The sequence below is a fragment of the Bactrocera tryoni genome, unplaced genomic scaffold, assembly GCF_016617805.1.
Source record: "Bactrocera tryoni isolate S06 unplaced genomic scaffold, CSIRO_BtryS06_freeze2 scaffold_25, whole genome shotgun sequence".
Taxonomy (NCBI): Eukaryota; Metazoa; Arthropoda; class Insecta; order Diptera; family Tephritidae; genus Bactrocera; species Bactrocera tryoni.
The window spans coordinates 5,066,173-5,210,351 of record NW_024395977.1 but is presented as its reverse complement, the minus strand read 5'-3'; the positions used below and the strand labels follow the sequence as shown (position 1 = coordinate 5,210,351).

Genomic DNA, 144,179 nt, shown 5'->3' with positions numbered 1-144,179 from the left:
ATGGTACCTTCTCTATTTAGTTCTGCGGCTCGAACTATTTTCTCCAAAAAGCAGGTTGAAAAAGTCGCACGATAGGGAATCGCCTTGTCTGAAACCTCGTTTGGTATCGAACGGCTCGGAGAGGTCCTTCCCGATCCTGACGGAGCTTTTGGTGTTACTCAACGTCAGTTTACACAGCCGTGTATTAGTTTTGCGGGGATGCAAATTCAGACATCGCGGCATAAAGGCAGCTCCTTTTCGTGCTGTCGAAAGCAGCTTTGAAATCGACGAAGAGGTGGTGTGTGTCGATTCTCCTTTCACGGGTCTTTTCCAAGATTTGGCGCATGGTGAATATCTGGTCGGTTGTTGATTTGCCAGGTCTGAAGCCACACCTGATAAGGTCCAATCAGTTTGTTGACGGTGGGCTTTAATCTTTCTCACACAATACGCTCCGATAGAACCTTATATGCGATGTTGAGGAGGCTAATCCCTCACGGTAGTTGGCGCAGATTGTGGGGTCTCCTTTTTTATGGATTGGGCATAGCACACTTAAATTCCAATCGTTGGGCATGCTTTCGTCCGGACCATATTTTACAAAAAGAAGCTGATGCATGCGCACCTTATCAGTTCTTTTCGCCGCCGTGTTTGAATAGCTCTTTCGGCCGGCAATCCGTCGGCCCCTGCCGCTTTGTTGTTCTTCAGGCGGGCAATTGCTATTCCGAACTTCTTCATGGTCGGGTAATGGAACGGCGTCTGCTCCATCGTCATCGATTGGGGAATCGGGTTCTCCTTCTCCTGGTGTTGTGCGTTCACTGCCATTCAGCAGGCTGGAGAAGTGTTCCCTCCATAATTTAAGTATGCTCTGGGCATCAGTGACTAGATCACCTTTTGGGGTTCTACAAGAGTACGCTCCGGTCTTGAAACCTTCCGTAAGCCGCCGCATTTTTTCGTAGAATTTTCGAGCATTACCCCTGTCGGCCAGCTTATCAAGCTCTTCGTACTCACGCATTTCAGCCTCTTTCTTCTTCTGTCTACAAATGCGTCTCGCTTCCCTCTTCAACTCTCGGTATCTATCCCATCCCGCACGTGTAGTGGTCGATCGTAACGTTGCGAGGTAGGCAGCCTGTTTTCTCTCCGCTGCGACACGGCACTCCTCGTCGTACCAGCTGTTCTTTTGCACTTTCCGAAAACCAATGGTTTCGGTTGCAGCTGTACGTAAGGAGTTTGAAATGCCGTCCCACAGTTCCCTTATACCGAGTTGTTGACGAGTGCTCTCAGAGAGCAGGAGTGCAAGCCGAGTAGAAAATCGTTCGGCTGTCTGTTGTGATTGCAGCTTCTCGACGTCGAACCTTCCTTGTGTTTGGTGGCGCGCGTTTTTTGCTGCACAGAGGCGGGTGCGAATCTTAGCTGCAACAAGATAGTGGTCCGAGTCGATGTTAGGACCTCGGAGCGCACGCACATCTAAAACACTGGAGACGTGTCTTCCGTCTATCACAACATGATCGATCTGGTTGGTAGTTTTTCGATCCGGAGACAGCCAGGTAGCTTGATGAATCTTCTTATGCTGGAATCTAGTACTACAGATAACCATATTTCGGGCCCCGGCGAAGTCAATCAGCCTCAACCCATTAGGGGATGTTTCGTCGTGGAGGCTGAATTTACCGACCGTAGTGCCAAAGACACCTTCTTTGCCCACCCTGGCGTTAAAGTCGCCAAGCACGATTTTGACATCGTGGCGGGGGCAGCCTTCATAAGTGCGCTCCAAGCACTCATAGAAGGCATCTCTGGTCACCTCGTCCTTCTCTTCCGTCGGGGCGTCGGCGTAGATCAGCGATATGTTGAAGAACCTCGCTTTGATGCAGATTGTGGCTAGACGTTCATTCACCGGAGTGAATGATAGTACTCGGCGACGGAGTCTCTCTCCCACCACGAATCCTACACCAAACTTGCGCTCCTTTATATGGCCACTGTAGTAAATGTCACAAGGACCTACTCGTATCTGTCCTTGTCCCGTCCATCGCATTTCTTGGACGGCGGTGATGTCAGCCTTTGTTTTTACGAGGACATCAACCAGCCGGGCAGCGGCACCTTCCCAATTAAGGGACCGGACATTCCAGGTGCATGCCCTGATATCGTAGTCCTTATTTCGTTTGCCATGGTCGTCATCAAAAGGGGGGTCTCTCATCCGAGGCTGGTTGTAGCTCTTCACTGGGGGTGTTTTTTACGTGGCGGGTCCCAAACCCAGCGCACAACCCTTGTAGGGAATGTTTCGCCTTCTCACTTTAGCTCGCCTTCGAACGGATGTTCTTAGGCTACCCAGAGGATACTTGGTCAAAGACCGGAAGTCGTGAGCTGCTTGAGTCATATGTAAAAGAATCGTTTCTGGCCACTCCCAAGTGAATGGCGATCAGAGAACTTTCCTCACTTGCATGAACTTCTACACATGACCCCATCCTCCCCCCATGCCTATGCCTTAACATAATGAGGTCTTATGTTGCGCTAAAGAATGTTGGTGTAAGAGTATGTGTGTCTTAACATTTGTTAATATGTCGTGCTAACATATACACATACACCGCCTCATGCAACAAATAGTCCGCCAAGAGTTTTATATCCCAAGACTCAAGCCACAGATAAAGAAATGCATTTTTTCGTGCAAGATCTGCACTATGCATAAACAAAAGATGCGAACACAGATTATGGCAACACTTCCACCGGAACGCAGCAACTTTGCTCTGCCCTTCACAATCACAGGTGTCGATTTTGCTAGGCCTTTTCAAATTAAGGCGTCCATGCTAAGGTCTCCCACACTGATGAAAGGCTACGTGGCTGTCTTTGTCTGTTTTACGACAAAAGCAGTACACCTCGAGCTATGTACTAATCTGACAAAAGAGGCTTTCCTGGCGGCATTTGCTCGCTTCGTCGAACGACGTGGTTTTCCGTCAAAGCTCATGAGCGACAACGGAAAGACATTTATAAGAGCTCAAAGAGCCACTGAAAAACAGTTTGTGGACTTTATCAAACAAGTGTCACCTGAGATTGTACAAAAGTACGCTCCCCAAGGCATTAACTGGCAGTTTATCCCTCCAAGCGCTCCTCATATGGGTGGTTTATGGGAATCAGCGGTAAAAAGCTTTAAATCCCACTTTAAAAAAGTAGCTGGAAACTACAAATTTAACTTTGAAGAATGTACAACATTATTAATTCGTATTGAAGCCGTTCTCAATTCACGGCCATTGACGGCACTCTCGCAAGATCCCTCAGATCTAACAGCTCTTACACCAGGGCACTTTCTCAAAGGAGCACCCATTCTGGCCATACCTGAGCCAGGCGTGGAGTCGCTTTCCTTACTAAATAGATGGGAAAGAATTAAAATTCTCCATCATGATTTCAGCCGCCGATGAAAGGAGGAGTATATAAAGGACCTTCACAAAAGGTACCGCTGGAAAACTCCCGAAAAGGCGCCAAAGCTTGGAGACTTTGTCCTAATACACGATGATTGTCTCCCCTCTACAGAATGGCGGCTTGGTCGCACAGAGAAGCTTCATCACGGCTCCGACGGTCATATCCGAGTAGTTGATCTCCGTACTCAAAACGGAACTCTAACGAGACCGCTCGTTAAACTATGCTTCTTACCAACCGCAGATAATAACGAAAACGCACATAATAAACAATCCGTACAATAATACCGATTCGCAGAAATTGAAAAATCCGTTATTAACTAAAACTGAAATCAATTACACATATGATAAAACATAAAGATACTAAAAAAATAATGGGTAGATTAGTAAACTCTGACAAACCAAATAAAGTTGGTTACAAATCGCATAATTGCATAATATATAGAAATGAATTGCAACTAAACACGACTTTCTCTCCATACAGGCAAACATGATTGCAGAAAACCTGTCAACTCCAACACCAACACTGCGATCGGCCATCAGTGTTCCCCGTCCTGGGGTTGTCCCAACAGCGGCGCCCCGTACAATCACCGCATCAGCACCGTCAACTGCAGCTCGTAATGGCACACGAGCAGTGGTAACCACACCGTCACCACCAGCGGAGCCGCATCGCATACGATGCCTCCTTTGTCGCCGCCCCCATCGACTGCAACACTGCGGGCTCTTCAAGGGCATGTCACCCATCCAGCGGCAGCAGGTTGCACAGGCGCATGGATGGGTGACATGCCCTTGAAGAGCCCGCAGTGTTGCAGTCGATGGGGGCAGCAACGTTGTTGCAACAACTCCAACGATTGCTAGGCTGAACATTCGCCTAGGGGGGCCGGGATGGCTAAATGAGTTAAGCCTTCCGCCCTCATACACCACTACACCACCCAACACACTCAAAAAGCAACTCTGTCACACTCAAAAAGCAACACTGGCACACTCTCCACACTTGGAGACCACACTCTCCACAGCCCAACGAGCAAAAAAGGGCTCGTCCTGAAAGAAGCTTTTTTTCTTTTCCGATCACTTGTCTCGAGACGTACACATCGGCGGACGTAAAAACACTTTTTTTCATCAGTTTTCTATTTCATCCGGCGTTATTCGACCCATCAAAAACATCAGTTTTCTATTCATCCGGCGATATTCGACGCATCAAAAACATCAGTTTTCTATTCATCCGGCGATATTCCGCACGCATTTTACATCAGTTTTCTATTTCATCCGGCGTTATTCGACGCATCACAAACACATCAGTTTTCTATTTCATCCGGCGTTATTCGACGCATCAAAAACATCAGTTTTCTATTCATCCGGCGATATTCCGCACGCATTTTAAATCAGTTTTCTATTTCATCCGGCGTTATTCGACGCATTTAAAACATCACCACTTCGTTTATAAGAACATATACACCTCCACTGGTATCCGACCAGGAGGCTTTTATTATAATCTTTCTGTTTCTTCAATAAAATTGTTAACGTGAAGTGAACAACCACATACTTATATATATATTGCGTCCCAAAAGCAGTGGGTATTAAAACCAAGTGGTAAGTTTATATAACCACCAACAATGTCAGCCTAGAAATCCAACGCAGGATAACTCTTGCCAACAGGTGCTACTTCGGACTGAGTAGGCAATTAAGAAGTAAATTCCTCTCTCGACGAACAAAAACCAAACTCTACGAGTATAAGCCACTCATAATTCCCGTTCTGCTATATGGTGAAGAGGCCTGGACGATGACAATAACTGATGAGTCGACGTTGCGAGTTTTCGAGAGAAAAGTTCTGCGAAAAAAAGAAAAGTCCTTTGCGTATTGGCCACGGCGAATATCGCATTCGATGGAAGGATGAGCTGTACGAGATATACGACGACATTGACATAGTTCAGCGAATTAAAAGACAGCGCCCATGCCGGCTAGGTCATGTTGCCCGAATGGACGAAAACACTCCAGCTCTGAAAGTATTCGACGCAGTACCCGCCAGGGGAAGTAGAGAAAGAGGAAGACCTCCACTCCGTTGGAAGGACCAAGTAGAGAAGGACCTGGTTTCGCTTGGAATATCCAATTGGCGCCACGTAGCGAAAAGAAGAAACGACTGGCAATGCAAAGGTTGAGTTATTGAAACTAATAACAATTTGTGAAGATAATCAAGGTTGTATATGTATTGCTAATAACCCTTCATGTCGCAAAAGAACAAAGCATATTGATATGAAGTATCATTTTTCTAGAGAAAAAAGCTAAGCTAATTAGACTTGAGTATACCCCGTTATACATACACCGTTACCTGCAGACTGATTCCTAAAATTGAGATGTCAAATGGGACTGGTAGAAGAGAAAAATTTAATACAACATAAAACTAATTACTCAAATGTACACCTTAATTTTAAGTAATTGTAGTCTGATTGGGTTTTTCTGGGTTTTTCCCAATCCTTACAACAAATGTTGAACTATGTAATTGTAATTTCCCAGAGTGCACAACTCGTCATATAAAAGTGTGAAATAATTTTTATTTTATTTTAGAATTTTCTTTTCAGTGTAATTTTTGAGGAGGCGTATTAGATTTGCAGTTCCTTTTAGTTACATCACTGCTTTCTACCATTGTGAATATTCACAGTGAACAAATCAAAAATTACACATCTATTACTTTATTTTATAAAAGAAAATTCAACAGCTATGATCTCCGATCAATTGAAATTAATTAATGCAATTGCACCTACTCCACATCCGACAGTGGAGCTGTTACAAATTCAAAGCCGACACTTTAATTTTTCATGGTATTTATGAACAATGGGCGCCTTTCCGGGACATGCTTACCTCCGATTCGAAACAAAAGGTCAAGCAAGCGTAATAGTCAAACAATTCTCATTAAATGATGACAACTTCAATTGGCTTGAGAATCCCTTAAAGCAAGATACGAAAACAAAATTATATTGGGCGATAAACAAGTAACGACACTAATAAACATTTCTAAAATACAGAAAGAAACAAGTGAAGAATATATAAGACTTCGATCCACTATTTCCAATTGTTTGTGGGTTTAATTGACACAAAACTTTCCTACAGACAGCTGAGACCCAATACTGGTAAATATATTATTATGTCTCCATTTATTCACCGCACTTTATACACCATATTTCATACGCCTTCCAACATTCAACATTCATAATCTCAATTTCTCATTATCTTCCTTATCCTTTTATCCTAAACTTTATTTTTTCCCAAATATAATAAAAACGCGTGAGGGAATTTTAGTTAGGAGAGGAAATTTCTTTAACAGAGAAATAAGTTAAAAGAGTTAAATTGAAACAGTGGAACAAATTAAAATAAATTCAAATTGTTTAGAATTTTTACAACTTACCGTTACCGAATCTGTACAGTTCAAACAAATATTGATAGTTCAAGGAACACGAAAATACAAGTGATACAGAGAACCGTTAACACGCGCATCGCATTTCTATGATAAAAACAAATATTGAAAGTAAACAGAACAAGAAAAAAATAGGTGATACAAAAATTTATTGCTGACAGAACAAAAAAAGAGAAAATTAAAAAATATACAGAAAAATAGTGTTAATTTGAATGACTGTACAAAACACACACAAGTGGAAGTTAAAAGCACCTACGACAAACTGTGTTCATTGATTTGACTGTAGAAACTAATAATACAAAAAGTGAAAATAAAAAATAAGAAAAAAAATGAAAATTAATAAAACATACATATGTATACTAAAAGTAGTGTTAATTTGAAATCAAAATTAAAATAAAACCGTTGTGGCTGTACACAAAAGAAAGATAACAAGTGAAGAGAACATTTACAACAAGTAAGGAAGGGCTAAGTTCGGGTGTCACCGAACATTTTATACTCTCGCATGATAAAGTGATAATCGAGATTTCATTATACGTCATTTACATATTTTTCAAATACCTTATTTGTGTAAAGTTTTATCCCGCTATCATCATTGGTTCCCAATGTATATATTATACAGAGAAGGCATCAGATGGAATTGAAAATTGGATTTGGAAATTATATTGGAAGAAGGCGTGGTTGTGAACCGATTTCACCCATATTTCGTCATGTCATCAGGGTGTTAAGAAAATATTATATACCGAATTTCATTGAAATCGGCCAAGTAGTTCCTGAGATATAGGTTTTGGTCTATGAGTGGGCGACGCCACACCCATTTTCAATTTTTAAAAAAAGCCTGGGTACAACTTCCTTCTGCCATTTCTTCCGTAAAATTTAGTGTTTCTAATGTTTTTTGTTAGTCGGTCAACGCACTTTTAGTGATTTTCAACATAACCTTTGTATGGGAGGTGTGCGTGGTTATTATCCGATTTTTTCCATTTTTGAACTGTATATGGAAATACCTGAAGGAAACGATTTTATAGAGTTTGGTTGACATAGCTATAGTAGTTTCCGAGATATGTACTAAAAATGTAATAGGGGGCGGGGCCACTCCCACCAAAAAAATTACGTCCAAATATGCCCTTCCCTAATGCGATCCTTTATGCCAAATTTCACTTTAATATCTTTATTTATGGCTTAGTTATGACACTTTATAGGTTTCCGGTTTTCGCCATTTTATGGGCGTGGTAGTGGGCCGATTTTGCCCATCTTCAAACTTAACTTTCTTATGGAGCCAAGAAATGCGTGTACCAAGTTTCATCATGATATCTCAATTTTTACTCAAGTTACAGCTTGCACGGACGGACGGACAGGCAAACATCAGGATTTCAACTCTACTCGTCACCCTGATCACTTTGGTATATGTAACCGTATATCTGACTCTTTTAGTTTTAGGACTTATAAACAACCGTTATGTGAACAAAACTATAATACTCTCCTTAGCAACTTTGTTGCGAGAGTATAAAAACATAGTATAAACTAAAAACTTCTTTGCCCACCCTGGCGTTAAAGTCGCCAAGCACGATTTTGACATCGTGGCGGAGGCAGCTCTGAGAGGCGCGCTCCAAGCGCTCATAGAAGGCATCTTTGGCCACATCGTCCTTTTCTTCCGCCGGGGCGTGTTCGCAAATCAGCGATATGTTGAAGAACCTCGCTGTGATGCGGGTTGTGGTTAGACGTTCATTCACCGGATTGAATGATAATACTTGGCGACGGAGTCTCTCTCCCACCACGAATCCCACACTAAACTTGCGCTCCGCGGCGTTAATAAAATTTGAGTCATATACTTGGACTATATTAATTATTTCTACCAGCTTTATAGAATATATCGACTCCATAACGAAAATTTTTAAGAAAATAAGAGAATCAAATTTGAAAATTCAAGGCGAAAAGTGGCATTTTGCAGCATTTAGAACGAAATTTTTAGGTCATGTGGTTTCAGTTTGTATTAGACCAGATCCATCGAAAATTAAAGCAATGGCAGCAGTGTCACCCCCATCCAACACAGAAGAAACGGGCATTGCGGGATATTATCCTAAATTTATACGTGGTTATGCAAAGAATGTCTATCTAAACTGCAAGGGTGGAAATTTTTTCTTAAAGGGAAAGAGAGTATAGCGGCCGATAGTTTAGCAGATACATAAAGAACGAGGACTGCAAAACGGCTTTCATATTTAATAATGAAAATACTTTAAACGATAACGCTGAAGAACAGATAGAGACTTGGTCAACGGACGGGACAGTACACAGTGAACAAGAAGATAACTTAACATACATTTTTACTACAGAAAAAGCGGTTAACTATTACAAAAATCTAATATATCTTAGCTATCGTGAATAAGAAAAGTTTTTTTTTATAAACATTGTACACAAAAAGTGTCAATCACATATTGTTGTAGCAGAAAAATCATATTGATAAGAAATATTCTTAATATATAATATAAATTTCAATTCAAAGATTTAATTTTATATATAGTATGTAAGTCAAAGATAAAACTAATAGAAATTTTGGACAAAAATTAAGTACTATCTAGGAAATATTTCATGAACTAAAAAATATTTTTTGACCCTAGATTATTTGAAATAATAACCAAGTCCATTAATAATTTTTCAATTTATAAAAAAAGCGAAAACAGGACAGAAATCCAATCGAACAAATAACAGAAACCCAAAAGTATTTAAACGACATACTTAGTTCACATAGATATTTCGTTTCCGTACAGAAACATAGACAACATAGACAAATTACGAAGTACAAAGAACGTTCCACAAACTTTATGAAATTGGGTTGCAATCTTGGCAGCTTTGAAACAACGTATACAATTTTCAGGAAAAATACGAAAATTAGTGATAATGAATATTGCATACTGCACAGCACAGTAAGGTTATTTTCAGAAAAAGAAAACAACGAGACATACATATGTATATAAACACCTCATGGCATAAAATAGGTAACGGGTCTCGAACGTTTACACAGTACATTAAATGAACATTTGAGAATAATAGAAGCAGATAAAAGCAATAAGACAGAAGATCTAAATGACAAAAATTTCTAAATATTTAACTCCTATAATAACACAATACATTCAACAACAAAAATGAGGCCCATTGATTTTATAATTAAAATATACATATAATAAAGAATCAATTCAGAATTTATCTAGAAAATACGAAGCAGAAAAAATTAAAAAGAATGGAATGAATTGTATAATGTAGTAATTAATAGAGAAATATAAATAAATATGAGCGGTAACTATGTGACCGACACATCAAACAAAGGAAGAATTAAATATTATAAAACGCAATTAAAGCGCAGGTACAAATTCTAAACCGAATAAAAAAAATCAATTTAAAAAAACGAATAAAAAATTATTTACAAATGATAAATACGATCATCTTCCTTATCCCTTTATCTTAAGCATTATGTTAGCTCCCACTCCACCCGCCATTGGAATGTATTTCATTATAAACTTTTCATTGTAACGACAAAACGTCAGTTTAAATTCGGCATAACTCCAATAAGTATCTATTACAACTTAACTATTTATATGCAACGCAGCATTGCAATCGTTATTTTTATGGGAGCAATCACTCTCATCACGAAAAATTGCCCAACGTGGCAATAAATGAATGATTTTCTAATTACCCAGTTCGATATCGCTGAAAGGGTAAGAAAAAACTAATTAAATCAAAATATGTTCAAAACGACTAAAAAAAGCTTCAATAAACCCCAAGCTAAAAGCAACAACAGTACAAACCGAAGCTTTTACAAAACGCAAATGTTCACATCGAAAAAAGAGTAATCCAAAACTCAAATAAAATCTACCCCATTACCATAATTTCCCTCCAAGCGGATAAGCGAAGTAAAACAGAAGCTATAGTCCAACCGCAAATTACTAAGATGCTTTTAAACTATCGCATAAATAGCAAGCATTGGCAAAAGGTTTCACATCTAAAGCTAGCAGATCCCAACTGCAACTTAGATATTAGTCTAGGCAGCGACCTTATACCGCAAATAATACTTAAAGGTGTTGGAAAAATATCAACCACCATTCTAGCTTAATACACCATACTCGGTTGAGTTCTAAGTGACCTAGTTACAGAACCAGTTACCACCACATCAACTCAAATCAAGGATAATGCAAACAAATACTTTAATTCACAATTAAAGACATTTCAAAAGTTAGAAAAACTTCCCCCCATAACAAACAAAACTCTAAAAGATCAGTATTGTGAAGACTAAAGGTACAACTATGTGACCAAATAAAGGCCGGTACGTCGTACAACTACCTCCAGAGCCGTAATTGTCCAATACCCCACACATTGGCAGAAAAAAACAAAAGTCAAAATTGAGTCTGGCAATCCCAATATTGAAAACTCAAATATATGTTACTTTTCGACTCCCAGGATGGCCTTCACCAAGGCTGATTCCTGATGCAAGATTTATAGTACGAACAAGTAAAGCCGAACTGCAATTTTGCAGATACAAATACCACGATGGGTAAACAATTCCCCACATATCAAGCTAAACCATTCTACTTCTGCATATTCATATTGCACAACATCTATGTGCGCACACAAAGCAAATGCTGTTATGCTGCTTTTTTTCGCCCGGGGACACATTATCTGCATCTGAGCGATCAGTACAGCAAGCTAAGTATTTATAAAAACTCTCATTAATTAAAGTCAATTTAAAATATGGCAAATTAACCTGAGCTTTATAAACTTGTAGATGCTGCTGAGGAACGTTTTCTGGTCGAATCTGCCATTTTCAAATCGGTTGCTTAGATTCTCTCTATAAAACCAAGCATAAAAATATTAACCAGTAAAGTGTTGGAAAGGTGAGATTTTAAACTTTATTGAACCAAATTCGGGGAAGTTGAAAAAAGTTTCAGGAGTTCAAAAATGAGTTCGCAATATTTTGAAATTTTCGAATAATTTTTGAATAAAAAAGGGAAGAATGTCTCGAAAGCTACCAATATTTTTTCAATATTTTTTTATTTACAGTTGAATGCCATACATCCAAATCGTTTTTATGATTGCATTGTATAACAAGACTTTGTTGTCTAGGCTAAGTTTAGAATTTTTGTTTAAAAGCCAATTTAAATTTGCTGCTCTTAACTTCATGCAAGTTATTTTACTCGCGATATGTTTTCGTCAAATGAGCCGAGCCTTCGATCCAGGTGAATCCCAAGATAAGGTACCTCATCCGCTTGGGGTACTAGGACACGATCTTAGTGAGATTGTAACATGTTTGCATTTTTGCTTATTAATATTTATACGCCAGTTGACTAGCCATTCTTCGACAGAAGTTAAGTGCTGCTCTACTTGTAACACTCTTGATGCTCTGATGGGGCATTTGTTACGGCTTAACTACTAGAGCTGTGTCATTTGCGAAAGTGGATGTCAATACGTTAATAGCTGTAGGAATGTATGCTGTATATATTTTGTACAGAGTTGGGTCTAACATGCTACCCTGAGGTACACCAGCATTATTGCTCGTTCTTCTGATATGAAGTCTTCTACTTTAACTGTAAATTTTCTGTTTCTCAAATATGACTCCAAAATTTTATGCAATTCTTAAGGAAAAACATTTTTGATTTTCCATAAAAGGCCTTCATGCCAGACCTTATTGAACGCCTGAGCTACATTTAGAAAAATGTCTAAACAGTACTCTCTGTGCTCGAATGCTTTCCGGATTTCATTGGTAATTCTATTTACTTGCGCTACGGTCCCATGTTTAGCACGAAAACCGAATTGGTGCATTGGTATTATATTATATACAGGGTAAGAGACTTATTGATTATCTATCATGAGCATCTGCGACTTTTTCACGAGATTGGATAGTATCCGAAACCAAGAATTGCATTAAAGATAAAGGAGAGCTCCGTTATAACAATATTTGGTAACTCAATTATCATTTTTGGAGTAATATTATCGTGTCCTCATGCCTTTTTCGGATTTAGCTCTCTTATGATTCTAGTAACTCTAGAAGTAGAAGTCCTAATAGACACAAGCGAGTCGTTAGCGGTATTGGGCAAAGTTGGCAACTTAAAGTTGTTCTTTGGGCAATTGGGTTGAAATATATTTCTGCAAGGTTTGCATAGCAATTTGCCTTTTCTTAATCACTACGTGCCCAATTACCATTCAACTGTCTTAGAGGCATGTTAGAATATACTGGTGGCTTAAAAGACTTTCCAAAGGGAGTTTTAATTGCTAGAATTTGGACACAGTTTCTTTATATAAATTTCAGTGTTGTGTTTTCCTCACATTTAAGCGTTTTTTTTTTTAATTTACGTACAGCAGATTTCAGTTGAAGCAGAGTTGAAGTGGAGCGACTTAACTACCATTCCCGTCTAACTCGCGTTTTCTCATTTACAAGTTTCTCTATTTCGTTATAAGTGATCTTTCTGAAAACAACTGGTTTATTGTTTCTTTTCTTTTTGGTTTTGCCAATACTGCTGCGTTAGTTATTACATCCTTAAATTCTCTTATACTTTCATCAATGCACTGTGGTGGTTTATTTTGCAATGCTGATATGAGAGAAAATTTTGGCTCAAATATTAAGGTCTGTTCCTATAACTTTATTAGGACAGGAGAATGTACAGATGATAAACTGTACTTGTATCAGCTCTCATAAGCGATCTATCTATATTTATGACTATAGAAGAATCTACTAAGTCTGGTATCTTTTTTCTATCGCTGAGCCAATATGTCGACTTACCAGAAGATATTGTATCCAGTAGTAGTAGTACAGCTGTCGTCCTTTTGAATTAATAAGACGTGAGTCCCAGAAGTGTGTTTTGTGTTGTAATCTCCACCTGCTCGAAATCGTTGACGCAACCTTCCAAAAAAGTCTTTAAATTCGATTTTTTGTCGTGCCACCATGCGCTTTTCCATCCGGTTGATTTGTAACATAAAGACTAAATCCGGGTATATTGAAATTATTTTTATTTGGTAGATGAGTTTCTGATATATGTAGATAAGCATTTCATGTATATTTTTTCAGACCTCAATCTAATGATCTCTAATTTATGTTGTTTAACACCGTTAGTATTCCAAATACAGATGTTTATTAAGTTTAGTGTTTGAATCTTGGAATCTGTTTCATCTATGTACAAATGTACCTTTTTTCAAAGACACAATACGAAAACTATTTGTGCCTATTAAATTGCTTGTTTTGGAGACAAGCGCATTTGAGCTACGCTCACGCACATAAGTATATTGGAGGAGTTTGGCATTCACGACTGTGGTGGTACCCTTTGCATCATCGTTAGGCTCCTTGCTCAGCAAGGCAAATCCGTTGTCATTAAGAGTTTCTGGTTTTTTACCATTTGGCGTGCCTGGTTGAAATTCGTTGGTATTAAATTTCCGTAGCGATCAATACCAGTCTGAACAGATGTTGCTTTTGCACGGAGTGAATTAAAAAACCCGTCCGCACACCTTTAACGCCAAAACGCCAATGGATGAACCACCAATGAAACTTATGAAGTTTACGGAGATTTTTATGCATCTATCATATAGCCCTAAACTTGCACCATCGGACTAACATTTGTTTCGGTCAATGCGGAACTCCTTTAATGGAGAAAAGTTGGATTCAAATGAAGCCTGTGCAAAGTCGCAGTTTTTCGCTGAGAAACCAGAAAAGTTCCATCAGTGTAAAATAATGTTTCTTGCATAAAAAGGGCAAAATATGGTCGACCAAAGTGGTGCATATTTGGTTCATTAAAGCACATTATAAATATAAAAAAATACGTTGAAGTATCATTAGAAACATACGAAAAGACTTTTTCGACTACTTAATACTATGATGTTTCATTGTGGCATTTGTACATATAAACACAGCTAAAAAACAGGTAACAACCTTTGCTAAAAGCTTTTACACAAAGGCTCTTCGAAATATTGTCAAAATGACTTAAAAAATTAATTAATGAAATGGAAAACAAAACATTTTTCACAATTTTTCTTCCGGAAAAGTAGCAAATACCTCATTTTATTTGAGGATTTTAGAGAAACTTTAACCAAATCGCTTTTTTGCGATGAAAATAGATTAACTAATTGAACTTATTTTCTCCATAACACATAACAACATATTTATTCTTTACAATTTTTTTGAAATATTTAATGCCTATGAAACAAAGCTAGTATTTGAGTTTACTACATTGCCATGTGTGTCACCACCGTAGTAAACAGAATTCCATGATACATTTACTCTGGTATTGTTACTACATGTCTGTCTCGGGTATTATAAAATATTGTACCTACTCGATTAAGTTTTGCAGCTCCAATTATTTTCTCCAGCAGCAAATTTGAAGAAGTCGCACGATAGGTAGTCACCTTGTCGAAAACCTCGTTTGGTATCGAACGGAGAGGTCCTTCCTGATCCCGACAGAGCTTTTGGTGTTGCTCAACGTCAGTTTACACAGCCGTATTAGTTTTGCGGGGATAACAAATTCAGACATCGCGGCATAAAGGCAGCTTTGAAATCGACGAAGAAGTAATGTCGATTATCCCACGGTAGTTTGCGCAGATTGTGTGGTCTTTTTGTGGATTGGGCAGAGCACAATTAAATTCCAATCGTTGGGCATGCTTTCATCCGATCATATTTTACAAAGAAGCTGATGCATGCTCCTTATCAGTTCTTCGCCGCCGTGTTTGAATAGCCCGGCCGGCAATCCATCGAGCATTACCCTTGTCGGCCAGCTTCTCAAGCTCTTCATACTCATGCATTTCGGCCTCTTACTTTTTCTGTCTGCAAATGCATCTCGCTTCCTTCTTCAACTCTCGGTATCTATCCTATCGCGCACGACTTGTGGTCGATCGTAACCTTGCGAGGTAGGCATGTTGTTTTCTCTCCGCTGTGACACGGTACTCCTCATCGTACAAGTTGTTCTTTTGCATTTTCCGAAAAACAATAGAATCGTTAGCAGCTGTAACTAAGGAGTTTGAAATGCCGTCCCACAGTTCCCTTATACCGAGTTGTTGACGAGTGCTCTCAGAGAGCAGGAGTGCAAGCCGAGTAGCAAATCGTTCGGCTGTCTGTTGTGATAGCAGCTTCTCGACGTCGAACCTTCCTTGTGTTTGGTGACGTGCGTTTTATGTTGCACAGAGGCGGGTGCGAATCTTGGATGCAACAATATAGGGGTCCGATTAGATGTTAGGATCTCGGAGTGTACGCAAGTCTAGAACACTGGAGACGTGTATTCCGACTATCACCACATGATCGATCTGGTTGATGGCTTTTCGATCCGAAAAAGAAGATATCTTTCCTTAATCGTCCTCTTCCGTTAGCGCGTGGGCGCAAACATTTTGACGAACGTCGCTTTGATGCAGATTGTGGCTAGACGTTCAACCACCGGAGTGAAGGATAGTACTCTGCGACGGAGTTTCTCCCCCACCACGAACCTCACACCGAATTTGTGTTCCTTTATATGACCACTGTAGTAAATGCCACAGGGATCTACTCGTCTAAGTCGTTGCCTCTTCCATCGTATTTGGATTCTAAGCTTAAGGTATGTCTCTGGCTTTGATTCTTGCACGTTGAAAGAGAATAAAATGTTCGGTTGCACCCGAACATAGCCCTTCCTTACTTGTTCTATCAAGTTTTATGACGAATATATAGTTAATAAGTGATATATTTATAAAATTGCTTGAAAATTTCTTCTCAAGGATACCTGAACTTTGTCAAAATTAATGCAATCACCCCGTCCTTTTCTCTGCCCCCAATACAAGTATAACCGATATTATTCTCGTTATTTAAAATTAATTAATATGTTGTAGCTGATTTTAATTGGACAGTGATCAGTTCATCAGAGCTAACAGCTCTTTGGGGTGAATAAAAGGCATAAATGTGTAAATTATTATTGTTTATTTTTATTTTAATTCCTGGCTTGCATTAATGGCTATTGGAATGGTTCATGGGCATAATCATATTTGATACAACATTTTCTTAAGACAGCACAACCAGCATGAACCCTGTTACTTATATGATTAGAGTCGACTATATCATACTTTTTTTATCGTAAATATATTCTATTTGTGAAGTCTTTTTCTGGCGCTAAAATTACTTCAATATAATTTTGATTTCATAATAATTCAATTTTTTGGATGTGGTGGAATAAGCCTTTGACTCCTTATTGCTAATCTTAAATCCATTTGCAGAGCTTTTTAATAATGCAAGGTAGTGTACGTTTTAATTCCATTTGTTTTGCTGGTAGCTGTTAAATTTTTTGCATCGTATTTTGTCCATTCATCTCAATTTATTCATTTTTGACATTACCTTTATTTTTAATATAATTTAGTTTATAGTAGGTGTGATGGGTTACCTAAGTTTTTGAACTTTTGTCTGTTCTCTGCTTTGTAATTTGGATGCACTAAATTACATCTTAAGCTTTTAAATGGTGGTTTGCAATAAGCTTGACTTGTCCAAATTCCTAACATCGATAGTATTGAACAATCTCATTAGTTTGGTGAATATCATTATTTAAGTGCTCAGGCTCATAAATTGAGTGAGGAAAGTTCTTTGAGCGAAATACACTTGTGAGTGGCAAAAAACGATTCTTTACATATGGCTCAAGTAGCTCACAACTTCCAGTCTTATAATCTATTTATCTAAAGTGAGAAAGCGAACCTCTCTCCCCAGGATTGTGCGCTTGGTTTGGGACCCGCCATGTAAAATTCCCACATGCACTTAGAATGTCCGATCTCTAAATTGGGAAGTTGCTGATGCCCAGCTGTTTGATGTCCTCGTAAGAGTAAAAGCTGACATCCCCGCCGTCCAAGAAATACGATGGAAGGGACAAAGACTGAGACGAGTATTTTCTTGTAGCACTCACTGCAGTGGCCATATAAAAGAGCGCAAATTCGGTATGGAATTCGTTGTGGGAGAGAGACTCCGTCGACAAGTCTTGGCATTCACCCCAGTGGGTGAACGTCTAACCACAATCCGCATCAAAGCGAAGTTCGTCAACATATCGCTGATTTGCGCCCACGCCCTGACGGAAGAGAAAGACGATGTGACCAAAGATACGTTCAATGAGCACTAAGAGCGCACCTGTAACACCTGTTCCGCCACGATGTCAAAATCCTGCTTGGCGACTTTAACGCCTGGGTGGCCAACGAAGGTATCCTTGGCACAGTGGCCGATTTTCCAAAAAAGCTGGCCAAAACTCGAAAAGTCCTCCGATCTCACCGAAACTTCGTGTATAGTAGTATTTTGGTTACTAATTTCAAATACGATATTATTTTTTCGAAATTTAAAATGGTGGATACAAACTGGCGGACGTGTACTATTACAATTTTACGTGTTCCAATGGAGCCAAACATCATGTACGTGTAATATCTACTCAAAATACAAAAAGGAGCATATCTAATTTCTTTATATCTTGCCTCGATGTATTTAATTAAAGCTTAATTTATTTGCATGAGCAAGTGGTAAAAGGAAGTGGAGAAAGAAAATCATGTGGTTCATGTAAATACTTTTATTTTACAAAATAATATGTAAGTTGTAGCTGACCGTTATTACAATGTATCTGGCAATATTTAACAAATAATAACTTATAGATTATTAAAATAGCTTAATCATAATCACTACCAGATGCAGAATCGTCATTTGCATTTGAGCTGAAGTATGAGGTAAGTGATATCGACTCTGCACTCAAACCCGTCGAATAATTTAATAGTTTAATTTCCTCTGATAACAATGTGCTACTTTTTTGAGCGGATCTCATCTCAAACTAGAAATAATATAAAAATAATAATAAGAAATAATAAAAAATATGTAGCCATTTAATATACTTTGCAAAGTAAATTTCTTCAGAAACTTCCTATGTATTTGCTAGAAAGTCTTCAAGAGACTAAAAACTCGATAATCAGGAGTTTAAAAATAATTATAATTTTGTGTAAAATGCCAATTGGAAAATTAATTATTTTTGACAAATATTTGTATCATCATTTTCTAAATTAAACCCCAAGGGCAATTCCTTGAATTCTTATACCGGCAATAACATTTTAGTCTTTTCACTAAAATTGTTTTCATTGCATTGAATAGTTTATTATGATAGTATTTAAAAGATACCATATCCACAGCAACGCGTGGCCAAATCTACTAGAATATAGCACCGATATATGTCTTTTGAAATAATTAAATTACTATTATACACATTCATCTTTTCAATATATTCTCATGGTTGAGATACATATCTTATGTATTGACCGAAGTAAATGGAATAGAGTCAACGTGATGTTCGAGAATTATCTTATGAAAAGGAAGTTGGAGGATTTTATCCATTTTCAAAACCAGACAAGATTATTATCACAAAAACACTTCATTTTATTAATATAATAGGTTGTAAAAAAAGTCTTGCGGTATTTTCGCTAGTTGGCGTGTAGTTCTAGTTTTATTCGTCGCATCGGATCATGCTATACCTTTTTGGAAAGCTAATTTCATGCGCTAACACGTGTTTGATTGATTGTCGTTTCTTTTAAGAAACATGGCAAACATGGAGTAAAATAAAGAGAAAATACGGCATATTTTACAGTACTACTACGATAAAGGCAAAAATGCATCTCAAGCCGCCAATAAAATTTGTGCAGTTTATGGACCCGATACAGTTTCCATTTCCATCGCATTCGTTCTGGTGTAGAGGTGGTCGAAGATGCGCCACGCTCCGGAAGGCCTGTCGTCGAAAACGAATCGAGACCGGCATAGTAGCAGCCGTAGCATCGGTCAAGAGCTGGGCATGAGTCATCAAAAATTCATTTCAATTTCAATAAAAAAAATAAAAAAATTCAAAAAAAAATACCGCAAGACTTTTTTGTCAACCCATTATCTCAGAAAAAAACCAATATTTTCTGTAGCAAGACAACAATAGTTTCCGAGGTTCATATTCGGTATGTCGGCTGGAAAATGTGTAGTTCGATTATGACAATTTTTGGATTAACAGTACCAAACACTAAAGGCACTATTTGGACTAAGTTATATTTCGATATACTATATGTTAAATTTTGAAAGTGTGCGTGGTTGCCCAATTTGTATAACGATTTCCCTGCAAAACTGCCTTAGACTTACAGTTAAATAATTTTTTTTATGTTTTTCGGTAGATATTTATCACAATTATAGTTATATTATATTATTCTTGTATAGAGAGTAGACTTGTCATTATTAAATTTCACCCTATTCCTTCGTTCCAATATTAAATGTCCTGAATTATCTTTCCGTTTACAAAACGTATTTTTACCTAATTTATAAATAGATATTCACCATGAATTTAATTAAGTTTTTGAATCTTTATATGGTCTTGCAAGTTTTCAACGCGCGCTTTTAATCGGCTGATGCTTCTTAGAATCTTTTTAAAAAAGAAATACACTTTATCAGTAAATATCGAGTTCACTATTAGAAACCATTGCGTGATGTTGGTCGGAATTGGGTTCAGACATAGTTAAGTAGATATACATATATGAAATTATTATGGAAATTTTATTTTGTAAACAGTGTAACAAAATTGTTACTCAGTCAAAACTCTAGTACTCTACAAGTATAATAAATATATGTTGTTGCGTCAAGCGACAAGAAATGTATATTTTGATCCTAAAACTAAAATTAAGAAAATTGAATTATAAAAATTATAAAATATTGAATTATATTTTTTTTTTGCATACTTACCCTAATAACACATTTGTAATACTAAAATATTTCTCACCTTACTTACCTGAACGTAATCTTTTAAATAGTTAACGAAAGTTCAAAACTATTATACTTACCCATTTCTAAATACATATTAACATTACCACTAGTTTAAGCCGTTAGTTTTAAGATTTAGGCTAAGCAACTAGATGAAATAAAGAAGGAATTGTTATTAGACCGCAATAGAATTCGCACGCGTTTCTCTGTTTTTCGCTATTTCGCCGTCGCAATTTTCGTAAAGTCCAGATTCTAGGTACAGGCAATTGGTAAATTTTTGTAAAGTGAACTATTTGCAATATTATATAAATACGCATCCCAAAAAAGAACTTTAATTCTCAAAAACGCTTGAGAAATTTTCATGGCGCCCGAGCAGGGACTAATGCGTGATTAAAAAATTTAATACTTAACGTGCACATACCAAAAAGTGTATAAACAAGTATACAAAATTAATGTCGCAACCAATTGCCAAGGTTATCATTTTCGGTTTTCGGATTTTCGGTTTGCACGGTTAAGTGAAAGTGATCGAAAAAAAACTAAGTTAAAAAAAGAGATTAAAAATCCATATATATATATATATGTGGCAACGCCGCACAGTGGTGCCGCTTCATACAATCCGCGGCAAAAAATAGAAGGAATCGAGGTAGGGCTTTGAAATTTGGCACACATCTCTCATATTGCCAAATTAGATGAAAAAAAAAAATTGTTAAAATCCGCCCACAACCACGCCCACCTCCCATATAACACAAAAATCAAAAATCATCCTACAGTAAGAAAATTTTCTACAGTGTAATATTTTGTAAATATAAGCTTGTCCAGAAAAAATGAAGCAAATCCGCCCACAATTACGCCCATCTCCCATATAATATAACCACAAAAGTTGCAATATTTTCGCTGTTATCACAGCTAGTTGTAGTAGATTAAAATGCTAATTACTCATGAATTGGCAGCTAATGGCAGCTGATTTTTCTTTCTATCGATTAAGGAGATTCTAAAGTTTATTTTGTGTAAGTGGCTAACCTGCGCGCTCCTGCGCACAATAGTTATATTCTGTTGAAGTTGTGAAATATATGATTTTTTTGGACCATGAAAAACATCATATTAAAAAAAATCTTAAAAAGAAAGTATACATTTGATAATGTAAATGCATTATAACATTGGTTTTAATAAATAGAAACTTTACAATTGGTATTTTATAGTTAACTTTTGAGTTTTAACCTTTGCAATATTCATCACATTTTTCTGAGTAACTTTGCGTTGATACTTTGTTGGACTTTGAAGCTCTCCCAACAAAAAACCATTGAATATATCAAGCCCAAGTATTCGGACAATGTTATTTGATTAGTTCTTAGCTTAAATTGAAAAGACGGTACAAATTTGGAATGATAAAAAAAATCCTTTTTTTCCGCTCTGGCACCACTGTGCGCCGTATTCACCGCTTATAAGCAACTCTTTTTTACGTTTACAACGTTTCCCAGAATCCTATCATTCTTCCTTTTTTCTACAAGCTGTCATACCGAACGGACGTGTTCACGGACAACCTTTCACTTTGTTAAATAATATTTAAGTATTTCTAAATAAACTGGAATTAAACAAATAAACTTCCAAAACTGGTGACCCCGAACAAGTGAAACGAATCTACAGATGGAACAGCAAGGAGAAAGCACCGCACAGGTTTCTCCGCCCGCCAGCGAACGACCGGCAGCGCAGGCGAATCAACCTCAAGGCATTCTGGCCAGATCAGCAATCGAAGTTCATCAGCCCGATCTCCACGTGGATGCAGCAATGGTTCACCGCATCATCCCGCCTAATATGACCGACACCAGCATCGAGTCTTATTTTTTGTCACTGGAATTCTGGTTTGCGGCTACAGATGTGACCCACGATGCACGAAAATACCATCTGGTCATGGCACAAGTTCCACCAAGCAAGCTAATTGAGCTGAAGGCCATAATCGACTCTACTCCCTCAATAAATCGTTACGACTACATCAAGTCCAAACTTATAGCTCAATTCGCGGATAGCCAACAACGACGCGTACCACGTGTTCTTTCCGATATGCCATTAGGCGACTTAAAACCAAGTCAACTGTTCAACAAAATGCGTCGGGTGGCCGGCACAGCACTTTGCGAGACAGTTATAATCGACCTCTGGGCCTCGCGTCTACCTCCTCACGCTCAAGCTGCTGTTATCGCATCAAAGGGTGACGTAGCAGATAAAGTTGCTATTGCAGACGCCATCGCGGACTCCATGAATTTTCGACAAATTAGTATGGTAGGTAACCAAGCACCGGCAACAGCACCGATCGCGAAGCCGTAGCCGAAGCCGACCGAGACAAGAACGAAATACACGTAAGGGTTGCGCACAGCCAAACGAATTATGCTGGTATCACCATAAATTTGGGGCCAACGCCCGAACTTGTAGGAAACCCTGCTCTTATAATAACAGGCAAAAGAGCGAATGACTATCCGAAACGAAAACTGCAGCACCTAGCGGTAACGAAACTCCTGCAGTCACACACCGATTGAAACTCTTCGACGGGCTTTCTCAATACAACTTTTTAATAGACACCGGAGCAGACGCATCGGTAATTCCCAAAACCACTCGAAACAACAACATGAAGCCATCAACTGTTAAACTGTTTGCGGCAAACGGCACCCCAATTACCGTATACGGCGAAGTGTTTCTTAAAATCAATTTAGGTTTAAGACGAGAATTCCTTTGGAACTTCCTCATCGCCGACGTTACGAGCGGAATTATTGGAGTCGATTTTATAAGTCACTATGGACTGTTGGTTGACTTAAAAAAGAAACGATTAGTCCACAACCTAACTTCAGTGACATCGCCTGGAAAGCTCGTAAGTAACAATAAATTAACAATAAAAACATTTGACACGTCATGCGATATGCAAGCCTACTCAAAGAGTTTAGTAATTTAACACGCGTGGCACAACCCGGAAACCCAGCCATATCCTCAGTCGTCCATCACATCGAAACTCGCGGCCCACCTCTATCTGCACGACCAAAGCAGAATTCGAAAGTCTAATCAAATTGGGCATGTGTCGCCCATCGAACAGCAGTTGGGCCAGCCCTCTTCACATGGTAATGAAAGCAGACGGTGCCCGGCGACCATGTGGAGATTTTAGGGCACTCAACAGTGTAACAGTTCCGGACCGATATCCAATTCCTTACCTACAGGACTTCACCTGTAATTTAAATGGTAAGACGATCTTTTCAAAGATCGATCTGCAAAAAGCCTTCCACCAAGTTCCCGTAAATCCAGAGGATGTTCCGAAAACAGCTATTACTACGCCTTTCGGCCTTTCGGCCTTTTCGAATTTATCTTTATGCCTTTCGGTCTTCGCAACGCAGCGCAGACACTACAAAGACTCATACACGATGTCCTACGAGGACTAGATTTTGTATTTCCATACATGGATGACATCTGTGTAGCATCATCATCCTTAGACGAACATCTATCTCACCTCCGTCAACTCTTCGAGCGCCTGCAAAAATATAACCTAAGGCTAAACGCTACAAAGTCAATCTTTGGAAAGTCCGAAATCACATTCTTAGGACACACCGTCTCAGCAGAAGGAATACGACCTCTAAAACAACGCGTACAAGCTATCAAAGATCTTGACAAACCAACTACAATCAATGGTCTCAAACGATTTTTGGCCACAATAAATTTTTACAGACGCTTTATCCCACAGGCAATCGAAGCGCAAATACCTTTTTGGCCATGTGTCCCGGAAACAAAAAGAACGATCGCTCTAAGCTCCACTGGACGGAATTTACGACAGCAGCTTTCGAATAATTTAAAACCCAGCTTTCGAATGCATCTCTTTTAGCACACACCTCGAAGAACGCCGAGTTGTCATTATGGGTGGACGCTTCGGATAAAGCTGCAGGAGCTGTCTTACACCAGGTAACGGACAGAAGCTTCGAACCCTTAGCATACTTTTCAAAAAAATTCGACAAAACGCAGGTACGTTACAGCACTTATGACAGCGAACTTACAGCAACATTCATGGCCGTTCGTCATTTTAAATACATTCTAGAAGGACGCATCTGTCACATCTACAGCGATCACAAACCACTAATTTACGCATTTCAGAAGAATCCTGAAAAGTGCTCCAACCGATAAGCTTGCCAGCTTGATTACATTTCCCAGATAACTACAGACATTCGCCACGTAGAAGAAAAAGAGAATGTAACAGCTGACATGCTCTCCAGAATTGCGCAAATCCAAGCAACCAGTATAGACTACAACAAACTCGCTGAAGACCAAGAAGTCGATCAAGAACTCAAGCTTCTACTCCAGAACAACGTTAGCGCATCGCCTCAGTTAAAATTATTCACAATACCCGGATGCGTTAAACAAATAGTCTGCGACGCATCGACCGGAAACATAAGACCATTCATCACAAAGAAGTTCCGCTCTGAAGTTTTACGAGCTACCCATGGGTTATGCCACCCAGGTACTCGCGCTACAGCCAGACTACTGACAAGCAGATTTGTTTGGCCTGGAATTCAAAAAGACAGTATTGCATTCGCAAGAGCATGCGAACAATGCCAAATGGCAAAAATCACTCGACATACATTTACGTCTCTCAAACGCTACGAGTCCGGAGACTCGCGATTCGACCACATTAATATCGACGTTGTAGGACCATTTCCCCTACATGCAGGTAATCGTTATTGTCTAACAATCATCGAACGCTTCTCGAGATGGCCAGAAGCTATTCCTATCCCCGATATGACAGCACCAACTATCGCAAAAGCTCTCATCGCCAATTGGATCGCAAGATTTTGAGTTCCAGCCGTCATTACATCAAATCGTGGGCGTCAATTTACATCTACCTTATTTGCAGAGCTAACAACATGGAATAACACATCTGAAGACAACACCATATCACCCACAAGCAAACGGTATAGTGGAGAGATGGCACCGAATGTTGAAGGTTGCAATTTTATGCATTAACTCCGAACGTTGGACCGACTTTCTACCAACAATACTCTTGGGCCTACGAACCGTCTACAAACAAGACTTAGGAGCGTCACCGGCAGAATTAATCCACGGTACAACGCTGCGAATTCCTTCAGAATTTTTCGTACACGATAGCCGAATTAAAACACAGTCAGAATTCTTGATCTTGCGACGTGCGAAAACGTTTTCGTCAGAAATGAAGGACCTCATAAAGTATTATCACGAGAGGAAAAGTATTACAGAATCGAAATAAAAGGAAAACCAGAAAATATTTCTATAGACCGCCTAAAGCCAGCATATCTACCGAATGAAGATTTATCGCCACAAACTCACGGAACCTTATCAACTGGAGCAGAACGCCGACGAGTTTCTTTCGGTTCACTTTAGCTACGATCTTAGCCGTTCACCCAATCTGGAGGGGGATACTGTGGCAACGTCGTATTCACCGCTTATAAGCAACCCTTTGTTACGTTTACAACACTATCCTTTAGCAACGCTGTACTACCTTTTATCATTCTAGCTGTAAGGAACCCGTTTCCCAGAATCCTATCATTCTTCCTTTTTTCTACAAGCTGTCATACCGAACGGACGTGTTCGCGGACAACCTTTCACCTTGTTAAATAATATTTAAGTATTTCTTAATAAACTGGAATTAAAAAATAAACTTCCAAATATATATACGTATACTTATGTGAAGTGCGTGCAGTGAACTCACACAGTGAAAAGTTGATGAAATGTCAATCTAAAATTGAAGAGATTGATGAAGACGACATGGCCCGAGGGAAGTTAGAGGACATAATTGTAGAAACGAAATCAATAATTAAAAACATTTTAGCCAAAAATAAAACGTCAATTGCCGCAACATCTTTCGTTGCTTCTCACAGCTCAAGGCTCCCTAAAATGAATTTGCCGAAATTCAAGGGAAAATATTCAGAATTTAAAAACTTTCTGAGTTTGTTTGAGAGCTTGGTTCATAATGATCCAAATATCCCAGATATAGAAAAATTTAACCATTTGGTACATTGTCTATCTGGAGAAGCTCTGGGAACAGATGTCGGATTAAAATTACCCTAAAGCGTTGGGAAGTCTCAAAAAGGTCTATGATAACAAATGCTTAATATTTTTCAACACGGTGATCGATGAAGTGTCTGCTGTTTATGACTCTTTGCTATCTCTGGGCGATGAGAAGCAAATAACAAAGGGAAGAGCAACTTGACTACGATCACTTACCGTTATGGAAAGATTGCGAAGCAACTTTAAATAGAAGGTTTCAGCAGTTAGCAGCGGAAAGAGCATCTTGTTCGAGAACGAATTCCGGAGCCACAACCAGCATGAGCCACATGAAGCAGCCACACATAGACAAGACAAAATCAGTTTTAGTTGCTGCAGATGCAAAGCAGCCAACTTGTCAAAAAAGCAAATCCAAGGACCGCTATTTGACTGTCTGCCCCACTTTCAAGACGCTTCCGGTGCAGCAGACGTTCAAGTTCGTTAAATCGGTGCCCTTATGCATAAATTGCTTGCGTAAGGGACACACTGATTCTAAGTGCAGAGCGGATCGATATCGTGTGTCCATATTATTGCGCCAGTATGCGGTTTCCTTCCCCGCTGCACCTCATACGCAACCATCAACCATTTATGCCATGCATACAGCCAGTATGCCGGATCGGGTCATGTTGGCAACAGCAGTGATTCAAGTGAGGACCAGTTATGGTGAATACCTGCCTGCAAGAGCGTTACTGGACTCAGGCTCCCAAGTCAACTTTATGACGGAGGACTTGGCACAAAAGTTGCGGATTCGTCGCCAACACAAAACGTTAAACATAATAGGAATTGGAAGTTCCAATACGAAAGTGGGGACAAAATTAAGCGCGTTTGTTAAGTCGCGGGTAAATAATTACGAATTTTCGGCGGAATTCTGGATAATGCGTTGCATTTCGGTTTATCATCCAGACCATAACATAAATGTTAATGGCTGGAAAATTCCGCACAATATTAAATTGGCGGATCCAGAATTCCATAAATCAAAAAAGATTGATATCTTATTGGGTGCAGAAACCTTATTCGATCTGTTAGCGGTTGGCCAAATTAAAAGTGGTCCTAATCAACCCACGCTACAGAGAACCCTTTTAGGTTGGGTTGTGTCTGGCAAATATGCCAGCAATCTAAGTCCTCCTCCTTTTGCAACTAGCACATTATGCCAATCTGAAGATGACTTAACGTCAATTAATTCGTTAGTCCAAAAATGTTGGGCCTTAAAAGAATTACCTTCAGAAACAAATGGCATCAAACTCAAACAAGAGCAAAAAGAGTGTGAAAATTTTTTCGTGAAAACAACTCAATTATTGCCTTCAGGACGGCTTCAAGTTAGAATGCCATTTAAAGCTGACAGTAAGTTACTCGGTCACTCTTATGAAACCGCAGTTCGGCGGTTTCAGGCCCTGGAGAGAAGAACTTTGAAAGATCCAGAACTTCGTAAAATGTATCTGGACTTAATGAATGAATACAGAGCACTAGGTCACATGAGCCCAACAAACAATAAGATCCCGAGTGAGCCACACTATTTCATTCCGCATCAATGCATTTTAAGACCCGAAAGCACAACAACCATATTACGTATTGTTTTTGACGCTTCGAGTCGTACTTAAATGAAATTCATTAAATGAACTTTTGGTGGTAGGCCCAACCATCCAAGAAGAATTGTACTCAACTCTTCTTCGTTTTCGTTTACACAAGTACGCTTTAACGGCAGACATTACTAAAATGTACCGCCAAATAATGGTGCACGAAGAAGACAGAAATTGTCAACTTATTGTGTGGAGAGAGCATCCCTCAGAGCATATTCAAATTTTTCGACTTAACACCATCACTTACCGTACTGCGCCTGCACCTGCTCAGCCATGCTAATACAACTAAATACACACTCGGTTCATTGGTCATTAGAATAGACTTTTATGTCGATGACTTATTGACAGGATCTGAAATTTTGAGTCTCTAGACCTTATAAGAAGTGAAGTAATTAAAATATTAAACTCGGCAGGATTCACCTTAATGAAGTGATTTTCGAACCACCCTAAATTTTTCGACAGTGATTGCACTGAAAAGTCATTTAGTTTCAATAACAAAAATTCAACTAAAACACTAGGAATCCATTGGTTGCCGAAAGAGGATTTGTTTCGATTTGTTTTGGATGCCAACTGTATTGATCTGCGAGCCACTAAACGGAACATATTGTCAGTCTCTGCTCGCCTTTTCGATCCTCTTGGATTATTAGCCCCACTAGTTACCAAAGCAAAAATCTTATTGCAAGAGCTTTGGATTCAAAAACTAGATTGGGATAAGTCGATTCCATTGCGCCTTGATACTAGCTGGCAGAATTTCAAAGCCAACCTACTGCAGCTGTCATCAATTAGCATTCCTCGGTACGTAAATCTAGAGTCGAGTGCTATATGCCAAATACATGGCTTCTCCGACGCTTCAATAAGAGTGTACGGATGCTGCATATACATACGAAGCCAATCAGCTAGTGGTGTCAAATGTATGCTGCTTACTGCAAAGTCTAGAGTGGCTCCGCTGAAGACCAAGTCTCTTCCGCGTCTCGAGCTCTCGGCAGCACATCTTCTTGCTAAATTATGGTCACGAGTTGCAGCAATGTTGAGTCGACGATTCGAGAAAATTACATTTTGGACAGACTCTGAAATTGTATTGCATTGGGTAAAAACGTATCCATTTTCATTGCAAACCTTTGTCGCAAACAGAGTGTCCGAAATCCAAGAATGGACTGACAATGTACAATGGTGACATGTGCCAACAAAACAAAATCCTGCAGATCAAGTGTCTCGGGGTTGTAACGTGGACGAACTGAATAATTCTATATGGTTTGGCGGTTCACAGTTCCTCCTAGAAGACCCCGCTTTATGGCAAATTAACGCTCACTTCCAGCTCTTCCCAGAAAACGAAGCCTTAGAGAAGAAAAAAACGCTGTCACATTTTCTGAAAATGTGAAAGATAACACTATAATGGAGCTAATTGAAAAATTCTCTTCTCATCAAAAGTTGCTTCGTGTGGTCGCATATTTATTACGATGGATCAGACGACCAAAAATGCCTACTGTGGGAAGAGCTCTGAGTGCAGACGAATTAAACTTGAGTTTTTTGAAAATTGTCCAGGTGATTCAACATTCTGAGTTTGCGAGTGAAATCCAAAAACTGACTAAAGGCACGACGCTACCAGCTAACTTGCAAAAACTCAACCCATTCTTGCATGAGTACTCGGATTTGTCACTTTCCTTTAAATTAATCCGAGTAGTAGGTCGCCTATTAAATGCTCCTCTCCCATACGATGTCAAATTCCCATTATTACTGAATAAAAATTCGCATTTCGTTACCACTTACTTACGGTTCCTTCACTTTCGAAATCAACACGCTGGGGCAAAAGCGTTGGTTGCGCTTCTTCGGGAACGCATATGGCTAATTAATGCCAGAGAAGGTTGCAGTAGAACCGTAAGAAATTGTACACACTGCTTTCCTTACAAGCCGAAATTGCAAACCCAAATAATGGGAAATTTTCCATTTGAAAGACTTCGAGCGTTACGACCCTTTCTGATATGTGGCGTAGATTTTTGTGGTCCCATATATACAACTTTAAAAATACGTGATCGACCACCCTTAAAGACTTATATAACAATTTTCGTTTGCTTCATTTCAAAAGCAGTACATTTAGAACTCGTCTCGGACCTATCTACTAATTCTTTTATTTTCGCCCTCAAAAGGTTCATTGGTCGCCGAGGGATGCCACAGAAAATATTTAGCGACAACGCAACCAACTTTGTCGGCGCCGACCGCAAGCTGCGCGAGCTGAAGAAGGCCTTTCTAGCGCAAGCCCCAGGGCTAATGGGATTCGCTGCCGAAGAAGGATTCAGCTTCGGCTTTATACCACCCAGGGCGCCTCGGCGGATTATGGGAGGCGGCCGTGAAGTCCGCCAAGCATCTAATCGTTCGCGCACTCGGCAACGCTCTACTAACGACGGAAGAGCTCTCAACGCTACTGGCCGAAGTGGAGGCCATTTTGAACTCGCGTCCCCTAACACCGTTGAGCCAGGACCCCAACGACGGAGAAGCACTAACTTCAGCACACCTCTTAATCGGTTGTCCTCTGCGAGCACTGTCACCAGCACAAGTGTTAACGGACCCAATTCGTTGTTGCGAGAGATGGCAACTTGTTGACGGGCCTTAAGGAACGCAACAAGTGGCTGCACCCCATACGCAATCTGCAGCTCAACGACCTTGTCCTCGTCCACGAGGACAACGTGCCGCCACAGCAGTGGGTACTTGGACGCGTCGTCGCAACCGTCGAAGGGCAAGACGGCAAGGTGCGAGTCGCAGACGTGACGACTAAAGCGGGAACAATTAAGCGTCCCATCCACAAACTGGCCTTGTTTCCTATGGAGTTTGAAGGAACCTGATGCTGTCAAGGTGGCCGGTGCTGCGTCAAGCAACAAGAAATCTATATTTTGAACCTAAAACTAAAATTAAGAAATATTGAATTATATAAGTATTGCATACTTACCCTAATAATACATTTGTAATACTAAAATATTACTCACCTTACTTACATACCTCAACGTAATCTTTTACAATAGTTAACGAAAGTTCAAAACTATTATACTTACCCCTTTTTTAAATATCGGGTGATTTTTTAAGAGCTTGATAACTTTTTTTTAAAAAAAAACGCATAAAATTTGCAAAATCTCATCGGTTCTTTATTTGAAACGTTAGATTGGTTCATGACATTTACTTTTTGAAGATAATTTCATTTAAATGTTGACCGCGGCTGCGTCTTAGGTGGTCCATTCGGAAAGTCCAATTTTGGGCAACTTTTTCGAGCATTTCGGCCGGAATATTTTATCGACAAATTTTGTTCAGCGATGAGGCTCATTTCTGGTTGAATGGCTACGTAAATAAGCAAAAATTGCCGCATTTGGGGTGAAGAGCAACCAGAAGCCGTTCAAGAACTGCCCATGCATCCCGAAAAATGCACTGTTTGGTGTGGTTTGTACGCTGGTGGAATCATTGGACCGTATTTTTTCAAAGATGCTGTTGGACGCAACGTTACGGTGAATGGCGATCGCTATCGTTCGATGCTAACAAACTTTTTGTTGCCAAAAATGGAAGAACTGAACTTGGTTGACATGTGGTTTCAACAAGATGGCGCTACATGCCACACAGCTCGCAATTCTATGGCCATTTTGAGGGAAAACTTCGGAGAACAATTCATCTCAAGAAATGGACCCGTAAGTTGGCCACCAAGATCATGCGATTTAACGCCTTTAGACTATTTTTTGTGGGGCTACGTCAAGTCTAAAGTCTACAGAAATAAGCCAGCAACTATTCCAGCTTTGGAAGACAACATTTCCGAAGAAATTCGGGCTATTCCGGCCGAATTGCTCGAAAAAGTTGCCCAAAATTGGACTTTCCGAATGGACCACCTAAGACGCAGCCGCGGTCAACATTTAAATGAAATTATCTTCAAAAGGTAAATGTCATGAACCAATCTAACGTTTCAAATAAAGAACCGATGAGATTTTGCAAATTTTATGCGTTTTTTTTTTAAAAAAAGTTATCAAGCTCTTAAAAAATCACCCGATACATATTAACATTACCACTAGTTTAGTTTAAGCCGTTAGTTTTAAGATTTAGGTTAAGCAACTAGATGAAATAAAGAAGCAATTGTTATTAGACCGCAATAGAATTCGCACGCGTTTCTCTGTTTTCGCTATTTCGCCGTGGCAATTTTCGTAAAGTTCAGATTCTAGGTACAGGCAAATGGTTAATTTTTGTAAAGTGAACTATTTGCAATATTAAATAAAACGCATCCCAAAAAAGAACTTTAATTCTCAAAAACGCTTGAGAAATTTTCATATGTATTATTACAGCTAGTAAAAGTCTTTACTGCTATTAAGCTAATTTATATACTTGTAAAAAGTAAGTTTTAAAGTATATTAACTTAACTTTTACATTTCTTCATTGAAGGTCAAAGGCTCGGGACTCATGGCAAGATTACTTCAAAGAACTCTAAAAAATTTTAATATTCACGAACAAATTTCCACCTATCTTACTAATGAGTATTGCTTACCAAATGCCCACATAATGCCGAAAAGGTCAATAAAGTTAAAATAACTGTGAAACGATATTTTAAATTACTCCTATTTCGCAGATTTTATTTGAAGTTAGCTGCGACAAATGTCATAATTATTGTACTTATATATAAATGCTACTACTTTATGCGCATGAGACGAATTATTTGCAGATACTTCTATCATAAACGTGAGAAGCAACGTATATTATATTTATACAATAGCTTGCTCCGAAAGAGAAAGACGGTTCGCGAAGTAATGCGAAGGACTGCGGAATCTAATGTGCATAAGCAGCGAATACGTCGACGGATGAACCTTTTATTGGTAAAGAATTGGTTATATTTATTTCTATTACTTAATTTTCATTTCATTTTAGTTTCTTCGATTACAATGGCCAAATTATTGCAGTTGGTATAAATTCTGTGCTGCCGCTCGCCTTAAGTGTTTGATTTGTGATGGATTGGAAGGTAATATAATATAATAATAATTTTTTCTTCTTTACTGGTGTAGAAACCGCTTACGCGGTTATAGCCGAGTCAACAACAGCGCGCCAGTCGTTTCTTCTTTTCGCAAGGTGGCACCAATTGGAGGTTCCAAGCGAAGCCAGGTCCTTCTTCACCTGGTCTTTCCAACGGAGTGGAGGTCTTCCTATTCCTCTGCTCCCACGGCGGGTACTGCGTCGAATACTTTCTGAACTGAAGTTTTTCGTCCATTCGGACGACATGACGTAGCCAGCATAGTAATAACACTGTGGAACATTTTTGGGATTATTGTGGGGGGGGTGAGAAATTCCAAGTCAGGATGATGGTACTAGGTCAGTACAGTAAAACCCACGCGTTCGTATGTGTCAGTTTTTTTATGACCTTTTAAATTTTTTCTTTATCTTGATGTTTTTTCGCTTAGTTGTAACATTTTGGCAAAAACGTAGTTTAACCAGAGAACTTAAAACATAGAGAAGGTGCAGGTTCGACTGCGAACATTTGATAGATTCGTGAAAGGGAATTCGCCGCATTTGTTAACATTGTAGGTCGGAATTCGCTTCACAATTTTAACATTGTTTACAATTCTCTCACATATTCTAACCGAGAAAATGAAGAGACAGAAATATAAGTATGTATTTACGGCATATGATGACAACGCATATATGCCGAAGCATAGAATATGAAGAGACAGAAATACACTCCCAACGAAGAATTTCGTTTTGCTTTTCGTTTATATTTTGATCCATTTTGACAGCGAAAAATGTGTACAAAATACATCTCTCACACAGAAAACATAAACAAACTTTTTATGTTCTTGTCTCACATGCCCAAGAATATGAAGAGACATAAATACATATATGTATGCATGCTCCTTATGCTGATCCCAACAACGGCATTGTGATATTTTAATGCTTCAATTTTTCTTTCAACTTGGGAATCGCAATGATGCAAATATGTATGCTTTTGCGTTTCGCCGTCGGCATTTACATATGTAAGAATGTATTGGCATGTAATAATTATTATATGAGTATAATTTTGTATGAATGCATACATAGTAATATTTATAGTCAATTTGGACTTGCATATTTAAAAATTTTCTTTGATTTTTACATAATATACTATTCTAATAAATATTTTTATATTATATTTCCTACTAATAGAAATTAAATTTATCACAACAATATATACATATGTATGTATGTATGTACATCTTCTATCATATTAATCTTATGTCTCTGCACATGCTCATATCATAATCTTATTATGTATGTATACACATGTGCGCATTCAGAAATTCAAATCATGATTTTATCACTTATCAATATAATGTATTACATGCGCGCGCATGTATTCATATATTCATATATATTTATATGTACATATGTATATTTGCATACACTTCCGAACAAATAATGCACAAGCACACAAACATACATATGCGTTCACATGTGAATATGTCACCAACAAAAAATTGAAGCATTGCTCTACAAGAACAACAATTGTCTAAATAGCAAAAGCATCACAAGTCAATATGGCAGCCGAATTGGCGAAGCCCAAATCATACAATTTCAAACATATTTTTTCATTCTTTTCCTCATTTCTGACCAGTAATATAATTTTTCTATTTGTTTAACATTTTCATTATAGCTTCTATGAGCTCTATTATGGGTTTGTTCGATTAATCCGGACTGATCTTCTTTATTAATAATATCCATTGGAAAAAGTTTTGTATATACAAATTTGTTCTGAAAAGTTTGTTTGTTGTGCAGTGAATCCCCGTTACTAACTTTGGCTGAATATATTCTTTTAAAATTGTTAATAAGTTTTCTACTGTATCAAATTCTATTAAATGCCTTTTATTTCCAAAGGTTTCAATTAACTCATGGATCGTAAATCTGTTCTTACACAATATTATTTGTTGTTTAAATTGATAATGGGTTTTTGTGTTTCCTGTATTTGAATGTTTTCACTACTCTGTCCTGAATGTTGAGATTCCTGACTTTGGGAATCATCGGAAATGTTATATAATTCAAGACGCGACAATGCGTCAGCTACAATATTGGATTTACCGGTTTGGTATATAAATTTTGGAGAAAATTCTTCTATAATTGCGTGCCATCTTTTCATTTTTGGATTAGGATTGCGAGGCGATAAAGCAAATGTTAATGGTTGGTGATCATTATGTATTTCCAAATTGGTTACTCCATAGAGGTAATTTCGTAGATTTTTTAATGGCCAAACAATGGCATAAAGCTCTTTTTCATTAGTTGCATAATTTTTTTCTGTTTTATTAAAAGTTTTTGAAATGAAGGTAATTGGTTTACCCCCTTGTGATAGTACCGCACCCATTGCAACGTTAGATGCATCGGTAGTTAATACAAATGTTTTTGAGTAGTCAGGCTGTATCAATTCCATTTCTGAAGCCAATAGTGTTTTTAATGTATTCATTGCAGATATTCCTTCCTTATCTAAAGTTATTTCCAATTTTTTTAAATTTATTTTTAGAAATCCTACCGTTCTCTCCTGATAGGTATTTTGTTAAAGGTTTGGCTATTGCAGCATAGTCTTTAACAAACTTACGATAATATCCTGCAAGTCCCAAGAATCCTCTTAATGCTGGTAAACTTTTTGGTACTGGGTAGTTTAAAATTAATTTTATTTTGTTTGGGTCTGTTTTGATGACATTTTGAGCTATTATATAACCCAAAAACTCTATTTCTTCCGAGAAAAATTTTGATTTTTCTAATGAAATTTTCATATAAGCATTTTTTAATATTTTTGTAATTGTTTCTAAATATTTTAAGTGTTGAGTTACGTTTTTCTAAAAAATAATTATATCATCCATATAAACGTGACAGATTTTTCCTATATGTTCTCTCAATATATCGTCCAAATTCTAGGGGCATTTTTCAACCCAAAAGGCATCCTCAAAAATTCATATTTACCATTATTAACGGAAAAAGCTGTTTTCTCAATATCATTTTTTGTCATTAAAATTTGATGAAAACCTGATTCTAGATCAATTGTAGAAAAATATTTTGCTTTGCCTAGATTAGACAGTATTACGTTTGTATCCGGAATAGGATAACGATCAGAAACTGTATGCTCATTTATTTTTTTGTAGTCTATTACCATTCTAAGTTTTGGTGTCCCATTATCATTTGTACCCTTTTATGGTACCACCCAAATTGGTGAGTTATATGGACTTTTACTTGGTCTTATTATATTATCGCTAATCATTTTATTTATTTCTTCATTAACAAACGAGTTTACAGATAAGGGATATGGATATTGTCTGCTCCCTATCGGGTCCTCATTTTTCATTCTTATTTCCGCTTTTACATTTGTCATGAAGGGAAAACTTGTATTGATGTTTGAATGCATTTAAGCAATTTTTTCTTTTATTTTTGTTTTAAATTCACTTAATTTTTATCCTGATTTTTAGTATTTAACATTTCGGAATTCTTTTCCGAATAATAATCATTATCGTTATTAATTTCTGAGCCTCTTTCACCCAGTATCGAATAGTTATCATTTATGGTGCCGGCAAATTCATCGGCTGGCGTTGTAGAACATTTTCGTTCCACAATATTTTCTTTATAATTACTATTTTCATTTTGCTGGTATAAATCTTCAGCTGGCGTTTTAAGATCTTTTTGTCCCAAAAGAAATTTTTTTAATATAATATTGCCGGTATTATCATCGGCTGGCGTTGTAGAACTTTTTTGTTCCACAATATATTTTTTATTTAATTTGCCGGTATTATCATCGGCTGGCGTTGTAGAGCTTTCCTGCTCCACAGTATTTATTTTTTTATATTTACCGGTATTTCCGTCGGCTGGTTTTTTGGAAACTTCTTGTTCCTTAGTTTTATTTTCAAAATAAATATTCATACTTTTATTTTCATTTTCCAAATTATTTTTTACCCTGTAATTAATTTTCCCATTGAACATATCGATTAGTGCCTCAATATTTTTAAGGAAATTGTATCACAAAAGGAGATCCCATTCTAATCCCTCTATTTCATAGAAGATTTCTTCGACTCCAAATAAAGTAATTAAGTGGTAAAATTTGATTATGGAATAACCATTTACGGTTTCTATGCGCTTATAAATGGCTAATTCGTTTTTATTATTATAAACCCTTGCTTAATGTAGCATGAGGTTGCTTCCGTATCAACTAGAGCTTTTAAGTTTTTATTTAATTTTGAGTCGTGTAATTTGAAATAGGGGAGTTCGTCCCCTCCTCGCCTAAAAAATGGCTCTCGTTCATATTATTAATTCTCTGGCTCTTTTCTTGCGGGCGAAAGCTCTCTACTTTCTCTATGCCGCTTTACCCCATGTGCTTCCTGATTTTGCCCCCTATTGGCCTGGAAGTTTGCATTTGTTTACATAGGTTTTACAGTTTGATTAAAATTGTTATTTCTTTGTTGTTGGTAAAAATTGTTAGTGCTTTGTTGCCCCCTCATATTAAAATCTCTATTGTAAATTCTGGATACAGATGGATCTATATCCATAGGAGTTGGTTTCGGAAAATTATAATTTATATTATTATTGGGAGCGTTGTTCCTTTGAGGAAACCTTAAGTTATTGTTTGTGTATGTTGGCTTCACCCTGTTTCTATCATACGTGAAGTTTTGAGCAAACCGGGCTCTTTGGTTGTTAGATTCTAGTTCCTGAGCTTTTGCTAAAGCATCAGGTAAATCTTGTGGATTTAAAGAGAATATTATGTCTCTTAGTGGGGTATTTAATCCTGTTATAAAAATTATGGTTGCTGCTGCTGCTGTTGACACGTCCGCTGATGTTTTTACTGCTGCTGTTAACAATTTTTTTGTCACTGTTAATTTTCTAATAAGTTGCTGATGATGCAAAATATTTGTATTTTTCTGATTTGAGTCACTCTTTCTGTTTGTGTTTTATTGGTTAGTTGTGTTTTTAATTAATTATTTTAATTATCAATTAAAAAAATTTCCAAACTTCGTTGCTTGTTCTTGTTCACACAGTTATTTTTTTGGTGAAAGTTTTTCACTTATACTTTTTTGGTCACTGTTATTCTTCTAAATCTTTGGTAGGTACAAATAGCTTTTCAAAAATTTGTGTAATTATGTTTTTTTTTCACTTTAGTAGGCACTTTTGACTTCGTGTTAAACTATTTCTTTACAAGACAATTTTTTATATAATTTTTACTTCACTTTTTACTTTTCTTCACTTTTTGTAGGCTCTTTTGACTTCGTGCTAAACTATTTCTTTACAAGACAATTTTTTATATAATTTTTACTTCACTTTTTACTTTTCTTCACTTTTTGTAGGCACTTTTGACTTCGTGCCCCACGTTGGGCGCCAATTAATTCCCGCAACGAGGGAATTTTAAAAAAATATATACTTTATATCCGCGAAAGCGCGGATGAAATGAGAACACGTGTGGTTCTGGTGGATTGCTAGATAAAAAACAAATCTTTATTTCAGAAATACCAATATATATACATTTTGGTTTTATTTACTTAAAGTTAAAGCTGAAGTGTAAGCATCAGCTTGATTGAATCCAGAACAAGGAGTTAATTACAATTTTAGCTGTGACAGCAAATTCCAGCAGAACGTTAAGCGTTCTGTTTTCTTTACGATTGTTTTTGTTATGCCTTCTGTGAGGGCGAGCGATATTGTTTTGATAATAATGGATTTTTGGAGTCAGAACGGAAAAAGCATATCGAATTCTTAAATAATCAAAAACGTTAATTATATTTCTAATTTATGAGACAATGTAATTGCAAAGTGCAAAGATTCAATTTTATTTACAGTTAGGGTAAGGTTTCTATGCGGAGGCTATCGTTAACTTGCATATATTTTTAGCGAGTCACCACACTTTTTTCCTTGTTTGTTTTGCCACTGCACTTTTTTGTTTCTTGTCTTTTTTTGTATATGTTACATTTATTACTAATTAGTTTTGTCACTTCACCGTGCTATTCTTTTCACAATTTATTGCTGTTAATCTATAGTGCCTTTCTTTAAGGCTCGAAGGACCATGAAAATTTGGGTGCCTAACTAATTGGGAAGCACACACACCTCTGTATTTAAGTTTTATGAGTCACTTAAGCTCGCGATTGATGTTATTAAATAAAACGCATTCTTTTAACTAATTGGAAAAACGTTATAATTTATTTTTAACACAAATCCGGGTTACAATAAATGTCAAACTTAATTAAATGAAAGAAGTGCGGGATCGATACGAAATGAAGGGATGTTGAAATAGGAAGGATCGCGACTGATCCAAAATTATGTAGCAGCGTTTTGAACGTTGCGTCATTTAACGGTACAGACGGGCAGGAAGTAAATCAAGGGGCAGAATCTTTTGAAGAAAACGCACATATAGTAGACTGGTCGGAAATCCATAAATTTATTTATGCAAAACGGTATCCGTGATTGGATATCTTTAAATCAAGCCTTAATTGATGAATTCGAAAAATCATTTTCATCAGCTGAGGCACATAGGCTTTTAAGGAATCGTCAAAAGAGACAAAACGAAATATTCATTTAATTGTTATATGCCTTAATGGGAATAGGGAATCGGGTAAAACTGGAGGAATCCAGCGTAATAGAATATTTCATACTAGGGATTCCCGATTCAAAATTGGACAAAACGGTTTTGTACCAAGCCAGGAGTATAAGGAAATTAAAAGAGCAAATAAAAATTTATGAGAAAATTAAATATAAACTAAAGGTCGAAGTTGGAAGGAAAACACTCAACGTTCAATTATAAACCGCGCATGTTTCAAATGTGGCGAAACTTCGCATATAGCAAAGAATTGCACAAACCAACAATTTAGATGTTACAAGTGCAACAAAGTCGGCCATAAACGCAACGAATGTCCGACAGTTCAAACGAAAAGTGAAAGAGATAATTTGAATACAGTTACCGAAGTAACGTTCAAACCTTCAGAGGCGGATTTTGGACTAAAGTTTAAAATGGTAGAGGTAGGGAATGTAATTTTTCCTTCATTGGTTGATACAGGTAGTCGATTGTGTTTGATATACTAAGTAGATACAGTCGAAAAACTTAATCTTAAAGTTAAGTCAAACAAAGATAAACGAGTACTGGGCTGAATCGGTAATTCAGAAGTGGTCACGTTAGGTAGTTTCGAAACCAGAGCTAAAGAAGATGATATTGATATAAAAATCATGTTTCATACTGTCAACAATAAGGATCTTCAATATCCGGCATTAATAGGAGTTCAATTTTGGGTCAAGTCGATTTAATTGTTAGCGAGGAGAGCGATAGGTTTCTAAGGAAGGATAAACCAGATATTTGTCAGGCGAACAACAAGAAGTATAATGGTAAAATTGCAGAAGAGGCAGAAATAGCAGCTTTTAGTATGATTTTAATAGATGAACAGGAGCCAGAATCAACATATGACTTGTCACATCTCGATAAGGGAAAAATGTTAGAAGTGGAAAAGTTGGTTGCTCAATATGAGCCAAAAGAATCAAGTTTTCCCCGGTGGAAAGAAAATTGTTTTAAAGGACGATGTACCGGTATATCAGCCACCTAGGCGTGTATCATTTCAAGATCAAATAATCGTAGACGCTCAAGTAAAGCAAGTGTATCCGATTACGCGTCGCCGATTGTACTTGTGTCTAAAAAAGATAAAGTAAAACGGTTAGGTTGCGATTATAGCAAATTAAATGAGAAAATTTTGCGCTATAACTTTCCAATGACATTAATTGACGAGGTAGTTGAGAAGCTCCAGGGAAATAAAGTTTTTACCATGTTAGATTTGATAACGGATTTTCGCATGTTCCTGTCGAAGAAAGTTCTAGAAAATATACATCGTTTGTAACAATGAAAGGTCAATTTGAATTCAAATTTGTGCCGTGATGTACATTTATCCATTCGATTTTTAAAGACCTAAAAGATGAGGGAAGTGTAGTTTCTTACATGGATGATTTAATTATTCCATCTATAGACGAGGAAGAGGGGTTAATTCTAAAATGAAGCATGTCGATGCTTTAAGTACGTTGTAAAGTTAGTTAAGTATGTTAGTAGACGAATCGTTACAGCACAGATTAAAAGAGGCACAGGAAAAGGATTAATGGGCGCGGGCAATTCGCAAAATACTGGAAAACAATTCTTACGAAGACTTTTTTATCTCTCACGATATATTATACAAGGATTCGGCAAAGGAACTAATTGTTGTTTGTGTAGGGAAATACTACTACATTCCAGGGCTCGAGGGAAAAGTCAGAAATATAGTAAGCAGTTGTGTCGAATGTTTAATAATGAACACAAAGTGTGGTAAATTTGAAGGACTATTGTCGCCAATTGACAAAGAAGATTATCCCTTAGGGACATTTCATATAGATCATGTAGGTCCGATGACAACGACCGGAAAACAGTACAAATATATTTTAGTTGTTATCGACGCTTTTACAAAATTTGTGTCTACCCAACAAAAGATACAAGCGCGGGGGTGGTTATAGACAGGCTTTCGAAACAAGACATTTTCGGCATCCCGCGTAGAATTATATCTGATAGGGGATCAGCGTTCACTTCACAAGCTTTTCAAAGTTATTGCGATAATAACAGTATTCGGCATCTACTCATTACGACGGGGGTGCCAAGAGGAAACGGTCAAGTGGAACGAATACATAGGGTAGTAATACCAATGTTAGCTAAGTTATCTCATCCGAATACCTCACAGTGGTACAAGTATATCGGAAAGGTTCAGTAATTTATAAATAATTCTCCAAATCGAAGTACAAAACAGGCCACATTTAAGATTTTAACAGGTTGCGACATGCGGATAAAAGAAGACTTTGCCTTAAACGAAATTTTAGAAAATGAAGTAGTTATGGAGTTAAACGATGAACGTGATAGGTTACGTGAAATAGCTAAAGAAAACATACAGAAAATTCAAGAAGAAAATATGAAGTCATTTAATAGAAAACGTAAAAAAGCAATCGACTATAACATTAATGATTTGGTTGCAATCAGGCGGACACAATTTGGTAACGGAACGAAGTTACGACCTAAATTCTTAGGACCATCTTTTTAGGACACGGTCGATATGAAGTAGAAAGGGTGGGAAATAATGAGGGACCTAAAACAACATCGACCACTGTGGACTATATGAAAAAGTGGTGACAAAGAAATGCGACAGTGCGGACTGAACGTTTTTGACGCACGACAACACTGACTGAACGAAAAAGGGACTCGAATGGAATAAAACCAATAACGGACTTCACTTGAATAGCGGACGGCGACCGAGGCAGTTAATAAAATATCTATCTATTGTAAAGCACCACTTCTTCGATAAAGAATTGATCTAACTATTGTAAACCTGTATTAAAAGCACCAGTTGTTAATAAACGTATAATCGACCTACGTATTGTAATGTTGTAATAAAGTGAAATTTATCTATTGTGAAGTTAAGTTTGTCCAGTTTTTGATTTCCAGTCATCAGTGGATCATTAGTTTCCTTCAAATCGGACTTGGCGAGTCACCTACGTTATCCCACATATTGGTCGTGTAGCCGTACGCTATATCCTACAATATTGGAGGCTCATCTCAAACCTATCCTACATATATATATACATATATATCATAATAAATAGAAAAATCTTATTATAGAATGCAAAGTTTTTCAGTATTCCTCTCCTTTTGTTTAATATAAGTACGTGTTTGATCGATGAGGGTTATTTTTTTTAAGCCGAAGGCCGCCTGTACAGAAAGTAGTTCGACACAAAAAAACTATGAACACCCCGGTATTTGACCGACCAGTGTTATTTATTATGAAGCGCGGCCAAAGGCCGCCAGTGCAGAAAGTAGTTCTACACAAAAGAACTATGAACACCCCGGTGTTGGACCGACCAGGGTTTATTTATTTTTGTTTTTGTTTGAAGCGCGGCCGAAGGCCGCAAGTGAAAAAAGTAGTTCAAACATTTATAACAAACATACTCAATATCAGATGAGTACAGAACAATTGAAGATTTAAGCGGTGCTGTCTTATAGCCCTGACAGACGACAGCGCTAATATGCTTTAGCGGGCTTAATTTACTGGCGCATTTGACCCATCTTAACGCAAGTTTGTAATGCGCAAGAATTCCGTGCGTTTAGCTGAATTTACTAAATTTGAGTAGGCAACACTGCCCAAAAATGGCTAGTTTCTGCTATTGTTTGACAGATATCGCTTGAAATCTGCCGACTTGTTTGTGTTTCAGAGGTAAAAAGTTTTTGTATTGCTAATTAAATTATGTGCAAGTATATTAACAAGAAACAAATTTTAATATTTTTAGATGGCAGAAAATAAACAACGCACAGTTTGCTATCCGTTTTTACAATTTTATTAACTTTTTCGTACACTTTTATATCACTTTTTTTTAATAAATAAACAAATTTCAGTATCAGCTGTCTAAATGCACAAGTCTGCCGTCTGTCATCATAAAATTTCAATGCGCATTAGCGTTGCTTAAGGCGCATTAATTTTGCTCGTCTGTCAGGGCTATTACCACTGCCTGGTATTGCCAGTCTTCACTTATCCTAATAGCCCTGACAGACGACAGGGCTAATATGCATTAGCGGGCAAAATTTACATTACTTGCGCAAGTTTGTAATGCACAAGAATTCTATGCATTTAGCTGAATTTACCAAATTTGAGTAGGCAACACTGCTCAAAAATGGCCGATTTCTGCTATTGTTTGACAGATGTCGCTTGAAATCTGCCGCCTTGTTTGTGCTTACAGCTTCAGAGGTAAAAAGTTTTTATATTGCCAATTAAATTATGTGCAAGTATATTAACAAAAACAAATTTTAATATTTTTAGATGGCAGAAAATAAACCACTTACAGTTTGCTATCCATTTTTCCAATATTCTTAGCTTTTTCGCACACTTTTATTTCACTCTTTTTTTAATAAATAAATAAATTTCACTATCAGCAGGCTAAATGCACAAGTCTGCCGTCTGTCACCATAAAATTTCAATGCGCATTAGCGTTGCTTAAGGCGCTTTAATTTTGCTCGTCTGTCAGGGCTATAAGGCAACTATAAATATGTGCATACATTTGTAACTGATCCAGTCTCAGATATAATATAATTTCTATATATTGGGAATGATAGAATAGAATTGCAATCAAATTCGCAGAGCATCACGAAAAAAACTTGATTAAGTGAGATCATATTCCTGCAAGAAAAAATTAATTCTTTGGATCAGAACTAGCTCGATAATTATTATTGGTTAAAAATTAAGAAGTTGTTGACGAAAACGAAAAATTATCTATATATATCCCCGAATGACATCATATCATGGGTTGAGAATTGTTCAGCTATTATTATTCAGTATCCATCCGTCAATCCATCTCAATTATGCAACGACCCAAGATTGCAGGAAATATTATTGTAGCAACCATTTTGATTGGATCTTTTAATGGAGAAATGGACTTTTTGCCTCTTGCAGATTTATATTGAATTTGAAAATGTTTATAATTAAAAAACTATAAATATTAGTGTTAAAAATTAATTAACTTCATTATCAGAAGTATTATCAACTAACAACTGAAATGTAATAATTACAAGTTGAATATAAAATAATAAAATAAAAAAGCGAATATGAGGTTATATTACCTTATGTTTTTTTTGTGCTCAATAACAAATCGAATAAAATTAGAATCAATTATATTCAAATTTGGAAGTAATCCACGGAGTTAGTCTTACACCGTCAATAATATTAGGGCAATTCAGAATCTTGTGCATCTGAGTTTGCAAATTATGCAATTGCAAATATTTACCATCAACAATGAACGGTTTTTTTGTGGTTTCTGTGTAACCCTTGCAAAGACCATTTATTCACAGCTGATCGGTGAAGAAAAACATTGTTTGTAAACAAAATTTACGCACAAATTGGAAAATATGTCGAAAAAAAGTTTTAGGGAAAAATTTACCACGCTTTAATTCATGAAGCTGCTGAAGAAATTATGGACATTGAAGGTAATAAATATTTTTATGTGAAAGTGAGGATGACGCAGTTTTAGATGAATTGGCTGACAATATATGTAAGTATCTGTTGTTATGGAATGTCGACGAGGAGTTTACAGCACAATATCTAAGTCACACATTTAGCGCAATAACATTTAGACAACACTGGACGAAGACCGATTCCGTCAAATGTTAAGAGTAGATAGATACCAATATAAGATGTGGTTGATTTAATAAAAAACTATGAGGAATTTAAAAAAACGCACTCATGTAAACAATTTTCTGTCGAATTGCAATTAGCAATTAAATTAGCACTGTTTCGATTGGGTTCGTCGGGAGAAAGCGCAGCATATAGAAAAAATAGCGACATTTTTCGGAGTGGGAGATGGCGAAACTATATCGATTATAACAAAAAGAATCTTTAGAGCGTGCTTGCGTCACCAATCTAAGTATATACATACATACATACATATATTGGCCCGATGGGATTGGACCAGAGAACTTAAAACATAGAGAAGGCAGAGAACGTAAAGTATAGAGAAGGTGCAAATCGAAATCTGTATGACGGTTCGATTGCGCGGCTAACAGAGCTGATAGAATCACAAAGGGGAATTCGCCGTGCTCTGGCTATTTAACAGAATTGAGCACGTGCGGTGGCAGAAATATATGTAAAATGACTGAATTCATGCGAGAATGAATAAAGAGAAATGCTTTGAAGAAAAATATGCAAAGTCACACAAAGAATGTAAAGAAGCATTCTCTGAGACACATACACATGCGTGATCTTGTATCATATGAACCATTTTTTTCAGAAAAATTGTAAAAATTTTAGTTTTTTACAAAATCGTAAAAAATTAGATAAAAAATAATTAATTTTATTTTTTAATTTTTTAATTATTTCAAAAAAGTTATATTTATTTCGTTTATTACAAAGCGAAGATGTGTCAAATGAACTTCATTTCTTAGAAAAAATTAATGACCTTCATGAAATATGCATATTCGCATTATTTCGTTATCATTTCCATATTTGCACCAATAGAATTTCTATGGCATATACAAACATATTTATGTACATATGTATATTATTCCTTTGGCACATTTGTCTGTATGTTTACGAAAGCAAATGCGAGCCATATACATATGTACATACATACATATGTACATTCATAATAACAAGTGTCGCACGCTTCTTTCGCATCTCTATTGTCACGGTCAACCAATGGCCGAAACTTGCGTTTTGTCAAAGAGTCAAGTGCTGAACAAATCGAGCACGACAGACTGCAAACGAATATATTAGAATACACACGTTCTTATGGACACAGTTATGTAGTTGTGCAGCTGGCTCAATAACTGTGTCCCTAAGAACGTGTGTATTCTAATATATTCGTTTGTAGTCGGTCGCGCTCATTGTGCTCAGTACTTCTATGTGTCGAAACACTGACGCGACGGTAAAGCGCCACAACATTGTGTTGTTGGTAGAAAATCCGAGCTGTGCCGAAAGAAACTAACAAACGATCGCCGATTGTTAGCGCTTCCCTTGCTGCTCGAACAGCGTCGCCAACAAACCAGCGTAAATATGTATGAAGATATATGCGCGTGCATACATATCGACGCAGATTTTTGCGAGTCACGGAAAAATATTTTAGACAAATATTGTAAATCGACAACGGCTATGTTGCCACTTTTGTCACTTCTTTCTGTGAAGAAGCATCAGAAAGTTGTTCAATTTATGATTTTTAGCTTTTGCCATCGTCGCGAAAAGAGGCTTGTAGGCAAAGGCATGCTCGGGGAGATGTTACGGCGTCTATTTCTATGAATGAAGCGAGGTCGCTTGTGGCATATGTGCCTGCGTTTATGAATGAAATCGTTTTTGTTGTAAAATTTACTACATTTGGGCTTCGCCAATTCGGCTGCCATATTGACTTGTGATGCTTTTGCTATTTAGACAATTGTTGTTCTTGTAGAGCAATGCTTCAATTTTTTGTTGGTGACATATTCACATGTGAACGCATATGTATGTTTGTATGCTTGTGCATTATTTGTTCGGAAGTGTATGCAAATATACATATGTACATATAAATATATATGAATATATGAACATGCAGATCAATGCGCGCGCATGTAATACATTATATTGATAAGTGATAAAATCATGATTTGAATTTCTGAATGCGCACATGTGTATACATACATAATAAGATTATGATATGAGCATGTGCAGAGACATAAGATTAATATGATAGAAGATGTACATACATACATGCATACATACATACATATGTATATATTGTTGTGATAAATTTAATTTCTATTAGTAGGAAATATAATATAAAAATATTTATTAGAATAGTATATTATGTAAAAATCAAAGAAAATTTTTAAATATGCAAGTCCAAATTGACTATAAATATTACTATGTATGCATTCATACAAAATTATACTCATATAATAATTATTACATGCCAATACATTCTTACATATGTAAATGCCGACGGCGAAACGCAAAAGCATACATATTTGCATCATTGCGATTCCCAAGTTGAAAGAAAAATTGAAGCATTAAAATATCACAATGCTGTTGTTGGGAGCATCATAAGGAGCATGCATACATATATTTATGTCTCTTCATATTCTTGGGCATGTGAGAGTGTAAACACAATGGCTACGACAGACTGCAAACTACATCTGTCAAATATTAAAATACACACGTTCTTATGGGCAGTGTTATTTTGACAGCTGCACAACTACACGACTGCAGGCCGACAGTTGTCGTTCTCGCTAACTTCAATTTGCTCCTATTTTTGCCAACGACAGTTGGACGACAGTAGAGTTGACAGTAGAATGGAAGATAGAAAGAGGAGGTAGAGTGGTGATGCCACTAATATGTAAAATGTAAAATTATTCACAGCTCTAACAAACTTGACGTTATTTTACAAATAAAAGCATAAAATAGCTATATTATAGCTCTATTATATCATTTGTAATAACAAGTGATAATTTAAAGCAAAAATATTAACCCATTTACTTATTTTTGCATAAAAAATTTCACTTTGAACAAAATATTAAAATTTCATTGAAGTGAAAGGTATTAGTATGGCCACAACGAAATTGTGTACATGCAAAATGGACAACTGCGTTGTTTTGTGTACATGCCGGCCATTGTGTTGTTGTTGCTTCTCAAAATGTACATGTAGTAAGATGAACAACGACGTTTTCAGTTCACTGTCGTGCCGTTGCAGTCTGTCGTAGCCATTGTGTTTACACTTTGAGACAAGAACATAAAAAGTTTGTTTATGTTTTCTGTGTGAGAGATGTATTTTGTACACATTTTTCGCTGTCAAAATGGGTCAAAATATAAACGAAAAGCAAAACGAAATTCTTCGTTGGGAGTGTATTTCTGTCTCTTCATATTCTATGCTTCGGCATATATGCGTTGTCATCATATGCCGTAAATACATACTTATATTTCTGTCTCTTCATTTTCTCGGTTAGAATATGTGAGAGAATTGTAAACAATGTTAAAATTGTGAAGCGAATTCCGACCTACAATGTTAACAAATGCGGCGAATTCCCTTTCACGAATCTATCAAATGTTCGCAGTCGAACCTGCACCTTCTCTATGTTTTAAGTTCTCTGGTCAAATCATGCGATTTAACGCCTTTAGACTATTTTTTGAGGGGCTACGTCAAGTCTAAAGTCTACAGAAATAAGCCAGCAACTATTCCAGCTTTGGAAGACAACATTTCCGAAGAAATTCGGGCTATTCCGGCCGAAATGCTCGAAAAAGTTGCCCAGAATTGGACTTTCCGAATGGACCACCTAAGACGCAGCCGCGGTCAACATTTAAATGAAATTATCTTCAAAAAGTAAATGTCATGAACCAATCTAACGTTTCAAATAAAGAACCGATGAGATTTTGCAAATTTTATGCGTTTTTTTTTTCAAAAAAGTTATCAAGCTCTTAAAAAATCACCCGATATAAAGAATCCTAGAGTTAATAAATCACAACCAAGATACAAGGGAGTAGACAACTTTAAAGAAAAGGGAAATCACTCAATATCTAAAGATTCAAAGTTTAAAAAGCTTATATGACTCAAGTTAAACGAAAATTTAAATTTCAGGATGGCGAAAATTACGATACTTTTAATGATTATAACAGCAATCAATGGACTTCTACAAATAAACAAGCTTGAAAACCAATCGGGTTACGCTAAAATAAGAATCAGAGAGATAGAGATAGTGAATCAAACCGCAACGGTAATCCATATAATACACCCCTAGGAATTTAAGCAGATTATAAATAAAGTTGAAAATAACTTAGAAAATAATTTCAACCAATATAACAGGAATGGCGGGGAAATATTATACGAAGAAATAAAGTATAGAAAACGCAGAGGACTATTTGCATAATATTGTAGGAACTACATACAAATGGCTCTTCGGAACAATGGACAATGAAGATAGGGAAAACATACTACAACATTTAGAAACAATAGAGAAAAACAATCATAAGATAATAGGAGCGGTAAATCAACAAATATATATATGTAAGTGACAACTTCAATAAATCCATTAATACATTAAAAAGAACCATAGAATACGATAGAACAGAAATACTAAAAACCTTCGAAAAAATAAATAAATTAAAGGAAAAAATTATAAAACACATGTTTTATATAGATCAAATGCTTAAACTTAAACCCTTAGAAAGTAACACATTCACGAAAACATAGCTTCAGCAAAGCATAATATACTACACCCTAGTAATAGGTTGTCAAAAAAGTCTTGCGGTATTTTCGCTAGTTGGCGCTGAAAGCGCGTAGTCCTAGTTTTATTCGTCGCATTGGGTCATGCTATACCTTGGAAAGCTTATTTCACGCGCTAACACGTGTTTGATTGATTGTCGTTTCTTTTAAGTCGTTCGCGAGTTATAGCATCGCAAACATGGAGCAAAATAAAGAGAAAATACGGCATATTTTACAGTACTACTACGATAAAGGCAAAAATGCATCTCAAGCCGCCAATAAAATTTGTGCAGTTTATGGACCCGATACAGTTTCCATTTCCACCGCACAACGATGGTTTCAACGTTTTCGTTCTGGTGTAGAGGTGTTCGAAGATGCGCCACCCTTCGGAAGGCCTGTCATCGAAAATTGCGATAAAATCGCTGAATTGGTCGAAAGAGACCGGCATAGTAACAGCCGTAGCATCGGTCAAGAGCTGGGCATGAGTCATAAAAAATTCATTTCTATTTCAATAAAAAAAAAATTCAATAAAAATACCGCAAGACTTTTTTGACAACCATTATATTATCAACAGAAGAAATTGAAAGATTTAATATTGCCATTTTTAAATTAAAACACGTAAAGACAGGACTCCTTTCATATAAAGATGACGCATTATTTTTAGCTATAAAAATACCAATTACACACGTTAAAGCAGATCTAATACTAATAACGCCATTACCTAATAAGCAACATTATGAAATGATAGGAGAACAGAAATATACAATTACAATAGGAAACAAAATATATAAATATACAAAAGGAGCACAACAATGACACAATGATCGAAGATATCGAAGATGATACTTTCCTGATTAAAAATGCATATAAAATAAAAAAGAAACAAAACTGTGACAATACATGAGATCAAAAATAATATACAATATAACAATATGTTCTAAATACAAATGTTTATATAAAAATTTTAATTATACATTTAATTTTGTAGTAACATATATGTTCGCTGGGGTTATTTTCTAGATATTTTGCGGGGGATACTTACTTTATCTTCAGTTAGATATCCCTTTGTGTATTACGTTAAAAGAAAGATGTCACAATTTTAGTGGATGTATAGATATGTATTTCCCTTTGCGGGCGAAACTTCAATATTTTTTATAAAATGAATTTCAAAGTATTTCAGATATGTATATACAATTCTGGGTATTTGCACTACACTGTTCACTGTGCACTATTGATGCTCCTGATGTTCCAGCTTCCTGCGCACACACACACACGACCGGATGAGGAATCCAAATTTGGACCAGAACTGCTAAACGATTATAAGGTGTCGGATCAACGTGAACGAGTTGGCGATCGAAAAAAAAAAGCGAAGTGGTTTGAATACCGGCGTAAAACGAATTGTGATACACCCCGATCTAACCAATCCTTTTTGATCGGCTGAGTGGTGAAAAAACGATTATGGTGTGTGTGTAGTGCGGTTTGTTTGCTGCGTGGTATGATGATGCAGGTTGTGTGCTGAATGTTGTGTTGTATGCTGAAAGTGTAAACACAATGACTGCGACAGACTACAGCAACACGACAGTGAACCGAAAACGTCGTTGTTCATCTTACTACATGTACATTTTGAGAAGCAACAACAACACAATGGCCGGCATGTACACAAAACAACGCAGTTGTCCATTTTGTATGTACACAATTTCGTTGTGGCCATACTAATTCCTTTCACTTCAATAAAATTTTAATATTTTGTTCAAAGTGAAATTTTTTATGCAAAAACTAAGTAAATAATCAATATTTTTGCTTTAAATTATCAATTGTTATTACAAATGATATAATAGAGCTATAATATAGCTATTTTATGCTTTTATTTGTAAAATAACGTCAAGTTTGTTAGAGCTGTGAATAATTTTACATTTTACATATTAGTGGCATCACCACTCTACCTCCTCTTTCTATCTTCCATTCTACTGTCAACTCTACTGTCGTCCTACTGTCGTTGGTAAAAATAGGAGGATATTGAAGTTAGCGAGAACGACAACTGTCGGCCTGCAGTCGTGTAGTCGTGCAGCTGTCAAAATAACACTTCCCTTAAGAACGTGTGTATTTTAATATTTGACAGATGTAGTTTCTATGTGTTCACCACATCAATGTTGTGTTGTGTGATGAATGTGAGTGTGGTGATGAATGTGGTGTGGAGGGGCGAGATGCCATGTAGTCGCATAAACAATATATAATTAAACATTTACTTAATTCCTAAATGGGAGATCTAGAACATGTTGTCTTTTAAGTCTAATAGTTTCATTACTATCATCTAATAACATAACTGCCAAAGGATTGTCATGATAACTTATCCTGTGCAAATATGCTGAACTAAATCTTTTAATTTCATTTTTAACAAAAGGTATATTCAGATCTGAATGAATGGCTTTATTTGTTATGAACCAAGGCGCGTTTGTAATTAATCTTAGAGTTTTCGATTGGTATCTTTGTCGAATTTCAATATTTGAATTACAAGCAGTGCCCCAAAGTTGCACACCGTATGTCCATATAGGTTTTAGTATAAATTTATATAATAGTAATTTATTTTCAAAATATAACTGCGATGTATGCCCAAGTAGCCAATAAAGTTGTTTGGTTTTTATTTTTAATTGTTTATTTTTGGCTTGTATGTGCTGTTTCCAAGTTAATCGTTTGTCCAAGTGCATGCCGAGGTATTTAACGCAATTTAGGAATAGTATTACCATTTAAAAGCAAAGGAGGGCAGTCGCTTCGCCTTAATGTAAATAAAACGTGTACGGATTTACTCACGTTTGCTTTCATTTTCGAGCAATCTAACCAAGTCTGAATCTTGTTCAATTCTCTTTGCAAAGTTGAGATAAAAAATAAATCATTCCAAAACCAAAAAGTTGTTATAGAAGAAAGATATATTTTCCCTGAAAAAGAAACTGATGTATTACAGTTTGAAAAAGTAATACATTTCTCAGAGATAATAATGAATCAAGAAAAAAATATTAACAAATTGGAAGAATTAAAAATACACCAAAATGTAAACTATGGAATAAGCATACTAATAATATCATTAATAGCAATAGGAATATTGGTAAAATGTATAATATATAAGAGAAATAAAAATACGAATTTAAATGTAGAGTTACAAATTCAACCTCTTTTAAATGAGGAAAAGAAAAGAAAAGTAATTGGTCCAATGTCAAGCTCAAAACAATAACTATACTTTTATAATCATAAATAAGTTTTATAATCACTAGTAATAATAAGAAAATTTGGCAGCATTCAATATTAGATATTCAATGGAGACCATTGAATCTAGGGGTGGAGGAGTCACATATTGGGCACGATTCCGATTACTTTGGCGGCGGGGTAAAAAAAACGAATTTCCATATAAATGGGGTATGTGCGGATAGGGTAGCTTCTCCAGAGGAGGAATATCTGAAAATAATGTAAAAATAACTAATATTTTTTGAAATATTCACGTTTAAAAATTCAAAAATTTGCACTACGAAAACATGTTATTTCTCTATGTTTCTCTAAATTTTTTCACATTTTTCTCTTGTTATATTTAAATATACACTTTAAAGATTGAAATAAGTTCACATTTCACTTTTATTTTGTAATATTTTACCTATATTTATTAATTTAAAAATCACTTAGAACACTCATCGTTGCAAAGGCTAGATTGTTTACAATTATGAGGAAAACGAGCGTTGCCACATCTCAAACACCAAATTTGTAGGATTCTTAAAGATTTTTCTTTGTTTATATACATATGTATATATACATATGTATACATATATACTATACATATGTATGTATGTATATGTATAATATGCGATTTATGTTTAATAAAAATAAATAAGTAAAAATCTATAATAATATTGTAAAATTTATATCATATCGGGGTGACTGAAGTACTTTCGCGTAGTACTCCTTTCTGCGTTGGCGGCCTTCGGCCGCGCTTTAAAAATATAACCCTGGTCGAGCGAATACCCGGGGTGACTGTAGTACTTTTGCGTAGTACTCCTTTCTACGCCAGGCCTTCGGCCGCGCTTTAAAAATAACCCTGGTCGAGCGAATACCCGGGCTGACTGAAATACTTTCGCGTAGTACACCTTTTGCGTTGGCGGCCTTCGGCCGCGCTTTAAAAAAATAACCCTGGTCGAGCGAATACCCGGGGTCACTGAAGTATTTTCGCGTAATACTCCTTTCTACGTTGGCGGCCTTCGGCCGCGCTTTAAAAAAATAACCCTGGTCGAGCGAATACCCGGGGTCACTGAAGTACTTTCGCATAGTACTCCTTTCTGCGTTAAAATAAAAAAATATATTGAGTTTCGTTATAAAGTGGTTATATTTTTTGGTTATCTTGCACTAGTATTCAAACAAAGTTTGAGTTTTCATTACAAAATGGTTAAATATTATTATATAATATTAGTATATAATATTACATATTTGTTTATTAAATTAAATAAAGAACATATCCATATTAATGGATAGAGGAATTTTTGGGGAAAAAGGCATTTCAGCGAATTTCCTTATTATCACATGGCAGCCCTCCATTTCGTCGTAATTTTAGCACACACATGATGTTCACTACGAGTGTAAAATGTAATTTTTAAAATAAAGATTTCTTCGGTAAAAAAACTGTTAAAAGTGTAAAATGTGGATTAATTTAAAAGTTTATAGTTTAAATTAATTAATTTGAAGTGAAAAATGTGAGTAAAGTGTGTTTAATGCGGTAAAATAGCTTGTTGAAATGCTCGAATTTTGGGAATTTTTGAACTTTAAGGTCGAATATCTCGTAAACTAAGCGTTTGCGGTACCTATAACCCTATAGTTTTTTTAATCAGGAGGACTTCCTCTTTCCAACGGTACCTTCAAATCGCGGCGCCAAAGAAATCGGAATTGTGCCACATATTGACATGCATAAACCCAATAATAAATGAATAAACATTATCCACTTCAAGAAAGATTTCGAAACCTGAACTCTTTCTTGAAATAAGAGAAGCCTGCTTACCATTTTCTGCTGATAAAACAAATTCTTTTAGCATGCATGCAGATGTGTGTATGAATGTATGTAAGTATAAACAAATGTATAAGTGCCTGCGCGCACATCAAGTTAGAATGTAAGTCGCACAAATTGAAATAAAGATTGGTTCAGTCGAAGATTAGACCTAAGCAAAGAAGCTCAGTGTTTTCATTTTCAACTGTAGAGTTGACATAAAGAGCCAAGAAGAAGTTGAGTTCTTTATGCCACCAAAACTATATTCGTTTCACTAAGAACCGTGTGTTCTTCTCGTTATACAAGTATGGTAGAAATAATGTCGTTTGAAAATGTACAGATTAACGTTTAGCACATATTTCGTTTATTAATTTCCACACATACATATTTAATCACTAAATCATCGCGAAACCGTTTTCAAAATTGTGTACAGGTAAACGTATTAGTACACATTTTGACGTTTTGTACGCGTGAAGTAATCCTACTTCTGATTTGAAAGGTAATTGAAAGGTTTTTATATTTGGACACTTTGTAATGTTCACAGGAAGGTCTTTATTTATATATTAAATAATTAAATTATAGTTCACAAAGTTTATGTAAAAATCAGATTATATCGCACGGCAGGCTGCGTTCGCGTTCGCGGTTGAAATTCAAGTGTTGTTTTTGATGTGCCGGTGATGCCACTCAGATGATAATTAATATTTCGCATAGGGTTACCTTACACTTGAAATCACTTTTTCTGATGTCGGTGAAGAAATTGCGTCTCCAATTGACATTGTCAATAATGAAAATGTACCACCAAGTGAAATAATTATTGTAAGCCAAAATAGTCAAAATAAAAAAACAATGCAATACATTAAAATAACCATTTATTTGGTGTACAATAGTTTTATGCATAAATATATGTAATTAAAAACTGACAAATGAATTAAAATACATTTAAGAAACATCAATGCGTATATGGCTTGTCTTTTAATTTCTCGAACATTGTTGGGTATATGGTCATCAGGTTCAATAGAATCTTGCGTAGTGGTTGACGGATCTGAACCGTCGTCGAACGAAGTGAAACCATTATTAATTAAAATGTTGTGGAGAATACAGCAGACAAGAAACCAAACGCTGCATAATTTATGTTTTTTTTTTTTTGTTAGACAGACGCTTTCTTATCTGCTTAAGGCTTCCAAATCTTTCCTTCAAAAGCCCAAAACAATGCTCTACTCTAACTCAGTATTTGTCGTGCCGTAAATAAATTGTAATTTCGAGATTTCTATCCAACTGTCTTGCGTTGCTTCTGTAGGGGGCTATCAACCTTCTAAATAAAGGGTATGCCGAGTCCCCAGCAATCCATTGCTGTGAAGAAATATACTGCTCATTGAGCTATTTCGATATACATATACAGGCATCATGTGACAAACTATTTGTGCTTTGAATATAGATATGTATGATAGATACATAGATAGATAGAAGTATGATGTATGGTCTCAATACAAAATCATCAAAAGTATCCGATACTATTTTCGATCGTTCAATCCCATCGGGCCAATATATGTATGCATGTATATACTTAGATTGGTGACGCAAGAACGCTCTAAAGATTCTTTTTGTTATTATCCATATAGTTTCGCCATCTCCCACTCCGAAAAATGTCGCTATTTTTTCTGTATGCTGCGCTTTCTCCCGACGAACCCAATCGAAACAGTGCTAATTTAATTGCTAATTGCAATTCTGAACATTTGACGGAATCGGTCTTCGTCCAGTGTTGTCAAAATGTTATTGCGTCAAATGTCTGACTTAGGTATTGTGCTGTAAACTCCTCTTCGACATTTCATAACAACAGATACTTATATTGTCAGCAAATTCATCTAAAACTGCGTCATTCTCACTTTCGATTTCTAGAAGAAAATTGTTATTAATTGAAATTCCGCATAAAAATATTTCTTACCTTCAATGTCCATAATTTCTTCAGCAGCTTCATCAATTAAAGCGTGGTAAATTTTTCCCTAAAACATTTTTCGACATATTTTCCAATTTGTGCGAAAATTTTGTTTACAAACAATGTTTTTCTTCACCGATCAGCTGTGAATAAATGGGCTTTGCAAGGGTTACATAGAAACCACAAAAAACCGTTCATTGTTGATGGTAAATATTTGCAATTGCATAATTTGCAAACTCAGATGCACAAGATTCTGAATTGCCCTAATATTATTGCCGGTGTAAGAGTAACTCCGTGGATTACTTCCAAATTTGAATATAATTGATTCTAATTTTATTCGATTTGTTATTGAGCACAAAAAAACACAAGGTAATATAACCTCATATTGGCTTTTTTTATTTTATTATTTTATATTCAACTTGTAATTATTACATTTCAAAGTTGTTAGTTGATAATACTTCTGATAATAAAGTTAATTAATTTTTAACACTAATATTTATAGTTTTTTAATTATAAACATTTTCAAATTCAATATAAATCTGCAAGAGGCAAAAGGACCATTTCTCCATTAAAAGATCCAATCAAAATGGTTGCTACAATAATAATAATATAATTACTAGGAGGAATAATTTCCTGCAATCTTGGGTCATTGCATAATTGAGATGGATTGACGGATGGATACTGAATAATAATAATTTAACAATTCTCAACCGATGATATGATGTCATTCGGGGATATTTATAGATAATTTTCGTTTTCGTCAACAACTTCTTCATTTTTAACCAATAATAATTATTGAGCCAGTTATGATCCAAAGAATTAATTTTTACTTGCAGGAATATGATCTCACTTAATCAAGTCTTTTTCGTGATGCACTGCGTATTTGATTGCAATTCTATTCTATCATTCCCAATATATAGAAATTATATAATATCTGAGACTGGATCAGTTACAAATGTATGCACATATTTATAGTTGCCTTATAGCCCTGACAGACGAGCAAAATTAAAGCGCCTTAAGCAACGCTAATGCGCATTGAAATTTTATGGTGACAGACGGCAGACTTGTGCATTAAAGCTTATTACGCAGCTCTCAAGAAACGTAAAAACTTCATATATAAAAACGCTTAAGAAACGGTCAAGAAACTTTCCTGCGATAAATTTACTTGTGCTAGTACGCAGCTCTCAAGAAATCTAGTACTAATTTTTGATACTTTTTTCAGTAAAATGTGAATATGGCAAACCTGGTTTTGCGAAGAAACATCAAATCAACAATTGTTTCTTGAAGGAAATTCGAAGTAATCGTCAAATTCATCCTAAATTTGTTGAAATCATTATTATGAAGTATATTCCATTTTGAAATGTTGTGTAAAACCTACCAATCATCAACAACATTTCTTAAATCTCAATGAAAATATTTATGTTACCATACACATACACACATACATATTACACACAAAGCTTGTTTTCTTTGTTTATTTTCTCTTGTTCTTCTAATGTAGATCATTCACAATGCGTAACCAGCTGTCAAAGTTACTTGAGAAATAATGTATTTTTTTCTTGAGCAATTACTTGAGAGCTGCGTACCAACCTTACCTCTGAAGCTGCATACACAAACGAGGCGTCAGATTTCAAGCGACATCTGTCAAACAACAGCAGAAATCGGCCATTTTTGAGCAGTGTTGCCTACTCAAATTTGGTTCAGCTAAATGCACGGAATTCTTGTGATGTGGTACTAAAAATGTCTTACGTGTTCCACATGGTGCGTCCTAAAAAACCCCCTTGTTTAGTAATAACAATCAGTATAATCCATGTATACGCAAATTACTTTACTTTAACAGTAACTATGTGTTGTCATTTATTATTATTATACCCTGAACAGCGTATATTAAGTTTGTCAGGAAATTTGTAACACCCAGAAGGAAGCGTCGAAGACCCTATAAAGTATATATATAAATGATCAGTATGTTAAGCTGAGTCGATTTAGCCATGTCCGTCTGTCTGTCTGTCCGTCCGTCTGTCTGTATATATACGAACTAGTCCCTCAGTTTTTAAGATATCGTTCTGAAATTTTGCAAGCGTCATTTTCTCTTCAAAAAGCTGCTCGTTTGCCGGATCTGCCGATATCGGACTACTATAACATATAGCTGCCATACAAACTGAACGATCGCAATCAAGTTCTTGTATGGAAAACTTTCACATTTCACAATGTATTTTCACAAAAGTTAGCACAGGTTATTTTCTAAAGTAACAATGTAATCTCCGAAGAAATTGTTCAGATCGGTTAACTATAGCATTTAGCTGCCATAGAAACTGAATGATCGGAATCAAGTTTTTTTTCCGTCGCCCCGGGCGCAACGTCTTGGGGGCGGCAAAACGATCTTCGCTGTTTTTTAATATTCTGAAAAACACTTCAACAATTTTTTTTACAAAATTTATTACAAAAGATAAGGAGTTGTACACTCACAATGTGATAATCGGAATAACAATGAAAAATATGTATTAATTTTTACTCGAATACTCTTCAGTCTTTGAATTTGTCTTATATCTTTTGGCTTACATCTTTCTCATAAATAGTGATAGAACTTAAAGATGCACTTTTCTAGCTTTGTCTAGCGACGTGTCACTCTCACAGTTACCCTGTGCTTTGAATGTAACAAATACTTTTATTTCTCCATATTTTCAAAAATGGTATTTAAAAACTCCAATTCGGCCAAAAATTCCTGCAAATTGTGTCAAAAGTGTACAAGATATAGGGCGAAAATGGGTTTTTTCTATTTCTTTTAATAAAATGTCTTGTAAATTTACTATCATTTTCCTCAAAAACCGTATTGTGAGAATTTTGGAACTTCAGAATTTGCGTGGCTTCTAGTTCCTAAATTTTATATACTTAATATCGAAGATATTTTGTAAAAATTCACTTTTGTTCGAACCACCTCATGAAACTAAAGGGGGGCGGCAGAACATCCTTGGCCCCGGGCGCCCGAAGTTGTAGCTACGCCACTGAATTTTTGTAATTATGAATTGTATTGAACAACTACGAAAGGGCCAAGTTCGGGCAACTTGCAAGAATCAAAGCCAGGGAAATTCTTTAAGGTGTAAAACCATTCATATAGAGTAAAGTCAGTCGGATGTTCGAAAATCCTGATATTAGTTATATAGGATATAGGCCAAGTTTTCGCTCAAAATTATCTATTTTAGGCACAAAGATCCACTGTTATGAATAAAACACGCTCTCTTATTTGCATTGGGATAACTCACAGATTGGCCGATATATGCGGTATAAAGTTATCCGGAAGTTCAAGAATATTTATATTATGTATATGGGGGCTAAGGGAAGTATTGGTCCTTTTCAAACCATTTTTAATATTCAAACATACCATTATAAGAGAACGATTAATTTCGCTTAATTTTAGTTACATATATATTACACATTGACCGACATTATCGATCAAAAGTAAATTATAGGTATTCGGCACCTAAGGGCTTGAACAGTTTTTATTGGATTTAAACAATTTTTGGTCATACGGTGGCATACACTAAAGACATTATTTGCGCAAAGTTTTATACCGTTATACTTGCATTAATTTCTTCTCGATGTGTGTACTGGAAACTAATCGAATCAAGTGGAATTTAAAATTGTGCTACATACATATATGGGAAGTAGGCGCTTATTGTCTGATTTCGCTCATTTTCCCAACGCGACATAGAAATATAAAAATTTTGTCGAAATCGATTGGTCGGGTCCTGAGATATGGGATTTCACCAAAAATTTGGCGGTGCCAAGCTCATCGTTCATTTCCCATACCCGCTCCCATAAAGCTCTCTCATGCCATCTCGGTGGTAGAATTTAATGCCTCTGACGTATTTAGTTATTGATTTATCGCGCTTTTAGTAGTTTTTAACAGTTTTATATGGGGTTTGGGCGGAGTTATCCTTCGATTTCTTCCATTTTCACACTATCGGTAGAAGTTCTTATAAGATTTGCCCTCAGCAAGTTTGATTGTTGTGGTTTATGCGATTTAGGAGATATGTACATTAAACTTGTGAGAGGGCGGGGCCACACCCACTTCTTTAAAAAAATTTACCACAGTTACCGCTGAGATCCTCTGTACAAAGTTACATCTTTATGTATTAATTAAGTGCTTAGTTATGGCACCTCATATGGCAGTGTTCCGATTACGCCCATCTGCAAACTCGAAATATTTTTTGTACTGAAGAACCCGCGTACCAAGAAATATTGAGATATCTCAATTTATACAATTTTTGTAAACTAGGGGAAGTATTATCGTGATTTCATTAATTTTTGGCAAGAGGATACACTGTTATTAGAATTATATTATTTTATACTCTCGCAACAAATTTGCTAAGGAGAGTATTATAGTTTTGTTTACATAACGGTTGTTTGTAAGTCCTAAAACTAAAAGAGTCAGATATAGGGTTATATATACCAAAGTGACAAGGGTGACGAGTAGAGTTGAAATCCGGATGTCTGTCTGTCCGTCCGTCCGTGCAAGCTGTAACTTGAGTAAAAATTGAGATATCATGATGAAACTTGGTACACGTATTTCTTGGCTCCATAAGAAGGTTAAGTTCGAAGATGGGCAAAATCGGCCCACTGCCACGCCCACACAATGGCGAAAACCGAAAACCTATAAAGTGTCATAACCATACAAAGGTTATGTTGAAAATCACTAAATTTTACGGAAAAAATGGTAGAAGGGAGCTGCACCCAGGCTTTTTTTAAAAATTGAAAATGGGTGTGGCGTCGCCCACTTATGGACCAAAAACCATATCTCAGGAACTACTCCACCGATTTCAATGAAATTCGGTATATAATATTTTCTTAACACCCTGATGACATGTACGAAGTATGGGTGAAATCGGTTTACAACCACGCCTTCTTCCAATATAACACTATTTTGAATTCCATCTGATGCCTTTTCTGTATAATAGTATATACATTAGGAACCAATGATGATAGCGGAATAAAACTTTACACAAATACGGTATTTGAAAAATATGTAAATGACGGATAATGAAATCTCGATTATCACTTTATCATGCGAGAGTATAAAATGTTCGGTGACACCCGAACTATGCCCTTTCTTACTTGTTTAATTTCATTACGATTTTTTACATATGGCCTCTAAAGTCAACCGGAAGTTCGAATTTATTTATATTAGGTGGAGGCTAAAAGAAGTATTAATCCGATTTTACTCATATTTGGCACAAGCACCGAATTTCATCGGCCACCTGTGCTCGCTAATCGCGGATTTGTTGAAAATTGTGTGTACATATTCTTTACGTAATATGTAAGTGCCAATAAGACAAAGAACAGCTCGAACCACAACCTGGCAGATTTTAAGAAAGTATTTAGGCTGTCAACCGTATAAAATAGTTGTCCCTCAAGAACTGAAACCACTGGACGACCGTAAACGTCGTGAATTTGTTGATTTTGCCTTAGAACTTGAAAACGATAACGATTATTTTAAGAAATAATGGATCCGTACTTCTTTCAAATTGAAGCTTGTTACGCCGTTACTGTCAATGGAGAGCGGTAAAGTTCGATGATAACCAACTTTTTATTGCCACAATTGGAGGAAGTTGATCTTGACAACATCTGATTTCAACAAGACGGTTCTATGTGCCATCCAGCACGTGCAACAAGCGAATTTTTGCAAGAAAAGTTTGGAGATTCATTATTTCAAGAAATTGTGACATTCTTCCGCGAAGTCGTGATGTAACACCATTCTTGTGAGGTTATTGAAGTCATTGGTATTTAGCAATAAAGCAGACTCTCTTCAAGTTTTAGAAGTAAATATTGAACGTGCTGTTCATTACTCGAAAATTGGGTTGGAGGTCACTTAGATGTTGTAAATCACAACACTCTTATTATAAAACGTTGTATATCAATAGGGAAAACTATCATTATTTTAGCAGTTTCAAGAAAATCGGTCTTGAAGACTTTAGAATATTGAGGCTTGTTCAAAGTCGATTGCGGTGTTCCACTTATAACCATTACCTATAGTATGTTTTTTCCAGAAGTACTCACTATACTCACTTGTTAATAATGGACGAAAAGCATAGAAGCAATGAAAGCTTTGTTTTTGAGTTTTGGCACTACGTTCATTCGTTTTAATATTGTTGATAAATGTTAAAAAATATATCGCAATATACATATATTTTAGGCAGGGGATTCCCACTATAAGTCTTCATTTTATTTTTTTTAATACCTCTCAAAGTCCCCTAAATATATAAGTAGTTAAATTGTTCTGGACTTAAGTCTAGTCTGCATATTTCTAATATAATGACATCAGCAGCTCTGGTTGATTTTTTTGCTCAATTTAATTCGTCATACATACTTTCCCAATAATATGATTAAGGGCAACACCTAACGGTTGATTGAGATCGATATAGAGTTATGGGAGGGGTTAAAGCTTCAAGGTAAAAAAGACTTTTTTGCGAATTTATTTCTCAAATACGGATTGAGTAATTTTATTCGGACCTTTTGTACATTACTGAGCACACTTTTGACAATATACTCTTTTAGTTTCATTAAGATACCTCAGAATTGGACCAATATATATGGTATTAAGTTAACGGGTGTTTGATAATACTTGTATTAAGAACATGGTATCAATGGTCTGGTCTGGTCTGGTCGTGATGTCAAACGTGGGTAAAATCGAGTAAATATTATTTTATGCCGAATGTATCGGTCAGTATGTGAGTCATATTTATAAAATTAAGTGGAAAAATGTTCTCGAGCGTACTTGTGTAATGCTAAAAGTCACTCCAGATTTTCCCCTAACAATAGTGTACCCGATACACTGATTTCTTCTTTTCATCTAACTTTAAACCGTTTATATCGGTAAATATGTCTGATCTAAATATATAAAATTAAGTGGCAAAACTTCCTGTTCGCATACTAGACGGCTTGCCCGATTTCAATGAAATTTTCAGGGGTGATTGGGGTCTGTTTGGAGGGTGCACATAAGAAATTTAATGTGTGTATCATTGCACATTTTGCAAAAAGAAACAACTGGCGGATGTTTACAATTAATAAAAAACATTGACATCGTATGTTGATCGTTTTTGCCTGTCATTCGTTCTTTCTATGGATGACTGTCAAGCTAACAAGACATACAGAACGTAAGTGTTCCGAATGCACTGAGTGTATCAAAAAAAATGTTTCAACATTGTGTGTATTTTTCTCAGATTTCAACGTGATTAACATTCTGCGTACAACACAAAGCAAGTGAGTATTGTTGTTGTTTCGTATGTGATGCCATGCGGTTCGATTGTCGCTTGAAAATGCGCGGTGTGTGTAAAAAAGTGTTTCAAAATTGTGTGTTTTTTCCAGATCTAATTCCATCGATTTGCTACATTTATTCGAACCGATTTTGTGTTTTTCTGCTGACCGTGCAACACACACAAAGCAAGTGAGTATTGTTATTGTTTCGTAAGTGCTTCCATGCGGTTCGCAAATACACTGTTGGAGGGTCTTATTGCATATGCGTGTGTGGGTAAAATACATAGTTTAAGATGTAGTTTTAGGTTAATTTTCCATTTTTATTTATATACTTCAAATATGCATATTTTTATTTATGTATTTCAAATATGCATACTCTAGCACAACCACCGGGGACAACACTAACTACCTTTTTCGAGTTGTGTGAAAACGATGAATTTGCAAGAACATTGCTATATTCCGAAATACCACAATATTTCACTTGGAATCCATCATCGAAAACATTTCAACGACGAAAGCAAGGGGAGCGTGTTGACGGTTATCCAAATGTCCGTAAAACCGATGCCATAAGACGCATTTACAGCATCCATCCGAACAACGCCGCGGACCGAGATCATTTGATGATTTGAAAACTGTTGACGGTCAGTTGTGTGCGACGTATCGTGAAGCATGTCAGCGATTGCATTTGTTAGATGATGATATGCATTGGGACACCGCACTTCATGACGCCACTATTCGCCATAATACTACTACTATTCGCCATAATAATATCTACATGCCTTCCGTCAAATCCGCAATAACTGTGGAATAAGTACAAAGACTGCATGACCGAGGACTTATTAATTTTGGCGCATAATCGAGCATCGGACGCAGACTTGCTATATACATTACAAATGTATAATTCTGCTTTGACATGCCGTTTGAATTTAAGCGCTTGCAGTTTCCAGTACGTCTTGCCTTTGCGATGACCATCAACAAATCGCAAGGGCAAACGTTTCAAGTGTGCGGCGACAATTTGGAAGAACCGTGCTTCTCACACGGCCAATTGTTCGTAGCATGCTCGAGAGTGGGAACACCAAGGTACTTATTCATTTACGCGCCAGGTGGAAAAACCAAAAATGTTGTATACCAATATGTTTTATAAATGTTTTATAAATAAGTAACAGTTTTACAACAATAAATAAAACACAAAGTAAAAACCCTTAAGAGTTTTAATCGATTTAGGTGTAGCGAAACGCACAGGGTAATAGCTAGTATTTTAATAAAATTGATGGGAAATATAATGAATTGAAGGAGAGCTCAGAAATCCTTCAGCTATAGAAAAATATGCGAGCCAGCAAGCTGTCAGAACCTTAATCATCGGTCTAAACAGCAAATAGCTAGCAGCGCCTTCTATACCTACAATCCAAAAGACTTAGAAACCACTAACGCTACAGCAAGTACGATAAATGTACCTCGACAACGTGAACTCACAATTCGACGTTCAACAATATAATCACCAACTGTCATATAATATCCCGCAGCATCAACCTCCACCAAACAGAAGATATAACGAGGAACCCAGAAGGCACAGACCTAACGTGCAAATCCAATATGCGAAAATTGCATCCATGCAGCAGGACCAACCCATGGATGTAGATTAGTCACATATACAAACTACCGTGCCTGCAACGACACTGCAGGGATACAGGTAAACTTATAAATATCCTGATCGATACTGTAGCAACAAACAATTGCATTAGTACTAAATGCAATATCGGTAAGTGTATTCAAATTAAACCTATAAAAATAAAAACTCTCCATAGATCTCCACTCCATTGGAAAAACTAGTTGGAGAAGGACCTAGCTACACTTGGAATAGCCAACTGGCGCCAAATAGCGAATAGAAAGATCGACTAGTAGTAAACCCGAATATAACCGTGTACGTGTTATTTGTGCTAATAAAGAAGACGAACGTATACTTTGCACTATCTATATTCTGTACAGTCATAGCTACATCGTTTTATCGTTCAATCAAGGGCGGTATTTTCCGCTGCCCATTCCCAGAGGGCCATAAATCTTCCACATAAAGCCCAATATAGCAGGATGGGAATGATGAGTGACTTATAGAGTTTAGTTTTCCCTCTCGAGAGAACACTTTACTTATCAATTACCTACTCATTTTGAAGTATTTATGTATCGCATTTGCCTCGCTTTCTTATCCAGTCTAGAGAAAGCAGAAGAAAAGGAGCGGTTGTTGAAGCCCATGATATCATTTTCAGTTGAGAGATTTTTGTGACTGTCCCTGAATTGCAAAATCGTCTCAAGTCACAAAAATTGTCTCTAATATAAAATCTCAATTTTGGAGACATGTGACTGAATATATATTTAGAGACATGTATAGAATCGCTCGGTTAGTTTTTTAAAACTATTTTTGTTGTATTTTGACACGCAATTTGTATACCCTGAACCGGGTATGTTAAGTTTGCCACGATGTTTGTAACACCCTGCAGGAAGCGTCGGAGACTCTACTAGGTATATGTATGTATATATAAATGATCAATATGTTGACTGAGTCGATTTAGCCATGTCCGCCTGTATGTCCGTCTATCTGTCTGTTCGTCTGTATATATACGAGCAAGTCTCTCAGTTTTTAAGATATCGTTTTGAAATTTTGCAAACGTCATTTTCTCTTTAAAAAGCTACTCATTTGTCGGAACTGCCGATATCGGGCCACTATAACATATAGCTGCCATACAAACTGAACGATCGGAATCAAGTTCTTGTATGGAAAACTTTTACATTTGACAATGTGTCTTCACAAAAGTTGGTACAGAAAATAAAGATAATAATGTAATATACGCAGAAATTGTTCAGATCGGTTAACTACAGCATATAGCTGCCATACAAACCGAACGATCGGAATCAAGGGCTTGTATGGACAACTTTCGCATTTGACGTGGTATCTTCACGAAATTTGGTATAGATTATTATCTAAGGCAACAATGTAATCTCCGAAGGAATTGTTCAGATCGGTTAACTATAGCATATAGCTGCCATACAAACTGAATGATCGGAATCAAATGCTTGTATGGGAAACTTCTTCATTTGACGATATATACATATATTCACGAAGTTTGGTATGAGTTATTATTCATAGAAATAATTTAATATCGGAAGAAATTGTTCAGATCGGCTTACTATAGCATATAGCTGCCTTATAAACCGAACGATCGGAATCCAGAGCTTGTATGGAAAACTTTCGCATTTGACGATATATGTATCTTCACGAAATTGGACATGCATAACTGCTTAAGGTAATAATATCACCTCCGAAAAAATCAGATTACTATAGCATATGGCTGCCATACAAACCGAATTATCGGAATCAAGGGCTTCTATGGAAAACTTTCGCATTTGACGTGGTATCTTCTCGAAATTTGACATGGATTACTGCTTAAGGTAATAATATCACCTCCGAAAAAATCAGATTACTATAGCATATAGCTACCATACAAACCGAACGATCGGAATGAAGGCTTGTATGGAAAACTTTCGCATTTGACGTGGTATGTTCACGAAATTTGACATGGATTACTGCTTAAGATAATAATAAAATCTCAGATCGGATTATTATAGCACATAGCTTCCATACAAACTGAACACATAGTTACTAAAAGAAATGCACCTGTGAAGGTTATAATATATATATATAATCGGTGCAGCCGAAGTCCGAAAGACACTTATGTTTTTACAAATTTTTTAACAAAAAAAAACATTTAAACACGCATATATAGTGCGGTGACAGAAATGAAATATTTGTAAGTATTAGTTATCATCTTTAGATGATTGATTCTGCTAACCATTTTCATTTGCTGGATTATGTTGGAAATCGCTTTTGACTGATCTATTTTGTTGCCCATTTTCTTATTCCTGGCATAACGAAAAAGATTTCATGCAAAATTGTTGGATTGATCATTATAAAAGTGGCCATCAGCAAGAGGAGTTGAATCCTCACAAAATTTACTAATGAAAGTTGTACTCACAAAAATTGCTATAATTATAAATGTTAATTAAATAATAAAATCCGAGTGAAACCACGAAAATATAATTGGCGCACAACGTGGAGCAAATAAAAAAAAACTAAGGGAACATAATATCCTGAGAAGTTGCTCTACCGAAAAGGACAATAGAATCCTGAAGCTGTATTACCGAAAAGGACCATCGAATCTTTATAAGCTGTCCAACTCAATGCAGAAAAATATTTAAGGGGTAGTAGGGCCTGATTTTTTGACATTTTTTTTCATAGAAAAAACTTTTTTCAGAGCGTTTTAAGGCAGGATAATTTGCCTATCACTGATTGCTACAATAGAATAGAAAAAAGGTTATCTTTAATTATTAATAAGCAGATTATGACCTACAACGGTAACAACGAGCAATTAGCTGGTTTGAACGAACGGGCTAGAGAGTATGCTTTACGTGTCTGGCCTTCGAAGACCGTTATGTGATGTCTTATTTTCCGCTAGACCAAAGAACCTTGCATCAGCACTGGCAGTTGCACAAGAGCTTAAAACTAGTCATATGCATTATGAATTCGCAGAAGCATTTGCATAGGTAACACAAATAAGCCTTATCGATCAAGACCATTTTTACACCAATATCAATCGACAGGGACGAAGGCCATTAAAAATCATGAAGAAGCTCATTATAATTATGATGAATTTAAACTAAAATCGCTCCTGCTTTATGACAAAAAAGAGCAAAAAAGGTCAGGAGCTACGCTTTTTTATTGACACAGGTACATCAAAAAATTATACTAAGCCATTACCATTTATTCAAAGAATTAAGGAATTGGAAAATAGTTTTAAACTAAAATCGATAAATGGTGAAAATGTCATTAATAAAAAATGCCAAATAAACATTTTAGAAAATACCTCAACTTCTACTTGCTACCAAGCTTAAGCACGTTTGACGGTATTATCGGGTACGATTTTTTAAAACAAATCGATGCGAAAATTAACAATGTTAGAGGGTATTTATTTTATCGTGCTTATTTAGATGCCCAATTAGTATTTAAATTTTGTGATAAATCATGTTTAATTATATATGTAGCATGTTTAATTACTTATATCCAGTATATTGTGGAGCACACACTACTGCTTTAATTAAAATAAAAAACACATACTTTGGGTATTTTAACAAGTTTATTTATAAAATAAGTTTATATTTTGTAAAGATGTTACAAAAATAATGATTTGCCGGAGCTGGCGATCGAGGTTCCGCGAATCGAGGGCGAATGGTATAATCGCGGTAGAGTAGCGGCGCAGTGCCTCAGCGAAAGTTGATGTGTTGATGGGCGAACTGTAGGTGACGAATTGTGTTGAAAGGTGTCGACGCGGCGCAGTGTAGAAGCGAATGTTGGTAGCGAATTGACTTGTCGAATTGTTTAGGACGAATTGTTCACTTTCCCTTTTGCCCATCCTTTTTGTTGAGTGAGTTGATTGAGGTAGAAGTGTCATGAGATGGTGAATTGAGCTGTGTTGTATTAGGGTGCCCCAGTTTTCCCGTGTAGAGCGGGTGGATGCTTAACTCATTTAAACATCCTGGGCCTCCTTGGCAAATATTTTGTCTAGTATTCCACGAATATGTTGTTGTCTGTATTTTGTCGTACTGCTGGTGTAGTAGCCGAGACGCAGAATACCAGAGATAAAGAGATCCCCAACTCTCTTGTCGCTGGAAATGTGAGAGCCGCTCACCTACCGAACTTTGACAGTCGACTGGATTGGGTAGGTTTTGACGTTTTGCAATTGGAATGACTGGAACGGCCAGATTTAAATTATACCAAAAATATATGTGAACGGAGGAATTTGTTGCCGCCGTTCAAGATCGCTAATTAAAATTTAAAACAATGAAAATCAAAGAAAATACGAAATTTAAATATATTTCATGAAACGTTTTGTAATTTGATGCATAATAGAATTAATTTTTTATTACAAATGATTAAAAACATTTATTAATTGAGACTAACAGGCTTAATTCACCTTATTAAGTATTGAAAGATCGAAAGTCAGTTGTTTTAATATACCATAAAATCATAAAAAAGAAATTAAGTAGTTTCGCCATATATTAAAAGCCCAATATATAATAATTTGCAATCGTAATAAATGTTGGGTATTTTAATTTAAAATGCCCGAAAATTCTTATTTTGTTCGATCTGGCCATAATGGAAAATGTTATAAAAAAACGCTTATTTTGAGGCGCTCTCACACTGGAATAAGTTGGGCATCCCATTATTCCTGCAGAATACATTCTGACAGCAGAAGTATTTGATGATGGAGTTGTAATATACTCACATTTATCCGAAGTGCAGAGAACGGATGTTGATTTAAACATGACACATGTATTTTATGTGCGTTTTATTTGCGCGCAGGTATTTAAGAGAAGAAATTTAATTTTGCGTGTTTATTTAATTTTGCTTTTCTGACGACTCATTATTATGGCAAACAAGTGTATGCGTTGTTTGCTTTTATTCATTTCATTAGTGGTTATTTAAAATTTCTTATTTCATCGGTATGGTTTACCGGTTGTTTATTATTTGCCTTTTCTATGTTATCGGCTTATAAAGGATAGTAACTCCACGCCTGGCTCAGATGTGGCCAGAATGAGTACTCCTTAGACTTGATGTAGGACTATGAAATTAGAGGGATCTTGCGAGAGAATGGCCGTGAATGGAGAACGGCTTCGATTCATAGAGTAGAAAATTCTTCATAATTAATAGCAGAACCAGTGAAAAACGCTACTGCCTTCCTTCCTTTTCCTTCCTCATCGGCAAAATGTGTGAACAGTGAAAAACGTGATAAAAACGCAGAAATCAGCTGTTCTGTTTTGTTTACATTTCATTTGTTTGTTCATCTCATACAATTCTAAAAATTGTGTCAGCAGCAATATGGAAGTGGACAATAGTGGTGAAATGTTTTTAAGTTTGTGCGAATTGTACTCTTTATATAGTTTATATAAACAGTATAAAAACAAAAAACGAAGGAGAAGGCAAAATTCGCCCAATCAATAAAAACTGGGGCTTTTGCGGTTACCAGATAAAAACTTTTCTGGTAATGAAAAACAGCGAACCAGAACAACTTTTTTTGCATACAAGGATGCCGCCGGACGTCTATAATTTGCTTCTGAATTTGGTATGAAAATCCTTGAAGAAGCCATGGCAGCGGATTGGACCCGAGGAAAGGCTCTCGTTGGTATTACTGTAAGTTTATTTGTTGTGTTTTGCAAATTAATATACGTATGCATGCATAGTATATACATACTTATGTACTTATCTTACAATTGTTAGCTATTTGTCACAAGGCGTGTCGGTGCAGAGCATTCCATGGAGCTATAAGTTAGGAATGTCAACAGTACGCGAAATCATATTAGAGACGTGTGAAGTAATCTGGCAGCTACTTTATTTGTGATGCGAAATATACGTTCACAGCAGTTAGTATTGGCAGCTATGGAAGTCAAAGCGACGGAGGTACTGTATATTAAATTGTTTAACATTATAGTATAAAGCATTTCTGTTATTATTTATGCAGGAATCTTTCGGCTTACTCCATTTGGCCATGCATTAATACAAAACACCCTGCCTTTGCCACCACTTGTGCCACTGTCTGACGTCTCACCGGAACCTTTTCCTTACTTTTTCGTTGGAGATGCTGCGTTCCCATTACGAAATAATTTAATGTGCCCATTTCCTGGAGCTAATCTAACACAGATGAAACGTATTTTCAATTATCGATCGTCACGCGCTCGTAAAGTCATAGAAAATTCAAAACAACGATTGAATGTAATCCAGAAAATTGTGAAAAATTCTGTTGGCTTGCATAGCCTTACACAATTTTATAATGTTGAATGATCACAATCGCTGGTATTGTTCGGAGAACTATGTAGATCGAGTGGAAGGACATAACATTGTTCATGCCGTGAGTGGCGCCGGGAAAATTAAAACAACTCTTTACGACCAATGCGAACTTCGGTGCGTAGAGGTTCTTCAAATGCGTTTAATTTACGGGAGAGACTTGCTAACTATTTTATAAATGAAGGATCTGTACCATTCCAGAACAATTTAAACTCTATTACAGGAGGACCATATGCTCCTGGAGGACCTTATTAGAAATAAATACCTTTTTTTCAGTTCATGAGATCATTTATTTCATTTTTTTTTTAATTAAAAACAAAATCATATTTTTAGAATTATTTACATAAGAAATGAATTATCTAACAACATATAAATAAAACTAAAATATTAATTTAAAAATAAATACTTCATTTATATATTATATATTAAATTAACTTAACATTTTATTACTCTTCTCTCTGCAATTCAAACGCAGCTTGCAGCATTTTCTTTATTGCCCTAGCTTGTTTTTCGGCGTCCATTTTATTTAAAATGGACACGATTAAAGTGCTGAATGATTGCACAGCCGGACTTGCTGGTTGTTGTTGTTGGATCTGCTGGGTTGGTTGTGTTGACCATTTATTTTTAAAAATCTCGATGGCTTCTATGATTTTCTCGTCAACCTCGCTAGTAGTTGACCCAGATTGACCTCGCTTTCTACCCTTTTGGGTAGCCGCCTGCGTAGAGCAGGATGGTGAGGAAGTTGGATGCGGAAGGAGTCGGGGATGGCGCCACAGCGAAAGGAGGCAACGGCGACGGCAGCGATATTGCGATTGGACTTATAGGCGACAAAGACCATAGCGGTGATGGCACTTCCACCTCCTGCACATGTCCATGTGGCTGCAATCGAGTGTCTTCAGTTGGTGATTGCAACTGACCCTGATCGATGACAGCGGTTTCATAAATATTTTGTGAGAATCTAACCCTGTACATTTAAGTTTTTATTTCAAATACAAGTATGTATATTCAATTAATATACTAAAACTTACGGCCGTGGTACAATATGTGGCTTAAGAAACTTCATTGCCTCCAACAAATGCCACTGCTTTTGGAACTCCATCCCGCTGCCGCTAGGGGCGTTAGCCCTCTGAACTTCCCTCCTGAACCGATCCCGAAGTGTTCATCTACGGCTACACATTTCTCCTTTATAAATATAATTAATTATTATTGACAACATAAACAGTTGTAAATAACAAAGCAACTTACCACTTGCGTTCAACTCCCTTCCGATTTCACTCCACAAGGCATCTTTCTTAGATTGCAGCTTATAGAATGGACTGCTCTTATTAAATAATTCGTTTTTAGTTTCAACTAAAGCAATCAATTTTTCGTCATCCATAGTTCACAAGTATTTATTAGCACACACGTTCTTTCAATTTTTGAACCGATCCAATAAAGTTTTCATTTGACGTTTATTTTAATGGCGCTTGTTTACATTTGAACAATGTTGCCATTGCCGAATACGCATACGTATATAGTTCTGAGCACATATTTGTTTTCAATTACAATTTTTTACAATATAAAATATCAAAACTGAAAACAAACTATTAAAAATAGTTTACATATTTATAAATAATAGCATTCGACTCTGATTTTGATTTATTTTATGAAAATTTCAAACGTATTGAAACATATTGAACAGATTGAATTATAAAAAATGATAATTACTATAGTACATCGATATTGGCAACCCTGCGTTGTGAGAGAGCAATCAGCTGCCACGTTTCTACGGCAAAAATCCAAATGCTGTGAATTCTCACGTTATCCCACGTCAAAGAGAGAAGGGAGTAGCGTTTTTCACTGTTCAGTTACATTGCGCGCCCATAAGATAGGTCGTGCCAGCTGACTCGGGCCACGATTTTACGTTTTTCACTGGTTGTGCTATAAGTTGATGCTATGTATAGCTGATTTCTATAACCCACCCATTTGAGGAGCGCTTTAATAGATGCAATAAGAGTGACCTTAGCTATTTGGAGGTGTAGGTGCGTGACTGTATCGCATTGGGAGTATGAGGACCCCTTCCTTCTGAGATTTTATTTATTTTTGACTTTACTTTTTGATACAACTGTGTTATATTTTATGTTTTAGTGCTTATGCACTAATTTGGCGTTTAGTAGCCCGCGCCGCTCTAGGATTTATTCAGAATTGTTTTTTTTTCATTATTGGCGAAAGCCATCCTGCGGGGCCGAAAAGTTGTATGTGCTTTTAATAATTTGGATTGTCAGAGGTAACTCTGACCTTGTTTTTTATATCAATTTGTGGAGTATTGGATAATTGTGGCTCTAGTGGTAGTCGTACGACGTACCGACCAATATTTGACCTAGTAGTTGTGGCTTTCGAAAAGTCCTCACAATACTGATCTCCTTTAGTTTTGTTTAATATTCGGGGAAGTTTTTATATTTCAGATGTGGTGCTTTCAGAATAGCCCTTCTAACTGTGGATTTGCTAGCTGCAACATCAGCTAATTTTATAATTTTTGATGTTGAAAGTGCGGAATTGGATGCAATCATAAGGACTTTCCGGGTTTCCTTTGGTGTTAAAGCCATCGCAGTCCTACCTTTGTAGTTCTTACCGTAGGAGGCACTCGTTTTCACATAATGATCAGCAACATTTGGACTTCGACCAATCTTTTTGGCAATTTGGCGATTCGAAAGTCCTTCAGAGGTCAATATATCAATTTGTCCTTTTTCTCGCTCTGATAAACTTTTCCGATTTCCAATTTTATTCGAATATACAAGTTTACGACTTAACACAATGAATGCTTAAAAAAAATATTTAGTTTCACACCTTTATTGCGCAAATGATGTAAGCAAACTAAGTGCCTCTATTCAAGTGAACCAATAAATCAAGCAGAATATTGCAGCTGCCGAACTTTTACCGCTACGAAATACCGTTAGCTGAAATAATATTTCGATGTGTTTGTATTTTTAAACCAGTACAGTCTTAGCTTGAGTTAGCAGAAAACTATTTGTTGAAAGATCAAATATAGAAACTTTAATCAACATTTTCTTTCACAAAAATTGTTGCCTCTAATCAAGTGAACCAGACTGTATATGTTTGCACTAAATATATGTATATGCCTATATATTAAGGTGGGCCAAAAAAAAAATTTTATTTTTTTTTTCTTAGTTACCATGAAAATCTCGTCCGACATGACTAAAAACAAGTTCTGGTAAAATCTTAGCTCTTAATATTAATATTAAGAGGTGCCTCATCGATATTTTCGATTTCCCATATAAATTACACAGGAAATTTTGCTTTTTTTGTTTGGATTTTTAATGTACACAAACAAATAATCGGTAAGCGATAATCAACACTTATTCTTATAGGAAATTTAACGATCTACAAAAATGGTCTAGAACATTTTTTTGCTGAGTCAACTCATTCGAAGTTATTCGTAGTTAAAGTCCAACAAAAAATTATAAAAAATAATCTCCTCAATTTTTCATCTTATATTACAAATTGATGGCTAAGAAACATAATAAATCATATTTTTCGTAAAACTTATCGAGTGTTTAGCGATGTAACCATAGAATTTTCACAAAATATCGATAATCGTTTAATAAAATTAATTTTTTAAGTACTTATTTTACCATTTTTCAGTAATTTTTCGATTGCAACACAACTTTTTATTTCATATTTCTTACATATTCATTATATCAAAATAAAACTAAAATCTTTTTCTTACAATCGGGAAATTTTTGTCGGTGATTTTTAACAACTTGCAAAAAATATTGCAATTGTTCTTCATTTTTGGTAAGACATTTGTTGTACTCCTCTATTAAAGCAACACCTCTTTCTGCTACATCATTGACCACGCTGAGACTCTTAAAAAATTCCTGATTCTCTTGATAGCTTTCATCCTGTGACCAAGATTCCACATTCTTGTCAATGAAGTCAGTAGGTAAATCGAATGTTTGAAATATAGTCATTGACTTTTTCGAAATAAAGTCACTCAGATCTAGTGATAAGAATTGGTCTGAATTTCCTGGTTTAATTTCAATTTTTTTTTTTTTTTTGATTAGTGTTTATTTCTTTTTTATTCAAAGCTTGAATCATTTTCTGTTTAATGGGTAGAGGCACATTATCATCAAAAAGAGAAATAATGGCCAACTGTTCACTCAAATACCACAGGTGATTTATCATTTTTGAACAAGCTGCTGTTGATACGGAGCTGTTCACAGTTTTCATACTCAACTAAGTCTTGCATGAAGGTCAGGTCATTGTATGGTGCCAGAATCGCAGATGGAGCAGTGTACCAAGCTTTTAAATAAATTTTAACGAGAAAAATACAAACTTCACGTAAGCCATTGAATTCTCGCGCTGTTAGTTTAAATTCTTCTCTAAAGAGAAAAATTTTTAACGAATAAATGGCTTTCGCCATCCAACGAGCATGATGAACTGGACCTGGATATTTAAACGTAAAGTTCGGTTTTGGCTTTTCTCCCAAATAATTCAGCGATAGCTCCAGAAGTTCTTTATAGTCATCTCTTGGTTGACAAACCTGTAAAGTAGACATACAAATTTCAATTTAAATTGTCTTGTTGAGTGAGGAAACTCTGATATGTTCATCAAGAACACATTGCGTTTATAATTTGTATAAAGTCTAATTTATGAATTCGTACCCGTAAATTTTCTTCAATCAAGGTTACTAATGTTTGTTTGCTATTTGATAATACTTCATTAACAGTACTATCGTCCATTCCAACCTTGAAATTGGATTTTTTGAGATTATCCCAATTATTCTTAAACCTAGAAAAGGACTGAACGTTTGGGCCTGAAGTGGTTGGCCAATACACCTCAAACACTCCTTTCAAAACAAGCTCAAAGATATGACGGCGACAAGGTAAATGGATCAACTCTTGATTCAAAGCTTTTTCTAATTCAGCACAAGTCCCTTGATGAATTCCTAAAAATTAAAACAAACATATAATATTTGTTATTGAAATAATTAGCTTAAATCTAATTGATAACTGACCTGTATTGATAGCTGCTGTGTCAAAACACATCCCTTTGACATATGAACTAACACCCCACTGCTTGAGAGTTTCCAGAATGGCAACTGCTTGATCACTGGCACTTCCTGACTTCAGCTTCGGCACTCCCAACAATTGTTCAGTACCACATGATGTCAAAATAATTGGAAGTCTATCTACAGTATCAGTTCCCGTGATATCGGTTAAAAGCTTCCCGTCCCAGTGCACAATATAATTAGCTTCAAGCTTCAACCCATCTTTTAACCCTCTGCAATTTCTTTACGTAAAACATTACGACTGCGCTGAATAGTCTTATAGCTGATATTTACAGTTTTTAAATCAACTCCAACGCTCTTCAGAGTTGCAGAAATAATATACATAGCATTCCTACTAGAAACGTTTGAACGATCTAATGCAGCAACCAATTCTGGTGTCATTACTTTAATTTTGGGAACAAAAGGGGGAGTTAATTCATTTTCATAGTCTGATACTGATTTTGAGGTTAAGCTTACTGATGATTGAGATGCTATTATATCAGATTCTTGCTTGGTAATAGGAAGTTCAGTATCTCTTACCGGCTGTACTGCAATTGAAAATTTGATTATATTTATGAACAAATAAAAATGCTTTAATATGTTAGTAAGTTATTGCCAATTTCAAGAAAAATAAAATAAAATAGTCGAAATTGAAAATAAATCAAATTCGGTTACATTTAGTTTTATTTATTGATATTTTATAGTTGACAATATTTTCTAATAAGGTAATAAATTAATTTTACAATACATTTATCATTCATAAAAATCAATTAATGAATTATAAAATTTGATTATTAAGCATCATTTTATATAGAATACTTACTTATTTCTTCAACAACCATCTCTTCCACTTGAGTATTTGGTTGTAAATCTAAATTAATGATTCCCCTTCGATTCGAACTTTTTTGTCCCGCTAGAAAAATTTTTTTGTCACGATCTAGAGAGTCAACGCTTTTCGAATCCTTAATATCAAAGAGTTCAGTCAACTTCTTTTGAAAACGAGACTGGTTATTTACTTGAGCTGCTGAATCATATCTATTTTGATTTTTCTGTACACTTTTCCACTTAGAATGTAAACTTCGCAACTTTTTTACAGCGTTTTGTCTCCTGCAAATTGGTAACCCCGCAGAATGCCATTGCTTTTCAACTTTTATTACGGTATTCACCAAACTTTTGTTAATTGTTTCCATCAATACAACATGATGATAAAAAAACACAGACATAACCTCTTTAACGGTAGGCAACTTACGGCCAAATACGTTCGGGTTGGGAGCACCAATTAAGTAAATCGGTTTGCAGCTCATTTTTAGATACCAGCAAAAACTTGCAATATTAATTTCACTTTACTGTTATTAAATACAATAATCAGATACACTTTACTGTTATTAAATACAATAATCAGATACGAATCAAAACGGCTCAAGATATCAGACAGTAATAGCGCAAATAGCGAAGACCCGTGGCCTGTGTCAGCTGATACGACCTATCTTATGGGCGCGTAATGTAAGTGAACAGCGAAAAATGCCGTAGGACGCAAGGTTGCCAATCTCGATATTCTGTAGTAATTGTAAAAGTTGTCTTCAATATGTTTGAAGTTTTCTTAAAATAACTAAAAATCAGCGTCGAATGCTATTATTTATAAATATGTAAACTATTTTTAATAGTTTGTTTTCAGTTTTGATATTTTATATTATGAAAAATTGTAATTGAAAACTTAGATGTGCACAAAACTATATATGCGTACTGAGCAGTGGCAACATTGTTCAAATGAAAACAAAAAAATATGGCGGATTTCTCTAGGCAAAGGAAGGAGGGGAGTAGCGGTTTTGGCTATTCCTGCTAAAAACAAAGTTGGAGAGATTGACGTAAGCTTGAATAATATTTACTTATATTGCCATATAGGTGTCGCTAAGATCGATATTTACTATACAATAATAATAATACAAAACTAGTAATGAAAATGAACAATTACATAAGTTCAGCATGAAAAGATTGCATGAATTTCTTTTATGAATTATTTATATATATATTTTATAATGAGATAAATCGAAAAAATATGATTTATTATGTTTCTTAGCCATCAATTTGTAATATAAGATGAAAAATTGAGGAGATTATTTTTTATAATTTTTTGTTGGACTTTAACTACGAATAACTTCGAATGAGTTGACTCAGCAAAAAAATGTTCTAGACCATTTTTGTAGATCGTTAAATTTCCTATAAGAATAAGTATTGATTATCGCTTACCGATTATTTGTTTATGTACATTAAAAATCCAAACAAAAAAGCAAAATTTCCTGTGTAATTTATATGGGAAATCGAAAATGTCGATGAGGCACCTCTTAATATTAATATTAAGAGCTAAGATTTTACCAGAACTTGTTTTTAGTCATGTCGGACGAGATTTTCATGGTAACTAAGAAAAAAAAATAAATTTTTTTTTTGGCCCACATTACTATATATACTACATATCGTCACCTGAAATGCAAAATAACGTATCATCAAAAAATTCGAAATTGAATGTCTTACAGATTACGCTTCACTACTTCAAATTACTTACATAATATTACATATTTTCAACATTTTCTGGTTCTCCGATCAAATATAAACTAGTTTTAACCAATATTAAAATTTTGTTTCACTCATGTTCCATTTTATTTCGTGTTTCATTCATGCCACTGTAAATTTCCGAAAATGTTGTTACGTTATTTTGCATTTCAGGTGACGATATATAGGTACGTATGGTTTTTTTCTAGTTTGTTTGTGGTTTTGCCTCTTATTTTTTTTTTGAGATTTGCTATTTTGACTTTGTTACTAATTATGTGTATACAATCCCGCTTACTGCTTTATTAAGCAGAAAGGGTTTGCCGGAAATTTTTCGCAAGTATTTGCTTGAACATTAGTTGCTATTGGTAACTTGGTGTATTTTAAAAACACAAAGGTAAGGTATTATACTTTTTATATATTTGACATACAATAATTTTTTGTGTGCCGTAAAAAAGGTTTTCAATTACAGGTTTTGGGCAAGATTCCGATTACTTTGGCGGAAGGGTAAAAAAACCGAATTTCCGTATAAAGGGGGTATGTGCGTTTTTCACTCTGTATATTTAAATATACACTCTAAACATTGAAATAAGTTCACATTTCACTTCTATTTTGCTATATTTTACCTAAATTTATTAATTTAAATATCACATAGCACACTCATCGTTGAAAAGGTTACATTGTTTACAATTATGAGGAAAACGAGCCTTGCCACATCTTAAACAACAAATAAATTTTTAACAATTTTTCTTTGTTTGTTTTTTCGCGTGATTCTTTTTTCTATATTAACTATAAAAAAATACCTTCTACATATGTATATGTGTAATATGTAATTTATGTGACTGAAGTATTTTCGCGTAGTACTCCTTTCTGCGTTGGCGGCCTTCGGCCGCGCTTTAAAAAAATAACCCTGGTCGAGCGAATACCCGGGGTGACTGAAGAACTTTCGCGTAGTACTCCTATCTGCGTTGGCGGCCTTCGGCCGCGCTTTAAAAAAATAACCCTGGTCGAGCGAATACCCGGAGTGACTGAAGAACTTTCGCGTAACTCCTATCTGCGTTGGCGGCCTTCGGCCGCACTTTAAAAAAATAACCCTGGTCGAGCGTATACCCGGAGTGACTGAACAACTTTCGCGTAGGACTCCTTTCTGCGTTAAAATAAAAAAATATATATTGAGTTTCTTTATAAAATGGTTAAATTTTGGTTATTATATCTGTCAGCGCTTTCCATTAATAATTGATTGATAATACGTTGTTTTCTATATTAGGTGACAATATATATAACATTACTGTCAAAAGTGTAAAATGTGGATTTATTTAAAAGTTTATAGTTTAATTTGATTAATTTAAAGTGAAAAATGTGAGTAAAATGTGTTTAATGTGGTATATAATATTACTGTCAAAAGTGTAAAATGTGGATTTATTTAAAAGTTTATAGTTTAATTTAATTAATTTAAAGTGAAAAAGTGAGTAAAATGTGTTTAATGTGGTAAAATAGCTTGTTGAAATGTTCGAATTTTGGGAATTTTTGAATTTTAACGTCGAATATCTCGTAAACTAAGCGTTTGCGTACCTATAACCCTATATATTTTTTAATCAGTAAGGCTTTCTCTTTCTAACGGTACCTTCAAATCGCGGCGCCGAAGAAATCGGAATTGTGCCAGGTTTTGTATCAAATACGACTGTAATTTTAGGCATATGTACATACTGTTTAAATGAGTTAAGCATCTGCCCACTCTACCCGGAAAAACTGGCGCACATTATTATAACACTTCCAATGGCAGCATACTCATACATCACCACACAACAAAACTCACCACACTTTTACATCAATCAACCCCCTTAACAAAAAGGCTGGGCAGGAGGATAGCGAACACATTCGTTTACACAATTCGTTCGACACACTGCGCACATCATCAATTCGATATTTTGTACATCGTAGCACGCATCCATGCTTGCGTTCGCTCTCGACTCAGTTTTCCGTCAACAACACCCGTCCCGTCCGCTATAGTTAGCATTTCGGCAACAGCGATCTGGCGCGCTATCTTATTCCACCGTTTAAATCGATTACTTAAATAATTAAAACCCTTAATTCTAAGTAAACAATATTTGTAAAAGGTAAAATGTTTTCGTGCTGAATAAACTTATAAATTATAAACTTCAGCGAAACGGAGATTTTCATTTTATTTGTGCGGGATAACCATTTAATAGAAACGGAAATAAAGCTATACTGGTTACAAAATTATTCATGGTCCTTCGAGCCATAGCGACAGGCACTATGGATTTTTAAACAAAAAAAATAAAGAAAATCCAGTGCAGTGCGTTGAAGAGCAGTGGTGAACCATCAAACAAAAAAACCACACAATCGCTCACGAAAGCGAAAATAAAACAATTAGCTAAAACACAAGTCGGGCGCGAAAAAAAAAGCACCAATAAAAAACAAAAGGGCGCGAACATTACAACAAAACTACATACACACAACAAAATATCAGCACAAGGAGGTAGCCAGCTGGAGCACAGGACGGGGAACATACCAAGAAGAAGGCAATTGAGCAACATATCTACATGTATACACCCTACAAAATATTCCATACCAAGTGAGCGTATTATGTTCATCTTAATTTAATATATATGCAAATATGTATGACTAATATTACAGTTTTATCTGATGTAAAACTTGTAAAAAAAAATAAAAAATTATGCTTTAGCGGCTTGATAAAAAAAAGAATCCAAACACGGTAAAAGCCCCAATAGCGCAATATAAATACATATGATACATAACATACATATATATATATATGTATAGACATAATAACATATCTTCTTCTTCTTAATTGGCGTAGAAACCGCTTAAGCGATTATAGCCGAGTTAACAACAGCGCGCCAGTCGTTTCTTCTTTTCGCTACGTGGCGCCAATTGGATATTCCAAGCGAAGCCAGGTCTTTCTCCACTTGGTCCTTCCAACGGAGTGGAGGTCTTCCTCTTCCTCTGCTTCCCCCGGCGGGTACTGTGTCGAATATTTTCAGAGCTGGAGTGTTTTCGTCCATCCGGACAACATGACCTAGCCAGCGTAGCCGCTGCCTTTTAATTCGCTGAACTATGTCGATGTCGTCGTATATCTCGTACAGCTCATCGTTCCATCGAATGCGGTATTCGCCGTGGCTAACGCGCATAGGACCATAAATCTTTCGCAGAACTTTTCTCTCGAAAACTCGCAACGTCGACTCATCCGTTGTTGACATCGTCCAAGACTCTGCACCATACAGCAGGACGGGAATTATGAGTGACTTATAGAGTTTGGTTTTTGTTTGTCGAGAGAGGACTTTGCTTCTCAATTGCCTACTCAGTCCGAAGTAGCACCTTTTGGCAAGAGTTATCCTGCGTTGGATTTCTAGGCTGACGTTGTTGGTGGTGTTTACGCTGGTTTCAAGATAGACGAAATTATCTACGACTTCAAAGTTATGACTGTCAACAGTGACGTGAGAGCCAAGTCGCGAATGCGACGACTGTTTGTTTGATGACAGGAGATATTTCGTCTTGCCCTCGTTCACTGCCAGACCCATTTTCTGTGCTTCCTTGTCCAGTCTGGAGAAAGCAGAACTAACGGCGCGGGTGTTGAGGCCTATGATATCAATATCATCGGCATACGCCAACAGCTGTACACTCTTATAGAAGATGGTACCTTCTCTATTTAGTTCTGCGGCTCGAACTATTTTCTCCAAAAGCAGGTTGAAAAAGTCGCACGATAGGGAATCGCCTTGTCTGAAACCTCTGTTTGGTACCGAACGCCTCGGAGACGTCCTTCTCGATCCTGACGGAGCTTTTGGTATTGCTCAACGTCAGTTTATATAGCCGTATTAGCTTTGCGGGGATACCAAATTCAGACATCGCGGCATAGAGGCAGCTCCTTTTCGTGCTGTCGAAAGCAGCTTTGAAATCGACGAAGAGGTGGTGTGTGTCGATTCTCCTTTCACGGGTCTTTTCCAAGATTTGGCGCATGGTGGATATCTGGTCGGTTGTTGATTTTCCAGGTCTAAAGCCACACTGATAAGGTCCAATCAGTTTGTTGACGGTGGGCTTTAATCTTTCACACAATACGCTCGATAGAACCTTATATGCGATGTTGAGGAGGCTAATCCCACGGTAGTTGGCGCAGATTGTGGGGTCTCCTTTTTATGGATTGGGCATAGCACACTTAAATTCCAATCGTTGGGCATGCTTTCGTCCGACCATATTTTACAAAGCTGATGCATGCACCTTATCAGTTCTTCGCCGCCGTGTTTGAATAGCTCGGCCGGCAATCCGTCGGCCCCTGCCGCTTTGTTGTTCTTCAGGCGGGCAATTGCTACTCGCACTTCTTCATGGTCGGGTAATGGAACGTCTGCTCCATCGTCATCGATTGGGGAATCGGGTTCTCCTTCTCCTGGTGTTAGTGCGTTCACTGCCATTCAGCAGGCTGGAGAAGTGTTCCTCCATAATTTAAGTATGCTCTGGGCATCAGTGATCAGATCACCTTTGGGGTTCTACAGGAATACGCTCCGGTCTTGAAACCTTCCGTAAGCCGCCGCATTTTTCGTAGAATTTTCGAGCATTACCCTGTCGGCCAGCTTATCAAGCTCTTCGTACTCACGCATTTCAGCCTCTTTCTTCTTCTGTCTACAAATGCGTCTCGCTTCCCTCTTCAACTCTCGGTATCTATCCCATCCCGCACGTGTAGTGGTCGATCGTAACGTTGCGAGGTAGGCAGCCTGTTTTCTCTCCGCTGCGTCACGGCACTCCTCGTCGTACCAGCTGTTCTTTTGCACTTTCCGAAAACCAATGGTTTCGGTTGCAGCTGTACGTAAGGAGTTTGAAATGCCGTCCCACAGTTCCCTTATACCGAGTTGTTGACGAGTGCTCTCAGAGAGCAGGAGTGCAAGCCGAGTAGAAAATCGTTCGGCTGTCTGTTGTGATTGCAGCTTCTCGACGTCGAACCTTCCTTGTGTTTGATGGCGCGCGTTTTTTGCTGCACAGAGGCGGGTGCGAATCTTAGCTGCAACAAGATAGTGGTCCGAGTCGATGTTAGGACCTCGGAGCGCACGCACATCTAAAACACTGGAGACGTGTCTTCCGTCTATCACAACATGATCGATCTGGTTGGTAGTTTTTCGATCCGGAGACAGCCAGGTAGCTTGATGAATCTTCTTATGCTGGAATCTAGTACTACAGATAACCATATTTCGGGCCCCGGCGAAGTCAATCAGCCTCAACCCATTTGGTAATAATAACATATAGTAAGTATTAAATTGAATGCTTATATATGCTTATGTTTGAGTATTCCAAACACAATAAATCTTCCAACAAAAACAAAAATTTAAATACCTTTTATGCTTGATTAAGTAATAAGCAAGATTGCTTAAAATTTGTAAGCGAAGGCAAACATTAAAATCATAAAAATAAATCGCCAATAATGACATAAAAAGTAACACATAAAATAAATTTTAAACAACAAAACATACGTAAATACTTATTCGCATATATATCAAGTGGAAATACTTTTTTAATATACTACAAAAACATATTCGTAGAAACCTTAACATACATATTACATGCTTATAACATGAGACATATTAGAACATATGATTATCTACCTGCACATCACTCATTTCGTTCTTGCTTTCTTTTCGCAGTGCAAACGTACATATGAACATTTATATATAAGTACAAAGATAACGAATTCGCCTATCTCTTACCCTACGCTGGCTACTGGCAAATTATTAAGAATAAAACAAGTAAGGAAGGGCTAAGTTCGGGTGTCACCGAACATTTTATACTCTCGCATGATAAAGTGATAATCGCGATTTCATTATACGTCATTTACATATTTTTCAAATACCGTATTTTTGTAAAGTTTTATTCCGCTATCATCATTGGTTCCTAATGTATGTACTCGTATTATACAGAAAAGGCATCAGATGGAATTCAAAATATTGTTATATTGGAAGAAGGCGTGGTTGTGAACCGATTTCACCCATATTTTGTACATGTCATCAGGGTGTTAAGAAAATATGATATACCGAATTTCATTGAAATCGGTCTAGTAGTTCCTGAGATATGGTTTTTGGTCCATAAGTGGGCGAGGCCACGCCCATTTTCAATTTTTAAAAAACGCCTGGGTGCAGCTTCCTTCTGCAATTTCTTCCGTAAAATTTTGTGTTTCTGACGTTTTTTGTTAGTCCGTTAACGCACTTTTAGTGATTTCCAACATAACCTTTGTATGGGAGGTGGGCGTGGTTATTATCCGATTTCTTCCATTTTTGAACAGTATATGGAAATGCCTGAAGGAAACGACTCTGTAGAGTTTGGTTGACATAGCTATAGTAGTTTCCGAGATATGTACAAAAAACTTAGTAGGGGGCGGGGCCACTCCCACTTTTCCAAAAAAATTACGTCCAAATATGCCCCTCCCTAATGCGATCCTTTGTGCCAAATTTTACTTTAATGTCTTTATTTATGGCTTAGTTATGACACTTTATAGGTTTTCGGTTTCCGCCATTTTGTGGGCGTGGCAGTGGGCCGATTTTGCCCATCTTCGAACTTAACCTTCTTATGGAGCCAAGGAATACGTGTACCAAGTTTCATCATGATATCTCAATTTTTACTCAAGTTACAGCTTGCACGGACGGACGGACAGACGGACGGACAGACAGACATCCGGATTTCAACTCTACTCTTCACCCTGATCACTTTGGTATATATAACCCTATATCTGACTCTTTTAGTTTTAGGACTTACAAACAACCGTTATGTGAACAAAACTATAATACTCTCCTTAGCAACTTTGTTGCGAGAGTATAAAAAAAGTAATAATAATAATTAATCTTAAAATTTAAAGTATTTAAAGTAATTTTAAAATTCACATTCAAATTACAATACAGCGGTAAAGTGATATAAAATTTCCTTATTTCTAATTAGAAACAATTACCAAATCACAGTTAAACAAAAAACGTACTCACATGTATTTACATATTTAAAGTCCACTTTGGCATCTATCCGGCAATACCACTTGTTCTTTGGCAAACAAAAACAAGCAGGATTGCATACAAAAAGTAAATTGATTTCTCTAACGAGTACTCAATTACTTACGAACAAAGCATATTCATAAACACACAAGCAATTCGTGCATACTTATGTAAATAGCGCATTGATCTCTTCAACGAGCTCTCAATTGCACAAAACATAAGCACATACAAGTCCAAGTATTAGGATGTACCTAAATACAAATCATTCGGACATCAAATATTTTAATTAATAAAAAGCGCGGTTTTTAATACCAATTAACAATTCAAATATATTTTCGAACTAAAATATAAATAAATAATATTATTTTGCAAAAATGGTTAGCAACAACAATAATCAAAATACACCTGCAGGAGCTACACGCCCAAAACAGGTTGCTAAATTTATTTCAGAAAGTGACAGTTTAACTAAATACTGCACTAGATTTGCCTCTTCACCGATTCAAGAAAACTCTGAATCGGTGTTAGAAATTAAAAAAGAAAATCTTGACCACTTCTGGCCACGTCTCCAAGCGGCATATGACGCAATCGTAGAATCTGACGACTCAGATCTACCAGAAAATTTCAAATCCTCGGCTTACTCAAAATACGAAAATTGCTTAGACCAATTCGAAGAAACAAAAGCTATGATCTCCGATCAATTAAAGCTAATAAAAGCAATTACACCAATATCAAGAGACAAGTTCAGGCATCCACCTCGAGGTGCCCGCATGTGACACAGAAACATTCTATGGAGGTTATGAAGAATGGCCGTCCTTCCGGGACGTGTTCACAGCCGTGTACATAAACCATCCTCAATTATCACATGCGCAAAAATTGAATCACCTCAGATACAAAACTAAAGGTCAAGCAGGCGAAATAGTCAAACAGTTCGCATTATATGACGACAATTTCAATTTGGCTTGGGAAGCTCTAAAAGCTAGATATGAAAACGACAGAATACTGGTCGATAAGCAAGTAACGACACTAATGAACTTGCCAAAAATTAAGAAAGGAACAAGTGTAGAATTGATCAATCTAGAATCCACTGTTTCAAATTGTTTGTCGATTCTATCGACACTAAATATTCCCACACACAATTGGGACCTATTCTGGTAAACATATGTACCGCAGCATTACCAGAAAATTCGTTACTTTTGTGGGAGCAATTGCTCTCATCGAGAAAAAGATGTCCAACGTGGCAACAAATGAAAAATTTTCTCACCACCCAATATGAAATTGCGGAAAGGTTAGAAGAAACAAGTAAGGAAGGGCTAAGTTCGGGTGTCACCGAACATTTTATACTCTCGCATGGTAAAGTGATAATCGAGATTTCATTATTCGTCATTTAAATATTTTTCAAATACCGTATTTTTGTAAAGTTTTATTCCGCTATCATCATTGGTTCCTAATGTTTATACTCGTATTATACAGAGAAGGCATCAGATGGAATTCAAAATAGCTTTATATTAGAAGAAGGCGTGGTTGTGAACCGATTTCACCCATATTTCGTACATGTCATCAGGGTGTTAAGAAAACATTATATGCCGAATTTCATTGAAATCGGTCTAGTAGTTCCTGAGATATGGTTCTTGGTCCATAAGTGGGCGGCGCCACGCCCATTTTAAATTTTTAAAAAAAGCCTGGATGCAGCTTCCTTCTGCCACTTCTTCCGTAAAATTTAGTGTTTCTGACGTTTTTTATGAGTCGGTTAACGCACTTTTAGTGATTTTCAACATAACCTTTGTATGGGAGGTGGGCGTGGTTATTATCCGATTTCTTCCATTTTTGAACAGTATATGGAAATGCCTGAAGGAAACGACTCTGTAGAGTTTGGTTGACATAGCTATAGTAGTTTCCGAGATATGTACAAAAAACTTAGTAGGGGGCGGGGCCACGCCCACTTTTCCAAAACAATTGGGTCCAAATATGCCCCTCCCTAATGCGATCCTTTGTGCCAAATTTCATTTTAATATCTTTATTTATGGCTTAGTTATGACACTTTATAGGTTTTCGGTTTCCGCCATTTTGTGGGCGTGGCAGTGGGTCGATTTGGCCCATCTTCGAACTTAACCTTCTTATGGAGCCAAGGAATACGTGTACCAAGTTTCATCATGATATCTCAATTTTTACTCAAGTTACAGCTTGCACGGACGGACGGACAGACGGACGGACGGACGGACAGACAGACATCCGGATTTCGACTCTACTCGTCGCCCTGATCACTTTGGTATATATAACCCTATATCTGACTCTTTTAGTTTTAGGACTTACAAACAACCGTTATGTGAACAAAACTATAATACTCTCGTTAGCAACATTGTTGCGAGAGTATAAAAATAATTAAAACTAAGAACAAACACGACCAAAATGGAAGCTTAAATAGACCCCAAGTTAGTAACAAAAACAATTTAAACAAAAACTTTCACAAAACCCAATCGTTCACATCTGAGCAACGAAAACATACGTCATGCGAACTATGTAAAAGACGGCATAAACTTAAATCTTGCGAGAGGTTTAAAAACTTAAAAGTTAACGAACGAAATAATTTTGTCAGGTCAAAAAGACTTTGCACAAATTGCCTGTCACATGCGCATACATTTACAAATTGCAAAAGCAAATTTAAATGCTTATATTGTCATAAAAGACACCATACAATGCTTCATTATAGCACATGTCCCCTATCACACCAAAAAAGGGCGCATATTAAAAAAACCACGGGTTTAATTGCAAAAGCAAATCCCGAAACCCAAATCTGTAAAAATTGCCAAGAAGAGACACCATGTTGCTCAAAGGCACAAAAAATTCAAACGCTGCACAGCGAAATACAAAGTGGACTAGTTGCAGAACCAGTTTCGACCATACCAACTCAAGTTGAGGACAAATACCTTAATTCAAAATTAAGGAAATTGCAAAAGTTAAGGAAACTTCCAATAACAACCAAAATTAAAAACTCATATATATGGTATTTTTCGACCCCGCAAGATGGCTTTCGCCAATAATGACAAAAAGAAAATAATTTCGAAAAAGAAAATCATGGAGCTATAGCGGGCTACTACTTGCCAAATTAGTGCATACGCACATTATTATTACTCATCAACTCTGTATCTTCGCGGTAAAAACGGACAGGTTGGTAAAAAAACTTCGAAACAGATAAAAATCAATATTGACGACGAAGCAATACGTGCATTTGAAAAAATTAAGCATATTTTAGCTTCTGAATTAGTTTTACTTCAATATCCTGACTATAACCAACAATTTGAGCTTACAACCGATGCTTCGTCGAAGGCACTGGGTGCGGTTTTGACTTTCGAAGAGTGAAGAAAATTATGTTGTAAATGAACGTGAATTACTTGCCATAGTGTGAGCGTTGAAAACACTCCGCCATTATTTATACGAAGTACAGGATATCAAAATTTTGACTGACCATCAACCACTAATATTTGCGGTGTCAGAAAAAACACAAACAACAAAATGAAAAGGTGGCGCGCATTTATTGAGGAATTTTCATCCAAGTTTTATTATAATCCCGGAAAAGAAAATATACTAGCGAATGCTCTATCAAGACAGTTTTCTCACAACCTCGTTCGAAACTATGCATAGTGATATATCATCAAGTAACGTAATAAAGACAGTTAGAAACTCCGTAAATCAATTTAGAAATCGGCTAATCTTATCTAAATGAGGCTCATTTAGTAGATGGTAGATGATAGTTATTTTTCAAAAAATTATTAGACACACTATCACATACAATTCAGTTGAAAATCTCATTAAATGTTTAAAATGTGATATTAACACTAACGTTACCAATGGAATACACTGTACTCTTCCCACATTGGGTGGAATTCAAAACTATATTTTCAAAAATATATCCATACATACCTGCAAATATATATGCATACATTCTTTCATACTTCGCTTCGAATGTTGGATTCTAAGCAATTTTTGGTCGTCAGTCAATTTGTGCGGAACAAACCGTGCACACACCTTTCGTAAGCCCAAGTGTTCGCTCAAAATGCGACAAATCGATGTTTTTTAGATGTTCAATTGCATTTCCATGTATTTCAATGATGATTTCGGCTGCTTTTTAGTGAATTCACGCACAGTTTCAATGGAATTTCCGGTGATCACGGATTTTGATTGGCCCATATGTTGATCGTCATTTATGTCCTCACGAGCACTTTCAAAACGTTGAAACCAGTCGTGCACTCTGCTACGGGATAGGCAATCAGCGCCATAAACTTGTTTCATCAATTGAAACGTTTCGGTAAAAGTTTTAACAATTTTAAAACAAAATTTAATGTTGGCTCTTTGTTCGAAGCTCATTTTCGCACCGATACCACAAACATACTGACCCTTAAAACGCAATAACTTCACTTCCAACCTATGACATGTCATGAAATTCTCACTGGACAATCAATAAAAATAACATATTCTAACGCACTAGTCGACTTATAGAGTGCGCCACCAGGGGCGCTAGATTCAAAAAGTCCTGTTTACTTTGGAACGCACCTAGTACAATTAAATTCCGAAATTATCTAAACAATATTTTTAGTTAATGGAAAAATTAGCTACATTTTAGATATTTCTTATCTTTGATAATATATAATATAATTTCATATATATGTATGTATTTATGCTATGATGTGATATATTATCATAATATTCTAAAAAACTTAATATAATATATTACAATAATAATATATCTAAATCACACTTTTTATCTTTTAAAACTTTCATACGCATCTATCCTGAAAATATGTATGTATGTAAGTACGTGGGCTGTCTGATAAATAACCGACCTAACCATGATGCACGCGACTTTTTCAAAATTTTTTTTTTTATTTTTCTACATAGTCTCCTTGTAACTTTACACACTTCTCCCAGCGATGCTCCCATCTCTGCAACCCTTCCAAACAGAGCGCTGGAAATGTTCATGCGCGCACGTTTGTGGTCTAGCGTAACCAAACGCGGCACCCAACGCACGGACAGCTTTCTCATGCCCAAATCTTGGTTTAATATGTGACAAACACGTTCTTTTGACATCTTCATAATCTCAGCTATTTCCCTAACTTTAATCCGGCGGTCGTCTAGTACCAATTGATGAACTTTAGCGATGTTATCGTTAGCGGTTACAGTTTTTGAACGCCCAGGACGTTCATCATCTTCCAAGCTCCTGCGACCACGTTTAAATCCAGCTGCCCAAAATTTTACGGTGGTAAACGATGGTGCAGAGTCACCATACACAGAGTCCAACTCATCTTTGATTTGTGAAGGCGTATTGCCTTTCAAAAGTAAAAATTTAATTACAGCTCGATATTCAATTTTTTCCATTTTGGGGAAACCACCGAAATAGACTCACAAAAACGACTGTCAACAGATAATTGCGCAAGATAAATTTCTGAAATTTTGGCGAGTAGCTATTATAATATGCACAATTTGAAGTAGAAACTTTTTTTTCAGATGTGCCGCTAGCTTCACGTTGAGGTCGGTTATTTATCAGACAGCCCTCGTACAAGTCAAATCAAGATTTTATCATTTATCAGTAATATAATATGAGCGCGCAGCTTTATATGTACATATGTACATGCATATGCGCGTATGACATTCCCGTCAAAATTTATAGTAATTTACACAACAAATAAAATGTTCATTCATGAACCCAAGCGCACATTCAAGGAGCAAAGTTGATTCATTCACAAAACCAGATAATGTAAAGACAGAGAAGGTGCAAATTAAATTCTGTATGATGTTCGATTGGACGGCGAACAGAGCTGAAAAACTTGAACTAAGGAATTCACCATATTCGCTTCTATTTAGCAGAAGTGAACATGTTCCCTGGCAGAAATATGTACATACATACATACATGTAAAACGACTGATTTCACGCGAGAATTCATAAAGAGAAATGCTTTGAAGAATATACAAAGTCACATATGCGTGATTATTTTGTATCATATGAACCATTTTTTCTGAAATGGTAAAATTTTTAATTTTTTTACAAAATCGGGAAAAGTTAGATAAAAAATAATTTTAAATAAATTGTTAACATAAATAAATTATATTTATTTGGACTATTTTAAAATATGTGTCAATGAACTTAAATATGCTTATATAAACATGACTTGGGTAAATCCTTTCACTTGTTCAAAACAAATTAATGACGTTCACATATGCATATACCCATTATTTCGTTATTATATCTACATACATTTGTATCAATAGAATTTCTATGGTAAATACATATACTATACTTATTATTTCTTTGGCACATTTGTCTGTATGTTTACGAAAGCAAATACGAGCCACATATGTACATATCGTCACCTGAAATGCAAAATAACGTATCATCAAAAAATTCGAAATTGAGTGTCTTATTGATTACGCTTCACTACTTCAAATTGCTAACATAATATTACATATGTTCAACATTTTCAAGATCTGCACTGAGATATAAACCAGTTTTAACCAATATTAAATTTTTTTTTCACTCATGTTCCATTTTATTTCGTGTTTTATTCACGCCATTGTAAATTTCCGAAAATGTTGTTACGTTATTTTGCATTTCAGGTGACGATATGTATGTACAAACATTCATAAGGGAATCCAATGGACCTCCAATGGTCGAAGCTCACGCTTTGCCAAAAAGTCAATGTGTCGAAGCACTGACACGATGACAAAGCGTCACAACATTGTGTTTTGGTAGACAATCCGAGCTGTGCCGAAAAACAAAAACAAAGGAACACCGATTGTCACCGCTTGCATACATATCGACGCAATTTTTGTGAGCCACGGAAAAATAATTTACAATTGTAAAATATTTTAAATCGACGAGAACTATGTTGCTTGTTTTGTTACTCTTTTGTTTGTGTTTTGTGAGTTTGCAGGGTTGTCAGTTTTCCTTCCAGAGGAACATCAGAAAGTTGTTCAATTTACGATTTTGAGCTTTTGCCATCGTAGTGAAAAGACGCTTGTAGGCAAAACATGCTCGGGGAGATGCTACGGTATCTGTTTTTTGTGAATGAAACGAGGTCGGTTGTTGAATGTGCCCCTGCGTTTGTGAATGAAAATGTTTTTGTTGTAAGATTTACTACATTTGGGCTTCGCCAATTTGGCTGCCATATTGACTTGTGATGCTTTCTTTTCCGGCCAAAATACGATTTCATTATTTTTAAGGGTGTTTATGTATGAAAGGAGCCAAAATTTTGTTCAAACATTGATTCGTGTACGTCTAATGAATTTGGTTTAAAGAATGGCTCAAAAATACCCTTAAGTGAAACTGATATGTATAGTAGAGCATAACCTTGAGGCCAATTTTTTTGTCTAATTTGTACTTTATCTCGGGAGGATCGTTGCTCGGCATTTGCGGCCCGCTGAGTGAAAAGTAACACAGCTCGCATCATCAAACATGAAATATTTTCCACTCAAATTCTTACACATCCACCGACATTGTGGTTTAACTGGACTTATCTGCTCTTCGGTGCACCCTGGACAACGACGCTTTTTTCTGGCTTTAATGTTAAGTCTATTTAACGTTTTGCAGATACTATATGGCTATGAGCATTGGAATTATCGTTCGGATTCGGTTTGACTTATGCAATCCTTATTGTTGAACGCTGTCTTCAGCTTCCGAATGTTTTGTGGTGTTATAATAGTCGGCTATCTTTCAGAACCCGGTTGCCTTTCTATTTTTAGAGTACTTAATATTAAGCATATTGTTCTTCTGGAGACGTCTTCCGCCATAAAATGCACATATGTACATAAACTTTTTTCCGGAGGTTTTATGTTTTTAGAAGTAATTTTAAGCACTAATTGAATTTGTAAGCTGTTACAAATTAGACGTCAAAAAGATTATGTAATCCAGGTTGGTGGTCATATTAGCCCTCAGTGGCATTTTACACCGTTTGGGGTTTTCCCCGTATAAACGAGTCAGCTTATTGCCCTCTCACAACGCAGGCTTGCCAATCTCGATATACTGTAGTAATTATGTATAAAAATTGTCTTCATTATGTTTGAAATTTTCTTAAATTAACTCAAAATCAAAATCGAATGCTATTATTTATAAATACATATACTATTTTTAATAGTTTGACTTCAGTTTTGATATTTTATATTATGAAAAATTATAATTGAAAAGTTAGATGTATACAAAACTATTGGCAACATTGTTCGTAGCGAAGGGAGAAGCGGAATTCGCTGTTTCTGCCATTAGCGTTTGTATTATATTTGTGTGCTTAGCCACTCTCAATTAATAATGCCATACCGCGCAAATATATTTTTCCTTGATGATTTCTTATTTTTTTGAAAATATGTGTTCCCTTTCTACATAATAATACCTTTTAACAAATTTCCAGAGACAACTTAGATTTTTAAAATTTAACAAAACAATTATAGGAAAAAAACCTCAATTCTTTGAATATTTTGGTAAAACAAAGATACAAATCATATATTTATATCAGCATTTTCATTAAATGGAACTTCAATATGTTTAAAGAAAATATATATTATAGTCACAAGTATTTCTTCTTTTTTAATTATGTAGATATATAAAACTGCCTTGCATATGTACGTATAAAAGTCCACAACTTGAGAAAAGCTTTCCCAATTGTAACTAAAATGAATCTTTACAACTGGCATCACCACCATTAAATGTTCTATCACATGTACAGTGGTGTGAACAAAATAGGAATAGCCACAATGTATTGTGAAGTTTTAAAATGTGCTGTTTTCTTCTTTAATAAAATTGTTTTTAGACACAAGTATATCTTATATAATTTTTCCTAACAGTGATTACAATTTCCAACCATACAAAAGTTAATAAAAACAAATATTAATGCGAAACTCTAACACCTACAAAATATTTGTTCACACAACTGTACAATTCCGATATTAAGTAAATTTCCGTTTATTAATTTATGTACAATGTCAATATTGCCGCAACCATTCTTCCAGGGGTAATCGGATGCCCAACTTATTTCAGTGTGAGATCGCCGCAAAATAAGCGTTTTTATAACATTTTCCAATGTGACCAGATCGAACAAAATAAAAATATTTGGACACTTATTACGATTGCAAATTATTATATATTGGACTTTTAATATATGGCGAAACTACTTATATCCTTTTAATGATTTTATGGCATATTGAAGAAACTGACATTTGAACAGTACTTAATAAAATAAGTCTGTTAGCTCTCAATTAATAAATGTTTTTACCCATTTTTAATTGGAAGTTAAATTAAATGCATCATAAAACAAAACGTTCCATCAAATACATTTAAATTTCGCTTTTTTTTTTTAATTTTCAATGTTTTACATTTTTATTAGCGATCTTTAACGGCGGTAACAAGTCTCCCCGTTCGCATATATTTTTGGTAGAATTTCATTCTGGCCGCTCCAGTCATTCCAACTGCTAACGTCAGATTTCCAGTGACAGGAGAGTTGGGCATCTCCTTATCTCTGCACTCTGCGATGAACATCAAGTTTCGGAGGAATGTAATTGTTTTTTTTTTCCAACTTTTTATACCCTTCCCTCCGTAAACTGATATTCCCCTCATCTAGTCCTCGTGCGCACTTTGCTATCTTTGCGGGCTAAAAATTTGCCTATCCCTGATGTAATCAATTCGCTCATTGCGTAATATTAGCATTTGAAAAATAAAAATAACAAAATACCGGGCATTTAAAATTAGTGCAGATTTTTAGTTAAAACCCGTTAGAACAATGTTTCAATTTTTTGTTGGTGACATATTCACATGTGTACGCATATGTATGTTTGTATGCAACTGTTGTGAAGTGAGTTAGTGAAGAGACGTCAAAAAATAGAGCATTAAAAAGCTATAAAAGCTGTGAGTGTTAAAAAAACACTTTGTAGTGTTGAACACATAGAGCGCGACAGGCAGCAGCAGCACGACAGTGAACTGAAAACGTCGTTGTGCATCTTACTACATGTACATTTGTGAGAAGCAACAACAACACAATCGCCGGCATGTACACAAAACAACGCAGTAGTCCATTTTGTATGTACACAATTTCGTTGTGGCCATACTAATTCCTTTCACTTCAATAAAATTTTAATATTTTGTTCAAAGTGAAATTTTTTATGCAAAAAATAAGTAAATAGGTAAATATTTTTGCTTTAAATTATCAATTATTATTACAAATGATATAATAGAGCTATAAGAGAGCTATTTTATGCTTTTATTTGTAAAATAACTTCAAGTTTGTTAGAGCTGTGAATAATTTTACATTTTACATATTAGTGGCATCACCACTCTACCTCATCTCTCTATCTTCCATTCTATTGTCAACTCTACTGTCGTCCTACTGTCGTTGGCAAATATAGGATTAAATTGAAGTTAGCGAGAGCGACAACTGTCGGCCTGCCGTCGTGTAGTCGTGCAGCTGTCAAAATAACAGTGTCCATAAGAACGTGTGTATTTTAATATGTGATAGATGTAGTTTGCAGTCTGTCGCGCTTTATGTGTTCAGCACTTAAATATTTATTTATTTGGGAGAAGGATCGCACAAAAGGTAAATCGCGAAGAGCGCATTTTCTTAGGTCTCCATTTACACATCTACTTAGATCCCACAACCCACAATCCACACTAAGAGACATTTTTTCGGATTACACCTTGAGGAATTTACGAGCAACAGCTGCATTAGTGGACTGCTATAGGAATAGATGAGGAAATGTCAGCTAAACCTAAAACAGCACATACCATTACTGGTAATAAGGAGGGTCATAGTCGACAAAGCGCCCAGACGTTAAAATTTGCTACACCAACTACACAAGAAGTGACTCGAACAAACACGGTCTCGCATGATGTGACTCAATCTAATAGCGTCACAATCCTAACTAAAAAGGCTAGATCAGCCGAGAAGAGCTAATCGCGCTCACCCATGGCCAAAAACATAGACATGTTAACCAACACATGCGTAATATAATAGACAAGATCTCGCAACAGCAAAAACAAGCAGTAGCAGAGGTTATAGAGTCGGCTATAACGCCGCTTTTCCACCATATGGAAAAGGCAAAACCCGAAACCTAACAAACCAATGACAAACCGTCCCACTTCCGGCCCCTTTGCATGTTAGACTCCGCTGGAAAGGTTCTGGAACGGATCATATACCAACGGCTAATAAGGCAATCGACGATTCCGGTAGATTATCTTCTCCGTGCCTCTGTACCTTTACAACATCATTGTAAGCTATTTCAAGGAAAGAACTTTGAGCTACAACACAAGCGAAGGCTCTAAAAATATAAAGTCTCTGGTGGAGTACCCCAAGGATCTGTACTCGGGCCGCTACTATGAAACGTCATGTACGATGGAGTACTGCGACTGAAAGTGCCCAAAAACGTTCATATTGTTGGGTTCGCAGACGATATCGCTGTTGTGGGTATAACAAAACACATACACGATATATGTAGTTTCGATAACCAACAGAAGAATAACGTTAATAAGCGATTGGCTCGAAATTAACGGACTGAACCTAGCGGAGAGCAAGACCGAGCGGTACTCATTACTGGCAGAAAAGTCCGTGAAGTTGCCACGTTCAATACAAAGGGTATAAGCATCACGACACAACCGGCAATTAAATACCTGGGAATTATACTTGATGCAAAGATGTCTTTTAAGGAAAACTTAGCGTACACTTGCGAAAAAGCTACAAAAATGTGCAGAGCCTTGACCCGGTTAATGCCCAATACTCATGGGCCAAAGCAAAATAGGAGACGGCTATTAGCTGGTGTACTAAGGTCAGTCGTGCTGTTCGGCGTCCAGATATGGGGAAAAGCCCTCGAAGTAAAATCATATCACCGTGGCCTTTTTTCGATATATGTATGCCACTTGCGCGCTAAGAGTATGTTCTGCGGTCCGCACAGTGTCGGAAGATGCTGCCCTAGTTATTGCGGGCTTACACCCTTTAGACCTCTTGGCTAAGGAGATTCTGTACAAATGACAGGTTACCGCACAATACAATAAAAGAAATAGCACGGGCAGAGACAGTGAATCAATGGCAAAAACGCTGGGAGGAAAGCGGAAACGGGCGGTGGACATTCCAACTGATCCCCAACGTCGAACCATGGTTAAATAGACCACATGGTGAGGTAGATTTCCACCTAACTCAAATTCTCACAGGATATGGCTGCTTCAAGGCATATTTGAAACGCTTCGACTCAAACACACAAAAATGGACGTGTCGGGAAGGGTTGGCGACGAACAATGTACGAGGGGGGGACCAACAGAGGTGGGGTAAATGCACTTTGCAACTGAATGCATTTCGACCATCACGTAGGCATGAGTGTCACTCAACCATCCTCCCGACGTAATACTTGACGGAGGTACCGGGGGGAACGGTACATAACGGTAGGAGGTTTAGTTCTGATTGAAGTTCCACACTGACATGGGGTTCAGGTTTACGATGCTTCCTCCTCGTTAAAAAACAAAAAAAAATAAAAATAAAATAAAAATGTATGTTTGTATGCTTGTGCATTATTTGTTCGGCAATGTATACAAATACATATATAATAATGTATGAACATTCAGATCAATGCACGCACATGTGATATATTGATAAGTGATAAAATCATGATTTGAATACATACATAAGACTAATATGATAGAAGATGTATGTACATACATATGTATATATTGTTGTGAAAAATTTAATTTCTATTAGTAAGAAATATAATACAAAAATATTTATTAGTCAAGTATATTATGAAAAAATCAAATAAAATTATTAAGTATGCAAGTCCAAATTGACTATAAATATTACTTTCCATGTTTTTATACAAAATTATACTCAAATCATAATTATTTTTACAGTCAATATGGAATTGCTGAGGACAGCGCAAAAGCATACATACATACATATTTGCATACGATGTACAGCGATTCTCTGGGTGAAAGCAAAAATTGAAACATGAGTATGGACATGCCGACGACAAAACGAAATTCTTTACATTCGTTGGGAGTATCATCATGTGGAGTACTTACATAAGTATATACATTAGGGCGGGTCGATTTAAAAATCGCCCACAGCTCTATGAAAATCATATTCTAGGGATCAAAATAAGAAACTTTGCCGAAGGACCCATACCTCTAAAACGAATTTTGATGTCCCCCAATTTGGGTCGAACTTTTGGGTAGGGGCAAATTTTGAAAAATCCCACTTTGACCCATTTAGAGTGCTCCAATCGAGTCCAAATGTATGACCGACCCCCACTAACTTTGGACGGCCGATCCACCCATGCCAGTGGCACACCCCTTGGAACTCCCTTGGGGGCTTCCCATACAATCATTTCAAAAAATCACCATTTTTGGCCTTTACATGAAAAAATCAGCTAAATGGCTATGTTTTTTCTTCATTTTTATTTATTTATTTATAATAATATCTATCTTTTCTCTTAAGAAATTTATTTAGTCAGAACATATGTAAATGAATAAATTAATTTAAGTGAGTTATAGAAAAGAAACTAAAAAAAATTATTGTTTGAAGTCTTTTTTACTTTCAAGTCTGGGCAATTTCGCACGGCTCTCTAATGTCGTCGCCATAACAGCCTCTACATTTTCCGGTATAACCCGTTTGGAAACGCTAGCTAGCAATTGAAAATGTCGTTCCGTTCCTTGAATGTGTGATGGAATTTTTGGATCATTAAACGGTGGATCATCTCGATTTCCACCACCTAAAAATATATATTAAAAAATAATTTAAAATGGTTAACAATTGTAATAAATGAGTGATAGCCATAACTTGCCGGAAGAGTTTCACAAGTTTCGATTTGACGGCTCAGTTTTCCGGTTGCCGATCTTGGTCCAGTGCTGGTTGATTTATCCAAAGCTTCAAACAAATGCCGAAACGGAAGTTCGTTGAAGTGTAGAAGGCAAAGAAACCAATGCAATGGTCTTTTTAACAGCAATTCGAATCGTCGTATAATTCCACCGTGTAGGCCAGTGTTTGTCGGCTCACCGTCAGTGCATATTCCAATTAATGTATCCAGTGATGTATTTTTATCGTTGAAAAAACCATTTAATTTGGTTGTTTTGTATTCAGCGGTTTCATGTTCCAGTCTTACGTAACCAATCAATTCAGAATTGGGTTCTCTCAAAATAACAAGATGAGGTTCTTTTACCATCCTAGTATGATACTTCTCATCAATTTTATCTATCGTTAAAGTATCATCTTTTGTGCCATCGAATGAAAACGCTAACAAATTGGTATCATCTAACCGTTTACGAAGCACTTCTTGTCTGCATTTCTCTTTTTCTCTGCGAACTTTCGATTTATCCATGATGAGAGGTTTCTCATGCTTATCTTTAATTTTAAAATATTACAAAAGAGCGGTTCCCAATGCTGATGCTACTCTGTCAGGCACACCAAATCTGTCACATACCAAGGCAAAGTTAAAACAATCGTATCTCTCTGTGTATTGTGAACTTGTACTTCTATCCATATCTTCTTGAACCGGTGGCGGTGCGTATGTTGAATCATCGGGATCTTGGTATGTTGGCATTGATGACATAGACGTTGCTCCTTGCTCTTCAGTTTCCATCATAAATGCATTCATTGTTAGTCTTCTCTGATTATGTTGATCGTGCATGAACTCTTTGAGGTGTTCAGGAACCCAGCCGCATGCACATGGAGCTGCCTTCAAATCGCATTTACATGTTCCAATGTAAAAAATTGTTTCCAGAGATTTTACATACTCTGTAAATTGTTGGGAGTTGTTTCTTCTCTTGATTTGCTCTTGATACTTGTCAAGCAATTTATTCAATTTATTACATACACTTTTTTCAGCATTATTTCCATACCAAGTTTTTCCCAAATTCCAATCAACTTATCTTGTACTTGAATAGTGAATGATTTATGGGAAAACTTTTTTTGTTCTGTTTTAGCACGTTCGCTTAAGTAAAAATATTATCTCAAGATATCCAGATGGGTTGGTAAATTAAAATCAGTCAAATCAGTAGACAGTAATATCATGCTTGGGTATATGACTCATTGGGTTTTCGATAGTTGTTGATGTAGTTGCTTCATCTCGCGGTGTAGAGGATGGTGGATTCATTGTAAACTTTTTGATTTGGAATGGTCACTTCACTTATTATTTTTTTTGAAATACCATAGTGGTTATTGCTTTAGTTCTCCTCACTTTCAGAGGTAATAATAATGAAATGGTAATTTCAATTCTATTTCAAAATTTGTCCCTACCCAAAAGTTCGACCCAAATTGGGGGACATCAGAATTCGTTTCAGAGGTATGGTTCCTTGGGCAAAGTTTCTTATTTTGATCCATAGAATATGATTTTCATAGAGCAATGGGCGATTTTTTTGCCTCCCCGCAAATCGACCCGGCCTAATATACATATATTTATTTCTCTTTATATTCTCTGGTTGTGTATGTGAGAGAGATGTATTTGTATACATTTTTCGGGGATAAAAATGGAATATCAAAGAACTTATTTTTCTTCAATATTCCCTGATTGGGCATAGAAGTTAATTTTGAATAAATTTAAGCAACTTAAATTTTATTCAAACATTTTTTAATCACTTCCAAAATATGTCTAACAATAGCTTCTTACGAGAGGTAGTGTGTGGGGCCGGGAAATTAATCCACAAATCTGAATGAATTATAACCTTTACACTAGTCCCTCCTCGGGAGCTAGTTAATTTTAACGTAATTAGGTTTTTCTTTATTAAGTACAAAATTGTGACTAAACTAAATATTTCCCAAATACTGGCGGCAGAGTTTTGCTGATATTGCTTGATCAGCACATTTAGTTAACTTTGTTTATATCGATCGATTGTTGGAATTCAAGTGGAAGTTTATTTATTAATACTTCGTGTCAAAATTTTTCAATACCCCACATATTGGTAGAAAAAAAAATAGTCGGAATTCAGTCTAACAATATTAAAAAAATAAACAATTTATGTTACTTTTCGACCCCGTCGAATGGCTTTCGCCAATAATGAAAAAAATAAACACAATCCTGAACAAGTCCTTGAGTGGTGGCAGGCTACTACTTGGCAAATTAGTGCATAGGCAATTAAATATTACATAATAGTATAATAAAATTGTTGAAAAAGTCTGAAAATCAACACCTAGTGCCTAATAATTTTCAAATTTACAGAGAGAACACCATATGCCCAATGCGATAATGTGACGCACATTGATTACAAAAAGCAAAGGTCGTCTTATCGCACTTACGTAAGCGCTCCTCATAAGGATAATTTGAGGGAATCTGTTGCGAAATTTTAACATTCTTATTCTTCTTTTTTACTGGAATAGAAACCGCTTACGCAGTTATAGCGGAGTTGAGAACAGCGTGCCAGTTGTTTCTTCTTTTCGCTACGTGGCGCCAATTGGAGATTCTAAGCGAAGCCAGGATCTTCTTGGAGTGGAATACTTTCAGAGCTGGAGTGTTTTCGTCCATTCGCACAACATGATCTAGCCAGCTAAGCCGCTGTCTTTTAATTCGCTGAACTATGTCAATATCGTCGTATATCCCATACAGCTCATCGTTCCATGGAATGCGATATTCGCCGTGGCCAACGCGCAAAGAATCATAAATCTTTCGCAGAACTTTTCTCTCGAAAACTCGCAACATTGACTTATCAGTTGTTGTCATCGTCCAAGAGACATTGATAAAAGTTTAAGAGAATTTAATAACGTAATAACTAATGCTGCTGTATTGGCAACACCAAAAACCAGTTGGTTTTAGAAAGATCACCAATAATGATATAGAGAAACTTGTGAGAGAAAAGGCGAGCTAGACGTGAATGGCAGTTAAATCGCTCAACTTCAACTCTGCTTCAAATGAAATCTGCTGTACGAATGTTAAAAAAGCTCTTAAACGCGAGGAAGAACACAACACTGAAAATTATATAAAGAAACTGTGCCCAAATTCTAGCAAGGAAAACTCCCTTTGGAAAGTTTGGAAAGCCCAAAAGTCTTTCAAGCCACCAGTATCTGCTAAGTCAGTTGAATGGTAATTGGGCACGTAGTGATGAGGATAAGGAAAATTGCTTTGCAAATCACCTAGAAAATATATTTCAACCCAATTGACCAAAGAACAACTTTAAGTTGCCAACCTTGCCTAATACCGCTAACGAGTCGCTTGTGTATGTTAGGACTTCTACTTTAGACGTTACTACACTAATGAAAGAACTTCACCAAAAAGTCTCCAGAACATGATAATATTACCCCAAAAATGCTAATTGCGTTAGCAAATATTGCCGTAGAAGTGCTCTTTAATGCAATTCTTAATCTCGGATACTATCCTAATTCATGGAAAAAGTCGCAGATTATCTTGATAGATAAACCTGGGGAAGACTTAACACAGCCGTCTTCATACAGACCATTCAGTCTTCTACCCTGTCTTTCTAAAACATTTGAAAAATTGTTACTATCAAAGAAGACTCCTTTCCTCCACGAAAATAATATAATACCAACGCACCAATTCGGGTTTCGTGAAAAACATAACACGATAGAGCAAGTAAATAAAATTACTAACGAAATTAGAAAAGCATTTGAGCACAGAGAGTACTGTTCAGCTATATTTTTGGACGGGGCTTTGGCGTTTGATATGGTGTGGCATGAAGGCCTTTTATATGAGATCAAAAACATTCTACCTTTAAAATTGTATAAAACATTGGAAGCTTATTTAAAAAATAGAAAATTTATGGTAAAAGTGGGATATTTCATATCTGGTGAACGACAGATGAGGGCTGGTGGCCAACACTATACTATACATCATATATACATCAGATATTCAACAGCTAACAATGTAACTTTTGCGGACGACACAGCTATAGTGAGCCGTAACAAATGCCACACAATAGCATCAGGAATATTAGCCGGGCACTTAAGGTCTGTTGAAGAATGGCTAGCCAACTGGCGTATAAATGTGAATCAACAAAAGTGTAAGCATGTTTCGCTAGGACCAAAAATTTGCCCGGCAGTAAAAATAAACAATATTTGGCTAATGCTTTGGTACATTCCTGCGATCAAACACGCCTTAAAAGAAGTGGTATGCCTGCATACTAAGGAGCAACGTATCACCAAAACAGCTCAATCACTTGCTTGGGCGTGTCTAGTTTAAGATTTTATAACTTATTGTTAGGCTTTTAAAACAAAAAGCAGATTCAACAAATAAAAAGATATTGAAACAAAAAAAAACATTTATGTGGGATCTGTAGATTCGACCGTACGGTCAACAAGATCTCGTACGAACAAAACGCGACCGTACCAAATATAGCAACCGTACCACAATTAACAACTCTGACTCGAACTAGATAGCCAACCCACGGACGCTGACAGGTCACACTTGGGTTCTGAGCTTAGCAGCTTGCGGTTGTGCCTTTTTGCTTTAAATACCATTTACTTACGTCTTTCAGTTTAAATACTATACTTACTTGTGTCTTTCAGTTTAAATATACTTACTTGTGTCTTAGAACACCTACAATACGTCTACTTGTGATTTTGCTTCAAACATTTACATTTAATTCACAAAATAATTACAGTGTGTAAATTGAAATTTGAAACAAACATTTTAAAAAAGAAATGGTGTGTGTTTTAATAGTGTTGAACCCGCAGAAATTGGGTATTGAACACTCAAATTTGGGGGCTCAACCGGGATAATCCGTGATCATATCGATTTAACAAGATCAACTTAAAGATCAACCATTGTATAAACCTGCAAGTAACAAATCCTATCATTTTCACCCCTACATACACAAGCGAAATATTGTAGAATGACAGAAATTACATTAAGAATGCAATAGAATGAGGGAAAACTCTGGGCAAAAGCCCAGGCAGTTCGTTAGGGTTTCCTAATTATTCTACTACTAAAACGGCCAAATGCCTTAGAAAAGGCCCGAGTGATATTTATTATATTTATTATAACGGAAATTTGATGAAGCGGCGAGCAAGCAGAGTGAAGAGGTAGCAGAATAAGCAAAGGCAAGAAAAAGAAGAGTAGCATCGATTACTAGCGAAGATTCCAGTAAGTATCCAATTAGAAGAGTATAAGAAGTTGTATTGTTCATTTCCAATTAGTAATTCGGCTTATAAAAGCTACAGTAACGGCAATACATATTAGCACCGACTAAAAATTGTAATTGTATCGTAGCATATAAATATGATTAAATACGTTTTTCCAATGCAAAAATTTAAAACATTAAATGTTAAGAAACCAATTTGCTTTAAATTTAAAAAATTGTAATTATATTATATTATATATTATAAAAGATTTTTATTATAAGATTATTTGTAAAAGTTCATAACCCAACATGGATACTGAAACCATTAAAGCTATGACGTTAGCGTTGCTAAGAGAAAAGTGCGTAGAACTGGGACTGACAACGAACGGAAAGAAATCAGACTTACAGACCCGTTTGATCCGACATTTTGGTCTGAGTGATGCTGAGTTTAGTGACGATGAATCGAGTGCCGGTCAGTATGAAGACGTAGAAACCGTAGGTCCATGTGTTAGAAACATTTCACATTTTACATTGAGAGATATTGAAGAGAGTATATCTTAATTTACTGGTACAGACTCACTAGACGTTAATCAGTGGGTAATTGAGTTTGAAGATATGCGGCTACAGTAGGGTGGAATGAAGTACAAATGTTTATTTATGCAAAGCAACTCTTAAAGGGTGCAACAAAGTCGTTTATTAGAGGCGTAAGTGGTATACGCAATTGGTCGTCTTTAAAAAAGATACTTGTTGAAGAGTTTGGGGTGAAACTGTCTTCAGCTGAAATACACAATTAGGGTTTTCATAAGTCTCGTAAAGTTATAAGTTGTAACGTTTCGAAAACATAGCATTGAGAATTGAAAATGTGTAAACTCATTTTTGTGTGAAATCCAACAACAATTTTTTTAAACAAGTGTAAAAATTTACAATTTTAAGATGCTTTATGGTTGTGAGTACCCCAAATAGTTTAAGAAATCATCGTAAAAAAGTATCAGAATTGTTTCTTGAGTATTTATACAGTTTAATTGAAATTGGTAAACCTATTAAAATCGATGACGAAAGTATTGTCGAATATTTCGTGAATGGTATTTCAGATTCTAAAATAAATAAAGCCGTTTTATATCAAGCCAGAACGATCGTGAACTTAAGAATCAAAGCAAGGTATACGAAAAAATTCGGTTGATGCGACAACATCAGCCTAAAGTTTTTCAGCATCAATCTGATTTTAAGCGTTCAGATGTCAAAGTAGATAGTAACCCAGGGGAAAACAAGAAATGTTTCAAGTGTGGTGAAGGGAAACATTTTGCAAAAAATTGTCCGGGTAAGCAGTACCGTTGTTACAAGTGTAATAAGATAGGTCAACGTTCTTTTGAATGTAAAGGTAATAATCAACCGAACAGTGTAATTAAGCAAGAGAAAAATATAAATGTAATAAAAGATATAGGCGGGTTAATATTTAAGATGATTCAACAAAATGGTTTTACTTTTTCCGCGTTAATTGATACCGGAAGTGATCTTTGCATTCTTCTTCTTCTTAATTGGCGTAGACACCGCTTACGCGATTATAGACGAGTTAACAACAGCGCGCCAGTCGTTTCTTCTTTTCGCTACGTGGCGCCAATTGGATATTACAAGCGAAGCAAGGTCCTTCTCCACTTGGTCCTTCCAACGGAGTGGAGGTCTTCCTCTTCCTCAGCTTCCCCCGGCGGGTACAACGTCGAATACTTTCAGAGCTGGAGTGTTTTCATCCATCCGGACAACATGACCTAGCCAGCGTAGCCGCTGTCTTTTAATTCGCTGAACTATGTCGATGTCGTCGTATATCTCGTACAGCTCATCGTTCCATCGAATGCGATATTCGCCGTGGCCAATGCGCAAAGGACCATAAATCTTTCGCAGGATTTTGCTCTGGAAATTCGTAACGTCGACTCATCGGTTGCTGCCATCGCCCAAACCCCTGCACCATATAGCAGGACGGGAATTACGAGCGACTCATACAGTTTAGCTTTTGTTCGTCGAGAGAGGACTTTACTTTTCAATTGCCTACTCAGTCCGAAGTAGCACCTGTTGGCAAGAGCAATCCTGCGTTGGATTTCCAGGCTGACATTGTTGGTGGTGTTTACTCTGGTTCCAAGATAGACGAAATTATCTACAACTTCAAAGTTATGACTGTCAACAGTGACGTGAGAGCCAAGTGGCGAGTGCGACGACTATTTGTTTGATAACAAGAGATATTTCGTTTTGCCGTCGTTCACTGCCAGACCCATTTTCTGTGCTTCCTTGTCCAGCCTGGAGAAAACAGAACTAACGGCGCGGGTGTTGAGGCCGATGATATGAATATCATCGGCTTACGCCAGCAGCTGTACACTCTTAGTCTCTATTTAGTTCTGCAGCTCGAACTATTTTCTCCAGGAGCAGGTTGAAGAAGTCGCACGATAGGGAGTCGCCTTTTCTGAAACCTCGTTTAGTATCGAACGGCTCGGAGAGGTCCTTCCCGATCCTGACGGAGCTTTTTGTATTGCTCAACGTCAGTTTAAAAAGCCGTATTAGTTTTGGGGGGATACCAAATTCAGACATCGCGGCATAAGGGCAGCTCCTTTTCGTGCTGGCGAAAGCAGCTTTGAAATCGACGAAGAGGTGGTGTGTGTCTCGATTCTTCTTCCACGGGTCTTTTCCAAGATTTAGCGCATGGGGTGAGGTCTCCTTTTTTATGGATTGGGCATAGCACACTTAAATTCCAATCGTTGGGCATGCTTTCGTCCGACCATATTTTACAAAGAAGCTGATGCATGCTTCTTATTAGTTCTTCGCCGCCGTGTTTGAATAGCTCGGCCGGCAATCCATCGGCCCCCGCCACTTTGTTGTTCTTCAGGCGGGTAATTGCTATTCGAACTTCTTCATGGTCGGGTAATGGAACGTCTGCTCCATCGTCATCGATTGGGGAATCGGGTTCGCCTTCTCCTGGCGTCGTGCGTTCACTGCCATTCAGCAGGCTGGAGAAGTGTTCCCTCCATAATTTAAGTATGCTCTGGGCATCGGTGACTAGATCACCTTTGGGGGTTCTACAAGAGTATGCTCCGGTCTTTTCGTAGATTTTTTGAGCGTAGAATTTTTGAGCATTACCCCGGTTGGCCAGCTTATCAAGCTCTTCGTACTCACGCATTTCGGCCTCTTTCTTTTTCTGTCTGCAAATGCGTCTCGCTTCCCTTTTCAACTCTCGATATCTATCCCATCCCGCACATGTTGTGGTCGATCGTAACGTTGCTAGGTAGGCAGTCTGTTTTCTCCCCGCTGAGACACGGTACTCCTCATCGTACCAGATGTTCTTTTGCATTTTCCGAAAAACAATAGAATCGTTAGCAGCTGTAACTAAGGAAACTGGCAGCTGTAATTTGAAATGCCGTCCCACTGTTCCCTTATACCGAGTTGTTGACGAGTGCTCTCAGAGAGCAAGAATGCAAGCCGAGTAGCAAATCGTTCGGCTGTCTGTTGTGATTGCAGCTTCTCGACGTCGAACCTTCCTTGTGTTTGTTGGCGTGCGTTTTTTGCTGCACAGAGGCGGGTGCGAATCTTGGCTGCAACAATATAGTGGTCCGAGTCGATGTTAGGACCTCGGAGCGCACGCACACCTTAAACACTGGAGACGTGTCTTCCGTCTATCACAACATGATCGATCTGGTTGGTAGTTTTTCGATCCGGAGACAGCCAGGCGGCATGATGAATCTTCTTATGCTGGAATCTAGTACTACAGATAACCAATTTTCGGGCCCCGGCGAAGTCAATCAGCCTCAACCCATTTGGGGATGTTTCGTCGTGGAGGCTGAATTTACCGACCGTAGTGCCAAAGATACCTTCTTTGCCCACCCTGGCGTTAAAGTCGCCAAGCACGATTTTGACATCGTGGCGGGCGCAGCTCTCATAAGCGCGCTCCAAGCGCTCATAGAAGGCATCTTTGATCACATCATCCTTCTCTTCCGTCGGGGCGTGGGCGCAAATCAGCGATATGTTGAAGAATCTCGCTTTGATGCGGATTGTGGTTAGACGTTCATTCACCGGAGTGAATGATAGTACTCGGCGACGGAGTCTCTCTCCCACCACGAATCCAACACCAAACTTGCGCTACTTTATATGGCCACTGTAGTAAATGTCACAAGGACCTACTCGTCTCTGTCCTTGTCCCGTCCATCTCATTTCTTGGACGTCGCTGATGTCAGCCTTTATTTTTGCGAGGACATCAACCAGTTGGGCAGCGGCACCTTCCCAATTAAGGGACCTGACATTCCAGGCGCATGCCCTCAATTCGTAGTCCTTATTTCGTTTGCCATGGTCGTCATCAAAAGGTGGTATCTCCTCCGAGGCTGTTTTTTCTTTTTCATTGGTACTGATTTTTACGTGGCGGGTCCCAAGCCCAGCGCACAACCCTATGTAGGGGATGTTTCGCCTTCTCACATTAGCTCACCTTGGAACGGATGTTCTTAGGCTACCCAGAGGATACTTGGTCAAAGACCGGAAGTAGTGAGTTGCTTGAGCCATGTGTAAAAAATCGTTTCTGATCACTCCCAAGTGAATGGCCATCAGAAAACTTTCCTCACTTGCGTGAACTTCTACACATGACTCCATCCTCCATTGCATTATGCGTTATCATACTCTTATGCAAATTGATTAGCGTATTAAATTAAGTAACTACAGACGGCGTTTAGTAGGATTAAAGGATAGTGCCATTATAACACTAGGAAGTTTCAATATAAAGATGAACATAGATAAAATAAAGATGAATATCAACTTCCATGTTGATAAGGAAAAATATTTGCGATACGCTCCTATAATAGGTAATAGTTTATTGGGAAAAGTCGACATGTTGGTAAGAGAAGGTGAACCTATCTTCATTAAAAGATTTGTTAGTAGTGAACCTTTGCAGAACCAAAGTGACATGTTTTCCGAATCCAAAAGTTTTTGTCTACCTATAGAGGATGAGAAGGAGAATAAGCTGGTAGCTGATTTAAATCATTTAGATCAATAGAGTGCAAGCTACAGTTTTATCTTCCATGATTAATACGTATTCACCTGTAAAGAAAATAGAAAGTCCAGTCGCTATAAAGATTATTTTGACAGTTGATACACCAGTGTATACTACCCCTAGACGAGTACCTTATGTAGATCAGTGCTTTATCGAAAATCAAGTTAGTCTACGGTTAGAGGAAGGAATAATACAGCAGAGCACTTAAGAGTATCCTTCCTCTATAGTATTAGTACCGAAAAAAGATGGGTCTAAAAGAATGTGTTGCGATTACCGAAAGTTAAATCAGAAAATAGTTAAGGATAATTTTCCTATGGTATTGATTACCGATGTCCTAGAACGATTACAGAGCGCAAAGATTTTTACAACCTTAGATTTGGCTAATGGATTCTTTCGTGTGCCAGTTTCACGCGAGTCTAAACATTTACATCATTTGTTACCCACCATGATCAATATGAGTTTTTATACGTTCCGTTTGGCATTTCGAAGTCTCCTGCAGTTTTTTGTCGATTCGTTAGTTCAGTTTACAGAGATTTAAAACAGAATGGTACTATTATCGTACATATGGATGATATTATTGTGCCTGCAAAAGATAAGGAGACTAACATCGAGAAACTTGAGTTTGTGTTGAAACGCTCATCGGAATATGGTTTACGAATACGTTGGGACAAATGCCAGTTTTTAAAGAAAAAAGTGCCGTTCTTGAGATATCCAGTAGAAGAGGGAACTATAAAGCCTTCAGAGGAGGAAATATGAGCGGTGTCAAACGTTCCAATCCCCAATAATGTGAAGTCGGTTTTGCGTTTTTTGGGATTAACTTCATATTTTCGAAGATTTTTGGCGGATTATGCATCGAAAGCTGGGCCGCTTACGGACTTATTGCGGAAGAGCGTTAGGTTTAAAATGGGTGACGAAGAGCTTTTGGCAGTCGAACAACTAAAGTTAGCTTTGATAAGTGCGCCAGTACTTAAACTATACGATCCGCAGGCGGGGACCGAAGTACATTCAGATGCGAGCATGTATGGATATGGGGCGGTATTGTTGCAAAAAGACTCAACTGATCAACAGTACCATCCAGTACAATACATGAGTCGAAGGACAACTCTACAGGAGGAAAAATATCATTGATATGAGCTAGAGGTTTTAGCTATCATAGAGGCTTTAAACCAGTGGCGTATATATCTATTGGGTATACATTTTAAAATCATAACAGATTGTAAAGCGTTCGCTCATACGATGAAAAAGAGGTGAGGTTTCTCTAAGGGTGTCGAGATGGGCTATTTTTCTTCAAGACTTTTCGTTTACTATCGAGCACCGATCCGTAACAAAAATGAGGCACGAAGATGCTTTGAGTCGAATTTCTTACTTAATGATAAAGGCTCCATAAGACACCAGTTAAAAGTAGCTCAATGAAGTGACGAGTGGGTAAAAGCAATCCGCAAAGTACTTGAGAAGGAAGAATATATGGACTTTTTCGTGAAATATGATTTATTGTACAAAGACCCAGTATTATAATTGCTAGTAGTACCAACAGGGATGGAGGTAGAAATTATTAGGTTAGCTCATAGAAAAGGGCACTATGGTATAAAAAAAATGAAGATTGTCTGGAAAAAGAATTCTTTATTGTATTATCAGTGAAAGCAAAATGGGTACAAAAGAAGGGTTTCTTTCACCAATACATAAAAAAAACACACCTTTAGCAACTTTTCACATTGGCCATGTAGGACCGATGGAATTAACCACAAAAAATACAAACATATATTAGTTGTTGTCGACAGTGTCTCGAAGTTAGTTTGGTTGTTCCCGGTAAAGTCAACAGATAGTGCATCAGTTATTGGTTGTTTAGTAAAATTGTCGATTATATTTGGTAACCCGAGGAGTATTGCAAAGGAAATAGCATTCAGCACTTATAGCAACAGGCGTACCAAGATTGAATGGACAAGTCGAACGTATCCATAAGATTGTAGTTCCTATGTTAGCGAAATAATCTCAATGGTATAAGTTCGTAGGACGTGTTCAGCAAATTATTAATAACACGCCCCCTAGAAGTACAAAAATCACTCTGTTTAAAATTTTGACGGGGCTAGATATGCGCAGTACTGATGATTTAGAATTAAGAGAGTTATTAGGAAATGAGACGGTAGAAGAAATTGACAGAGAAAGAGATAGTTTGAGAGAAGAAGCCCAGAGTAACATTCAGAAACTGCAACAAGAAAATTGTAAGAACTATAATTCTAAAAGAAAGCATGAAATTCAATATAAAACAAATAACCTAATCGCAATTAAGAGAACTCAATTCGGACCGGGGTTAAAGTTAAAACCTAAATTCTTGGGTCCTTATAAGGTGACTGCTACGCTGAAATATGGCAGGCACGAGGTAATGAAAATTGGAGACTACACGAACTACGAAGGACCGCAGTGTCGGAATACACGAAAAAATGGTGCGATTCATTCGGGGCGAATGAACCATAAGGACGGCCGAATGTGGGATCAGTAGACTCGACCGTACGGTCAACAAGTTCTCGTACGAACAAAACGCGACCGCACCAATTACACAATTAAAAACTCTGACTCGAACTAGATAGCCAACCCACGGACGCTGACAGGTCACACTTGGGTTCTGAGCTTAGCAGCTTGCGGTTGTGTCTTTTTGCTTTAAATACCATTCATTTACGGCTTTCAGTTTAAATATACTTACTTGTGTCTTAGAACACCTACAGTACGTCAACTTGTGATTTTTCCTTCAAAAATTTACATTTAATTAACAAAATAATTACAGTGTGTAATTTGAAATAATTTGAATTTGAATTAAACATTTTAAAAAAGAAAAGGTGCGTGTTTTAATAGTGTGCTCTGCGCCCATGGCTACTTTACCATCGGAGTAGACTTTACACAATCGTATTAGTTTTGCGGTGATACCAAATTCAGACATAGCGGCATAAAAGCAAATACTTTTCGTGTTCTCAAAACCTGCTTTAAAGTGGGCGAAGAGGTGGTGTGTGTCAATCTTTTTTTCTCGGATCATTTCCAAGATTTGACACATGGTGAATATCTGGTCAGTTTTTTATTTTCCAGTCCTAAAGCCACACTGAAAAGGTTCAATCATATATATGCGATGTTGAGAAATCTTATCCCACGATAATTGGTGCCGATTGTGGGGTCTCTTTTTTTATGGATTGGGCACAACACACTTAAATTCCAAATGTCGGGCATGCTTTCGTCCGCTCAGTCGTCATCGATTGCGGAATCGGGTTCACCATCTCTTGGTATTATGCTTTCACTGCCATTCAGCAGGCTGGAGAAGTGTTCCCTCCATAATTTTATTATGACCGGGGCGTCAGTCACTAGATCACCTTCGGGGGTTCTACAAGAGTAAGCTCCTGTCTTGAAACATTTTGTTAGCTGCCGCATCTTTTCGTAGAATTTTCGAGCATTATCCCTGTCAGCCACCTTGTCAAGCTCTTCATACTCATCCTTTTCGGCCTCTTTCTTTTTCTGTCTGCAAATGCGTCTCGCTTCCCTCTTCAACTGTCGGTATCTATCCCATCCCGCACGAGTTGTGGTCGATCGTAACGTTGCGAGGTAGGCGGTCTGTTTTCTCTCCACTGCGACACGGAACTCCTCGTAGTACCAGCTGTTCTTTTGCATTTTCCGGAAAGCAATGGTTTTGGTTGCAGCTATACGTAAGGAGTTTTAAATGCCGTCTCACAGTTTCCTTATACCGAGTTGTTGACGAGTGGTCTCAGTGAGCAGCAGTGCAAGTCGAGTTGAAAATCGTTCGGCTGTTTGTTGCGATTGCAGCTTCTCGACATCGAACCTTCCTTCTGCTTGCTGCCGTGAGTTTTTCGCTGCAAAGAGGCGGGTGCGAATCTTGGTTGCAACAAGATAGTGAACCGAGTCCATATTAGGATCTCGGAGCGTACGCACGTCTAAAACACTGGAGACGTGTCTTCCATCTATCACATTCAAAATCGATCTGGTTGGTAGCTTTTCGATCCGGAAATAGCCAGGTCTCATCCGATGCTGTCTTCTTCCTTTCATTTGAAGTGTTTTTCACACGGCGAGTGCCAAACCCAGCGCACAAGTCGGGGGAGGGAAGTTTCGCTTTCTCACTTAAGCTCGCCTTCAAACGGATGTTTTTTTGTCTACCCAGAGGATACTTGGTTTAAGACCGGAAGTCATGAACTGATTGTGCCAGAGAACATTAAGCAAAAAGAAGGTGCAGGCTCGACAGCGCACATTTGTATAATTTGAACCGGCGAATTCACCTCACAACTATGGAATTCATGCCGGGAAATGTTAACATTGTTTTGATTTTAGCAGAAGGCAGTGTGTAAAATTGTAGCTTTGTTAACATGATCAACCAGGAAATATTGTTGACCAACCGACGAATGAATTCTAAATAAGCCATGTGATTTCTAAATTTCTTATGAGTGTTTACAAAATGCTGTTTTTGTATTTTTAATACTATTATCTTCATCTTAATTTTTATAATTTATCTTCATTGTGAGTTAAAAAAATTAGTAATTGAAAAATACATTGATGTACATATGTATTTCCTTACAGAATTTATGCAAATGCGGTTTGCCGCCGGATGTTTTTACATCTATGCGCAATCAACATTTTTTCTCAACCAGGAAAATGGGTGGATATGTAATGTACAAATACGTGTAGTTGTTAATATTATACCTATTGTTAATGATTAAATAGAACGCAGGAGTAAGACACGTCTCTTTATTACGGCAATCCAAAGTAGAAGAGGCCGTTACAGCGATAGTAATACAATAGTTTAACAAAACAATAGAAATAAGGAATACTAGGTAATTGAGGAACAACGCACAGGGTGCATCGTGTGAAATTAAATTAAAAATTTAAAGTAAATCCTAGACACCTATCAAGTAAAAATTCTGTCCATATTTAATTTATTTTTAATTACTATATGTGACCTGGTCTACGGAAAGGGAGCTTAGGTGTCAAAAAAAAGGAGAACAATTAATGAGATAACGAGAAACTGACGATTATTTTTAACAGCTTTTCCCAAAAAACTAGTTTTCGCACATTAGCTCCCTTTTCGTAGACCAGGTCACATATAATCTAATATATTAATTAACTATTTAAAAATACATGCATATCCTGGGATTCATTTATTTTCAAGCACTGACGCGACGACAAGGCGCCACAACATTGTGTTTTTGGTAGAAAATCCGTGCTGTACCGAAAAACTCAAACGAACTATGTAATGTTCATTGTTGCCGCTTCGCTTGCCGTTGTAACTGCTTCGCTTATAAACTAGCGTAAATATGTATGTTTATGTATGAGTTTATATATAGTACATATCGATGCGAGCAACGGCAAAATATTTTCGATCTGACATATATTTTAAATGGAAAAAAAAACATCTTAGAACATATTGTCTTGTAATCTAGTAGTAAGTACACACGTTTTGGTATAAATAGTACTGAGATCTGTGTAACAAGTTAATCTTAAGAATATCAATAAATACCACGCTCTTCGGTGTAGTAAGGAAAATATTCTTCTATTCATTTTACTATGTAAAAATTAACTCGCGCGTGGGAGAGCTTGACGGAACTTAACCAAGGGAGGTGGTTCAACCTCGTCATGCTGAGGTTAGCCAGAATTCTCGTGCGACTTACTTACCGTAATCACATGATCAGTAAAAGAAATACCGATAACTTCTTTCAGACCAACAAACAGGCTCTGATTCTCGGGGTCTGTATCCCTGATCTTTTAACCAAAATATGGTATAACACCTAACTCAATAGTTTAATTGAAAAGTTTATTAATATTTCCATATTAAACCAGAAAAGAATATTTTTTATACTGTATAAGTATGTATATTCCGATTATGAAAATTATTGAAAACCGCATTTTTATCTAGTTACTATCATCAAAGATATATATTTTTTTTCAAGTTTAAACTTTCAGGAAGTAAGTAATCTTTATTTAAATATAAATAATATTTATTTACAGATAACAATTTCATTATTTGCAAAAACCCCAAATGTCAAATGGGATATTGTTACGAGTGTTGGAGAGATCTTGGAGTATTGTGCATATCCTGCCAAACCGATATAAAAACAATCGAAATATTAGATTTTAATGTATATTTTGAACTTGTTAATCCAATGTAAGTAGTATTCTAGGATCTACATACATTTCATGAAAATATGGTTTTTATTTATATAGAAATTTAAGTAAATAACAATAAAACTAAATGTTAACCATAATATATAATATAATATAATTTTATAATGAGTCCAAACCCGGTAAGAAGTCTTTTAAATAGAATTTGTAATGAAATATTAAGCAGAGTGGACCGAAAATTGTTGTCACGCTAAATAAGATGTAAGGTGATACTAAAAGCTTTTAGATCACTTTACTAATAACCATATTTTTAATTATTACAGAACCATACGTTTCATACACTAGGTGGCTGTCGCTTTTCTACTTATGCAGACGGGCTCTGGTACTTTAATTGCTGCCATCAGTCACTAACTTACTTACGGGTCGCATTAATAAAAATACAAATTGCAAATAAAATTGAGAATAATCAATATAATTATTGTTAACAATTATTGTTTAAACCTTAAATATCCTTATAAAAAATTAAACCAAGTCAATAAAGCAATTTTTAACGGATTAGTAAATGAAAGAATAAAAAAGATGGTAAGTACAGTAACTTCCTTATAAATTGACCACCAAGCTACTTCCTCTTAAAAGAGAAATAAGCTATGCTCTATATACTGATTTAAAACTGTAAATAGAGTATTCAGATTCTCATATAAGTAGTATATAATATTATAGTCGCAAAAACAATGGACGTTAAAAGCATATGTCAACCAGAGAATCGGAATCTAAGAAATTTTGTATATACATACACTACATATATATTACTTATACAATAACCTAACATATATATCCGGCATAATATTTATTAGAAACACCAAAATACGTAGTCATTATACAAAATCAGCCGGATGATCGAAAATCCTGGGGGCTAGGTCAAGTTTTCGCCCAATTGTATCCATTTTACGCACAATGAGATACTGTATGCATAATAAAATAAAAAGTTCGAAAATCTTTATATTAAGTATTTGGGGGCTTAAGGAAGTATTGACCCGATTCAAAACATTTCTGGTGCACAGAATTACTATTGTCAGGAAAGGATTATGTCTGAATTTCATTTGTATATCTCACACATTGACCGATATTTTCGGTCAAAAGTCAACTATAGACACTGGGGTCTACACATTCGGGTCGGGTGACATAAGAAAATGAAAATGCTAAATCGAAATCAGTCAGTAGGGTCCCAAGACATGAGATTTCACCAAAAAGTTTTGAACAGTAACGTTATTTTCAAACAGTTGGTAGAAATTCTGAAAAAATTTGTACTCAGCAAATTTGGTTGTTGTAGCTTTAGTGGTTTAAGAGATATGTACATTTAACATATTAGAGGGTGGGGCGACATCCACTTTTTCAAAATTCTTTGACCACAGGTGACCCTTACTACTGCGATTCCATGTACCAAATTACAGTTTCATATCTTAATTAGGTGCTTAGTTATGGCTTTTTATAGGTTAATGGCGGTTTGTGGGCGTGGCCGTGATCCGATTACGCCCATCTGCGAACTTGTAATTTTTTTTGTACTAAGGAACTTGCATACTAAGGGTCATCAAAATATCTCAATTTTTACTCAAGTTACAGTTTGCACGGACGGACAGACAGACAGTCATCCGGATTTCAACTTTTTTAGTCATCCCGATCATTTATATATTATATATATAATATATCTCGAACGGTTTTAGGTGATACGTACAACCGTTAGGTGAACAAAACTATAATACTCTGTAGCCAATGCTTGCAAGAGTATACAAATCGAAACGGAAACCTTAAGAGAAGCGCACTGAGAGCACATTTATTAATATATTTTGGATAGAAAGATAAATAAGCTGACAGGCACTGGTTAATGAGCTACTGAAAATGTTAAATATACAATTAACATATTTTTTAGCCTTCTTTAAAAGTACTACTATAACAAGTAAGGAAGAGCTAAACTCGTGTGAAACCGAACACCATACTCTTGCAACTTGCAACGATCAAATCCGGGGAAATTCATTTAGGTGTTGGCAAAACTTTATATTTAACAATTAAGAAAGAACTAAGTTGCTCCCTGAGTTTAATTAAGATAACTCACATATTGGCCATATTATATGGTATGAATCCGAAACTTCGAAAATATTTGTATTAGTTTTGTGGGGGCTAGGGAGCGTATTGACACCAATTTATCAATTTTTGGTTACCCGTTTTTGCCCATTTTTAGTATTCTTTTCTTCTTTTCGGAATTTGCTGTCAAACGGACGCCACGACGTAGTCGCTGTCTCTTAATTCGCTGAACTATGTCAATGTCGTCATATAACTCCTACAGCTCATTGTTCCCTTGAATGCGATATTCGCCGTTGTCAATTTTGCGTTAGATTTCGACGTTGACATTGTTGTGAATGTTAATACTAATTACAACTAATACTTATTATCTACGGCTTCGAAGTTATGACAGTCAACACTGACGTAGGAGCCAAGTCGTGAGTGTGACGACTGTTTGTTTGCTGACAGTCTGGAGAAAGCTGAATCAACGGTGAGGTTGTTGAGGTCAATGATATCAATATCATCAATGTACGCCAATAACTGTACACTCTTATAAAAGATTGTTTATTCTTGATTCAGCTTTGCAGGTTAAACTATTTTCTCCAGCAGTAGATTGAAAAAGTCGTACGATAGGGAGGGAGGGAGTAGGCGTAAAGGCAGCTCCTTTATGTGTTGTCAAAAGCAGCTTTGAAATCGACGAAAGGGTGGTGTTTGTCGATCCTCCTTTCATTGGTCTTTCCCAAGATATGACGCATGGTGAACATATGATCAGTTGTTGATTTCCCAGACCTAAAGCTACACTGATAAGGTCCAATCAGTTTGTTGACGGTGAGCTTTTATCTTTCACACATTGCGCTCTATAGAACCTTTGATGTTGAGGGACTTACCCCATGGTAGTTGGCGTAGATTGTGAGCTCTCATTTTTTTGTGAATTGGACAGAGCGCACTTAAATTCCAATCATCGGGCATGCATACATTATTACCACAAAAAGACCTTCGCTAAGTTTAATTGCTATATCAAAGAAATGCATGGCTATTTTCAGTAAAAGAGGGCGATAACAGACCTATGATCCAATTTTATCACGGTTTCCAATGAAATGATTTTGTTACATATAGGTTGTGAAATTTAATTTTTTTTATTTTGTTTTATTTTATCAGTTCCTAAATTGTGCTTAGTGAGTACAGTCGCAGGTACTAAGCTCTGGATTTACTAACTAAAACAAGTGAATATTCATAATCCGAACGTGTGGGAACTAAAATAGAAGAAAACACGTAAGGAAGGGCATAGTTCGGGTGTCACCGAACATTTTATTTGTACTCCCGCATGATAAAGTGATAATCGAGATTTCATTATCCGTCATTTACATATTTTTCAAATACCGTATTTGTGTAAAGTTTTATTCCGCTATCATCATTGGTTCCTAATGTACATATGTATATATTATACAGAGAAGGCATCAGATGGAATTCAAAATAGCGTTATATTAGAAGAAGGCGTGGTTGTGAACCGATTTCACCCATATTTCGTACATGTCATCAGGGTGTTAAGAAAATATTATGTACCGAATTCATTGAAATCGGTTGAGTAGTTCCTTAGATATGGTTTTTGGTCCATAAGTGGGCGACGCCACACCCATTTTCAATTTTTAAAAAAAAACCTGGGTGCAGCTTCCTTCTGCCATTTCTTCCGTAGAATTTAGTGTTTCTGACGTTTTTTGTTAGTCGGTTAACGCACTTTTAGTGATTTTCAACATAACCTTTTTATGGGAGGTGGGCGTTGTTATTATCCGATTTCTTTCATTTTTGAACTGTATATGGAAATGCCTGAAGGAAACGACTCTGTAGACTTTGGTTGACATAGCTATAGTAGTTTCCGAGATATGTACAAAAAACTTAGTAGGGGGCGGGGCCACTCCCACTTTTCCAAAAAAATTACGTCCAAATATGCCCTTCCTAATGCGATCCTTTGCGCCAAATTTCATTTTAATATTTTTATTTATGGCTTAGTTATGACACTTTAAAAGTTTTCGGTTTTCGCCATTTTGTGGGCGTGGCAGGGGGCCGATTTTGAACATCTTCGAACTTAACCTTCTTGTGAAGCCAAGAAATACATATACCAAGTTTCATCATCATATCTCAATTTTTACTCAAGTTAAAGCTTGCACGGACGGACGGACGGACAGACAGACATCCGGATTTCAACTCTACTCGTCACCCTGATCACTTTGGTATACATAACCCTATATCTGACTCTTTTAGTTTTAGGACTTACAAACAACCGTTATGTGAACAAAACTATAATACTCTCTTTGGCAACTTTGTTGCGAGAGTATAACAGCAAAGGATGAGTGAAGGATCAAACAGCTAAAACCGGTTTTCTGTGCTAGATTTGGACGTGCAAAGTAATAAAGTCCTAAGGAAAAGGAGGATTCAATATTAACTGCTGTAGTTTCTCACAAACCACCACCAATTTTTGTACCTCAAGTGAGTGATATAAATAAAATGTTAAAAGGCTTTTCAACTGTTATTGGTAAAGAAAAGTTCACCTACAAGTCAGGCATGGGTGGACAAGCAAGAGTTATGACTTCAAACAGTGATTGCTACAGAAAACTTTTTAGCTATATTGATACCAATAATATTACTTTTCACATATGTCAATTGAAAGAAGATAAGCCAAATCGAATAGTTATAAAAAATATTCACTTTTCAACTCCTATCGATGATATCAAGCATGACTTAGCGAAAAATTGTATGAATTATTGTGAATGCAAAAAACAAATTTTCAAAATTGCCGATGTCAATATTTTTTGTTGACCTTGAACCTTCAGTAAACAATAAAAAAGTATTTGACGTAAATCGCTTATGCATTGCCGTAGTAAAAATTGACCCACCTAGAAAATTTAACGATTTGGTACAATGCCACCGCTGTCAAGAGTTCGGCCATACCAAGCAATATTGCAAAAAGCCTTATATGTAGATGTGTAAAGTGTGCACTAGACCATCCCTCGTCTCTTTGTTCAAAATATAAAGAAACTCCACCGAAATGCTTCCATTGCATTCAAAATTATACCGCCAATTACAAAGGTTGTAGAATTTATCAGGAGTTAGTGTCTAAAAAAGACTCGCTTAATAATAAGACAAGGCCTTCCTTGGTTAAACTTACAAATGCCGAACAACAAGTTCGCCATAAAAACGTTAGCTATGCTGATGTAACAAGAGGACAACTTAGTTCTACTACAACCACAGTATGCCATGAAAAAATTGACAAATTCGAAGAAACAAACAAATTAAATTAAATTTTAAGTCTAAAAATAGCGATTTGGAATGCCAATAGACTAAGCAGTATTTTATAAAAACTAACAATATAGATAATATTACTGGTTTCAGAAACCCACTTTACCGATAAGTCCTATTTTAAAATTAAAGGATTCGATCTCATTACTTCAAACCATCCCGACGGTAAAGCACACGGTGGTTGGGCAATTCTTATAAAATCATAACTAAAACATAATGTTTTAGAGCCAGTTTCAGTACCATCAATTCAAGCAGCTTCTTTGAAAATCCATACCGGCAGTGGAGCGATTGTTATAACTTCTTTATATCTCCCACCTCGATTCAATATAACCATAAAAACTTTTAAATCATTTTTCCACAAAATGGGGCCAGATTTTTAGCCGGAGGTGATTTCAATGTCAAACATCCATGGTGGGGTTCAGGCCTTACGAATCCTAAAGGCCGCGAACTGTACAAGTGCGTTTCTCAAAAAAACTTAAATGTTTTATCTGCTGGCAGACCCACAAAATTCCGGATCTAATTGATTTCGCAATTTATTTTATATATGCAATTTAATGAAGATATAAGCTCAGATCATTCCGCTCTCATTATCAATATGAATATGCCTATTGTTGACACATCCCGAAAGCAGCGACTTTTAAGTAAAACATACGGGTTTTCCGAACTTGGCTGAAGTCTCACGAGACTTAGATGACGCTGTGGAAAACTTCACCCAAAAAATACATCAAGTCGCTTCTTTAGCTTCTCCTCTTAATTCATCTAAACCACACTGTACCAACAATATACCATATTCACATGAAGTAGCACAGATGGTGCAAAATAAAAGACGATTTCGAAGAATATGGCAAAATAGCAGAAATCCGGTTGACAAAACCAGGCTAAACAAAGAAATTAAAGAATTAAAATCCAAGTTGGCAGAGCTGAAAGAACAATCTATTGCAGAATTTCTTAATAATGCTGATCCAAGTACGGATAAAAGATGAAAATAACTCTTGGTGTAGATCTAACAAAAGAAAAGCCGACGCTTTTGGCAACCACTTTGCGATTACTTACAAGCCTTTTGCTTTCAATACTGACTATCAGCCCCAAAATATTCAGACTTTTCTTGAGAGACCATGTCAAATGGATAAACCAATACATTACGTAAAACTGACTGAAGTACAATCAGAAGTGTCACAGTTAACAATTTCTAAATCGCCTGGCCTAGATAATATTGATGCAATCAAACAATTACCAATGAAATGCCTGCTATTGTTAATCTTAATCTTTAATTGTGGTTTAAGGCTAAGTCACTTTCCTACTTGGCTTTGAAATTGGAATATTATGGTAAATAAAACGAAATCAGCGCATGTTACCTTCACCATGAAAGCAGGAGATTGCCCAAGCGTCAATCTCAATCAAACAATTATTCCAGAATGCACTAGTACTAAGTACCTCGGGATACACTTAGACAGAAGACTAATTTGGCAGCAACACATAAAAATTAAACGATATCAGCTAAAAATCAAGACGAGAAAAATGTACTGGTTACTGGGTCCCATATTGAAACTTAGTCTCAAAAATAAGGTGATCCTATATAAAAGCATTTTAAAACCGATTTGGGCATATGGAATACAAATCTGGGGAACTGCAAGTAAAACGAACGTAGAACTAATTCAAAGATATCAGTCGAAAGCACTCATGTTGATTGCAAACGCTCCATGGTACATCAAACATATTAACTTACACAAAGACCTTGAAATAAATATGGCGAAGAGTTAGATTCAAAAACTCAGTTCAAGATATCTTAATCGCCTAAGCTGCCACCCCAACATACACGCCTTTAACAGGAATAATGGGATGCCCAACTTATTCCAGTGTGAGAGCGCCTCAGAATAAGCGTTTTTTATAACATTTTCCATTGTGGCCAGATCGAACGAAATAAGAATTTTTGGGCATTTAAATTAAAATGCCCAATTGCACTTTCCACACCACCCAGGAGGTATGCAAAACGGCGCGTTACCGAAGTTAGTTTTGGGTGCTCGGTTCCCCTTTAGGCCTATATCACCCATTAAAAATTTATTTACATAAAAAAAACAAAACGATAAATGAATACATATAACGATAAAAACAAAACAATAACAATTCATGTAAAAAATATATAAAAATATCACAGTAATATAATTATTTACATATATACAAATGCCTACATTTATATCCCAAATTCTAATTTTCCTTAAAAAAATTGCTTTCTTATTTTAGAGCCTCTTTATCCTAACTGTTCACAAAATTTCTACTTTTTTATTTTCTATCGTAAGTTTGAGTTCGCATATTGTAACCACTAAAAAATAAAAAAAAAATTGAAATCTATAGGTGTGAAACACACAAAATTTTATTTTTAAAATTAGGGACAGAAAGGTCTTTATTTAAAAATTTAGTTAAGAAATATATTCTAATTCTAATAAAAAGGGCTATAACTATTTTTGGGTCACAATTATCACAACACAAAAATGGCCTAACATCTTCCATTTTATTAAAAAGAATATCTCCTATTCCTATTTTATGACAATTACGGTCGAATTCTTCTAAAAATCTGGTTTCCAAAATTTTTACAAATGCAATAAAATTCTCAGGCGGCTTCACTAAATTGCATTTGTCTATTTGATTTTGATGCATGAAGATGAATTCGTCCGAAGGAATTTCATCTCCTAAATATGGTAAAGGCAGGGAACATGTGTGCAGTTTGAAAATTTTTAAATAAAAATAGCCGCAAAAGTAGCTAAATGCATTTTCTTTCAAAAAATTAATTTCTAAACTACTATCTAATGTTATTGATCTAACGAGGGAGTGTTCAGGCCGTGGTAGACCTTGAAAATCCTGCCAAGAATGGTCATTCAATAGTGAATCATTACACACATTACGTAGAACATTATTACTATGTTCCGAAATTACTGTAGCATCAGGTTCCAAAGGCAGCTCACAGTTTCCTTTTGTTACGACGTTTACGTAACGTAAGCCCCACGATTTCCTAAACAAACTAGAGAACATATAGGGAGTTACTCTAGTACCTCCTCTGCTTCGAATCTGACCAAAAAAAATTTTCTAAACTGTCGACTAACATAGTCGTCTCGTCCTCAAGTACGGAAAACCTGAGTGTGACAAAAATCGCCACAATCGTCTTAAACTGTTCATATTTAACACCCACCCCTTTATAAAACTAAAATTATTGGTTGTGTTGCTTTCTAATTCGTCTACGACCCGAATAGTTTTTAAAACTTCTTCTGCCTCATTTAAAAAGTCTAATTGTTCAGGGGAACCTACAAACACTTTTTTAGTGGGTACAACAGCCTCAACGAAACTGCTATTTAAAATATCAAATAATTTTTTAAAAAACGAAACGAATTCCGCGGTATTAATAAAGCTCCTACTATTCGAGCTTAAGGCTCCCGAGCTATATAGGGACAACATACCAGAAGCGACCGTATTACTCAATACTTGAGACGCGATTTAACCTTCATTTTTTGGAAGGTATTTGGATAAATATAAGCATCGGTTAATTTATGCGCACACCGATAACTCGACTTAGAGTCGGTTTCATAAAAATGAACAATATCCGACCAACTTACCCGTCTACTTTAAAGAAAACCGTATTTTTTAAATTTTGTAAACAATTACGACTACTTTTTATCAAATGGGGCTATCGTAAAAAAATACACTTCCTTGCCATTAACATTAAAAAAAGGCCGTGACGCTGAAACACCTAACAAATTAGCGAAATTCTGAAAATTGGTGCCCTGGTCGCAAACAAAATGGCAAGAATGGCTTCAAGAATGTATTTTTTGAGGACATCCCCTTTGCAGGAACCTTTTACGAAAAAATAAGCCATTGGGTGGGACCAAGGCTCTCCACCTATACCTTGCACCATTATAGTCATTGCAGTAGTTGCTAATCTAGAAGTGCGATTTTCTTCGCCATAATCCTCAATACCTATCACCCTATCGAATTTCCTATCATACTGCAAATGTGACATTTCATCACATGAAACCGACACGAACTTTTGTTCGGAAGTGAATCCCCTACTCCTAATCTCTAACGATTTTATACTACTTTGGGTGCAACCTGGGAAACGGGGCCAGTCTGTAACAAAGTTTTCCAAAGTACTTTCGGATGGAAAATCTAATTGGTGCTTTAAGTGCCGATAAGCAACTGGCGATAGAAAAAATACACCCAAAGCTATCGTTTTCAAAAAATTGTCATATCGCCGAACATGGGTACGGCGATTACTATTTATAAAACTACTCCTAATGCAAGCACCTAACTGAGGAGGAACTTTACTACAAACTAAAGAAAGAGGGTCTGACTGTTCCCTAAATGAGCTATTCCTTAGCTGTTCCCTACATCTTTCTAACTCTGCGGCCATTTCAACTAACTGGGCCTTTAAACTTCTATTTTCCTGCTCTTTTCGATCTAACTTTATTTTCAAAACCCTATTCTCTTCCCTCAATTTCTTCTTCCTTTCCGTACCTGCTGTCAGACCCCTACCTGTTTGCGCGGCCTTATCAAAATTAAGAGATATATCCTCCTCCAAAAATGGAAGAGGCTCTAAAATTTCATCTTCAGTATCACTTTCAATAATTGGAAAAAGCTGCCTCGATGCATTTTGTGCATTTGAGACAGCTTCTTCAACTTGGGGAGCAAAATCTTCAAAACCCAATAAAATTGTATTTTTTACATCAGAATTTGGGACGTTAAATGTAGGCTCAACTTTTAAATTTATATCGGGAGCGGCCCCGAACGCAATCGCTTTTCAAGGCGAATTTTTGCCGAAAAATGCCGCTCACAAGCAAAAATATGTTTACATGTTTCATCGGAAACACCTAAACGGTTGAGCCAACATTTACGCCTATTTAAAAGAAAAAGAAGGAAGATAAAAACATAAAATAACTACATACATATATTACATATAGTGCAAAAATACCAAACATATAAACTTATCTATTCAAATTAACCGGTATATTCGTTACATTTAATTATTTAAAAAATTAAATTTCAAAATATCGAAACTTATCGAAACTTTTTCTTACACTTTTTTCCGACTTAATTGAATTTAATTATTTAAATTATATAATTAAATATTATTTAAATAGTACTATCAAATTTACATTGTAAATATTTAAACGAACGTATTAACGTTACATTTATATATTTAAGAAATTAAATTTCAAAATATCGAAATGTATCGATAATTATATTACACTTCTTCTGTTTTTTAAAAATATTGTAACACCGGATTTTTATTATTTATTACACTATATCACTTTTTGCACTATTTATAGTCTATTAAAATTAATTACCGTTCGAGATCCGATCCCTCGTTGGGAAATCTATGTAAATACTGTATTTCCCTCGCTGCAGCCCACAATGCACTTTTTCCACATTGGTGTTTTCGGCATTTTCGCTGTAAATTAATATGGGATTTATATATAATTATGTACGCAAATTACTTTTATGGTACTTACGTTTATATTTGCTGATTATATTTATTATGATTTATACTCGTATATGTATTTAAACAATCCTCATTCACACTTGTTCTTCACTACTTCACTTTTTACTAATTCTTTTTTCTGCGAAGAAACGATGGCCGTTACGAATTCCTCCATTCTAATATTATTTTGGCGGGATTTCAATCCGGTCGTCTCTTTTCTTCCAATTGCGAAACGTCAAAACCTACCCAATCCAGTCAACTGTCAAAGTTCGGTAGGTGAGCGGCTCTCACATTTCCAGTGACAGGAGAGTCGGGCATCCCATTATTCCTGCCTTTAACCTACTGGACAAGAGCGCAGATACTCGTCGACTGCAAAAAAAAGGACTAACAACCAAAATTATAAAACTACAGTGAGAGTAATTGGCTAATTTAATTCACGCTCTATATCAGCACATTTACAGTACCAAGGCACTTTGACAATTACTCCTAGTACTTTGTTTTGAAATTGTTGGATGACTTTCTGATTGTTTTCGTTAGTACATACTCAGAGTTGTGCACCATAGCTCCATATCGGTCGGAGTATTTGCTTATAGATAAGTAACTTATTTTCGATGTATAACACTGATTTCTTACCGATTAACCAATTAAAACTTTTGAGTCGCATGTCCAGCTCCTTATGTTTGTTTTTTACGTGAACTTTCCACCGTAGCTTAGAGTCAAGCGTCATTCCTAAGTATTTAGCTGAGTGAAAGTACGGTATTCGTGCATCGTCTATGAAAATTTGTAAGTGGTGTATCTTGTTGCATGTGAAAACAATATGTACAGCTTCATTCAGGTTTATCTGCCATTTCTTTGCCCATTGTAGGACTTTATTTACAGCTTTTTGGAGATTAGTAGTGGACTCGTGTTCACTACTACCAACAGCAAGCGACGCGGTATCATCTGCAAATGTGGCTGTTGTATAATTGCAGGCTACTTGCAAGTCGTGCGTGAATAGAAAATAAAGAAGAGGGCCCAACACATTACCTTGTGAAACTCCTGCTTTTATTTCCCTAATGATCGAATATTTGTATCCTTATTTAACGCGAAAGTAGCGATTTTAAGATAATAATAATAGTGCTGTTTCGGTAAAATCAGTTTCAGTTTCGAGAGAAGTCGTTGGAATTATGATTTTTCTTTCTATGTTTTTATTGAGACGTTTTATGAGAATTTTCTCTAAAAGCTTCGATATTATCGGTAGAAGAACATACATACATCATATCCTGGTTTTCCGCGTTAATAATGTTGGTAATTTTAGGACCTCGGCAGTAATCAGGTCGTAACCAGGGTTTTTATTGTTTTTCAGATTTTTGATTTCCTCACTTAGCTCACTGCAACTTGAGATTTCTTGACTGGAAGCAGTAGTATAATCTACGTATGTTTCATATGGTGAGAATATTTTGGCTAAATAATCCGAAAATACTTCCGTTTTTTTTAATCGCCTCTGACTCAACTATCAGAACTTATTTTAATGGGACATACTTGAGTTGCTGGTGTTTGTAGTCTTATACAGCTTTTCCGAAGAGAGTAGTTGGAATTTCTTCCATTTTTTAGCGACCTATGATATTTATTTTTCGAAACTTTCATTTTTATCATATTTCATATTTAAGAGTTTTTAATTTTCTTAATTAAGATCTTTAGAAACTTTATTTAAAATATGTACATATGTATATTTATCAGCTGGGAAACGAGTTTGATGCCACTTACGTCGTAGCTTCATCTTTCATTTAATTATTTCTCGTACATGCGATGTACTTTCCCCAGCTATTCTAAAGGGTAAAATTTCAAATTCCAACTGTTCTGAACTTAATATAGAGTCATATTTACTTTCGTAACATTCCATGATCGTTCTAAAGTACTCCCAATCTGTACGTTTCTTATGCAAGGCCGCTGTTTTGTCTTTAAAGATGACGGTTTACTAGGTTAAATAGATTGGAGAATGATCCGAATTAAGGTCATAACACTGATTGATCGACAAATAGTTCCGTTATATTTTGGTCTCAAATTTTTGGTAATCTGATGGCCAATATGATGGTAAGTTTGTCGAGAATATATAACTTCCGGTTGACTGCAGAGCTTTATTGAGTTCTCTCCCCTTTTTAGTCGTAAGTCTTGAACCCGAGTGCGTGTTCTTTGCGTTGAAATCTCCACCCATTATGAATCTATACCTGTGTCTGTTCATTAAGTGTTGGTACTCATCAAATTGGATTTGATGCCTATAAATAGAGATAAGTAAAATTTAACTTTTAACTCCGTAATAAGATACTGATGTAGCTTGAAACTTATCAGTTGAAAGTTTTTCTTCCTCAAAATATTTAATCGTAATTCGTGCGCTACGGGCGCAATTGCTAGGTATGGTAAGATTCATAGTTTTTAATTTTAAAATAGGTTTGTGACGTAAAATGTATCTCCGATATCATAAATACCTCAACATTTTCCGAATTCAATACAATTTCGATTTCATAGGGTGTGAAATTTAATGATTCTGACATATTTGCTTAGTGAGTTATCCCGCATTTAGTAGTTTACAAAATCGTCGTTTTATGCGGAGTGGGCATGGTCATCATATTATTTATATTATATTATTCAAAATTTAACCTTTTATAAGGAAGTGGGAAGACAGATGTCTCTTTCCATTGTGTTATCTTGTAAAGGTTTGTATGCTAATTGGAGCGTTTTGTGACCGTGGCAATTGTCTAATTCCGCCCATATGCAATACCAACCACTTTGGGCTTTGGGTGGCAAGAAACGCGTGCTCAAGATTTCATCAAGCCATCTCAATTTTTACTCAATTTATCGCTTACGCAGACGGACGGACGGACACTCACTCAGGGCTTAATTCGTTTTATCTTCGTGATCATTTGCATACAGTACCTTACAACAGTATTTGGAAATTACATTTTTTAGTAAAATGATTCCATTGCATAATTTTATTTTGGAAAATTCATCATTACATTAAATAAATAATTTTAAATCTGAAATAAAACAAAAAATCAAAAATAATATTTAATTTTCGAAAGGAAGATAAAATGTAGCAGGAGATAAAAAAAATACCTATAGAAGTGTTTCAACCATCCACATATTTTGAAGTTGGGGCAGCGATCAGGACGGTCGGATAAACGTCGAAGTCGTGACTAAGCCGTTTTCGTCAGAAAAATTTAAAAAAAAATCAAGTACTCCAGAAATTAATCAAAGGCTCTCTCAGTATGTTGGCTGCACCAAAGCTAATATACCCTTCACAGGTGCATTTCTTTTAGTAACTAGTAACCAGTTTGTAAGAAAGCTATTTGCTATAGTAATCCGATCTGAACAATTTTTTCGGAGATTACATTGCTGCCTTCGGAAATAACCTGTGGCAACTTTTGTGAAGATACATTGTCAAATGTGAAAGTTTTCCATACAAGAACTTGATTCCGATCGTTCAGTTTGTATGGCAGTACGTAGTGGTCCGATATCGGCTGTTCTTCTTAAAGAGGAAATGAAATAGTGGTATCGTATTTGCTCGGAAGTAATTCGTAGTGAGGAAACGAAACGAAATATTCGGTTAAGGGGAGAGCCTGCTTTAAAAGCTTCAAAAAATTGATTTTTTTGAAGCTTTTTCGGGAGGGAAGGAAATAAGTGATTTAAGCGAAATTTCTAGGGTTTATAGTTATATATATATTTAAACATCATTCACAAATTTTTTGGATATGAAATCTTTGATATTCTGCGTTTAGGAAGCAATTGCCCGATGCATCTCGCATGCGCATTTGTCGGACGGCGGGCAGGATGCAGGTCGCAATTTCTATCGGAAACAAAAAATTCAAAAATATTCATATTTTTTAATAATTTATCTTCTAGTTAAGTTAAAATAATTCCAAAAAAAAGTGTAAAATTTTCTAAATTTTTTTAAAATTAAAAAAGTGATTTTTGACCAAAACAATTTTACTCTATGTTGTTTAAAAATATGTTCAAAATTTGACTTTTCTTAGTTTTTTTAGTTTAAATAGAAGGTAATTTAGTGCCAAAGATAATAAACTTTGCCCCAATTCCATACGACGTTTAGTTTTTTTCTATCACCCGCCAATTATGAAAAATCGTAAAAATGAAAAACCGAGAAATCGCGCGTCAAAGTTTTCGCTTTCTACCCAATCGCTCATACATATGTATATGTATCTGCTAGACGCTCGGTCACTATTTCCCTTCTAGCTTCGAAAATATTTCGAATTTTCATCTAAAACTTTGGGGACATACTCTTAGATTATTTTTAAAGAGATTTAAGCAAAAAAAATCGAATTTTTGAAGCTTCTAAATCAGGCTCCCCCCTTAAGCACGAGGCTGGATCTATGTGTGCAAATGCATTTTATTACAGATAAAATGGATCACCGGGAATATATATATGTATATGTATGTATATACTGTATACTATATATTACTTCACAGCTAACTCGATTAGTTTTAGGTTTTACAAACAACACTTATAATCTGTAGCAACATGTTGCGATTCCAATACATACAGAAATGTATACATACAAAGTGAGTCTTACATATGTACGTATAAATAAGCATAAGAGACAGAAACAATTGTTGAGTGAAAACTCTCAATCATATATTAGTAACTGAAGTCTATTGGCCTCTTCCTAAATGAATACAAAGAGCTTGCATATATATGTATGTACGTACAAAAAAAGATATTTACATATGTTAGTATTCTCGTATTCCTATGTACACTTTATATATTTCGTATACGCAATTGTACCGTGAAAAAAATTTAAAAATAAACAAGAGAGTGAAGTAAATTTAGATTTTCTCATAAGAGGCAGTGGCAGGTAATGTAGCGAATTCCATTAATTTACAACATCTATAAGATATTTTCAATTTCTTAGCATTCTTCAGTATTCTTAAGAACTTTCTCAAATATACTAGTGATTACTCCTTGGAATTACGGTTTATGTTTAACTAACTAAAATGATTGACAACGTAAAAGCAATTAGATTACCTTTGGAAATATGTACTAAGCCCACAGACATATATAAAAGTGCGTATATGAAACAAAATTTCAGTTTGGAATCGGATGATTCAGTAGATATTCCATATCATGCCAGAGAAACTGCACTGCCATTCACATATGGCGACATATCAGAGGTATTAACACAAAGTCAACTGAAGCACGTTGAGAGTATTTTTGACGAAGCACAATTTGAAAATGATAAACAGCCGTTTTTAAAGGAGACAAACTCTTTATATAATTTAGGAGAGACAGCAATGATTCAAGATGTATATTTAAAAAAGAAAATTGTCAACAAAGAAAAGCTTCAACAAAGCAATGACAATTCAATTAATAAAAACAAGCAGATAGGGAAACGTGGGCTTCTCTCAAAGAACAAACTAAACAATAATATAGTGCGAAGTGGAAAGTATACTCGTAAGTTATCCGAAAATGTCCATAATAGGATAATTTTGGAACAAAATGAAATTAATAATGAGTTATTAAATACATCACATAACGATTTAAATCTTAATAGAGGAAATTCAAAAGATCAACCTATCCCAGCAACTAAGGATCTGAAAAGGTGTCAAACACCTAGTTTCCCATGTGAGGAAATCGCAAGCTTTTCAAATCGTTCGACTAGCCCCTATCCAACGTTCAGCCCACAAATTTGTAGTACCAATGTAAAAAATAAAAAAGAATACTACGAAATAGTAACGAAAAATATCACAGATACAAATACAGATTTTGCAAAATTTGCTAAAGATACATCATACTTCTGGTATAAACCACATATTACAAGAGAAGAAGCATTAATACTTCTGGGTAATGCTAAGCCAGGATCATTCATCTTACGTAATTCAACTACATATAAAAATTCGTTCGGTCTAGTGCTCCGTGTTTCACGGCCACCTGTAAACTTAGCTGTAGTAACTGATAAAAGTGAGTTCGTGCGTCATTATTTGTTGGAGCGAACTGATTGCGGCGTAAGATTGAAGGGTTACTTTAACGAACCAGTTTTCACTTCTCTCTCAGCTTTTGTTTATCAACACACTGTCGATAAACTGGCACTGCCATGTAAATTAGTTATTCCAAAAACGGATTTCTCTTTATCATCTGGACAGGCTGATTTAATTTTAGTTCAAGAACAATTGTTATCACAAGGAGCAGCTTGTAATGTTCATTACTTATTCAATTATAACACGGAATCACTCACTGGAGATGAAGCTATACGGAAAGCATCAAATGAAATGTTTTTCCAATTCAAGTATTTAAAACCCTATGAGGTTCATTTCAAAGTGTCTAAATATGGTATTACGTTAACGGATAATAAACGTTTATTCTTTTTTCGTCGCCACTACTCTGTCCAAAATATTTCTTATTTCGGTCTTGAGCCAGATAATAGGCTGTGGAAGATTTCGCATGGTGATTCCGAAGATATGTTTAGAACTATATTTGCTTTTGTAGCACGTCCGTTGGCTGGTGGAAAGGACAATCAATGTCATATTTTCTGCGATCTTTCTGTAAAACAGCCTGCGTCAGCAATAATTTCATTCGCCCAGAAGATATTACCATTGACTATACTTGGTAATAAAATAATATGAAAAATAAAAAAGATATTTTCATAGTATAAAAATTATTTATAATTTGAGTCTACAATTTATTTATTTTTTTATGACTCTACATTTATTTATATTTAACTTACTTACATTATACGTATATATAATATTCAATATTCATTCTATAAGTTTGTTCAGTTATACAATTAATGTATCTAATACATTTACAATCGCTCTATAGGACAGAAAGTCCTTTATTTTGGTTAGAAAAACAAACATAAATTGAAGCAAATCAAAACATAAAATAAACTATAATTTTTTGTGCAATTAACTTTATTAAATAGTTGAAGTCAAATAAAACAACTAAAATGCTTATAATCGATATATTTAATGTTTTTCTCTTTAATCCTATTCTTTCAATACTAGTTTTGTTATTCTTTGCGGCGTTTATACAAATTCGCATGTAAAATTTAATTGGATAATACTTTGGAATGAAAAATTATGTAATAATAAAATTAATTTTATAATTGGCCCAAGAAAGGAACGAAAACACATGAGACTTTAATAAATAAAATCTTGCGGTATTTGCGCTGAAAGCGCGTAATTCTAGTTTTATTCATCGCATCGAGTCATGCTATACCTTTTTGGAAAGCGCATTTCACACGCTAACACGTGTTTGATTGATTGTCGTTTCTTTTAAGTCGTTCGTGAGTTATAGCGTTGCAAACATGGAGCAAAATAAAGAGAAAATACGGCATATTTTACAGAACTACTACGATAAAGGCAAAAATGCATCTCAAGCCGCCAATAAAATTTGTGTAGTTTATGGACCCGATACAGTTTCCATTTCCACCGCACAACGATGGTTTCAACGTTTTCGTTCTGGTGTAGAGATGGTCGAAGATGCGCCACGCTCCGGAAGGCCTGTCGTCGAAAATTGCGATAAAATCGCTGAATTGGTCGAAAGAGACCGGCATAGTAGCAGCCGTAGTATCGGTCAAGAGCTGGGCATGAGTCATCAAAAATTCATTTCAATTTCAATAAATAAAAAAAATTCAATAAATATACCGCAGACTTTTTTGACAACCCATTATTAACGAATTATTTTCTTTTTTTGTATAGCGAGCTGACCTATGTACATTAAAACTTATTTGCTTAAATAACCTAACATTAGGATATTGAACCTAATAAATTATGTTTTATGTGCCTCCTTGTCTAGCCTGGAGAAAGCAGAACTAACGGCACGAGTGCCGATGATATCAATATCATCGGCATACGCCAGCAGCTGTACACTCTTATAAAAGATTGTACCTGCTCGTTTAAGTTCTGCAGCTCGAATAATTTTCTCCAGCAGCAGATTGAAAAAGTCGCACGATAGGGAGTCGACTTGTCTGAAACCTCGTTTGGTATCGAACGGCTCGGAGAGGTCCTTCCCGATCCTGACGGAGCTTTTCGTGTTGCTCAACGTCAGTTTACACAGCCGTATTTGTTTTGGGGGGATACCAAATTCAGACATCGCGGCATAAAGGCAGCTCCTTTTCGAAAGCAGCTTTCGGTAATCCATGGGCCACCGCCGCTTTGTTGTTCTTCTGGCGGGCAATCACTGTTCGAACTTCATCATGGTGGGGCAATGGAACGTCTGCTCCATCGTCATCGATTGGGGAATCGGGTTCACCTTCTCCTGGTGTTGTGCGTTCACTGCCATTCAGCAGGCTGGAGAAGTGTTCCCTCCTTAATTTAAGTATGCTCTGGGAATCGGTGACTATGTCACCTTTGGGGGTTCTGCAAAAGTATGCTCCCGTTTTGAAACCTTCTTCGAGCATTACCCCTGTCAGCCAGCTTATCAAGCTCTTCGTACTCACGCATTTAGGCCTCTTTCTTTGTCTGTCTGCTAATGCGTCTCGCTTCCTTTTTCAACTCTCGGTATCTATCCCATCCCGCACATGTTGTGGTCGATCGTAACGTTGCGAGGTAGGCAGTCTATTTTCTCCTCGCTGCGACACGGCACTCCTCGTCGTACCAGCTGTTCTTTTGCATTTTCATAAAACCAATGGTTTCGGTTTCAGCTGTACGTAAGGAGTTTGAAATGCCGTCCCGCAGTTCCCTGATACCGAGTTGTTGACGAGTGCTCTCAGAGAGCAGGAGTGCAAGCCGAGTAGCAAATCGTCTTGCTGTATGTTGCGATTGCAGCTTCTCGACGTCGAACCTTCCTTGCGTTTGTTGACATGAGTTTTTTCCTGCACAGAGGCGGGTGCTAATCTCAGCTGCAACAAGATAGTGGTCCGGGTCGTTGTTAGGACCTCGGAGCGCACGCACGTCTAGAACACTGGAGACTTGTCTTCCGTCTATCACAACATGGTCGATCTGGTAGGTGGCTTTTCGATCCGCAGACAGCCAGGTAGCTTGATGTATCTTCTTGTGCTGGAATCTAGTACCACAAATAACCATATTTCGGGCCCCGGCGAAGTCAATCAGCCTCAACCCATTTGGGGGTGTTTCGTCGTGGAGGCTGAATTTACCGACCGTGGTGCCAAATATACCTTCTTTTCCCACCCTGGCGTTAAAGTCGCCAAGCACGATTTTGACATCGTGATGGGGCAGCTCTCATAACCGCACTCCAAGCGCTCATAGAAGGTATCTTTGGTCACATCGTCCTTCCCTTCTGTCGGGGCGTGGGCGCAAATCAGCGATATGTTGAAGAACCACGCTTTGATGCGGATTGTGGTTAGACGTTCATTCACCGGAGTGAATGATAGTACTCGGCGACGGAGTCTCTCTCCCACCACGAATCCAACACCAAACTTGCGCTACTTTATATGCCCACTGTAGTAAATGTCACAAGGACCTGCTCGTCTCTGTCCTTGTCCCGTCCATTGCACTTGTTGGACGGCGGTGATGTCAGCCTTCAGTTGCACGAGGACATCAACCAGCTGTCTCTTCCGAAGCAGTTGGCAATCTTTCATTGGTACTGATTTTTACGTGACGGGTCCCAAACCCAGCGCACAACCCTATGTAGGGGATGTTTCGCCTTCTCACTTTAGCTCGCCTTCGAACGGATATTCTTAGGCTACCCAGAGGATACTTGGTCAGAGACCGGAAGTTGTGAGCTGCTTGAGTCATGTGTAAAAGAATCGTTTCTGGCCACTCCCAAGTGAATGGCGATAAGAGAGCTTTCCTGACTTGCGTGAACTTCTACACATGACTATTGACCATTCGAAATAATGTAAACAAATTTTGGTGGTTCGAATCATTACTATCGCTGCTTGCTGGCGGGTCAGGATATTCAAAATTTTTTTCCGAAAGAAAATTTTATTTTTGCTTCCAAATGACGTCATTTGGGACAGCAATCAACCTCCAGATGCACGTAGTTCTACAAGGTGCTTTCCAAGACGTTTTGAATCTAGCGTCCCTTGGTGGCGCAAAAATAACCTTTCGATGTTTTTTGGAAAGTTAAAAACATTGATTCTGCTTGTGGTATATTTTTATTTGGTCTTTTAAATTTTTTTTACATCAAGTCGAGAATATGATATCATGTAAATGGCCGCCGCCACAGTTGATTGTCATTTGAGCCCGTTTTATGGCATTTTCCATCACTTTGGCCAGAACTTCGTTCGACATTTTGCCGAAAAAACTATTTGTTCTGTTTTTTTTTAAGTCCTGTTTACTTTGAAACGCTCCTTGTAAAACTACGTTCACAATACAATGCCGAGGGAAAAATGTCCATTAGGAGAGCATGCTGGCAAAGTTAACGCAATAGCACGTTCTTATTTTTGGTGAACCATTATAGAATAGAGCATTAAAGATAACAAACCGGACAACACTATTGGTATGACTTCGAATCTATATCACTCATATGACGCACTCCAAAATTCGTTGATATTTTGCAAAGGATAGGATGAATATCGAACAGTATGATCTAAATACAAGTAAATTTCATATTCATTCATTTAATTTAATTAAAAATAGTAATTTTAATATTTTAATATACATATAATCTCTGTTATTAGTTAATAATATTAATAACAGATAATGGAACAAGTAAAAAGCTAAGTTCATTGAATAACTTTGCAAATTAAGTTGTTGCTATCCCACGTTGTCGAAGAATTCCTAACAGTGCGTGTTAGCTTTGATGTGGTCCATCCAGAGAACTTAAAACATAGAGAAGGTGCAAATTGAATGCTGTATGATGGTTCGATTGGACGGCTAATAGAGCTGATAGAATTGAAGTAAGGAATTCACCATTCTCGCATCTATTTAGCAGAAATGAGCACCACGTTCTATGGCACATATACTTATATGCGTGATTGTTTTGTATCGTATGAACCATTTTTTTGAAATTTTAATTTTTTTTTACAAAATGGGGAAAATTAGATAAAAATAATTTTATATAAATTGTTATTTCAAAAAAATTATATTAATTTCGACTATTACAAAATGAAAATGTGCCAAATGAACTTAAATGTGCTAAATTAGATAAAAATAATTTTATATAAATTGTTATTTCAAAAAAATTATATTAATTTCGACTATTACAAAATGAAAATGTGCCAAATGAACTTAAATGTGCTCATATATACACGTCTTGGGTCATTCCTTTCATTTCTTCAAAAAAATTAATGACCTTTATGAAATATGCATATTCGCATTATTTCGTTGTCATTTCCAGATTTGTAGCAATAGACCTTCTATGGCATATACATACATATAATGGTTTGTCAAAAAATTCTTACGGTATTTTTATTGAAATTGAAATGAATTTTTGATGACTCATGCCCAGCTCTTGACCGATGCTACGGCTGCTACTATGCCGGTCTCTTTCGACCAATTCAGCGATTTTATCGCAATTTTCGACGACAGGCCTTCCGGAGCGTGGCGCATCTTCGACCACCTCTACACCAGAACGAAAACGTTGAAACCATCGTTTAACTACACAAATTTTATTGGCGGCTTGAGATGCATTTTTGCCTTTATCGTAGTAGTACTGTAAAATATGCCGTATTTTCTCTTTAATTTGCTCCATGTTTGCGACGCTATAACTCACGAACGACTTAAAAGAAACGACAATCAATCAAACACGTATTAGTGCGTGAAATGAGCTTTCTAAAAAGGTATAGCATGACCCAATGCGACGAATAAAACTAGAACTACGCGCTTTCAGCGCCAACTAGCGAAAGTACCGCAAGACTTTTTTGACAACCTATATTATTTCTTTGGCATATTTGTCTGTATGTTTACGAAAGAAAATACGAGCATAATAACAAGTGCAGCACGCATCTTTTCGCATCTCCGTTGTCACGGGCAACCAATGGCCGAAGCTCACGCTTTGTCAAAGAGTCAATCTGTCGAAACACTGACGCGACGACAAAGCGCCACAACATTGAGTTGTTGGTAGAAAATTCGAGCTGTGCCGAAAGAAACTAACAACCGATCGCCGATTGTTACCGCTTCCCTTGCTGCTCGAACAGCTTCGCCAACAAGCTACCGTAAATATGTATGTTTTGTATGAGCTTGCATACATATCAACGCTGATTGATATTTTACAGCTATTTAGATTAGTGCATCTAACGCACTTATACATATACGTACGTACGCTTGATACTTTCTTATCTGTTGCTTGTGTGCATTAATATTTGGAGTATGTATGTTTTGTATAGTAATATTAGTATTATGTATACTCTAATTTATGAGTTTTCTTTTATATGCAATGACTTTCACATTTTTATGAGAAAGTCTCATATTACAATTTTGTTGCTTACCATTGCACTTGACATTTATTGGACTGTATATACTTTTTATTTAATTTATTGCTTACATGTATTTTTATGTATTTGTTTATGTATGTATGTATGTCAATTAATTATTCGGTTGGTGTTTCGTGGGCAACTACGGACAACTGCCCGTGAGCAACTCCAGTGGGCAACTCCGTGGTTTTCTTTATTTCGTTTCTTCTTAAATACCATATTTTTCTTAAGCCTAGATACAAATATTCATCTTACATTCAAAGAAGTATATCTACAATCCACTTAAGACAGACCATATGTAAGAAGTGGAAAGGTTCATCTTACAATGTATGAATTACGTATTGAGACCACTTAAGGCGGACCGTATTAGCAAAGTACAATGTTTCAATACGGACCATATGGGTCGTAAGTGTCATGTTACATATGGATGACAAATAAAAGATATGTTCATGTAATATGAACTGGTGATATTAAATTGTATGCGTAATCAGGGAATATTGAAGAAAAATATGTTCTTTGATATTCCATTTTTAACACCGAAAAATGTATACAAATACAACTCTCTTACTTATGATACATATATTTGTATACATTGCCGAACAAGCATACAAACATACATATGAGAACACATGTAAATATGTCACCAACAAAAAATTGAAACATTGTTCTAAAAAACAACAATTGTCTCAAATAGCAGAAGCATCACAAGTCAATATAGCAGCCAAATTGGCGAAGCCCAAATGTAGTAAATTTTACAACAAAAGCGATTTCATTCATAAACGCAGACGAAAATTCCACAAGCGACCTCGCTTCATTCATAAAAACAGATGCCGTAACATCTCCCCGAGCATGCCTTTGCCAACAAGCGTCTTTTCGCGACGATGGCAAAAGCTAAAAATCATAAATTGAACAAGTTTCTGATGTTTCTTCACAGAAAGAAGTGACAAAAGTGGCAACATAGCCGTTGTCGATTTACAATATTTGTCTAAAATATTTTTCCGTGACTCACAAAAATCTGCGTCGATATGTATGCACGCGGATACATCTTCATACATATTTACGCTGGTTTGTAGGCGACGCTGTTCGAGCAGCAAGGGAAGCGGTAACAATCGGCGATCGTTTGTTAGTTTCTTTCGTCACAGCTCGGATTTTCTACCAACAACACAATGTTGTGGCGCTTTACCGTCGCGTCAGTGTTTCGACACATAGAAGTACTGAACACAATGAGCGCGACCGAGTGCAAACGAATATATTAGAATACACACGTTCTTAGGGACACAGTTATTGAGCCAGCTGCACAACTACATAACTGTGTCCATAAGAACGTGTGTATTCTAATATATTCGTTTGCAGTCTGTCGTGCTCAATTTGTTCAGCACTTGACTCTTTGACAAAACGCAAGTTTCGGCCATTGGTTGACCGTGACAATGGAGATGCGAAAGAAGCGTGCGACACTTGTTACTATGAATGTATGTACATATGTACATATGTATATGGCTCGCATTTGCTTTCGTAAACATACAGACAAATGTGCCAAAGAAATAATATATGTATGTACATATGTATATGTCATAGAAATTCTATTGGTACAAATATGGAAATGATAACGAAATAATGCGAATATGCATATTTCATGAAGGTCATTAATTTTTTTTAAGAAATGAAGTTCATTTGACACATCTTCGCTTTGTAATAGACGAAATAAATATAACTTTTTTGAAATATTTAAAAAATTAAAAAATAAAATAAATTATTTTTTATCTAATTTTTTACGATTTTGTAAAAAACTAAAATACAATTTTTCTGAAAAAAATGGTTCATATGATACAAGATCACGCATTAGTGTCTCAGAGAATGCTTCTTTACATTCTTTGTGTGACTTTGCTTATTTTTTCTCAAAGCATTTATCTTTATTCATTCTCGCATGAATTCAGTCGTTTTACATATATTTCTGCCAGAGAACGTTCTCAATTCTGCTTAATAGCAGCGAGAATGGTGAATTCCGTTCCAAAATCTTATAAGCTCTGTTAGCCGTCCAATCGAACATCATACAAAATTCAATTTGCACCTTCTCTTTGTTTTAAGTTCTCTGGTCGAACCTGCACCTTCTCTATGTTTTATGTTCTCTGCCTGAACCTTCTCTATATTATACGTTCTCTGATGTGAACTTTATGCGTACGGTTTTTAAAATCTGTTTACATATACACATGATTATATGCATATGACTTTTAAGATTTTATCAAAACGGGATTTTATCAAAAAAAAAAAAATGTTATCATTACGGGTATGGTTTTTGAAAATCTGTTTAGTATATGTACTTATGTACACATATTTACATCGATATGCGAATATGTGCGTCGGCTTGGTTTTCAAAACGTTATCAAACCCTCTAATGCCCAATATATATGTATGTATGTACGTACATATATTTATTTAGGTAATAATGGAAATATGACTTTATTATAAATTCCAACAGATTTAATGGAATTTATCATTAAATATGTCAAATTGCACATACATACATATTAGAGTGATTCAAAAAAAAAAATTTTTTTTTTCGTTTGGTACTCGGAAAAATAGGTTCCTAGACACCTCTAAGAAAGCCTCTCCAAATATCAGTTTTTAATTGTAACGGGGAGGTCCTCCTACATACAGTTTTCTATTTTTTCTTATTATCAGATAGAAAAATTTATATCACGCTTCCAACTACTTAAAAAAATATATTGTTCCTTAGATTTTGTAGGAAATTTGATGCTCTACAAAAAAGGTTTATGATGATTTTTTCGTAAACCCAAACGTTTAAAAGATATTAACAGTTAAAGTTTGATTATTTTTGGGAAAATTTTTTATTTCTTATGAATTTTATAACTCAATGAAAAAAAAATTATTATGAACGATGAAGCTCACAGTTTTGTAGGAAATTTACTGCTCTATAAAAATGGTCTTATATGATTTTTCGATTAAGTTAAGCGTTTACGAGATATTCATCGTCAAACATCAATGCGTATTAGGGTGGATCAAAAAAAAATTTTTTTTTTTCGTTTGGTACTCTGAAAAATAGGTTCCTAGACACCTCTAAGAAAGCCTCTCCAAAAATCTATTCATAATAATTTTTTTTCATTTTGTGATAAAATTCATAAGAAATAAAAAATGTTCCAAAAAATAATCAAACTTTAACTGTTAATATCTTTTAAACGTCTGGGTTTACGAAAAAATCTTAATAGACCTTTTTTGTAGAGCATTAAATTTCCAACAAAATCTGAGGAACAAGAAATTTTTTCAAGTAACTGGAAGCGAGATATAAATTTTTCTATCTGATAATAAGAAAAAATAGAAAACTGTATGTAGGAGGACCTTCCCGTTACAATTAAAAACTCATATTTGGAGAGGCTTTCTTAGAGGTGTCTAGGAACCTATTTTTCCGAGTACCAAACAAAAAAAAATTTTTTTTTTGAATCACTCTAATATATAGGTACATACATATATATGTATATATATACATATGAGCTTTGTTATCAAATATGTACATATGTATATGGAGAATTTCTATAAATGATATCCATAGTCGTTTGCGCATTGTAAATATGCGAATCTGTAAGCGTACATTTCTAAACATTGAAATTAGCATCATTTTTCTCATTTATCACTGAAAATGCTCAATTCTGCTATTTTCGACCCTCCTGATAAATATTGGTGAAATTCGCTTATAGAAAATAGTACCCTTACTTTTGTGGTGAAATCCACTAATAGAAAAGAGTACCTCTCCGAAAAGTGAAATGTCGTAAATTTGGCAGCGCTGTGACCTTCTCTATATTATACATTCTCTGCTATCATATCAATTGATATGAATATAATTTTGCGAATTCATGCAAAAATGATAACAATGTTATTAAATTATGCAATTCTCCAAGCAATCTTTGTAGTTATTGGGCAAATGAGCTACTTTTTAAATATTTCTTATCTTTGATAATGTAATATAATTTCTTAATTGTATGCCTCCTACATACAGTTTTCTATTTTTTCTTATTATCAGATAAAAAAAATTTATATCTCGCTTCCAACTAATTTAAAAAATATCTTGTTCCTTAGATTTTGTAGGAAATTGAATGCTCTAGAAAAAAGGTCTCATATGATTTTTTCGTAAACCAACCGTTTAAAAGATATTAACAATTAAAGTTTGATTATTTTTGGGAAAATTTCTTATTTCTTATGAATTTTATAACTCAATGAAAAAAAAATTATTATGAATGATGAAACTTATAGTTTTTGTAGGAAATTTACTGCTCTATAAAAATGGTCTGATATGATTTTTCGATTGAGTTAAGCGTTTACGAGATATTCATCGTCAAACATCAATGCTACAGTTTGACAGCGCAGTTTTCATTTCTATGAAAATTTCAAAGAGGCAACATATCC

The 144,179-nt window shown here is 36.2% G+C and overlaps 3 protein-coding genes and 1 long non-coding RNA gene across 4 annotated transcripts; 2 read left to right on the top strand and 2 right to left on the bottom strand.

The window, feature by feature from the left end:
- Positions 1-32,782: 32,782 nt before the first annotated feature.
- Positions 32,783-116,617, top strand: LOC120780678. Its single transcript, XR_005705949.1, has 3 exons — positions 32,783-32,957; positions 33,010-33,100; positions 116,523-116,617. It is a non-coding gene; the product is annotated as an uncharacterized LOC120780678 (long non-coding RNA).
- LOC120780676 lies at positions 75,703-77,183 on the bottom strand. Its single transcript, XM_040112945.1, has 3 exons — positions 76,925-77,183; positions 76,572-76,855; positions 75,703-76,450 (listed from the first exon to the last, which is right to left on the bottom strand). Exons 1-3 carry the CDS (start codon positions 76,953-76,955, stop codon positions 76,064-76,066), a joined length of 702 nt encoding a protein of 233 aa, XP_039968879.1. The 5' UTR covers positions 76,956-77,183; the 3' UTR covers positions 75,703-76,063.
- Positions 77,193-78,319, bottom strand: LOC120780677. The gene is made up of 3 exons (XM_040112946.1): positions 77,781-78,319; positions 77,435-77,505; positions 77,193-77,361 (listed from the first exon to the last, which is right to left on the bottom strand). The coding sequence occupies exons 1-3, from the start codon at positions 78,259-78,261 to the stop codon at positions 77,359-77,361; spliced, it is 555 nt and encodes a 184-aa protein (XP_039968880.1). The 5' UTR covers positions 78,262-78,319; the 3' UTR covers positions 77,193-77,358.
- A 15,770-nt stretch (positions 116,618-132,387) lies between the features above and the next one.
- Positions 132,388-133,123, top strand: LOC120780481. The gene is made up of 2 exons (XM_040112755.1): positions 132,388-132,898; positions 132,999-133,123. The coding sequence occupies exons 1-2, from the start codon at positions 132,442-132,444 to the stop codon at positions 133,040-133,042; spliced, it is 501 nt and encodes a 166-aa protein (XP_039968689.1). The 5' UTR covers positions 132,388-132,441; the 3' UTR covers positions 133,043-133,123.
- The last annotated feature ends 11,056 nt before the right edge of the window (positions 133,124-144,179 follow it).

Bases quoted from the DNA above. Each gene is read 5' to 3' on its own strand.
- LOC120780676 (XM_040112945.1), bottom strand. From the start codon at position 76,955: ATGTGTTTTGACACAGCAGCTATCAATACAG. The intron at 76,856-76,924 runs GTCAGTTATCAA...TTTAATTTTTAG, and splicing joins CACAGCAGCTATCAATACAG to GAATTCATCAAGGGACTTGT. The intron at 76,451-76,571 runs GTACGAATTCAT...TCTACTTTACAG, and splicing joins TGATTGAAGAAAATTTACGG to GTTTGTCAACCAAGAGATGA.
- LOC120780677 (XM_040112946.1), bottom strand. From the start codon at position 78,261: ATGAGCTGCAAACCGATTTACTTAATTGGTGCTCCCAACCCGAACGTA. The intron at 77,506-77,780 runs GTAAGTATTCTA...TTTCAATTGCAG, and splicing joins GATGGTTGTTGAAGAAATAA to TACAGCCGGTAAGAGATACT.
- LOC120780481 (XM_040112755.1), top strand. From the start codon at position 132,442: ATGATTGACAACGTAAAAGCAATTAGATTACCTTTGGAAATATGTACT. The intron at 132,899-132,998 runs GTAAGTTATCCG...AAATCTTAATAG, and splicing joins GCGAAGTGGAAAGTATACTC to AGGAAATTCAAAAGATCAAC.